The 124,838-nt window shown below is 33.9% G+C and overlaps 10 protein-coding genes, 1 non-coding gene and 2 pseudogenes across 11 annotated transcripts; 4 read left to right on the top strand and 9 right to left on the bottom strand.

Annotated features, from left to right (window-relative positions):
* Positions 1 to 4,714: 4,714 nt before the first annotated feature.
* On the bottom strand, positions 4,715 to 6,318 carry LOC131172751 (disease resistance protein RPS6-like). Its single transcript, XM_058134269.1, has 4 exons — positions 6,023 to 6,318; positions 5,818 to 5,922; positions 5,195 to 5,537; positions 4,715 to 5,088 (listed from the first exon to the last, which is right to left on the bottom strand). The coding sequence occupies exons 1-4, from the start codon at positions 6,164 to 6,166 to the stop codon at positions 4,715 to 4,717; spliced, it is 966 nt and encodes a 321-aa protein (XP_057990252.1). The 5' UTR covers positions 6,167 to 6,318.
* Positions 6,319 to 18,139: 11,821 nt separating this feature from the next.
* On the top strand, positions 18,140 to 21,837 carry LOC110661794 (YTH domain-containing protein ECT4-like; annotated as a pseudogene).
* An 8-nt stretch (positions 21,838 to 21,845) lies between these two features.
* LOC131172750 (disease resistance protein RPV1-like) lies at positions 21,846 to 25,149 on the bottom strand (annotated as a pseudogene).
* Positions 25,150 to 42,723: 17,574 nt separating this feature from the next.
* LOC131172749 (YTH domain-containing protein ECT4-like) lies at positions 42,724 to 44,522 on the top strand. Its single transcript, XM_058134268.1, has 4 exons — positions 42,724 to 42,789; positions 43,347 to 43,411; positions 43,531 to 43,909; positions 44,049 to 44,522. The coding sequence occupies exons 1-4, from the start codon at positions 42,724 to 42,726 to the stop codon at positions 44,520 to 44,522; spliced, it is 984 nt and encodes a 327-aa protein (XP_057990251.1).
* Positions 44,523 to 46,203: 1,681 nt separating this feature from the next.
* LOC131172748 (disease resistance protein RML1A-like) lies at positions 46,204 to 47,741 on the bottom strand. Its single transcript, XM_058134267.1, has 2 exons — positions 47,462 to 47,741; positions 46,204 to 47,379 (listed from the first exon to the last, which is right to left on the bottom strand). The coding sequence occupies exons 1-2, from the start codon at positions 47,669 to 47,671 to the stop codon at positions 46,204 to 46,206; spliced, it is 1,386 nt and encodes a 461-aa protein (XP_057990250.1). The 5' UTR covers positions 47,672 to 47,741.
* Positions 47,742 to 47,749: 8 nt separating this feature from the next.
* On the bottom strand, positions 47,750 to 49,712 carry LOC131173115 (disease resistance protein RUN1-like). The gene is made up of 2 exons (XM_058134832.1): positions 49,164 to 49,712; positions 47,750 to 48,932 (listed from the first exon to the last, which is right to left on the bottom strand). Exons 1-2 carry the CDS (start codon positions 49,634 to 49,636, stop codon positions 47,771 to 47,773), a joined length of 1,635 nt encoding a protein of 544 aa, XP_057990815.1. The 5' UTR covers positions 49,637 to 49,712; the 3' UTR covers positions 47,750 to 47,770.
* A 13,335-nt stretch (positions 49,713 to 63,047) lies between these two features.
* LOC131172747 (uncharacterized) lies at positions 63,048 to 63,704 on the top strand. The gene has a single exon (XM_058134266.1). The coding sequence runs from the start codon at positions 63,048 to 63,050 to the stop codon at positions 63,702 to 63,704; it is 657 nt and encodes a 218-aa protein (XP_057990249.1).
* A 15,338-nt stretch (positions 63,705 to 79,042) lies between these two features.
* LOC131172746 (TMV resistance protein N-like) lies at positions 79,043 to 80,197 on the bottom strand. The gene is made up of 2 exons (XM_058134265.1): positions 79,259 to 80,197; positions 79,043 to 79,087 (listed from the first exon to the last, which is right to left on the bottom strand). The coding sequence occupies exons 1-2, from the start codon at positions 80,195 to 80,197 to the stop codon at positions 79,043 to 79,045; spliced, it is 984 nt and encodes a 327-aa protein (XP_057990248.1).
* Positions 80,198 to 80,955: 758 nt separating this feature from the next.
* Positions 80,956 to 89,422, top strand: LOC131172745 (YTH domain-containing protein ECT4-like). The gene is made up of 6 exons (XM_058134264.1): positions 80,956 to 81,001; positions 86,555 to 86,628; positions 87,610 to 87,751; positions 88,246 to 88,314; positions 88,433 to 88,809; positions 88,949 to 89,422. Exons 1-6 carry the CDS (start codon positions 80,956 to 80,958, stop codon positions 89,420 to 89,422), a joined length of 1,182 nt encoding a protein of 393 aa, XP_057990247.1.
* A 215-nt stretch (positions 89,423 to 89,637) lies between these two features.
* Positions 89,638 to 90,621, bottom strand: LOC131172744 (disease resistance protein TAO1-like). The gene has a single exon (XM_058134263.1). It carries the CDS (start codon positions 90,619 to 90,621, stop codon positions 89,638 to 89,640), a length of 984 nt encoding a protein of 327 aa, XP_057990246.1.
* A 105-nt stretch (positions 90,622 to 90,726) lies between these two features.
* LOC131172743 (TMV resistance protein N-like) lies at positions 90,727 to 92,072 on the bottom strand. The gene is made up of 2 exons (XM_058134262.1): positions 91,135 to 92,072; positions 90,727 to 91,014 (listed from the first exon to the last, which is right to left on the bottom strand). The coding sequence occupies exons 1-2, from the start codon at positions 91,930 to 91,932 to the stop codon at positions 90,727 to 90,729; spliced, it is 1,086 nt and encodes a 361-aa protein (XP_057990245.1). The 5' UTR covers positions 91,933 to 92,072.
* Positions 92,073 to 95,202: 3,130 nt separating this feature from the next.
* Positions 95,203 to 97,344, bottom strand: LOC131172742 (putative disease resistance protein At4g11170). The gene is made up of 2 exons (XM_058134261.1): positions 96,666 to 97,344; positions 95,203 to 95,332 (listed from the first exon to the last, which is right to left on the bottom strand). The coding sequence occupies exons 1-2, from the start codon at positions 97,148 to 97,150 to the stop codon at positions 95,203 to 95,205; spliced, it is 615 nt and encodes a 204-aa protein (XP_057990244.1). The 5' UTR covers positions 97,151 to 97,344.
* A 19,229-nt stretch (positions 97,345 to 116,573) lies between these two features.
* On the bottom strand, positions 116,574 to 116,681 carry LOC131173637 (small nucleolar RNA R71). Its single transcript, XR_009143951.1, has one exon. It is a non-coding gene; the product is annotated as a small nucleolar RNA R71 (small nucleolar RNA).
* Between the last annotated feature and the right edge of the window lie 8,157 nt (positions 116,682 to 124,838).

The raw sequence follows: 124,838 nt of genomic DNA, 5'->3' as shown, positions 1-124,838 counted from the left end.
CCCTACTTATGCACCTATTCTGGACAGTACTTTCTTCTGCATAGCCTGTGCAGCTTCTTATGCATCTCCTTTATATCTTGAATTCTCCTCTGCTCCATACCAGGTAACTCTTTCTTTTTGCTCTTAATTGTCACAATTCCTGGTAAATATTACTTGCTTTGAGTTTTGGTTATATACTGCATGAGACATTGAGGGCAATGTCTAATTTTGAGTTTGGGGGTGCACATTTTGATTTTTGTTTCATTTTTCACATTTTGATATTTGTTTCATTTTTCACATTTTGAGTATAAGAGCATCTCATCCCATTTCATTTACATATATTGTAAATATTTTACATATACATCCACACATACATATACATAACACATTTACACACACATTATACATCACTTAGAAATTGTACACATTGCATACAAATAGACTTCCTCCATTTAGTTAATGCATTACTCATTTTTCGGAATCATGCATCATACATTAAATTCTTTTGCCAAATCCCTTGAGTATTGAAAAGTTGCCTATGAGAGTGATTTGACTTACCTTTAGTTGGGTTTGTGGATTGAAAGTTTCCTAAGAGGTGCAAAGTTTTGAAGTGTTATCCCTTGCCTATATCTTCTTAGCCAAAAAGCCACCCAACTAGTCCTTTAGAGATTGGAGTATTTAGAGGGAGTTATTGGATATAAGGTAGTCAAATGATGTCTCACCAATCCTAGAACAAATTTTCTAAACCTTTCAAGGCGAAATACCAGCTTGTACTTGAAAAGAGAGATGATTAGGCATTCTTTGATTTAAACCTTCTCATTTTAAACCTTTGGCCATTTTTCCTAATTAAAATTGACCTTTGAAAACCCCTTTGAGCCTTTTTATCCCTAATTTTTCTTGAAATCCTTATTGCTACCTAGCCAATGAACCAAACACTCCAACCCTTTTCATGAGAATAATATTGAATATTAGGTACACTTTCTAAAAAAAAATAAAAATAAAAATAAAAAAAAAGAAAAAATATACAATAAAAGGGAGAAGAAGTGCTTGTCATCTTGTAAAAGTGCTAGTATATATGCTTTTCACTATTGCCATTCAAAATGAAAGAAATCCACCCAAAGTATTAAAAGAAATGAGTTTGGGGGTGGCATTTTTAGGAACAATCATCAAAAGAAAATGCAAAATACAAGTTTAAAGTATCAAAATGTCCCTCCATTTTTATGTGTTTTGCTAGCACTTGACAATTCTCATTGTGTACTTCTCTCCTCCATATATACAAAAAAAAAAAAAGAAAAAGAAAAAAATTATAATAAAATAAGAAGTGTACCTTATGTTGTTAAGATTGGAAATATTCTCATGCTTTGAATCCTTTTTACCCATTCTTCTTCTTAGCCTCATTTTGAATCCCATGGCCCCATTACATCCCTAAAAAGACCTTTGATCTCTTGATAGTACTTGCTACATTAGTGGAGATAGGAGTAGGGAATTTGCCTATGGGATTGGAAAACTATTCATTCATTCATTCAATTCCATCATTCCATATAGAGACACTTTGACTATTGATTGTTCTAGAATTCCTTTTGAGCATGACCCTCTCTTTTGATTGGTTGGTTTGGGGATTTTGAATGATAATTGACTTGATGGCTAAGCGGTGAAAGCTTGGATAAGCATTAAATTCTTTGCATTTTGAAGGATGGGTATATGGATTGCTGGTATGGCTAAAGGGGTGTTAAGTTACTTTAATAGGTGATTTTCATAGCTCTTTGGATAAGGCACCCCTAAAAATTTTGCATCACATTTTAAAGTTTGCTTGAGGACAAGCAAAAGCTTGAGTTTGGGGGTATTTGATGCATATATTTTGCATAGTCATTTAGGTCTAATTTCATAGCCATTTTATTTTATTATTAGTTATTTTTAGCTAATTTCATTAGTTATTTAGTTAGTTTTTCATAATTGTCAATTTTGGATTAATTTGTAATTTTTACTTTGTTTTGTAGGAAAATTGGTGTTTTTGAAGGACTGAAGAGAAATTTTGCCATTGAGGAGTGACTTCTACAGCCAAAGATGTCAAAAACAAGTTTTCAAGCTGAAATATGCATTGAACAAATTGTGCATAACTTGCCGCATAAGCTATGCAGATCTGCATAAGGAGAAAAATCACTGTTCCAATACCTGCCGAAATGTGCATAAGGAGACTGCATAGCTTATGCACATTCACGCCTCCCTTATGCACTCTCACGGAATTGTGCATAACCTATGCACCAAGTCATGCGATTCGCATAAGTGAACTAACAGTTAAAATCAGATAAGGGACTGCATAACTTATGCAGTCCACTTATGCAGTCCCATAAAGAGTTCATTAATGAGCTGGCAGAAGATTCCCTCAGATAATTCCTCCTAGAACACACCATTTTAGGGCTCCATGTCAGAAAAATGCTATAAATAGTCTCATTTCCCATTTTTAGAAAGGGAGAGACAAGGAGCAGAAAAGAAAAGGAAGAGGAGAGGCAGAATTTGAAGAGTCACTTTCACCTTCCACACCATTTTCAACCAAGATTTGCAGATTTCTTTCTTTCCTTACATTTTTCTACATTTCTAGTGTTTAATTTCTTATTTCTTAGCTTAGATTAAAGCTTTATTTCCTTATAAACTCATAATATCTTGTAAGCATTATGGATAGTGAGTAGTTTACTTTTGATTCTGGAGTAAGGGTTGTAATATTTGAGATATTTTGTGGATTTTGATTGGGTAATCCATATTTTGTGGTCTTAATGAGTTTTATTCATTTCTTGTGTGCTTAATGACATGCTTAGTGTAGGATTCCATTAAGTAATGTTCTTAATCCATGGTTGAGGCACCGAAAGGAGAAGGCCTTGTGATAGATAATCAAGAAATTGGACTTAATTAACTTAGACCTAGAAATAGGCTAAGGATTAAAAGGATTCACAGATTAATTAAAGAACCTAATGGGTCTTAATTAACTCTAACTCCACGAAAGTAGGATTAGATTAATTAAGGCACTCTTTATCTCACTCGAAAGGGCATTCAAAGGATTTAAGAATTAATCTCCTTAAAACCCGTAAGTTCCACGAGATTGGATAACCAATTTAAAATCCCAAAATAGCTCGAATATGAAATCCCGAACTCCGGAATTGCCTTTTTATCATTGTTAATTTCTAATCGAATTTAATTGCTTGCCATTTTAATCTTGCCATATTTCAACTTGCTTATTTCAATTTGATGCAATTTTAGTTTAATTAATACATTGTTGAATAGAATATTAATTTTGCATATATAGATTTCACATTCTCAATACCCATCAATTCATTGCTTTAATTTCAAAAATATTTCAATTTACTCAACTTTTTATATCAAAAATTCAATCATTAACACAACTCCTCGTGGGAACGATATCTTTACTGTATTACTTGTACGACCCGTGCACTTACGGTTGGGCCACATCAAGAAGCATACAAAAGCCGGAGATAGGAAATGCGATGATGATTTGAGGATCAATCTCTCTCTCCACGGCTACAATCCAAAGAGTAATTATGTAAAGAAGCCAATAGAAAATTCAATTCCCGTTGTTGCTGCACCATAGGCATTTTATAGCTTTTTGAGTTATTTACAATGTTTATTCTACTAGAGGGGTTTTCCTCTAATGTGATGTTGTTCCTCTTCCTTGTTTTATCATTTCTTTAACTTTCTATTTATTCTTCAGGTGATAGTTTTGTAGTTTACTTGCTATTTTTATCTTAGTTGATTTGGAAGTGAAGTGGGGTTCAGTTTCAGTCAAATCATTACATTTGGAAGTTAATGTTGTAATGTGGATGACAGAATAGATTATATGTTCACATAGCATCATATCATATTGCAATATTGTTGACATTGCATATAAAAAAAAAAGTATTTATCATGTCACCTGTTTTTTTGCCCCTGATTTGAGCTTAATTATTCTCCTGTATAGTCTTCCATCTCTTTCTCAAATGCGGAGCGGAAGGTTGTTAAGAACCAAACAAGGAGACGATAGAGCTGCAAAAGATTGCAAGTATTTGTAAGAGTAAAGCAATTAAGAAAGCTAAAAAGAAACAGCAAACTAGAAATTAGTTTTACCTGTAGTGAAAGTGAGTAGGGTTTGGTTACGAGGAAGCAGGAAGAGATAGAGAGAGATTTAGATCGAGTGAAGAAGAAGAGCATCTTCTTCCTTTTCTTCTTCCTCATTATTTATTCTTCTTCTCTTCAAGTTGTCTTCCAATATTTGAAGAAGTGATTGGTGATCCTCGTCATCCTGATGCTCTTCATTTTTGCTTCTCCTTTTATTTCTACTATATATAGGATGTACCCCACACTCAGCAATATCATCAATGTCATCGTCAATGGTGAAGTAAAATGAGGCCTTAACAATACACTCTTCATCAAAACGTGTCCTGAATCCATTGAATGAAAGCAACATGTTTGGTAAGTCTCAAAAAAACAGACCTTCAAAATAACCATCGTAATTCCGTAAATCCTCACGGTTATATAAGATGAATATATATCTTTCCTGCCTATTTTCATATTCATATATGAAATCCACCTCACAATTCATTCTTTCAAGTAAACAATTAGAATGTGTGGAATGAATAACAACGCAGAACGAGAAGGCAATTAAGACGAAGGTCAAGTTTGAATGAAAGCGAGGATCCTTTATTCTTATGTCTCATCCTTTCTCGCACTTCACCCATCGCCTCAATAATCAAACTTTCTGACCCAACAGATGCGCTTCAAAAACATCCTCCATTACTTTCTTATTCAAATTGACGCTTCTACCGAAATCAAGAAGTTTGCAATCTTCAAAAAAATATTCATATTCACTTTTACCTCCTTCATTTTCATCTGCTTCTTCATATTCATCTTTACTTTCATCATCAATTTTGTCTGCCTCTTCATTTTCATCTTCATATTCCAAGGAATGGAAAGAAATTGATGCAGATTCCAAAGAGTGGCAATCACTTGCAAATAAGAGTTCTAAGCATGATGGAAGCTCTAGTAAACTTATAAGACTCTCACAACCACTTAAACCAAGCTCTTTCAACTTCGAAAGTTGTTTGATGCTTTCTGGAAGACTTGCTAAATTTGAGCATTCATAGAGAAGTAATGTTTCAAGACATTCCAACTCGCCTATGCTAGTTGGAATAGTCACGAGTCTTGAACATCCAGAGAGATTTCAAATTGCCAATGCCGCTTAGAAGAGTCTCGAGTGCTTTACACCATTGCAAGGACAATATAGCAAGTTGAGACAGATGCCTAATTGATGAGGGCAGTTGCTCTATTCCAGTGTAATCTAAATTTAAAAACTTTATATTACACGGAATCTCTGGACAATCTTTGACTTTATGGCATTCACATAGATCAAGTTCAGTAAGCTTGCCCAGATTTTGAAGGGAGGGAATTTCAACCAAACTCTCACATCCTTCCAAATATAAAAACTCAAGATTTGGGGCAATGCTAGACAAGCCAGGAATCCTGATCAGGTCATCAGAGTAGCTAAGGTCCATTAATTTCAAATTTCCAAGAGGCTGTGTCGGTAATTAATGGAAAAATATCAATAAATTAGAAGATACAAATTAACTTTTATAAAATGTATCTAAAATTTATAAACTGTACCTTATCTCCTCCATTCCACAGTTGTATGAGTTTGCTATAAGGCATATGAAGTTCTACAAGATTATTTGGCCAAAAGTTTAGTGGCAAAGATTCTAGAGGATAATGATCCCAGCAAAGATATCTTAGCGTTTGTGCACAAAATTGGAAGTTGTTAGGAAGAAGCACTTAGCCTAGTCCTCCTGAATTTGTGACTTTGACAAATCTAAGATTGCACATCTTCATAAAGGCCGTGGCACTTAGCTTCAAATTGCAACTCTGAGGCGTATAAAGCAATATGCCCTCAACATTTTCGGTTCCCTAATAAAGTAACAGCAAAAAGGATTATTGATTAATACTTAATTCGTCACAAGAGCCACAATTCTTACAAAATTCAAATATGATAATGAAAAAATTAAGCTTCATTGATTAATTTGGTCCTTACCGTTTCTGTTGTCAATACGTGACTAATATCTTTATAATTCCACAACCTATTGCGTCCTCCAGGCTGTTTGCATTCCTCATTAACAATATCCTTGCCCATTTGCTCTAGCAAGTCATGCATATGAATCTGATTGACTGATGAAATAGATATGAGAGACTTCTTAATTAGACGAGGTATTCCACTTTTTGGATAGAAACCAAATGCTTCTAATGTTCTCTCAACACGGTCTTTATTTTCCCCTTTGAAGAAACATGCAATATCAAGAAATATTTTTCTTCTCATTCCTCTATAGCCCATCATAACTTGTTTTCAAAACAGCTTGAATTTTCTCAAGAGATTCGCCTTTCAATTTTTCCAATTCACCTTTCCATTCTTCTATCGTCATATCAAATAAATGAGATCCCAAAACTTTAAGAGCTAATGGATTGCCTCCAGCATAGCTTGTTGCCTTCTTTGATAGCTCCATATATCCTTCCTTGGGAAGATTTTGCTTAAAGGCATGCAAGTTAAAGAGCTTCAGACCTTGACAATGAATTAAATTCTCAACCTTATATATGCCATCCTTTGAACAAACATATTTAAGTACTTGCCGATCTCTACTAGTTACAATGATTCTACTTCCCTCACAATACAAATCGCGCTTTCCTGCTAAATTTTTTAAATGGTTAAAATCATCTACATCATCAAAAACAATGAATACTTTCATACACCGGAGTATTTTCATTGTAAAATCATCAAATTCAATGTGTCTACATGTAAATTTTTTTCCCTTAATAATTGACAAATGATTTTTTCTCGTACTAATTTTAATGATTGCTTTGTCATTGTTTCCCTAACATTTTCAACAAAGCAATGACCATCAAATTTATTCTTGTTTCGACGAAATACTTCTTGTGCAATAGTTGTTTTACCAATGCCTCCCATCCCCCAAATCCCCACAACTTGCTTATCTTTTGACAACTGTTCCATTTTTTCCACACGCGATTCAATTCCAATGAAGTTGTGATCATAACAATCATCATTTTTAGGCATCTAACTAAGTTTCTTCAAAACATTATTGACGATTTCCTCAACTAATTTGGACTCAAACCTAGTCACATATGAACAACAAACACTAGTAAGTAATGATAGACTCTGTAAGTAATAAGAGCTGGAAAAATCTTTTTTAACAACTAGAAACTCATACTTTATTAAGTACCAAAACCACCAATTTATACAGCATAATGTTGAAACTAAAATGCAGAAAATCTGCTATATATCAGCCTAATCTCAACTAATATTTGACTGGTTTATTTTCCTAAAGAATAGCAAAACATAAACTGAATTTGTTGACAGATTCAAAGACATGATACTTAACACTCCTCCTTGGCTTTGGAGCTACAAACACCAAGCTTTTGTCTTAAGAATTCATATCTAGCTTTAGGCAGAGCTTTAGTTAAAACATCAGCACATTGATTTTCTGTCCTGCAATGGAGTAGCTGCACTTCTCCTTCTTTCTGTACATCTCTTAGAAAATAAAATTTTATTTTGAAATATTTTGTTTTGCCATGGAACATCGGATTATTAGCTATCGAAATTGCAGCTTGGTTATCCACAAATATCTATGTGCTTTCTTCTTGCTTCATATGCAAATCTGTAAGAAGTTTTCTAATCCAAAGTGCTTGATTCACAGCAGCAACAGCTGCCACATATTCTACTTCTGCTGTGGATTGTGCTATGACTTCTTGTTTCTTCGAACACCAAGAAAAAATTTCAGAACCAAAGTTAAAACAATTACCTGAGGTGCTTCGCATATCGTCAATGCATCCAGCCCAATCACTATTTGAATAACCATGAAAACTGAAATTTTCTACTTGGTTGAACTTTATTCCGTAATCAACTGTGCCTTTAACGTATCTAAGAATCCTCTTCGCTGCTTGAAAATGAATTTTACTAGCACAATGCATATACCTGGATAGCAAACTTACTGCATACATGATATCTGGCCTAGTTGCAGTCAAGTACATTAAGTAGCCTATTAAGCTCCTATACATCCTTTCATCAACTTTTTCAGCTCCATCTTCTTGACAAAACTTCTCCTTTTGATTCATTGGAGTTGCAGTTGACTTGCACTCCTCCATATTAAATTTTTTGAGGACTTCTTTTGCATATTTCTGCTGGCACACAAAAATTTCATTTTGCTTTTGTTGTACCTGCATACCAAGAAAGAATGTCATATTGCCAAGATATGTCATCTCAAAGACATCTTTCATTTCTTCTTTAAACTTGTCAATCAGCTCCTTTCTACTTCCTGTTACAAGCAAGTCATCAACATAAAGAGACACCACAAGTATTTCATCATAAACATTCTTGATATACAAAGTAGATTCACTTAGACATTTTTCAAAGCCTAAGTTCTCCAATTGTGCATCAATTCTGCTGTACCATGACCTTGGCGCCTGCTTTAGGCCATAGAGAGCCTTCTTCAATCGATTTACCTTCTCTTCTTGTCCTTGAACAACGAAACCTTGTGGTTGCTCCACAAATATTTCTTCCTCCAAATGCCCATTTAAGAAAGATGATTTAACATCGAGTTGGTGTACAACCCAATCCTTTTGTGCGGCAACAGCTAGCAACATCCTTATGGTATCCATCCTAGCAACTGGAGCGAAAGTTTCAGAAAAATCTACCCCAAACATTTGAGCATACCCTTTGACTACAAGCCTTGCCTTATACTTGTTTACGGAACCATCAGAATTGAGCTTGCTCCTATAAACCCATTTAACTCTTATAGCTTTCTTATCTTTCGGTCTATCCACCAATTCCCACGTTTGGTTTTTTTCGATCATGTTAAGCTCCTCATTCATTGCAGCTACCCTTTTTTGATCTGTTGTTGCATCTTCATATCCTGTAGGCTCCATCATAGCTGTCATGACCCAACCTATGGGCCGGACCGGCACTAGGACCTGGGCCAGCCTAAAGCCCCCGATGCCTGTAGTAAGCCTAACTATTCCTTAACCCAACTCTAAGGCCCATTTGGGCCCAGTTTCAAGAATTAAACCGGACAGAGTCCGGCCATAAAATGGACCTTTCAACGAGGAGTTTTAACTCACCTGACCTGTAAAAACAATATATAATCAATTGGGGAGTTCAGATCACCCTCCACATACTCATAACAATATAAAAATAAATGGGAGCTCAGCTCCCTCATCCAGTCCATCAAACATGCATAAAATAATAAGTTTACAGGTCCAAAATAACAATTTATATTACAGACCCAAATCAAATAAATATTTCTAACACATGCGGAAATTCTAAGAGTTAACAGGTTTATACAAACATTAATAACGACCTGTGAGGGAGAAAAGCAGGTTAACTCAAAAATATCCTCTTGTGGCCTGGAAAAATATTGAACAGGAGTGAGCGTTCGACTCAGAGAGTAAAATATCAATTTTAACCATAATCTCTATAACTATCTAAAACTAATGCACCCTGTAGAGTGAAATGCAACATCAGCAATATTTTCACATCATAACAGCAAAAAGGTAATTTGGAGCACTCACACACCCGATAATGTCAAACAATACATATATGGGAGCTGATCCCCTATACAGCTCTCTTAATCCAACCTGTGCCAGCGAAGAACTCAGCTCGGACTTCCACTTAATAACCAAATCGGGGTCCCAGCGAAGAACTCAAGCCATGTCTACCCCGAAGGACCAGGTCCCAGCGAAGATCTCAAGCCGGGTCTACCCGTCCTATCCATAATCAACACCACATCACATGCACGCCAACGCACGCACACTGCTCCAAATTACCACAACAACATACATGGCACTTTAACAGTTGTGAATGCAACATAAAACGTGCCTAGAGTTTAACTACATAGATATATACATATAAGTGATGCATGGGCATGCTTGAACATATAATAATATCGAAATTACAATTAAAATTAATATGATAGTTTTTTTTATTTTATAAGAAAATGATTCAATCACGTTATTTTTTTTTTTAAATAATAATCATACAAATTTTAATTATTGCCTAAGAAACAAAATTTTAGACTATATTGTGACAAATTGAAGTTTTCTAGGAAAACATAAAGGAATAAAACTTTATGTAAATTATATTTTATTGATATGATGGCTCTTAAATTTATTAATTCTGTCAATCTAACACATTATATTTTTACCAATATATATATATATATATATTGACTCAATAATTCAGATTTTCAAATAGCCTACGAGTCTAATTATACTTAATGGTTCAGTAATGAGATTCTTTTAGTCAGTTCAACTACTATAATACCCACTCAATAAAAAGAAAAAAAATCTTGATTAAAAATAAGTAATTTTGGCAGGATTTTTAAATATAACAATCCCTATAATTATGCACTATAAATGGAAATATAATTTTATAATAATATTAACTAATAATATCCATATAATTACAAAGTTGATTTACCATAAATAACTATTAACTATGTCTTATATAAAGAGATTCGATCATCTATGAAAGTTTATTCTTCTCCCTAATCAATCTGATATATTATTTTCTCATATCAGCTCTAACTTGAGCGTCAAAGGGTCCTTACCGAGTTTATATCCACTGAAATACTGACACATTTATTTTCTATTTTGCAGATACATACCCCAGAAATTTTCATTGATCAAAAATAAATAAATAAATTTAAAATATATTAACAATTTAAATACAAAATTAAGATGAAAGGACTATTCTGTCAACAAAATAAAATCTCACATGTACTTAATTATTTTAAAAAGAAAAATGAAGTTGAGTATATTATAATTATTTTTGCTATGTAGTTAACGGTAAATTGGTCAAATTTAGACAGAATTATAAATTCATTAATTGAAAATTTCTAAAAAGCTAAATTATTGTAAATTAAAAATAAATAAATTAAATTATAAATTTTGATAAACTTCATGGATTAATTTCCTTTTCTTCAATTATCTTTCCTTTAAAAAAAAAAATCCTTCTTTTTCGTCTATCCTTGCTTGTTCACATGCATCATCCTCAATTTTCAATATCATAATATCAAAAGTCAAATTCCTACCATTCTTTATTTTTCGAACTACTTTGGTAAACTTTGTTCTCAAATATTCATTATTGGTACATGATTTAATGCCTCTCCGAATTCTTTCTTTTTTTTTTTTTTCTGTAAATACATTTTAAATCTATGTATATAATTTATAAATTCCATAAAATAAATATGGGTATGATAAACATATATATCTAAAATTAAAATGGTTAAAATAAGTTATCATAATTTGTTCATGATTTATAGCAAAAACTTACGATTAAATATTATATTGACTAAATTAATAAATTTCACAATTTGATGATTTTTCTTTATATAATTTTATTATAAAATATCCAATTACATTAAATTTTTTTTCGTAATGCCAATCAATGTTGGCTTGACTTTTATAAAGGCATAAACAAAATGACTCGAAATTACTTTATGCACCTTCTAAGATATGAGAGAGATTATTTTGTATTCCTGAAATATATATTCCCTCTCTCACAGGACATGAGACTCATTATTTCTTTAATTCAAGGAATAATTATAATTATGTATATATAAATTTTTTTATTTTTTATTTTCTAATTTTTTTTAATTGATGAAATGAGAAAACTTTTTTTTTTTTCTGATTTTCTATGGTATAACAATCCATCTCTTTTTGTCTAAAACACTGAAAAATATCCACTAAAATATATTTTCTTTACATAAAAATTTAAATATTTTTATTTAAAAAGATAGAAATAAAATTTTTGGATACATTACATCACAATTATAACTTAATTTTTTTACTAAAAAAATTATACCTTCATGTTAAAAAAATTATCCAAATTTAAAACTTAAATAAAATTGAAAAAGGTGCTTAGAGTTTTTTTTTTTTTAATCAGGTATATTTTCAAATGAATTTTGATTTTAATATGTCAATAAAATATTCTAATTTATAAATTCATTAAAAAATATAAAAGTTTGATTTCTAAATCGAGGTCTTAGAAAGTTTATCAAGTTAAATAATAATAAATTATCATTAAGTGAAACATAATTCTTATTAAATAATTAAATTAGGTGTTTTGTCGATATGATTAGGTTAACCAAATCAAAATAATATAAAAAAAAAAAAGTCCACGTCCAACAACGTAATCAGAGGGGGCAACAAAGCAGGGCGTGCTTACAGCTGTAGCTCTTTTCTGTAATTACCAAAAAAAAAAAGAGTAACAAAACACTTGAAAATACCATGCAACTTCTAGGAAGCTAACTTTGTATTAAAGACAGTTGATGACATGACTTGTTGGGGGCAAGTCTCTCAATACACCAACTTTTGTCTTTGCAATCGGATCTCAACACGCCAAAACAAGGTCCCTGCCGGCACATGGAGCCATTTTATACAACGATTGTCAATTCTTGATTGAACTTTTTCTTCCGCCTGCATTGCATAGAGTATTCCACCCTATATATTTCAACCGTTTCACATTTATTAGAATATTTTATATTTATTTATTTATTTATTAAGTGATAGTGGACAAATTTTGACCCATTCAAATTAAAAAGAAAATTCACCTATATTATTCATTTCATGTTTATTATAAATTAAAATTTAAAATATTAGATTAAATGTAATATCGTGCTATTTCGGTAACTTGACTTGGTTGTTTCTCTTTGGATGATTTCCACTCTTACTTGTATCCAAAGAAAAATATAATAATGTACAAAATGTCTCTATTAGCAGAGAGAAAACAGAAGAGCCAAAATTTGAAGAACAAGAAAAGGAATAAAGATAAATATAAATAAAAAAAAAATAGTAAAATTTACTTTTAAATACATACCAAAAATGAATTTTCTATATATCTTCATGCATACTCAGAATGCTTCAAATTTAACAAAAATTCTAAGAAACAAAACTAATGGATTAATGATAAGTATTTATTATGAAACGCAGCATATAGAAAATGAATGGAAGTAAAAGAAAAGAACTGAGCTGACAAAGCAAAATGAAGAAACGGTGCGGAGAAGCATAAGTAAAACGGTGCGTGCTGGAAAGATCTAAAGCAGAGCAAGAGATGGATTCCTGCGTTTCTCAACAGATCTAACAACTAACAACAGGTTAGTTACAGCTGTAGTTAGTTAGAAATCCTTGTTTCATTGTTTCTTTTCACCAGGGATGCGAAAATAAAGGGGAGAAGAAGGCGGACAGCGACTCTCCCTTGCCAACCATGACATCAATCGGACTTCCTCGCCTCTTACTCACATATGTTAAAAATGCAGTGGGATTTGAATCTTCTTTGAAAGTTGCCTTACCATAATTGTAGTTCAGTAAGCTTGATCAGATTTTGAAGAGATGAGGGAATCTCAACCAAACTTTTACATCCCTTTAAATATAAAAACTCAATATTTGTGGCATTAGATAAGTCTGAAATTCTGATCAAGTCCTTAGAGGGGCTGAGTTTCAAATTTTCAAGAGGCTGTAAATTTTATCTAAGTCAAAAACTTAATTAATTAGTCTTCAAAAATAAGTATTTCATGATGAAATAAGATTATTTTAAATCAGGAATAGTCAATTTATATTTATGATTTTCGTTTAGAAATTCAGTTAAAAGCAAATAATTAAAAAAATTAAGCATTCGAATTAATAAAACTTTTAAGTTAAATTAAATATTAAATAAGGCAATAGAATTACAACAAATGAAAACCTAAAAAAAAAAACTCTTGAAAAAAGAAAGCCTAACAAAGAATAATATGAGGGCAGCCATATAAAACTTTAAGAAATAGGTTGGTGGGAATTTTCATGCCCAGATAAAACCGAGAGGTAAACTAAAAGGAATCCTTGGGATCCGCAATTTAATATCTGCTTTAAATTCCAGTTCTGCGTCTAACCAACCAAGCTGCAGACTACTAACTAGTGAGTGAGCAATTGTTTTTAATGCAATTACTACTTCAGAAATAAAATTTTAGGCTATGTAGTGATTAATTAAAGTTTTATAGAAAATATAAAGGAAAAGAAATCATGTAACTATATATCTTTTATTTACATGATAACTCATTTTTATATTATACAATTTATTAATTCAGTCAATGGAATACATAAAATATAATATACATATATAAATAAAAAAAATTATCAAATTCATTAATGTGTTTAACATAATGTTAACCTGTAAAATTTTACTATAAACGATGGAAAAATAAAATAAAATAATTTTAGCACTTTGAATTTTAAATGTTTCTTACACACTAACACATCTTTAATAGGTTTATAAATTATAAATATAGATGCAAAATATGTTTATATTACAATAAAATGATTTAGCACTTTATTCTAAATAACTTAACACAATAATTATAAATGATATCTTAACAAGAAAATCATATTTATTATATTCTAGACACAATATATTTATATAATATATATAATTATTTAAATAAAATATTTAATAATTTTCATATATAAAAATTATTAACTATTTAAATATAAAATTTAACTAGATGGAATTTTTTTTTTAATCAAACAAAATCTTAGGAACTTATAAATTGTTTCGACTTAAAATTAAAGTTAACAGTATTTTGATATTTTTACTATAATAAACAATAAATTGGCCAAAAATTTTCACAATTAATTTGATTGCAGAAAGAAACCTAATGCATTAAATTATTTAAAATTGAAATAAATAAATAAATCAAGTGATGGATTTTGACAAACTTTATGGACTAACTTTTTTTATTTTCTTCATTTAGCTTTCCTTCTTTCTCTTCTAACCTTGCTATGTCACATTTATCTTCATCAATTTTCAATGTCAATAACAACAAAAATCAAATTCCTACCATTCTTTATTTTTTGAACTAGTTTCTTTGGTAAATTTTGCTTTCAAAGATTGATACAATTTATGTCCCCTACAATTTATTCATGATGATAATGACTCTATGATTTCTAGCCCTTCCTATTTCATCCAAGAACAAATCGACTGTTTTGGTGTCTCTCTTAATGTGATAAAATATTTGTATCATATTGTAGATGCATTTTTCAAATCCATGTTTAAAATTTATAAACCCTATTAAATATATGTGGCTATAATGGCATACAATTACAATTAAGATGACTAAAATAATACTATCATAATTTTTTTCATGATTTATGAAAAAAATTTACGATTAAATATTATGTTGACTAAATTATTTCCTAATATGATAATTTTTTTTCATATTTCACTTTAGACTAGCTTCTTTTTTTCTTGATTTTGCTTGTCTTCATTCTCTTCTATTGTAGGCATGCCACATGTATCTTTCTCAATTTCAAAGTCAATATATAATCTAAAAAATCAAATTCCTACCATTCTTTATTTTTTGAACAACTTTATTTGGTAAACTTTGTTTTCCAATATTCTTTATTGCTGAAGTTGGTATTTTCAATCCCCAATTTTTTTTTTTTAATTTGTAATTAAAAAAATAAATTTCCACTAAAAGCTGAAAACTCTCAACTTTTGAAAATAAAAAGGTAAACTTTAAATTGTTCTAAGCAAGTTTTTTAAATGTCCACTCATTTCATTGAATTGATAAAAGGCAACAGAAATTAAGAATTTAACTGAGTCAAATTAAGAATGAATTCAAAAATTTTTATTAGTAAGGGGCAACATATAGACATTTTAATTATAAATCAAATTGATTATCAGTCCTATTCCTAGTTAAATCAATCCGATTTTAATAATAAGTGTTACTAAAATAATTATTTTTTAATTATATATATACTGATTCGTAATAATTAAAAAATAAATTAAAAATTAAAAATTAAAATGAATGAAATACACACGCATATCATCAATTTTCAAAAATAATTTGAAGAAGTTGTACGGTAGAATTCAAAATTCATTCCATATAAATGTTTTCTTATCTATATAAAATTATTAATGGTTATATTTACATTATCTTTTTTCGCCATAGACATTTTAATTATTGAATTATATTAAAAAACTTTTAATATATCATAAAATATAAAAATAAAGTCATATCTTTATTAATGATATATAATTAATATAAATTATAATTTATATATTTTGTACATTTTTAATTATATCTTTAACCAATCAAATTAATATCTACTACAATTTTTTTTTTGTCAAATCAATAACAAAATAATACTAAATATTGAACTTACGTAGAAAAGTCTTGAATTATATCAAAATTAAAATTTGAAATTGGCTCAAATTAATATTTTAAGGATTTAAATCAAAATCAAACTGATTATATCTTATAAAGTGACAGTGTTTTAATTTTTTTTTTCTTCTATTATAAAATTGAAATTAATGGTTCGAATGCCAATTTTAGTCTTATTCAAATCAAATTTAAAAAAAAAAAATGGCAATTTTATATAGGCAATGTGAATTAAAACGTTTTTGAACTGAAACTAAAGTTAGAATCAAATCAAAATTGACTTTATTATCTGATTAAACCTTGAATTGTCGATTTCAACTCAAAACCAACTCGATCTGAACTGATAGCTAGCCTCAATTTACCCATAATATATATATATATATATATATATATATATATATATATATATATATATATATATTCTGTATTTTTTGAAACTAATTATATTTGATTATTAAACATGTTGGAAAAAAGTGGAAAAAAAAAAAAAAGAGAGGGAATTTAATTTCCTAATAACGTCAGCAAAAAACTGGACACACTCCCAAAATATTGGCGCTTTCCCACCCTTTATACCTTTCAACCCTACATTCAACGGTCACTATTTCTTCTTCTCAAGCCAGGAACTCATCGCACCTTTCCGATCCGTACATAATTGGACCCTTTTGTTTCCCTTCTTCTCCTTCTCGACCTTCACTTCACTGCTTCTTCTTGTTCTTTCCTTCTCTGGAAAACCGCTTTTCTACTCTACTGAAAAGCGGTTTTCCGGACAGATCAGATCAGGTCTCTCGGTTTCGTCTCGGCCTCGATCCGTCGCTTTTCAATTTTTATGAGAATAAATATTTAAGTTGTTTTCTCAATCGTGGTTGAGTTTGGAAAATAATCTAAGACTTTTGGTATAAAAGGACTGGTGCTTTGTCTTTGACTAACCCTTTCGCTATTTATTTTGTCTTTCTCTGTTTATAGGTGTTAACTATCGACGATGGCCACTGAAACGGAACTTGAGAAACGTATCCTCTCTTATTGGGTTTACTGTTTGAATTTGCTTTATTTATTATTTTTTTTTTTGGGTTTTGGGTGTATTTTGTATGTGTGCTTTTTATGTCCTTTCGTTTCATCCTTTTTTTTTTTTTTAATTTTTTTATGGGTTCTGTTTTTAATTTCATTTATGTAACTTTTTTTGTTATTTTACTGAAAATTGGAAAAAAAAATTGGTTTGTTCATTTTATAGTGAAAATGAGTATTATCTTCGATGATCAAGATTTTGATTTCATGGAAAGTTAATTGTTTGGCTTGTTTGATTTATGCCCTTTTTCACCCCTTCATTCCTTCCTCTTGCTGCTAAAATTGCATATTGCCTTTGTCCTGTGGGGAAAAAAAAAAATCTGTATTGACTGTTTAATGGTGTAGATATTGTTGGCAACTCGATGATTTGTTGGCTAATTGAATAAGGATTGTATTCTTAACTATAGAATGCAGCTGAACCTGTTCCTACAGGATTGAAGTCGGAGTCCATTAGGAAATTGGCTGGGCGTGATGTGGTATGTCATATTAATCTATGTTGCCTTTGTTTTCTTCCTTGTGGAAATTGCTTGGACAAATAGCGTTATGAAGGTGAAAAGGCTTGGTTTTAATTTATTGTGGATTCCTATCTTTCCTGCAGTTGTGCCAATTTTCACTTTGTGGTTTGGTGTATGGTATGCATTGGATTACTGACAATTATAAAACACTAAAAGCTCAAGGAAATACGTTTTTGGTCATTATAACATAAGTTCAAGAATATGATCTATTTGTGTCAGTACCATGAGATCCATGCTTCTTGTTTAAAAAGATTGCTGGTGTTTTATTTAAATTTTTTGGATCTTAAATTTTTGTGGCTCTGTTTGTGTATCTCTAGGTATCCACATGGCGCAAATTTATTCTGTGCATGGTAGATGGTTATTTTATCAACAAACTTGCTTAATGCTTAGTAGAACAAGATTATCTTTTTATTATCTTATTTTCCTTTGTATGCCTTTGTTTTCAGGCTTCTGGAAAAGATGGATTACCATCTGGCTCAACATCATCGAGTTGCTCTTCAAGGGATGCTACTTCTAATACCAAAGGTGAAGGAGATGGTAATTCTAGTATCAAAGGGGAGGCTAACCAAGAGTCTGTTGGAGACCTCAGTATTTACAATCCACCAACTAGTAGTTACAATTATTACTAACCAGGTGGGATATTGAGACAGTTATATATTCTTCTTATATATAATCTCCTGGAGTTGTGATAAAGTCAATTAAATTGAATGCCATAATCTTAGTTAAAAGTATTCATATAATAGGTTTTTAGTGAAGTTGAGATGTCTAGTAATGTACTTACATTACTCAATGTGTTGCATAGGATGATGTTAATCAGCCTTGTGATTAAGTACTGATTTTTCTTACTTGACTTCCATATCATCAGAATCATTTTTTAGGCTAATGTTGCAATCATGTGAAAAATGAAAAGATAATACTTTAGTATGTCTTTAATCATGATAATTTTGAAAGTATTAGGTTGCTTTATTTTGCTTCAATTAAAGATTTGTTTTTTTTAGTTTGATTTGCAACTCTGAATTTTATAATTTGAGAATTTAGATCAAATCAATTTATGGTATATTTATTTCTTAAACTTACTATTTGTTGCAGGGTATAATGGATCCTTCACACAATTGGATGATCATGGTTATTTTCAAGCAGACGTATACTTCTATTTCTATTTGCAAAAATTAGGCAAAACTATGTCTCGTTCTGCTTGGCTGATAAGGATAGTTTTATATAATTGTGTCTTGTTGATAATTGATACTAGTGTATTGTTGATCGCATCAGGGAATGCAATCAGACAATGGATCACTAGTCTGTTATTTACCTCGCTATAATCCATATGCTTCTGGGACAGTAGTTGGGGTAGATGGGCAAAGTGTCAGTCAACAAGCAAATTTTTCTTCACCTGGATACCTTCCACATCCTTTTTTCCTATGGATCAGATGCCATGCCTTGTTATTCATGGGATTCAGCATATGTTAGTGATGTCTCAAATGGCAATACTGGCTCTCAAAATGGAAAATATGGATCAAGTTCTACTTTTGCTAAGTCCAATGGTTTTAACTCTATGAAGTCTAATGGCAATATTGGTGGTAAATCCTCTAAGTCTACAAATACACAGGCAATCAGACCTTTAAACAAGGTATGAAATAGTCTTACTTTCTATGTGTATATCTTTAAACGTTTCCCAAAAGGAATTGATTTTGAAGTTTGTTGTGCTAGTTGGTCATCAATAATCTTCAGCTTTGTGTGTTTTTGCTGATTTAACTTTTTATGTTACAGGTGTCTACATTTGGTTCTGATTTTTCAGCAGGTCTCTTGAAAGGATACCATCCTGTAGGAAATTTGCCTCCTTTTTCTATTCAAAAACAAGGTCCATTCCCGCATAATGATCCTGTGAACTATAGACAGAATGGAAGGATATGGAATGGAAATGATAGAAATAAATCTAGAGATAGATTCTATGAACACAGTGATTTTGAAACCTCGACTGAATTAACTTGTGGTCCTAGGGCCTCTAACAAATTTTCTTCTCTGGACACTGCTGCCAAGGAAGACTTGGGAATCACTGAACAAAGGGATCAATACAACAAACCAGATTTTGAAACTAAGTACGCAGATGCTAAGTTCTATGTTATCAAATCTGACAATGAAGATGACATTCATAAGAGCATTAAATATGATGTGTAGGCAAGCACTCTAAACGGCAATAAGAAGTTAGATGCAGCATTCCGTGAAGCAGAACAGAGATCAGGTGGAACTGGCACAAAATGTCCAATTTTCCTCTTTTTTTCTGTGAGTTGAAAATCATGTCTTCTATCTCCTGTTGTGCCTAAATCCTAATTTATTATCATGTCTAACATAAAATACTTTGTTTCAAGTCCTCATTTTCTCTTGATCATAACTTCAGGTTAATGGAAGTGGACAATTTGTTGGGATAGCTGAGATGGTTGGGCAGGTGGATTTCGATAAAGATATGGACTTTTGGCAACTTGACAAGTGGAATGGTTTCTTCCCAGTTAGATGGCATGTCATAAAAGACATTACTAACAGTCATCTGCGGCATATCATTCTTGAAAATAATGATGGGCAGCCTGTAACTTATAGCAGAGGCAGTCAAGAGGTATCTCCTTTTCTTTTGAACTCAATTGGATTCTGATGTCTTTGTTGTGAAAGCCAGTCTGCTCTACATTTACATCTTCTAATTTGTTATGTTATATTTTAAGAAATATGGCTAGAACTAAATACATATTGATTGTCGAAAATTGTGTTTACTTCATGGTAGTACTGCTTTACAATGAATATTTGTTATACTTGTCCTTGTCATATTGGGAATCAAGCAGCAATAATTTTAAATTCATTTAAAAAAAAAATCTCTATTTTGGAAGTTCTTGATTTCGAGAAAAGACCTGTTCTCTTACACAACAGCTTCTATTTGTGGAAGTCTTCTGCAATATGCTCTGCATGTGGTTCCCCTGCATTAAAAACTCACCTTAGCAGAGTATGTTGCCATTTTTCTGTTATTTTCAGTGGCTCTACTATACAAGTTAGGCTTTGATCCAATATATCTGGCAAAAGATGCTGCTAGAATAGAAACTTGTGCATAGTTGCCTCCGTTCTTGTTGAATATATTAAAGGATGGATTGACACGATTTGTTATAATAATTTGCAGATTGGAGTATTGGACTTGAGCAAGGTTTGGAAATGCTGAATATATTTAAGAGTTATTCAGCTAAGACCTCATTGTTAGATGACTTCAATTTCTATGAAAATCCAGAGAAATCTCTACACACTAAAAAGAGCAATAAGCCTGCAACTCTGCGAATGGAAATACATGAAAATGGTGATTTTCTGGTAAGTTCACTTTCAAAAACTAACCTTATAGTTTTGTCAACAATTCAGGTTTTACCGTTGCATCTTCTGAGGAGATGCATTTTTTCCCCTAAAATTTGCTATTGTTAAAATCATGATGTTATTTTTATCAGTTTTGGACTAGTGGCTGAATTATATGAATTTTGCTGTGCTATGTTAGGGATCTTGCCTAGATACAACAACAACAACAACTCAGCCTTAAGTCTTGCCTAGATACTTAACTAAAATTGAATGACTGCTGTGAATTGTATCAGTGCTCCAATTTTAAGTTTGCGGACTGCTATGGAAGTGCAACTCTATTTTTATTGTGCAGAAGCATACAAAAGCCGGAGATAGGAAATGCGATGATGATTTGAGGATCAAGAAAGCGACTAATCCCATGACTTATCAATCTAACAAAGAATCTCTCTCTCCACGGCTACAATCCAAAGAGTAATTATGTAAAGAAGCCAATAGAAAATTCAATTCCCGTTGTTGCTGCACCATAGGCATTTTATAGCTTTTTGAGTTATTTACAATGTTTATTCTACTAGAGGGGTTTTCCTCTAATGTGATGTTGTTCCTCTTCCTTGTTTTATCATTTCTTTAACTTTCTATTTATTCTTCAGGTGATAGTTTTGTAGTTTACTTGCTATGTTTATCTTAGTTGATTTGGAAGTGAAGTGGGGTTCAGTTTCAGTCAAATCATTACATTTGGAAGTTAATGTTGTAAGGTGGATGACAGAATAGATTATATGTTCACATAACATCATATCATATTGCAATATTGTTGACATTGCATATAAAAAAAAAAAGTATTTATCAGGTCACCTGTTTTTTTGCCCCTGATTTGAGCTTAATTATTCTCCTGTATAGTCTTCCATCTCTTTCTCAAATGCGGAGCAGAAAGTTGTTAAGAACCAAACAAGGAGATGATAGAGCTGCAAAAGATTGCAAGTATTTGTAAGAGTAAAGCAATTAAGAAAGCTAAAAAGTAACAGCAAACTAGAAATTAGTTTTACCTGTAGTGAAAGTGAGTAGGGTTTGGTTAGGAGGAAGCAGGAAGAGATAGAGAGAGATTTAGATCGAGTGAAGAAGAAGAGCCTCTTCTTCCTTTTCTTCTTCCTCATTATTTATTCTTCTTCTCTTCAAGTTGTCTTCCAATATTTGAAGAAGTGATTGGTGATCCTCGTCATCCTGATGCTCGTCATCCTGATGCTCTTCATTTCTGCTTCTCCTTTTATTTCTACTATATATAGGATGTACCCCACACTCAGCAATATCATCAATGTCATCGTCAATGGTGAAGTAAAATGAGGCCTTAACAATACACTCTTCATCAAAACGTGTCCTGAATCCATTGAATGAAAGCAACACGTTTGGTAAGTCTCAAAAAAACAGACCTTCAAAATAACCATCGTAATTCCGTAAATCCTCACGGTTATATAAGATGAATATATATCTTTCCTGCCTATTTTCATATTCATATATGAAATCCACCTCACAATTCATTCTTTCAAGTAAACAATTAGAATGTGTGGAATGAATAACAACGCAGAAAGAGAAGGCAATTAAGTGACGAAGGTCAAGTTTGAATGAAAGCGAGGATCCTTTATTCTTATGTCTCATCCTTTCTGGCACTTCACCTACTGCCTCAATAATCTAACTTTCTGACCTAACAGATGCGCTTCAAAAACATCCTCCATTACTTTCTTATTCAAATTGACGCCTTCACTAAAATTAAGAAATTTGCAATCTTCAAAAAAATATTCATCTTCACTTTTACCTCCTTCATTTTCATCTGCTTCTTCATATTCATCTTTACTTTCATCTTCAATTTTGTCTGCCTCTTCATTTTCATCTTCATATTCCAAGGAATGGAAAGAAATTGATGCAGATTCCAAAGAGTGGCAATCACTTGCAAATAAGAGTTCTAAGCATGATGGAAGCTCTGGTAAACTTATAAGACTCTCACAACCACTTAAACCAAGCTCTTTCAACTTCGAAAGTTGTTTGATGCTTTCTGGAAGACTTGCTAAATTTGAGCATTCATAGAGAAGTAATGTTTCAAGACATTCCAACTCGCCTATGCTAGTTGGAATAGTCACGAGTCTTGAACATCCAGAGAGATTTCAAATTGCCAATGCCGCTTGGAAGAGTCTCGAGTGCTTTACACCATTGCAAGGACAATATGGCAAGTTGAGACAGATGCCTAATTGATGAGGGCAGTTGCTCTATTCCAGTGTAATCTAAATTTAAAAACTTTATATTACACGGAATCTCTGGACAATATTTGACTTTATGGCATTCACATAGATCAAGTTCAGTAAGCTTGCCCAGATTTTGAAGAGAGGGAATTTCAACCAAACTCTCACATCCTTCCAAATATAAAAACTCAAGATTTGGGGCAATGCTAGACAAGCCAGGAATCCTGATCAGGTCATCAGAGTAGCTAAGGTCCATTAATTTCAAATTTCCAAGAGGCTGTGTCGGTAATTAATGGAAAAACATCAATAAATTAGAAGATACAAATTAACTTTTATAAAATGTATCTAAAATTTATAAACTGTACCTTATCTCCTCCATTCCACAGTTGTATGAGTTTGCTATAAGGCATATGAAGTTCTACAAGATTATTTGGCCAAAAGTTTAGTGGCAAAGATTCTAGAGGATAATGATCCCAGCAAAGATATCTTAGCGTTTGTGCACAAAATTGGAAGTTGTTAGGAAGGAGCACTTGGCCTAGTCCTCCTGAATTTGTGACTTTGACAAATCTAAGATTGCACATCTTCATAAAGGCCGTGGCACTTAGCTTCAAATTGCAACTCTGAGGCGTATAAAGCAATATGCCCTCAACATTTTCGGTTCCCTGATAAAGTAACAGCAAAAAGGATTATTGATTAATACTTAATTCGTCACAAGAGCCACAATTCTTACAAAATTCAAATATGATAATGAAAAAATTAAGCTTCATTGATTAATTTGGTCCTTACCGTTTCAGTTGTCAATACGTGACTAATATCTTTATAATTCCACAACCTATTGCGTCCTCCAGGCTGTTTGCATTCCTCATTAACAATATCCTTGCCCATTTACTCTAGCAAGTCATGCATATGAATCTGATTGACTGATGAAATAGATATGAGAGACTTCTTAATTAGTCGAGGTATTCCACTTTTTGGATAGAAACCAAATGCTTCTAATGTTCTCTCAACACGGTCTTTATTTTCCCCTTTGAAGAAACATGCAATATCAAGAAATATTTTTCTTCTCATTCCTCTGTAGCCCATCATAACTTGTTTTCAAAACAGCTTGAATTTTCTCAAGAGATTCGCCTTTCAATTTTTCCAATTCACTTTTCCATTCTTCTATCGTCATATCAAATAAATGAGATCCCAAAACTTTAAGAGCTAATGGATTGCCTCCAGCATAGCTTGTTGCCTTCTTTGATAGCTCCATATATCCTTCCTTGGGAAGATTTTGCTTAAAGGCATGCAAGTTAAAGAGCTTCAGACCTTGACAATGAATTAAATTCTCAACCTTATATATGCCATCCTTTGAACAAACATATTTAAGTACTTGCCGATCTCTACTAGTTACAATGATTCTACTTCCCTCACAATACAAATCGCGCTCTCCTGCTAAATTTTTTAAATGGTTAAAATCATCTACATCATCAAAAACAATGAATACTTTCATACACCGGAGCATTTTCATTGTAAAATCATCAAATTCAATGTGTCTACATGTAAATTTTTTTCCCTTAATAATTGACAAATGATTTTTTCTCGTACTAATTTTAATGATTGCTTTGTCATTGTTTCCCTAACATTTTCAACAAAGCAATGACCATCAAATTTATTCTTGTTTCGACGAAATACTTCTTGTGCAATAGTTGTTTTACCAATGCCTCCCATCCCCCAAATCCCCACAACTTGCTTATCTTTTGACAACTGTTCCATTGTTTCCACACGCGATTCAATTCCAATGAAGTTGTGATCATAACAATCATCATTTTTAGGCATATAACTATGTTTCTTCAAAACATTATTGACGATTTCCTCAACTAATTTGGACTCAAACCTAGTCACATATGAACAACAAACACTAGTAAGTAATGATAGACTCTGTAAGTAATAAGAGCTAGAAAAATCTTTTTTAACTACTAGAAACTCATACTTTATTAAGTACCAAAACCACCAATTTATACAGCATAATGTTGAAACTAAAATGCAGAAAATCTGCTACATATCAGCCTAATCTCAACTAATATTTGACTGGTTTATTTTCCTAAAGAATAGCAAAACATAAACTGAATTTGTTGACAGATTCAAAGACATGATACTTAACACTCCTCCTTGGCTTTGGAGCTACATACACCAAGCTTTTGTCTTAAGAATTCATATCTAGCTTTAGGCAGAGCTTTAGTTAAAACATCAGCACATTGATTTTCTGTCCTGCAATGGAGTAGTTGCACTTCTCCTTCCTTCTGTACATCTCTTAGAAAATAAAATTTTATTTTGAAATGTTTTGTTTTGCCATGGAACATCGGATTATTAGCTATTGAAATTACAGCTTGGTTATCCACAAATATCTATGTGCTTTCTTCTTGCTTCATATGCAAATTTGTAAGAAGTTTTCTAATCCAAAGTGCTTGATTCACAGCAGCAACAGCTGCCACATATTCTGCTTCTACTGTGGATTGTGCTATGACTTCTTGTTTCTTCGAACACCAAGAAAAAATTTTAGAACCAAAGTTAAAACAATTACCTGAGGTGCTTCGCATATCGTCAATGCATCCAGCCCAATCACTATCTGAATAACCATGAAAACTGAAATTTTCTACTTGGTTGAACTTTATTCCGTAATCAACTGTGGCTTTAACGTATCTGAGAATCCTCTTCGCTGCTTGAAAATGAATTTTACTAGCACAATGCATATACCTGGATAGCAAACTTACTGCATACATGATATCTGGCCTAGTTGCAGTCAAGTACATTAAGTAGCCTATTAAGCTCCTATACATCCTTTCATCAACTTTTTCAACTCCATCTTCTTGACAAAACTTCTCCTTTTGATTCATTGGAGTTGCAGTTGACTTGCACTCCTCCATATTAAATTTTTTGAGGACTTCTTTTGCATATTTTTGCTGGCACACAAAAATTTCATTTTGCTTTTGTTGTACCTGCATACCAAGAAAGAATGTCATATTGCCAAGATCTGTCATCTCAAAGACATCTTTCATCTCTTCTTTAAACTTGTCAATCAGCTCCTTTCTACTTCCTATTACAAGCAAGTCATCAACATAAAGAGACACCACAAGTATTTCATCATAAACATTCTTGATATACAAAGTAGATTCACTTAGACATTTTTCAAAGCCTAAGTTCTCCAATTGTGCATCAATTTTGCTGTACCATGACCTTGGCGCCTGCTTTAGGCCATAGAGAGCCTTCTTCAACCGATTTACCTTCTCTTCTTGTCCTTGAAGAACGAAACCTTGTGGTTGCTCCACAAATATTTCTTCCTCCAAATGCCCATTTAAGAAAGATGATTTAACATCGAGTTGGTGTACAACCCAATCCTTTTGTGCGGCAACAGCTAGCAACATCCTTATGGTATCCATCCTAGCAACTGGAGCGAAAGTTTTAGAAAAATCTACCCCAAACATTTGAGCATACCCTTTGACTACAAGCCTTGCCTTATACTTGTTTACGGAACCATCAGAATTGAGCTTGCTCCTATAAACCCATTTAACTCCTATAGCTTTCTTATCTTTCGGTCTATCCACCAATTCCCACGTTTGGTTTTTTCGATCATGTTAAGCTCCTCCTTCATTGTAGCTACCCATTTTTGATCTGTTGTTGCATCTTCATATCCTGTAGGCTCCATCATAGCTGTCATGACCCAACCTATGGGCCGGACCGGCACTAGGACCTGGGCCAGCCTAAAGCCCCCGAGGCCTGTAGTAAGCCTAACTATTCCTTAACCCAACTCTAAGGCCCATTTGGGCCCAGTTTCAAGAATTAAACCGGACAGAGTCCGGCCATAAAATGGACCTTTCAACGGGGAGTTTTTAACTCACCCGACCTGTAAAAACAATATATAATCAATTGGGGAGTTCAGATCACCCTCCACATACTCATAACAATATAAAAATAAATGGGAGCTCAGCTCCCTCATCCAGTCCATCAAACATGCATAAAATAATAAGTTTACAGGTCCAAAATAACAATTTATATTACAGACCCAAATCAAATAAATATTTCTAACACATGCAGAAATTCTAAGAGTTAACAGGTTTATACAAACATTAATAAATGACCTGTGAGGGAGAAAAGCAGGTTAACTAAAAAATATCCTCCTGTGGCCTGGAAAAATATTGAACAGGAGTGAGCATTCAACTCAGAGAGTAAAATATCAATTTTAACCATAATCTCTATAACTATCTAAAACTAATGCACCCTGTAGTGTGAAATGCAACATCAGCAATATTTTCACATCATAATAGCAAAAAGGTAATTTAGAGCACTCACACACCCGATAATGTCAAACAATACATATATGGGAGCTGATCCCCTATACAGCTCTCTTAATCCAACCTGTGCTAGCGAAGAACTCAGCTCGGACTTCCACTTAATAACCAAATCAGGGTCCCAGCGAAGAACTCAAGCCATGTCTACCTCGAAGGACCAGGTCCCAGCGAAGATCTCAAGCCGTGTCTACCCGTCCTATCCATAATCAACACCACATCACATGCACGCCAACGCACACACACTGCTCCAAATTACCACAACAACATACATGGCACTTTAACAGTTGTGAATGCAACATAAAACGTGCCTAGAGTTTAACTACATAGATATATACATATAATGTGATGCATGGGCATACTTGAACATATAATAATATCGAAATTACAATTAAAATTAATATTTTACTCACAGACTTGACAGCAATCACTGTGGTGTTTGGGCGGAGGAAGAAGGCTGTCTCGGCTCACCTGACAATTTTATTACAATCATTTAATAAATTTGATTCAATACAAACTAAGAAAAGACCAAATACGTCCTAAGTCGTGTCGAAAATCTGACAAGTCTCCCCTATATCTAGGACCTACCCAACCAGCAAAAGGGCTCAAAACGCACTTCTATATTCACAATTCATACACTCACAACTCAATCACATCACACAGCCCCTCCTGGGCCATCCAAACAGTCCTCAATCACAATATGTAAATTTACAGTTTAGTCCTTATAATTGATTATTTTTGCAAAAACTGCCCAAATAAGCTCTAAAAATTCTAAAACTTTGCCCCGCAGTCCTTAGCAATATTACTAGGCTATTGCAAAAAGAATCATAATTTTCTGAGCTACCACGAATATTTTATGGATTTTTAATCCCATTTAAGCACTAGAAAATTATGAAAAAGCAAGGTTCGGGTTTACCTATGCCGATTCCGACTCTGGGGACGCGCTCGGGACGTTTGACAATAGTGGGGTAGCCAAAATCTCGATCCAATTCGGAGACTTTTTCGGTAGCCGGTCTGTCTGGCCGAAAATTCACAGACCCGGACAACTGTCGAATTTCTGTGAATTGAAGATACCTACACGAAGCCCACAACACGGGGGTTAGTACATAAATTTTACGAAATTTTCTAAACTCATTTAATACTAAAAAAAAACACTACGAAGTTCCGCGGGACATATTGAAAAACAGTGTCAGAAAATTTTGAAATTTATATTCCCGCGAAGCTCTCGACGAGTGGAGCGCTCTGGTACTCTCGGTTTTCTCGTGGGGTTTACGGTTTGCAAGAAATCTAGCCCAAAAGTCAAAATGGGCTAAAACTTCTCGGACAAAAATTGGACAAACCGCTCGATGGATTTTGGTATTCTTGGTGTCTATGGAAAGATCTCGAGGTGTAGATGGTGTTTGACACAAGACCCGGCCTGATTGGTGGCCGAATCGGCCGGATTTCGGCCGAGAAGATGAAGCGTCGCGTGTGAGCAGGGGAGATATTCGCGCGCGTTTTTCGGTCGCCTGGGGCGTTGGCCGGCTGTGGGGAGGTGGTGGGGCAGCGCGCCGACGAGCTGGGGTAGCTGGGGAGGCGGCGGTGCGGCGAGAGGAGGAGGGAGGAGAGAGAAAATGGGAGAGAGAGAGAGAGAGAGGTCGGGACGCACGCGGGGAGAAAGAAAAAGGAAGAAGGAACCGGTCCGATTCGACCTGTCCGATCCGGTCCGGTTCGATTCGGTCGGTTCGATTCAGGATATAAAATTTTGAATTTTTACTCTGCCTTGGGACCGAAAACGAGGCCCAAAAATTTCAAAAAAATTCTAGAAAACTGAAAAAATTTATAGACTCTAAATATATTTTTAGTTTTACCACGTGGTCTTTAAATTAATTTTTAAAAATCATTAAAGTTTTTATTTTCGGAAAATCGAACCCGATTTCTAAAATCCAAAAAAATTTCAAATAATTTCCTAAAATTCAAATAAAATAAAATATCAATATTTACCCAAAAATAATAAATTTAAAAATTAGGGGTGTTACATTCTTCCCCCCTTACAGAAAATTCGTCCTTGAATTTTTTACACAAGGCAGAATAAAGTACAGGATTACACATTAAATAGATAAGGGTACTTGCTACGCATGTCCCGTTCCAACTCCCAAGTGCACTCTTCCACTAACTGGCTCCTCCACAAAACCTTAACCATAGGGATCTGTTTTGATCTTAGCTGCCTCACTTGTTAGTCCACTATGGCTATAGGTTGCTCCTCAAATGTCAAGTTTTCTTTCAGCTCTATTACATCCGGCTGTAGTACATGAGAAGGATCAGGAATGTATTTCCTGAGCATGGAGATGTGAAACACAGGATGAACATGAGAAAGGTTGGGTGGTAGCTCCAACCGGTAGGCAACTGCTCTAACTCTATTAGTAACCTCAAAAGGTCCAACATACCAAGACGCCAACTTGCCCTTCTTTCCAAATCTCATGACTCCCTTCATCGGAGAAACCTTCAGGAATACGTAGTCGCCTACTGCAAACTCCACATCCCTCCGTCTGGGGTCTGCATAACTCTTCCGCCATCTTAAAGTCAAGCTTTCAATCGTTCCCTGATTAAAGAAACTATCTCTGAAGTGTACTGCACTAGGTCTACATCATGCACCTTCGCTTCTCCCATTTCTATCCAACACAGAGGAGACCTACACTTTCTTCCATATAGTGCCTCATAGGGTGCCATCCCTATGCTGGAATGGTAACTGTTGTTGTAGGCAAACTCCACCAAAGCTAGCTGATCATCCCATTGACCTCCAAAATCCAAAACACTCATGCGAAGCATGTCTTCCAGTGTTTGGATTGTCCTTTCGGAATGTCCGTCTATCTGAGGGTGGAAAGCAGTACTAAAGTTCAACTGTGTGCCAAGTGCCTCCTGTAACTTTTTCCAAAACTGAGAAGTGAACTGGGGCCCTCTGTCAGATATTATAGAAGCAGGAACTTCATGCAATCTGACTATTTTTCGAATGTAGAGTCGGGGGTACTGTGCCACAGAATATGTGGTCTTCACAGGCAAGAAATGAGCTGATTTAGTTAGGAGGTCTATAATTACCCATATTGAATCATATCCTCGTGTGGTACGAGGCAACCCAGTCACAAAATCCATGGTAATCATTTCCCACTTCCATTCTGGGATACGGAGCTCTTGCAGCTTCCCTGACGGTCTCTGGTGTTCAAACTTCACCTTCTAACAAGTCAAGCACTTTGACACAAAGTCTGCTATGTCTCTCTTCATGCAATTCCACCAATAGCTATCTTTCACATCATGGTACATCTTGGTGGAGCCTGGGTGGACATTGTATAGTGTATAGTGTGCCTCTCGCATAATTTCATTTCTGAGATTGTCCACATCGAGCACACATATCCTAGAACCTTGCACTAGGGCGCCATTATTGGCAAATCCAAACTCACCACCTTCACCCTGCTGTACTCTTTCTATGATCTTCATCAATTGTTGGTCTCTGTGCTGGGAAACTCTAACTCTGTCTCGCAGGTCTGGTCTCACTGAAAAATGAGCCAACAATACCCTCTCATCTGAAAGATCTAGGATTAAACCTTGATCCATCAACTCATGTACTTCCTGAATCAACGGTCTCTTCTCTGCTGAAATGTGTGCCAAACTGCCAGAAGATTTTCTACTCAAAGCATCTGCTACTACATTGGCCTTCCCAGGGTGGTACTGGATGGTGCAATCATAGTCCTTTAGAAGCTCCATCCATCTCCTTTGTCTCAAGTTTAAATCCCTCTGTTGGAAGATGTACTTCAAACTTTTGTGGTCGGTGTATATCTCGCACACTTCACCATACAGGTAGTGTCTCCAGATTTTTAGTGCAAAGACTACAGCCGCCATTTCCAAATCATGGGTGGGGTAGTTCTGCTCATGCCTCTTCAGCTGCCTTGAAGCATAAGCCACTACTTTTCCATTCTGCATCAAAACACACCCTAAGCCAACTCTGGAGGCGTCACAGTACACGGTATATCCTTCACCACTCATCGGTAGTGTCAACACCGGGGTGGTGGTTAGACACTCCTTAAGCTTCTAGAAACTCTCCTCACAGTCATCTGTCCAAATGAATGGAACATTCTTCCGAGTTAACTTAGTTAGGGGAGCCGCTATCCTGGAAAAATCTTGCACAAAACGCCTATAGTAGCCAGCTAGACCCAGAAAACTTCGCACCTCAGTGACTGTTGTAGGCCTAAGCCAATCAGTTACAGCTTCAATTTTCTTGGGATCCACTTGAATGCCTTCACTAGAAACCACGTGTCCCAAGAATGAGATGCTTTCTAGCCAAAATTCACATTTTGAAAATTTGGCATATAGCTGGTGCTCCCTCAAAGTCTGCAACACCATCCTCAAGTGCCACACATATTCTTCCTCGGTCCAAGAGTATACCAAAATGTCATCTATGAATACGATGATAAAACGGTCCAAGAATGGCCTGAACACCCTGTTCATCAAGTCCATGAAGGCTGCTGGTGCATTAGTGAGTCCAAAAGACATCACCAAGAACTCATAATGACCATATCTTGTCCTAAATGCTGTTTTGGACACATCCTCATTCCTGATTCTCAACTGATGGTAGCCTGATCGCAGGTCTATCTTGGAAAAGAATCTAGCCCCTTGGAGCTGATCAAACAGATCATCGATCCGAGGAAGTGGATACTTGTTCTTCACAGTCACCTTGTTCAGCTGTCTATAGTCAATACACAACCTCAATAACTCATCCTTTTTTCTCACAAATAGAACAGGAGTGCCCCAGGGTGAAGTGCTCGAACGTATAAAACCCTTATCCAAAAGCTCCTGAAGTTGCTCCTTTAGCTCTTTTAATTCTGCTGGTGCCATCCTGTAAGGCGGCATTGATATGGGGTTTGTACCCGGAACAACATCAATGCAGAACTCTATTTCCCTTTCTGGTGGCAACCCTGGAAGCTCTTCAGGGAAGACATCCATGAATTCTCTGACAACAGGAACATTTTCCATGTTGACACCTTCTACAGACGTATCTCTCACCAATGCCAAATACACTTGACATCCACGCCTCAACATTTTTCTAGCACTAATTGCTGACACCAAATTATATGGAGCCACGCTGACACTAATTGCTAGCATCTATTTTTCATTGCAATGTTGTGTTGCCAAGAAAATAGCATTGAACGTCCTACAATGAGAGAATTAGTTCAAATGCTCTCTGAGTTTCCTCGTAACTCTCCAAATTACCATTCTTCATCATCTTCTATTGTTTCCCAACAATTGAAAAATGGGGAAAATGAGAAAATCCTTGCAAAATCCAAAAAAGATCTTTTAGTTTAAGCTTGAATAATTTTCTTTTTCCCTATGAATTTTAATGCTGTCTTTAAATTGGCTTGATTTTTGTTATAGCTTTTTTTTTATTATTATTAATGTGCAAAGAATAATTTTTTTCTTTATAATTCTTGGGCATAGAATTAGGCATATAGATGTAGGAATAATTTGTGGGTTACCTTCTTTTTAAGGAGTGACCTCCTTAGGTGGAGAGCTTGCAATCTTTTATTAAAGGGATCATGAATGCTTTTTGTATTATATACTCTTCTCTATACAAATGCTATATTTGATTGCTTTACATTACTTCATTTTTTGCCCCACCTCTACATTTTGTCCCCCCTTCATGTTATAATCAATGTTTATAGATATGAAGTGATGGTATGATGGCATTAATAATATGTAAACTCGATTCACTTTGAAACTAAGACATAAGTATGTGAGATTTATATATTTAATAAGTAAATTTCACCATATATCCTATGTTATAGATTCAAGAAAAATCCTTTCTAAATATGTGGAGCTAATGTAGATCTAAAGCATCCCATATAATAATTTTTTAAAGTAATTAGAAAAAGAAATTTAAATTCAAAAACTCTATTTTTATTTTATTAATTAAACACTGAGTCCATATATTAAAATAGATGTTTCCAAGGAGCTAACATGCGATATTCTTTTTCATAGTATTACTGCATGACATTCTCTATCATGTTAATTCTCTTTTTTTTTTCTTTAAAAAAATATTATTTTTAAGAATAATATTAATATTAATAAATAAAAATAATATTTAAATATATTATGCTTTTTAATATGAAAATATAATATTATATTCTATATATTCTTTTAATTTATTAAAAAAATATAATATAATATTAAAAATGATAAAAATAACCATGTGATTAAACCAATTTCAAATGATTTCATATCTTTAATTAATATTTTTGTTATATTATTATATTTTTATTTTTTATTATGAAATTTTCATTAAAAAATTTAAAAGATAAAAAAATTTAATCTATATAAAAATAATAAAAATAAATATAAAATAATTGTTCTAAATTTTCCATCGAATGTGGAAGCTGACGCTGGTATTTTCCATCCCCAATTTTTTAAATTTATAATAATAATAAAAAAAAAAATAAATTTCCACTAGAAGCTGAGAACTCTCAACTTTTGAAAAATAAAAAGGTTAGCTTTAAATTGCTCTAAGCGTGTTGTTTAAATTTGCCAAAAAAATATATTAAAAATTAAGATTTAACCGAAGTTAAATCAATAATGAATTTATAAATTCTTATTAATAGGGGTAATATATAAACATAAAAAATACTCATTTTCACTTGTATATATATTCAATTAATAAATTTATTTTTCCTAAGAAAACTAATAAATTTATTTCAATTAATAGAATCATCCAAACTTTAATGGAATAAGAGAAAATTATTTAACAAAAGAAATTATATGACACATCTTTAAAAGCAGGGCAAATTAATATCTTTAAATATAGGATAATATTAAAATTTTATATAAAAATTATCTTTTAAAAGGAAAATTTTATATAATATTAAAATTTTATATGTATTATATATATATCAATTTATAATAATTAAAAAAAATAAAATATAAACTAAAAATTAAAATGAATAAAATACAGACGCATATCATCAAATTTCAAAATAATATGAAGTAAAATCACATGGAGCATTCCTCATGTAGGTATGAACTATTTTCTCAACAATTAATTAATATTTCATACTAGAAATTCATTACATATAAATATTTTCTTATTTATATAAAAATATTAATGATTATATTTACATTATCTTTTTAAACCATAGACATTTTAATTAATGAATTATATTAAAAAAAAAACTTTTAATATATCATAAAATATATAAATATAGCCCTACCATTATAAATGATATATAATTAATGTAAATTATAATTTATATATTTTGTGCATTTTTAATTATATCTTTCACCAATCAAATTAATATCTAATTTTTTTTTTTCCAATCAATAACAAAATAACACTAAATATTGAACTTACCTAAATAAATCTTGAATTATATCGAAATTGAAATATCAAATTGGCTCAAATTAATAATTTAAGGGTTTGAATTAGAATCAAACTGATTATAATTTATAGTGATGGGTTTTAATTTTTTTCTCTTATTATAAAATTGAAATTGATGGTTCGAATAGACAATTTTAATCTTATTGAAATCAGATTAAAAAAAATGATAATTTTATAAGGTGCAATGTGAATTAAAACATTTTTGAACTTGAAACTAAAATTAGAATCAAATCAAGATTAATTTTATTACCTAATTAAATCTTGAATTGCCGATTTCAACTCAAAATCAATCTGATTTGAATCAGTAACTAGCCAAAATATACCCATAAAATATAATTTTTTTTTTAATTTTATTTCGTTATTTTTTAAAACTAATTATATTTCATTATTAAACATGTTGGAAAAAAAAGGAAAAAAAAAAAACAACAAAGAGAATTTAATTTCCTAACAAGGTTAGCACAAAACTGGACGCACTCCCAAAATATTGGCGCTTTCCCACCCTTTTTGTCTTTAAACCCTACATCCAACGGTCACTATTTCCTCTTCTCAAACCAGGAACTCATCTGACCTGTCCAATCCTTCCATAATTAGACCCTTTTGTTTCCCTCTTCTCCTTCTCGACCTTACTTTCACTGCTTCTTCTTCTTTCCTTCTCTGTAAAACCGCTTTTCTACTCTACTGAAAAGCGGTTTTCTGGACACATCAGATCGGGTCTCTCGTTTCGTATCGGCCTCGATCCGTCGCTTCTAGGTCCGCTTCCGATTTCTCATTTTTCTTCGTTTTTAGTCCTCTGGTGCTTCCTCTGTAGCGTAAGCGTATCAAAGGAAATGAAAAGTTTTAATTTTTTTGCTCTCTATGAGTAGTTTTATCGGTGACTTCTTTTTTAAAGTTCCATTTTGCAAATTGATATTCTATTTATGCGGACTTGAAGTCATGAAATTTCATTTTTTCGCGATTTCTCTCCAACCAAGCAGATTTCCCTCCCCCCCCTCTTTAAAAACGAAAAATCTTTGAAAGTTGTTTGTTTTCTGTAAGATATATATTGAATTTCCCACTTTTATTCAAAAAGATCTCTTTTTTTTTTTTTTTTTAAAAAGTTGAGAATTTGCATTTGATTTTTCTCTCCAGGGATTTTTTTTTTATAATTTATATTCAAAATTCCATTTTCTGTTTGATTTTTATCTCAAAAGAAAAAAAAAACTATCAAAAGATAATAATAAAATAGAATTTTATGATTTCCATTAATTAATTAATTAATTAATAATAAGAGGAATCTGAATCTCTTTTTTTCCCGTTCTGTGTAAGTTGCCGACATGTGCCTGGTGGACACTGGATAGCGTGCAACCAGCGTTTTTGCTTTTGAAGATGAGATTTTTTTAAAAATTTTATTATTAAAAGGAAAACAATAAAATTCAATTTTTATAAGAATAAATATTTTATTTTATCGATAGGGGTTGAATTAGGTTGGGTTGATATTGCTACTAAAATTATTATTAAAAAAGTTATTTTTAAAATATATTAATTATAAAATATTAAAAAATAATTAAAAATTAAATTTAATTTATTTTAATTATAAAAAGATAAAAATAATAAAATTATTTTTTAAATTATTTTTTAATAATATTTAAAATAATATTTTTATTCAAAAAAAAATAATTTCACCCATCAAAATACAATGCTAAATCGTAAGACTTTTGGTATAAAAGTACTGGTGCTTTGACTTTGACTAACACTTTTGCTATTTATTTTGTCTCTCTGTTTGCAGGTGTTAACTTGGGCTTTTATCGATCGACGATTGTCGCTGGAACAGAACTTGAGAAACGCATCCTCTCTTATTGGGTTTCTTTTCCCCTTTCCCCCTCCTCCTCTTCTTCCCCCTCCGTCCCCAACCCCAACCCCCCACCCCCCCCCCCCCCCCCCAACTTTTTAAATATAAAGCTATTATGGGTTCTGTTTTTAATTTCATTTGTGTTACTTTTTTTTAACTGAAAATGGGAAAAAAAAAATCTGGGTTGTTCATTTTATATTGAAGATGGGTAATAATTATCGTGGATGATCAAGATTTTCATTTTATGGAAAGTAAATTGTTTGGCTTGTTTGATTTATGCCCTTTTCGCCCCTTTCAGTCCTTCCTCTTGCTGCTAAAATTGCGTATTGGCTCTGTCCTGTGGAAAAAAAAAAAAAAGAAAAATTCTGTATTGACTGTTTAATGGTGTAGATATTGTTGGCAACTCCATGATTTGTTGGCTAAGTGAATAAGTATTGTATTCTTAACTATATAATGCAGCTGAATCTGTTCCTACAGGATTGAAGTCGGAGTCCATTAGGAAATTGCCTAGGCGTGATGTGGTATGTCATATTAATCTATGTTGCTTTTGTTTTCTTCCTTGTGGATAATTGCTTGGAAAAATGGCGTTATGAAGGTGAAAAGGCTTGGTTTTAATTTATTGTGGATTCCTATATGTAAAAGAACTAAGAAATTTTGGAATAAGAATTCTGATGTTTATTGCCTCAGAAATTAAAGATATATAAAAAAAATTACAGGTTTCTAATCAAGCTAAACTACCAAAATTATATCAGAATCATACAATAAAAGGTAAGAACAGATATGCACACAAAAATTCCTAAACAAATGCCCTAAATAAATGCAAAATAAGTGGTAGCTAACAGTTACCTTTCCTATAAACCCTCAAGTTGGAGCATGGAGATCTCGAATGCCCAACTTGCGCAGAAGAAAGTCAAACTGATCCTTTCCCAATGCCTTTGTGAAGATATCCGCATGTTGCATTGAACTACGTACATAATCTGTTCGAATGCTACCATTCAATATCTCATCACGGATAAAATGACAGTCTACTTCAATATGCTTGGTACGTTCATGATAGACAGGATTAGCAGCTATATGCAGAGCTGCCTGACTATCACAATACAAATTCATAGGTTCAGTATGCGCCACACCAAGAGAATTCAATAATCCTTTCAACCATTTAAGTTCACAAGTTGTAGTACTCATAGACCGATATTCAGCTTCAGCGGATGAGCGAGACACTGTCTGTTGCTTTTTAGTCTTCCACGAGATAGGGGATTCACCCAAAAGAACAAAATAACCGGTCAAAGACCATCTCGTCAAAGGACAGCTAGCCCAATCAGAATCACAGTAAGCAGACAATTTGAGATCACAATTGGCATGCAGTAGTATACCCTGACCTGGATTTCCTTTCAAATAATGCACAACTCTAACAGCTGCCTCCCAATGAGCTTTCTTCGGTTGTTGCATGAACTGAGCAAGAATATGCACACAATAAGACAACTCGGGCCGAGTTATTGTTAGATAAATAAGCCGTCCCACCAGACGCCTATACTGAGCAGGGTCATCCACATCATCACTCTCGGTAAGGGCCAGCTTGTGATTTTGTTCAAGAGGAGTTTTAGTAGGCTCGTAACCCAGTAATCCAACTTCTGAAATTACATCCAACGCATACTTACGTTGACACAAGAAAATACCATTCGAGTTTCTGGCTACTTCAATCCCTAAGAAAAATTTCAGCTTCCCAAAGTCTTTCATATGAAAGCAATGACTCAAATAGCTCTTGAATTTTTGTACAGCAGAAACATCATTGCTGGAGATAATAAGGTCATCCACATGAATAAGCACATTCAATTGAACAGTCCCAGCTCGAAAAGTGAACAAAGAGTAATCTGAATATAATTGCTGAAATCCATAAGCTTTCAGAGATGCAGCCAATTTCACAAACCAACATCTAGGTGCTTGCCGCAAACCGTATAGAGATTTTCGGAGTTTACAAACCTTCCCTGGTGATTGAGAAGTAAATCCAGGCGGCATCTTCATGTAAACCTCTTCCTCCAAATCACCATGTAAGAAAGCATTTTGGATATCCATCTGATGGAGTTCCCAATTCTTTGCAGCCGCAACGGCAAGAAAGGTGCGTACAGTAACCATTTTTGCTGTAGGAGCAAAAGTCTCCTGATAATCTATGCCTTCAACTTGATTATTTCCCAATATCACTAACCGCGCCTGGTATCGTTCAACACTTCCATCAGAATTGTATTTAATTTTGTATACCCACTTGCTTCCTATTGCTTTCTTCCCAAATGGCAGATTTTTAACTGTCCATGTACCATTATCCTCTAAAGCTTGTATTTCTTTTCTCATAGCCGCTCTCCACCGTTCATCCTTAACTGCTTCTGCATAAGAGCTTGGTTCATGTCCTGTAGTAATGGCTGCCAAAAAACATCGGTGTTGTGCAGAGAATTTATCATAACCCACATAATGTGCTATAGAATGAGGCGTACCTGAGGAATCAGATTGGGAAGGTGAGCATACCGAGGGGCTTGTTTTGATTGCATTTGTCACATAATCCTTCAAACGAACACTAGGTTGCTTAGCCCTTTGTCCCCTACCTAGTTGCTCTTCAACAACTTCACCTCTATCCACTCCCTCACTGTTTTCATGGATCAATTCTTCCGTTTCAGGATTCACCTCACTTTCTCTATCCACACTTTCATCATGCTCCTTTCCCAAGTTGTTCTCTAAACCATCAACTTCATCACCCAACTCCTCAACTCCATTTTTAATGAGTTCATCACCCATTATTTTCTCATTTGCATACGGAAATTCTGTTTTAGTGAATACCACGTCTCTTGATATAAAGTATTCTTTAGTTTCCAAATCATACAATCTCCATCCCTTCTTTTCAAATGGATACCCAACAAAAACACACCTACGACTTCTACTACCAAATTTTTCTTTATCCTGATTCAGATTATGCGCATAGCACAAACAACCGAAAATCCGAACGTGTTTGTAAGAAGGTACTTTCCCAAAGAGCATCTCATATGGGGTTTTACCATTTAATAACATAGATGGAGTCCTATTAATCAAATACCCAGCTGCAAGTACACATTCTCCCCAAAATTCTATGGGTAAATTTGCTTGGAAACGCAAGGCTCTTGCCACATTAAGAATATGGCGATGTTTTCTTTCCACTCGGCCATTTTGTTGAGGTGTTCCTACACAGGAAGTCTGATGCAATATCCCTTGTTCATCTAAATATTCTTTCAAGCACATAAATTCACTTCCGTTATCACTTCTGACAATTTTCACATTTTTTTCAAATTGGCGTTTAACCATCACAGCAAATTTCTTAAGAACACAAGCTACTTCTTGTTTTCCATTCAGCAAATATATCCAAATAGCATGAGAGTAATCATCAACAATTGTTAAGAAGTAAATTGCTCCACAAGAAGTTGGGACTCTATAAGGTCCCCACAAATCACAATGTATCAATTCAAAACAACCATCAGCTTTATTGTCACTAGAAAAGAAAATCTCTCTTGTTTGCTTTGCTCTAAAACAAACTTCACAAGTTTTATTAGTTTTCCTAACTATGCTGCCAGCTTCTGGAATTAACTCTACCACCTTATAAGAAGGATGACCCATTCTCTTATGCCAAAGCTCAAAAGACCCCACATCAGTTACCTTGCAAGCATGTACCGATGTCACTCCCTGGCGAAAGTACAGCCCCTCGCGTTGCTCACCCACTCCAATCAGGTTCCTCGAATTTAGGTCCTGTATAGCACAAATTTTGTTAGTGAGTTGAATAACCAAATTTGAATCATTAAGTAGTTGTGATACAGAGATCATATTGCAATTCAAATTTGGCACATAAAGGACTCGTTGCAATTTCAAGTCTCCTCCAAGCAACACAGTTCCTTCTTTCACCGCTAAGGTCTTTTCTCCATTAGGTAACCCGACAGAGCACGGCACAATGTCACGCAATTCACTCAAAAATGCCAGCGTTCCTGTCATATGATGGGAAGCTCCTGTGTCAATAATCCAAGGAAATATCCTCTGCGTACCTGTCAGCTTCTCATTGCCACCATTCTGACAAGAATTCAACATGCCCAGCAAAGCAGCCCACTGTTCTTCATTTAATCCACTAAGACCCTTTCGATTTGAATCTGTCACAATTCCATGCCCACCATCAACTCCAGTTGCTTGTGTGGCGTTGGCACGAGCAACTCCTCCCTTGCTACGTCCTGCTCCATTGCCACGCTTTTGACCACCTCCTCGTCCAGCAGAAGTTCCACGTGGTCTATTACCCCACCATTTTGGATAACCTATCAGCTGGAAACAACTTTCAGCATCATGTCCCTCTTGGTTGCAATTAGAACAAATTGAGGATTTGTCTTTATCCCCTCCTGAATTTCGACTACCTGCTCGAATTGCAAAACTCATAGGATTACCTCTTTCTTCCTTGGTTCGTGTCATAGTTCGCACCCACTCTTGCTAAACAACCATAGCATAGGCACGATTCAAATTGGGCAAGGGTTCAGTGCTCAAAATATTAGAGCGCACTCTTCTGTATCCTTCTTAATCCAAGCCCATCAAAAACTGATGAACTCTCTATTCTTCATGCTTTCTTTCCAATTCAATGGTAAGATTGCATCTGCAGCCTGCACAGATACACACTAGTATCTGATCATAGTTGTTTATTTCATCCCATAACGTTTTGAGTCTTCCGAAATAGGACACGATCGGTTGACCTTCCTGCCTACAATTCGCCAGATCCGATCTCAGTTGCTGCATTCGTGGACCATTCCCAATCGAGAACCTCTGTTTAATATCCTCCCACAAATCCTTTACGTCCTCCATGTGAGAGATGGTCGAGCGAAGTGTCGGTTCAATGGTGTTAAACACCCAAGAAACCAGCATAGAGTTAACCGTCCACCAATCTTCGAGTTCCAGTGAGTCATCTGCTGGTTGCTTGACAGATCCATCAATAAAACCATATTTCTTTTTGGCCAGCAATGCGGTCCGCATAGCTCGCGCCCATTCTTCGTAATTCATGCCCTTCAACTGAACTTGGTTAATCAAGTTACCTGGGTTGTCATTCGAATTCAGTGTGTAAGAACTAAAAGTTTTCTTCCCTGATCCAGAACTCTCATTTTTCTTTTCATTAGCTATGGCTCTGATACCATGTAAAAGAACTGAGAAATTTTGGAATAAGAATTTTGATGTTTATTGTCTCAGAAATTAAAGATATATATAAAAAATTACAGCTAATAAATAAGTTCCTAATCAAGCTAAACTACCAAAATTGTATCAGAATCATACAACAAAAGGTAAGAACAGATATGCACACAAAAATTCCTAAATAAATGCCCTAAATAAATGCAAAATAAGTGACAGCTAACAGCTGCCTTTCCTATACTATCTTTCTTGTAGTTGTGCCAACTTTCACTTTGCGGTTTGGTGTATGGTATGCATTGGATTACTGAGAATTATAAAACACTAAAAGGTCAAGGAAATATGTTTTTGGTCATTATAACATAAGTTCAAGAATATGATCTATTTGTGTGAGTACCATGAGATCCATTCTTCTTGTTTAAAAGGATTGCTAGTGTTTTATTTAAATTTTTTGGATCTTAGATTTTTGTGGCTCTGTATGTGTATCTCTAGGCTTCCACATTGCACTAATTTATTCTGTGCATGGTAGATGGTTATTTTAACAACAAACTTAATGCTTAGTAGAACAAGATTAGATGCTTATTTTAACAACAAACTTACTTAATGCTTAGTAGAACAAGATTATCTTTTTATTATCTTATTTTCCTTTGTATGTCTTTGTTTTCAGGCTTCTGGAAAAGATGGATTACTATGTGGCTCAACATCATTCAGTTGCTTTTGACGGGATGCTACTTCTAATACCAAAGGTGAAGTAGATGGTAATTCTAGTATCAAAGGGGAGACTGACCAAGAGTCTGTTGGAGACCTCGGTATTTACAATCCACCGACTAGTAGTTACAATTATTACTACCCAGGTGGGATATTGAGACGGTTATATATTCTTCTTATATATAATCTTTTGGAGTTGTGATAAAGTCAATTAAATGGAATGCCATAATCTTAGTTAAAAGTACTCATATAATAGGTTTTCAGTAAAGTTGAGACTTGAGATGTCTGGTAATATACTCCTCAATGTATTGCATAGGATGATGTTAATCGGCCTTGTGATTAAGTACTCATATTTCTTAGTTGACTTCCATATAGTCAGAATCATTTTTTAGGCTAATGGTGCAATCATGTGAAAAATGAAAAGATAATACTTTAGCACGTCTTCAAGCATGATAATTTTGAAAATATTAAGTTACTTTACTTTGCTTCAATTAAAGATTTTTTTTTTCAGTTTGATTTGCAGCTCTGAAGTTTATGATTTGAGAATTAGATTAATTTATGGTATATTATTTCTTAAACTTACTCTTTGTTGCAGAGTATAATGGATCCTTCACACAATTGGATGATCATGGTTATTTTCAAGCAGATGGATCTCATATGGTATGTTCTTCTGACGTATACTTTCATTTCTATTTGCAAAAATTAGGCAAAACTATGTCTCGTTCTGCTTGGCTGATAAGGGTAGTTTTGTATAATTGTGTCTTGTTGATAATTGATAGTAGTGTATCGGTTGATCACATCAGGGATGCAATCAGACAATGGATCACTAGTCTATTATTTACCTGCTATAATCCATATGCTTCTGGGGCAGTGGTTGGGGTAGATGGGCAAAGTGTTGGTCAACAAGCATATTTTTCTTCACCTGGATACCTTCCACATCCTGTTTTCTATGGATCAGAAGCCATGCCTTGCTATTCATGGGATTCAGCATATTTTAGTGATGTCTCAAATGGCAATACTGGTTCTCAAAATGGAAAATATGGATCAGCTTCTACTTTTGCCAAGTGCAGTGGTTTTAACTCTATGAAGTCTAATGACAATACTGCTGGCAAATCCTCTAAGTCTACAAATACACAAGCAATCAGACCTTTAAACAAGGTATGAAATATTCTTACTTTTTATGTCTATATCTTTAAACTTTCCCAAAAAGAATTGATTTTGAAGTTTGCTGTGCTTGTTGGTCATCACTAGTCTTCAGTTTTGAGTGTTTTTGCTGATTTAACTTTTTTTGTTACAGGTGTCTGCATTGGGTTCTGATTTCTCAGCAGGTCTCTCGAAAGGATACCATCCTGTAGGAAATTTGCCTCCTTTTTCTATCCAAAAACATGGTCCATTCCCGCATAATTGTCTTATGAACTATAGACAGAACGGAAGGATATGGAATGGAAATGATAGAAATAAATCTGGAGACAGATTCTATAAAAACAGTGATTTTGAAACCTCAAATGAACTAACTTCTGGTCCTAGGGGCTCTAACAAATTTCCTTCTCTGGAGACTGCTGTCAAGGAAGACTTGGGAATCACTGTACAAAGAGATCAGTATAACAAACCAGATTTTGAAACTAAGTACGCAGATGCTCAGTTCTATGTTATCAAATCTTACAATGAAGATGACATTCATAAGAGCATTAAATATGATGTATGGGCAAGCACTCCAAATGGCAATAAGAAGTTAGATGCAGCATTCCGTGAAGCAGAACAGAGATCTTGAAAATAATGGTAGGCGGCCTGTTACTTATAGCAGAGACACTCAAGAGGTATCTCCTTTGCTTTAGAACTCAATTGTCTTCTGATGTTTCTGTTGTGAAAGCCAGTCTGCTCTACATTTACATCTTCTAATTTGTTATATTATATTTTAAGAAATATGGCTAGAACTAAATACATATTGATTGTCGAAAATTGTGTTTACTTCATGGTAGTACTGCTTTACAGTGAATATTTGTTATACCTGACCTTGTCATGTTGGGAATGGAGCAGAAATATTTTTAAGTTCATGTTAACCTCAAAAAAAAAAAAAAAAAAACTACTCTCTATTTTTGAAGTTCGTGGTTTTGAGAAAAGACCTGTTCTCTTACACAACAGCTTCTATTTGTGGAAGTCTTCTGCAATATGCTGTGCATATGGTTCCCCTGCATTAAAAACTCAACTTAGCAGAGTATGTTGCCATTTTTCTGTTATTTTCAGTGGTTGTACTATACAATTTAGGCTTGATATTTCAATATATCTGGCAAAAGATGCTGCTAGAATAGAAACTTGTGCATGGTGGCCTCTGTTCTTGTTGAATATATTAAAGGTTGGATTGACACGATTTGTTATAATAATTTGCAGATTGGACTTTAGCAAGGTTTGGAAATGCTGAATATATTTAAGAGTTATTCAGCTAGGACCTCATTGTTAGATGACTTCAATTTCTATGAAAATCGAGAGAAATCTCTACACACTAAACAGAACAATAAGCCTGCGACTTTGCAAATGGAGATACACGAAAATGGTGAGTTTCTCCAAGTTCACTCTCGAAAACTAGCCTTATAGTTTTGTCAACAATTCAGGTTTGACCATTGCATCTTCTGAGAAGATGCATTTATTCCCTAAAATTTGCTATTGTTAAAATCATGATCTTATTGTTATCAGTTTTGGACTAGATACTTTAACTAAAATTGAATGACTGCTGTGAATGTATTAGTGCTCCATTTTAAATTTGCCGACTGCTATGGAAGTTAGCTGAATTCTGCTTAATGTTTGTTCATTTTTAGTTGCTAATTTTGCAACTCTATTTTTATCGTGCAGAAGCATATAAAAGCAGGAGATAGGAAATGTGATGATGATTTGACGATCAAGAAAACTACTAATCCCATGACTCTTATCAATCTAATGAAGAATCTCTCTCTCCACGGCTACAATCCAAAGAGTAATTATGTAAAGAAGCCAATAGAAAATTCAATTCCTGTTGTTCCTGTACCATAGGCATTTTAGAGGTTTTTTAGTTATTTACAATGTTTATTCTACTCTAATGTGATGTTGTTGTTCCTCGTCCTTATTTACATATTATATTGTAATATTGTTCACATTACATATAACGAAGATACTATTTATCATTTCACCTGTTGTTTTTCCCCTGATTTGAGCTTAATTATTCTCCTGTATAGTCTTCCCTCTCTCAAATGACAATAGAGCGGCAGATGATAGAGCTGCAAAAGATTGCAGGTATTTGTAAGAGTAAAGCAATTAAGAATGCTAAATAGTAACGGCAAACTAGAAATGAGTTATACCTGTTGTGAAAGTGAGTGGGGTTTGGTTAAGAGGAAGCAGGAAGAGATAGAGAGAGATTTAGATTGAGTGAAGAAGAAGAAGAAGCTTCTTCTCTTCGATTTGTCTTCCAATATTTGAAGAAGTTATTGGCATTCCTCGTCATCTTGATGCTTTTCATTTCTGCTTCTCCTTTTATCTCTACTATATATAGGATGGACCCCACACTCCATAATTTCTGGCCGATCCATGTAATAGTCAGTGTTGAAGCAAAATGAGGCCTCAACGAAACACTCTTCATCAAAACGTGTCCTCAATCCATTGAATGAAAGCAACACGTGTGATAAGTCCGAAAGATACGGATAACCATTCCAATTCGCAACGTCCTTATCGCTAAATAAGTTGAACGCATTATGTTCCCGCCTATTTCCAGATTCACATATGAAATCCACTTCAAATCCAGGAAAATAAACATCACCATAGGGACTAAGAACAACGCAGAAAGAGAAGGCAATTACGTGACGAAGGTGAAGTTTGAAGGAAAGCGAGGATCCTTTATTCTTATACCTCATCCATTCTGGCACTTCACCTCCTGCCATCAATAATGTAACTTTCTGACCCAATAGGTGCGCTTCAAAAACATCCTCCATTACTTTCTTATTCAATTTGAAGCAATGACTAAAATCAAGAAATGTGCAATTGAAATTGAAAGAAATTGATGCAGATTCCAGAGAGTGGCAATCAATTGCTTTTAAAAATTTTAAGCATGACGGAAGCTCTGGTAAACTCTTAAGACTCTCGCAATCTCTTAAATCAAGCAGTTTCAACTTCGAAAGTTGTTTGATGCTTTCAGGAAGACTTGCTAAATATGAGCAATTCCGGAGAAATAACTTTTCAAGACATTTCAACTCGCCTATGTTGCTTGGAATAGTCACGAGTAAACATTCAGCTAGATGAAGTTCTTCAAGACGTTTCAAATTGCCAATGCTGCTTGGAAGACTCAAGAGTGTACACCCATCCAAGGACAATATGACAAGTTGAGACAGATGCTTAATTGATGAGGGCAGTTGTTTTATTCCAGTTCCGTATAATTTTAGAATCCTTATATTACACGGAATCTCTGGACAATCTTTGATTTTATTGGATCCATTTAAATAAAGTTCAGTAAGCTTGCTCAGATTTTGAAGAGAGGGAGTTTCAACCAAGCTCTTACATCCTTCCAAATATAAAAACTCGAGATTTGGGGCAATACTAGACAAGTTCGGAATCCTGATCAGGCGATAAGAGTAGCTGAGGTCCATTAATTTCAAACTTCCAAGAGGCTGTAATTAAATAGAAAAATATCAATAAATTAGAAGATACAAATTAACTTTAGAAAATATAGCTAAAATATATAAATTGTACCTTATCTCCTCCATTCCACAGTTGTTTGAGATTGTTAAAACGCATGTGAAGTTCTACAAGATTCTTTGGCCAAAAATTTAACGGCAAAGATTCCAGAGGATAAGAATACCAGTAAAGATATCTTAGTGCTTGTGCACAAAATTCAAAGTTCTTAGGAAGGAGCACTCTGAAAGACATTGCATATACTTCGATGAATCTAAGATTGCACATCTTCGTAAAGGCCGTGGCACTTAGCTTCAAAATACCACCCGAACGAAACGATATGGCCTCAACATTTTGGGTTCCCTAGTAAAATAACAGCAAAAAGGATTATTGATTAATACTTAATTCATCACGAGATCTACAATTCTTACAAAATTCAAATATGATAATGAAAAAAGCTTCATTGATTAATTTGGTCCTTACCATCCCTGTTGTCAATGCATGACTAATATCTTCATAATTCCACAACCTGCTGCGTCCTCCAGGCTGTTTGCATTCCTTAATAACAATATCCTTGCCCATTTGCTCTAGCAAGTCATGCATATGAATCTCATTGAGTGACGAAACAGTTATGAGAGATTTTTTAAGTAAGCGAGGTATTCCACTTTTTGGAAAGAAACCAAATGCTTCTAATATTCTCTCAACCTCATCTTTATTTTGCCCTTTGAAGAAACATGCAATATCAAGAAATATGTCCTTGTCCTTATCCCCTAGCCCATCATAACTTGTTTTCAAAACAGCTTGAATTTTCTCAAGAGGTTCAACTTTCAATTTTTCCAATTCACTTTCCCATTCTTCTATGTGCATATTAAATAAATGAGATCCCAAAACTTTAAGAGCTAATAGATTGCCTCCAGCATATTTTTTTGCGTTGTTTGATAGCTCCTTATATTCTTCCTTGGAATGATTTTGCTCGAAGGCATGCAAGCTAAAGAGTTCCAGACCTTGAGAATCACTTAACTTCTCAACCTCATATCTGTCTTCCTCTGATAAACCAAGTGAATCTCTACTAGTTATGATGATTCTACTTCCCTCACCATACAAATCACAATCTCCTGCTAAATCTTTTAAATGGTTTCGATCCTCTACATCATCAAAAACAATCAATACCTTCTTACTCTTAAGCCTTCTCCTAGTAGAATCATTCAAACTGTCTACATGTTTGTCCCTTAATAATTGTTGAATGATTTTGACTCGCACTGAATTTGATGATTGCTTTGTCATTGTTTCCCTAACATTTTCAACGAAACAATGACCATCAAATTTATTCTTGTTTCGATGAAATACTTCTTGTGCAATAGTTGTTTTACCAATGCCTCCCATCCCCCAAATTCCTACAATCTGCTTCTCATTTAACAACCGTTCCACTTCTTCCACACGCAGTTTAATTCCAATCAAGTTGCGATCATAAGAATCATCACCTTTAGACATATCACTAAATTTGATCAAAACATCATTGACAATTCCCTCAACTAATTTGGCCTCATACCTAGTCACATGTGAACAACAAACACTAGTAAGTAATGGTAGACTTACACTTCTAAGTAAACAGTAATATATAATTACTATGTTTTCCGTATAAGTGCTGTCTATGTTTGAATTGGTGCTTTGTGTTAAGATTAATGTACTCAGTTAAAATTTTCTAAATTTTGATTCCCTTCCCTTAAATTGAAAACTAGAAAAACTACAGTAAAGAGTAATTAAAAAGTAATATACTTACTTGATTTCCTGTAAATCCCATCCTGAAAAGTTGCTTACTTCCATCAAAGCACGCTTCCACTGGCCCACCTTCTGTGAATTGCCTTTTTCTCCATGCATAGCAAGTGCCTTCCCGAAATTCCCTGTCAGGTCTTGAACCTCAGTGGGATCTACTTTGTAAAAAACTGGTAGGACTATTTGTCCTGATTCTTCCCTGCATTTAAGTATCTCAACAAGCTCATCCAAGCACCATGCAGAATCTGCATAATTTTCAGAGAAAATGACAATTGAGACACTGGATTCTTGGATTATTTTCAAGAGAGCTGGTGAGATCTCTTCTCCTTTACGAAGTTCTTCATCCAAGAAGGCATTGATTTGCTTTCGCTGCAAAGCTTCAAAGAGATGGGAGAGAATACCATAACGGGTATCTTTGCCTCTAAAACTAATAAAAACATCGTACTTGCAGGGAGGGGCTGATGAAGAAGTAGAAGCCATGATAACTGAGTTTGAAGAAGGTAGAGAAAGCAAAATACTAGAGATGAATATTTGGGTAATCTAGTCTGATACAAGAAATTTGATAAAAATGAAGAAGTAAAGGAAGAACTAAAAAAAAAAGAAGATGAAAATGACCAAAAACACCATAATATTCTTCCAGGAAGGAACATATTACTAATGGACAAAAAGGAATGACTAGCATTTAGTCAACAAAGTATGTGATAATTATGTAGAATCGTTTCGTCAACATAAGAATCGCCTTCCAGGAAGGATCGTATAGCTTTATTTAGTCCACACAAAGTAAATGCAAAACAGTAGAGTAGAGTGGGTCTAATAATTCGTTGGGATTGAATTCCAAACTTACTCTTAGCGTGTGGGGTTTAGTAATAGGAACTTTAACAAAAGCTTTTTCCCTTTGCTTTCCACTCTTCCAATCCACTGTGCTTTCTCTGCTTCTTTCTTCTTGCTATGCAAATTGTACCAATCCTACCCAACAATATGGAGTCTTCGCCAACTCCACATTTTATTCAGGTCATTTTTTTTTTAATTTTATTTTATTCTAAATATCAGTCATTTCTTTTAGGTTTTAAAATTTAAATTTTAGGTTTTTTTAAAAAGATAACATTTTAAATGTCTATCTCCAATAAAATACTTTTATTTAAAATTAAATAATTTCATTCAGAAATTTCAATTTCCAAACTTAATGTGAAAGGGAGAAAAAAAAAAACTGAAAACACCATATTTGCCTTCGAGAAAGGCACACATAACTCTATTTAATCGTCAAATTAAATGTAAAACAGAAAAAGGCGATATGAATAAAATTAACCTTTAAGGATTTTTTTATTAAAAAATTAAAATTAAGAGACGAAAGTGAAATATAGAACAAAATTCAAGATGAATTATAAAAATTATCCAAGAAGAGTCTTGTGCAAGTGACTTTGAACAAGCTACAGAGAGCAAAATAATATTAGAGATGAATATTTGGGTAAACTAAATAGTCTGATACAAGAAATTTATGAACAAATGAAGAAGTAAAGGAAGAATGAAAAAAAGAAAGAGGATGAAGATGGCCAGAAACACCATAATATTCTTCTAGGAAGGAACATATTTCTAATGGACAACATGAAACGATTAGCATTTAGTCCACAAACTCATGTGAATTGGAATTATATATTAACAAAATTACATGGAAAAAGGTGCAATTCTCGATTATTCGCCTTCCAGGAAGGATCGCTTAGGCACTGCTCTATTTAGTCAACACAAAGTAAATGGAAAGCAATAGCGTAGAGTGGGCTCCCACCATATGGAGTCTTCACCAACTCCATATTTTATTAAGGTCAATTATTTTATTTTATTTTAAATTTCTGCCATTTCTTTTAGGTTTTAAAATTTAAATTTTAGGTTTTTAAAAAAATTAAAATATTAAATTCCTTAATTTTAATATAATTAAAGAATTTAATTCAAATTTTCAGAAAATATATCATAAGGCATATATAGCCTTAATAAAATTATATTTCTGACACAAAAATACTTACATATGCCTTCACTAAAGAATATGATGAAGACTATTAATTAATTTTGATTTCACACATTACAAAGAAAATATATAGTGATACCTATTATATAATCATTTAAATATAAAATATATTAACTATTTAAAAATAAAATTTAGTAGAAGGATTATTTTATTAATAAAATAAAATATTAAAAATTTAGTTATTTTAAATTGAAAATAGATAGACTGATTTATAAATTTTAGCAAATTTCTTAAGGTAAACCATATTTAATAAAATATTAACTTAAATTGAATAATATTAATTACATTAATTATATTAATTAGCAGTCTAATTATTTTTGTCAAAAGAAGGTGCATGTCTACTTGTAGAAAATTATTTTCTATTTTTTATTTTATTTTTTAAGAAAATTTAGATTTTTATTTTCCGTCTATTTAATTTTAGTTATGAAAGTTAAGAGTATAAATTTAGTTAACAGTTAAAAATAATTTAAAAGTTATTTTTTAAATCTTAATTAAATTTTTAAAAATTAAAAAAATATTTTTAGTTCTCTATTTAAAAAATTAGCAATAAAGAATTAGTGGAGTGTGTTGCCATTTTTCTGTTATTTAATATACAACTCAGATTTTATATTTTTATCCAATATATCTGGCAAAAGATATATGCTGCTAGAATAGAAATTTTTGCCTAGAAGACTCTGTTCTAAATGTTGGATTGACACAATTGTTATAATAATTTGCAGATTGGAGTTGAGCAAGGTTTGAAAATGCTGAATATATTTAAGAGTTACTTAGCTAAGACCTCATTGTTAGAAGACTTCAATTTCTATGAATATCAAGAGAAATCTCTACACGCTAAAAAGAGCAATAAGCCTACATGCTAATATGCTACATGATAAAATAATTTCACCTCAATTTATTATTCATCATCAAAAAATAAAATTATATTTTAGGTGAGCAGAGAAAGTATAAATTGTTATATAATATATCATTTGAGACGTGCAAAATTGTGCCAAATATAGAGTCCTTGGAGAGAATGAAGACATAATCCATAAAAGAGAGAATGAAAAAGTCCTAAAAGAGGAATAAGTTCAAAGTGGAAAAAGAGGATCATTGTTAGAGACTTTGTGCAGTTGTGGCAGAGAGGCTTCAGATTCGATTTTGTAACTAAATATATATATATATATATATATATATATATATATATATATTTTTTTTTTTTTTTTTTCATTTTGAAATCTGCTATTCCTCCCTAGCATCATTTCATTGTGTTCTTGCACCTCATCAGATTCAGTAGCATGAAAAACCATGGACTTTGAAACAAAGAAAAGTAAGAAACAAAATTAACTTGATATGATAAAGCTTGAATGTGGCACACCATAATGTAAGATGTACCTAACTTTTGAATACTCCTTGGTATTAACTGGGTTTTAAATAAGATTAAGACTGCTTTTTAACATAACTAGTCAAACAAATTACTTGTTAACTATGGAAGTTCATTGCACTTCTCAATTAAGCAGCATATATATGTCAACACGAGAAGAGATAACTGCAAGACTACAACTTAAACAAAAACCACAAGGACCACAAGTATTTGCAAATCCATAAAATGGTGATGTCTTCTAACCTTGCTCACAAGAAGCAATAATTTATTAACGTATAATGTCTTTCTCTCAGGAAGTCCAAAACGAGCAGATGGTGCTACCCGTCATCAACAGGTCGCACCACATACACCCAACCTGTACTAAACAATTACTATACAAACACTGCTAAATACAACATAGAACACAACCACGGTGTCAACCTAAATAGTCTCAACAAAACAGACCTTTCAAGGTTCAAACAACCCAACAAGCCATTATCTGGTGCAGTCAAAAAATGCACTCGATCCCAGTGTTAGATTGAGTTCTTTCTCCAGAATGAGAGCACCAAAATTTTCAATGCTTATTACTGAACTTTGATTCAAGATTGAATTTGCATCCCCTGTAATAGGAAATTGAAACCAACTGTAGGAAGGTCATGTTTAGAATAAAATGTAAATTACCTACGTGTTTAGAAAACAGAAAAATGAGAAAATGGCCAACTACTGATTTGGGAAATTCATACAGCCTAATTGCTTCTATGAAAATTATTCCTAATTTGAGAATGAACATTGTCCTGCTTGTCAGGGCACAAGGCATCAATTGGCAATTGATTGCCATTGCATACTTAGCAACCAATTCTGAATCGATAGCTAAATTGTAGAGTCTTTTTTTAATTGGCTCTATAATTTGCAATTGATTCGCAATCGGTTGCTATTAGCAATTGATTTTTGAAACCAACTAAAATCAATTTAGCAACTAATTTTTGCAACCGATTGTTAATAGATTGCTAAATTTAGAGGCAAAAATATCATCAATTTTTTCGAAAATCCATTTTTTTTTCCCAATGGATTTACGAATCAATTGCTAAATTCAGAGGGAGAGATACCACCAATTTTTAAAAAATTAGTAACCAATTCTAAAATCATTTGCCAATTTGTTTATATAAATTAATTAATACCAGTCTCATTGTAATCGACTAAATTGGTTGCTAAAGTAATTAGCAATCACTTTTAATGGATTTGCAACCAATTCAGTTGGTTGCTAATCATTTTTTCTTTTTAGTGAGCATTTTTCAATGATGTATGTGGATGCATTAAAATTATAAAAATTTATTGAAATTTGTCCAAAATTTATATTTCAAATTTTAAATTTTATTTTAATAATTGCTTTAAAATTATTTTAATATCGTTCAACATATTTAAATTATTTTTATATATTTTAAAACTATTTTGAATGTCTGACATTTTTTTTAAAATTTTTGAGATTTAATTTATGTCTAAAAGCAAAGCAAAAAAGCAAGAACTACGTAAAATGAGATGAAAATTACGCACCAAATGACGTGCTTATTTACCCTGGTTGTATTAAACAAGTAAGTGGAAGAATTTAGAAAAATAATGCTAATGTTATTTTGATTCAGGACAATACCATCGCGGGACTGGAGGGTATTTGTTTCTCTAGTTTTTCAGAGAGAGGATTTCTTTGTGTGTGTTGCTCCTTCTCGAGTCCAAGTCCTTGCTTGTCTCAGTCGTTCCAGGCTTTCCCGTGCCCTTCCTAGGCAAGGGAAGGCTCTTCTCCGACCCAGGGTGTGGGACACTCCCTCCCTACTTCTGGATTGGGCTGCAAATATCTTCTCTTTTCGTTTTGTTGTAGATTACATGTTGTTTTGTCATTGGTTTTTTACACTAAACCTGCGTTGGTGTGTTTTCCATTGGCTTAAGCCCGCAATCGGCTTAGTCTAGTATTTCGATTAGCCCCACGGGAGGCTGCCTTCTATTGCTGAACGTCAAGGGTCCTATAGCCAACACGATCTGATGATCTAACCCCCGAGGCAAAGTTGCCATTTGAGTTTTGCTTATCAACTCTTTCCGCTAATCACCGAGTAAAGATCTGATTTCATTGTCTTGAGGCCCTTGTGCTATCTCTAGAAGATTAATATTAATGGATGGTGACTTGATCAAAACGCCCTTTTATCCCTTCTTCCAGCTTCCCAAGTTAACCCCCTTTTTTTTACTTCGCCATGTGGGCCCGCAAGCCGATAGACAAGTGTCTATTCTAGAAAAACAAAACAAAATCTAACCAAGCCTGGAATGTTCGCAATTGTAACTTTGGTTTCAGCGCATGAAGGCTTCTACCATATTTTTAAATTAATCCTTGTGGGAGATTGTTAGGATTTTGTGCTTGACACCCTCAGAAACCCAATGTGGCATGGTGACATGGATGAATTAATATTATTTTATTGAGAAAATGTCTAATGACAAAAAATCCACCCACCAACATGCTAGGCTTCCTATGTCATCAATATGCTAAGCAAACTTGGTTTACAAGCCCACACATAAACATCACATTAAATTTATTAAGGGAATTACCTTATTCTTATTTTGCTGAACTTATTGAGTTTCTTCCTCATGTTGCCCTATTGCATGTCCCTTCTCGATATGCATTTGGTCCACTGCACCTGCATTCCCTGCTAGTCCAGGCTGAGATTTTTGACTAGGCTTCTCTCCTGATCTATCAGCAAACTCTGATTGCTCTGACATTTCAACCTTCCCTTTCTTTTGAATCTCTATCTCATTCTCCTCCTCTTCCTCTTCATCATAGTCTTCCTCTGCCTCCTCATGCTTCTCCTTAACAGGGCTCTACAGATGCTCACTATCCCCCATTTTCACCCGTCCCTTTTCTTCCACCTCAGCATCTGCATCTGGATCTATTGATTCGCCCATATTTGATGATGAATCTTCATCTCCTGGACTTTCTATAAGTGAACATCCCTTCAAAAGTGTGTGTGTGTGTGTGTGTGTGAGAGAGAGAGAGAGAGAGAGAGAACAAACAAGTATTATTATTATTATTATTATTATTATTTTCACTTCACAACATGAAATTTTAATATTATTCTTTTTGTAACAAATAAGCAAAGAGAAGAATACTACAAAGGGAACCAAGGTGGTGCCAATGTTATTACGTTTGGAAAATTATTTACAAGACAAAATCAAAGAAACCCATGACAGCTGCTTCTTGCTCAAAGGCAAAAATCCCAGAAACAGTTATTGGGATGAGACTTATCCTCTTCTTTCTCCACTAATGTGCTGATCTCACAAACCAATTCTATTATAGAAAAGGGGACTACAATCAATGAGATTGAACCTCAAAACTCAAGGACACTTTTTAAACATGTATGCACAATCTAGCCAGTCAATATTTACATTTCATAATTTAAAGGAAAATTCGATGCCATTAAGTGGGACTCTCCAGATAACCACCCAACTAATTGATTTGGCATGCATTTGTACAAATGCATATAGATTCCCTCATTTCCTTCTAATTCAATATTCATATAAAACAGAAATTCTACTGCAGAATTTTAGCACATTAGCAAATGGGCAATAATTGTCTTTCTGCTGAACCACAAGACAATAATTATCTTGGGGACAAATTAACAGAGGAATCAGTATGTAACCATTTATTACACTCAATCAACATATAAAAGTAAGTAATCATGCGCATACATATGCATGTTTATAATTTACATTAACTTTTTATGAGCAAAATTCCAGAGACATTGACTAAGATGATTAAACTAGCTGGTTTTCCACCATATTGTAATTTTGTTCTATAACTGCTAAGAACAAAAAGGGGTGCACACTAAGGTTCCATCTGTAACCACCAACACATATCGGTAAATTCAAGAAATATTGGGTATGTAACCAAGATCTTGTCAAATCGGATGTTGTTATAAGCCACATATTATCAAACCAACTTTGTAACGCCCACACCCTTGTATTAGCGTGAATAATAACACTTATAATACAATAAGCGTTGAAATTTGACGGAAAGACTAGAATACTCTAGTTAGTCTAAGAACCTATTTGACATTACTGTTGAAACTATTGTTGAGAAAATTATTTTTTTAAATATATTATTAGAAAGTGTTAAAAAATAATTAAAAATTAAATTTAATTAATTTTAGCTATAAAAAAACTAAAATAACAAAACAGCTTTTTCTAAATTACTTTTCTCAATAATATTTAAAATTATATTTTTATTCAAATAAATAATTTCAGACTCTGAAATTCAATGCTAAACGAACGTTAAAAAAAGAGAAAGGCAATATAATGATAATGATAATAATGATGATAATAATAATAATAATAATAATAATAATAATAATAATAATAATAATAATAATAATGAGGGAGATCTTTAAATAAGAATTAATTAAAAATAATAATAATAAAAAATTAAGAAAGATCTAGACTCTTTTTAGGGAAAAAGAAGCTGCTGAAAAAAAAAAAAAAATCCTAAGACATCTTCACAATTCATCATGGATTCTTTATTTCCTCATCTGCCACTCTTCTTGGCCCTCACTCCAAACTTCAGCCCAGCAGCATCAACCCTCACCCCTCAGTTCCTTCCTCCATGGCATCGTCTCATCGCATCTTATCAACTGCTGCTCCACCTCAGGTCATCGTCGTGGCATCACATTGCATGAAGGAATCGAGTTGTGACTTTACTGACTTAACACAAGAGAGAGAGAGAGAGAGAGAGAGAGAGAGAGAGAGAGAGATGTGGAATCAATGATCGATAATAGGGAAAGAAGTGATCCTATTGTTCTCCAACCCAGTAGAGAAGCAAAGCAAGGCAACTGTGAATTAGTGGAGAAGGAAAATCAAATATTTGGGAACAGAACTTGAAGGTTCCAAATTCATAAAGCTTCAATGAAATTCAACATGTGGAGGCTGCCATTAAGGTCTGTTGAGCCTCTTATTTTCAGCACCATCACTAGATAGTCTATTTGTTGGAGATAAGCGAAGCCTGGACACCAGATAACCAGGTCATATTTCTTTCTTGTATTTTTCCCTTTTCATTTGTTGAAGCATTAGTTAAACTAGATTAGGGTATTGATGCCCGAGTATAATAGCTCTGAATTAAATTAATAAGTCATTAGAATTGTTACTCATTCTTTCATGCCATTGAAATGTTAAAAAGATGACATGATTTGTGTCTAACTAATCAATCAATTAGTAGAGTATGAAATTTTAGTATGAGAAATTGGGGATTGATGATTTTTTTTTAAAAACAAAATTTGTTACTCTGCTGATAATGCAATATCTATCAATGACCTATATGTGAAGAGTTAGGCTAGGTGGAGGAATTTATGCATTAAAAGAGATTTTGAGGTGGAAGAAGATTTATTTTCTAAGCCTGTTTAATCTGCCACTTCATAATAATAATGAAAAAAAATGATTTAACAACTACTTGCATTTGTTTATATATATATATATATATATATTTTTTTTTTTTTTTTCCAATTCATTCAGCTTTGTATCTCCATAGGACCTTCAAGATTAAATACTTCAACAATTTAAATTTCATATATTTGCTAAGCTCAACAAGGGGACTAGTGTCTTCCACTAGTGTCTTGTTTACGAGCTTACCTAAATTATGTTTGCTAAAACTAGGTAAAATTTGTGTATTTAAATATAACAATAATCCGAGGGTAAGTGAAATATAATTAAAATTTTATTCTTGAATATTGCTTTGTGATTTTCTTTTTGTGCTGTATATATGAAATTCTAGTTAATTGAATGATACATAAAATTCTTGAAAGTGGAGTTATTATAGTTGGTGCATATGTAATCATTCTAGATTTGGAGTCAAATATCTATTTTATTATTATTAAATCAACTTTGGCTGTGAGGTTGGAATTGAGGTTGATTAAATGACACACTACCATATTCATAATTTAGAAATTACGAAGTGGTAGGTCGAACCATATACTAATATTTTAGGCATTCCTTGTGATGCTAAAGGGGAAAATAAAATAAAATGAGTTAGAGAATGGATTTTACCTATCTATCTTTGTATTATTATTATTATTATTATTATTATTATTATTATTATTATATGTGTGAAACTTTGGATGGGCGCTTGTCTCAATTGAAAATTGTTTGTTGAAATTTGCGTTTGAATAAGGAAAATGTCCATTTTACAACAAGGAAGATGTTGCTGAATTTTTGGCAAGAATTGGAAATGGTTAAAATTTTTGCAGTAGAATTGATAATTAGAAAGTACGTAGGGAGTCTTCGGGTGCGGTCCAAAGTAGGTTAATTTTAGTTTTCTTTATTTTCAAAGTTTTCTTTCTATTTCTTTAAATTTTGGTTCTGAAATAATATTTATGAATTTTCCTTGTTAGTTATTTATGTATCTCAAGAGAGTTAAGATATTACAATATAAATTAAATAGATTTTCCTTGTTAGTTATATAACATGAAATGGTGGATTGGTTATGACAAACTTAATATCTACTTGATCAACGAAGTTTGAATATGGATACCATTCATTAGTAAAAAAATATAGACACACCTCTTGCTTCAACTCATGAGCATGTTTGTTATCAGCGCCTCCAATCTTACCGCTAGCAAGTCCAGCATTCTCCTCACGCTCTCTTCTACGGCGCTTTAGAACATATACGGCGCATAGGCAATCAAGTTATGGTGCTTTCTGCAAATTAGAACTAGCTATGTCATTTAAAGCAGAGAAAGATTATGATACAACATTTTGTGCAATCTAAGACACTGTCTAACATGTGAGAACAAAGCAAAAGCAGGGTGCACTGACACATGGGCCACATGGAGTCTGTTTGATGTTTACATTAGATTTTATCCAAGTTTATTAACACCAGTTAACAACTGGACTACCCTGAATAAATTTCACAACTATAAGGTTTAATCATCCAAAATATCTCACAGGACCAGCAGAAAATTGAGCATGAAAACAACAAAAGAAAGATGAAAAAATTGTCCTCTGCTACTTGTATGACCATTCATCATTTCCTGCTGGATTCATCTGCTGCCAATGTAGATTTACCAAATAACCTCAATAAGACGTCTAAAAGTTGGATATTCAGAATCCGGGAATTACCATTTAATTTCAAGAATTCCCAAAATATGTCTAGAACAGTGAAGGAAAATTTCATATACTTCGCATTAACAGAAAAACAATTAACCCGTACAGAGACATACCCATCACGCCTTTTTGTCTTCTGTTTCGATTGACCGCTTTTGCCATGTCCTTGACTTGATGCTCCAATGTCCTACTCCCCTTGAGGGCCTTCAGCACCTGGCGCAATGAAAATGAATGATGCTCAGGCTACCATGGTAAAATGAAGCCAGACAGCCTTAACCCAGTGGAGCACAGCATTTACCAATAAACAACAAGAAGAAAAAAAAAAACTTTCCTAAACTATCTAACATAGACAAACCATGAACATATGAATCAGCTGTTTCAGCTGTTCACACAAATCCCACTATGAACAAATTGCTGTACTTACCAATTGATAAAGGATCAGAATGAATCATGGTTGACTTGTGATGTTTTGGGATGAAAGAAGGGTTACTTTGTGGTAGCAATCATGAACTTTTCCTCCGATAGCATATATGATTTGGCACTAAAAAATATCTTATGGCAATGTTTCATCCGATTTGTTGCCATATAGCCCTGCCACATTAGTAATTTCTCGGCATAGTTTGGCCCCAACAACTCCTGCTTAAGACCCACGTAAGCAAGCTAATGATAATTTTGAAGGAAAACTAATGGAGGATATACTTATGTCACAAATTAAAATTTATATATTTTCATAAAAAAAAGTACTGATATATTGCCTAAAGCACTGAAATTCATTTTTTTATAGTGTTATCAAGTCCTAAAATAATAGCTATTCCTCCATTTTTGACGCTATGATTTATAACAACAAAAAAAGACCTAGGATAAGTAAGACCTAGTATTTGTGTGGTGGCAATGTTTCCGCGTGCCAACCAATAAAAGGAAAGGCAAGTTTACCAAATGAGCATTAGCAGACAAATAAAAAAGATTTGATTGAGAAAGAACACTATCATAAAACGCATACCACTCGAACCTCTTGATTGTTCAGCGAATAAGCCAGCTGCAGCTCATGAGGTCCAATGCATAGTCACCTTTACTACCATACTTAGAACAGTTTTCCCAAATGAATTGAACATCTTTATAGACATCTTCAATATATTTATCACCTTTTTCAAGATTTCTGCATATTGTTCCAAAGTCCGTTGGTGTATCAATTATGTCAAAATAATCCTTGTTTTAAATGATACCACAAAAAAATAAAAAAAAGCCAGTTGAACAATTGAAATTACCTAACAGGAATGCTACAGCTATCGAATTTTGTGCCTTAACAACTATAATAGATATAAGAATGAGTTTAATATGTTATTGACATTATAATTGCACAAACAGAAATAACATCTCTTGCTCAGGTTGTTAATGTGGAACTTAAGGTGAAAAGCGTATGATGTGAGAATCAACCAGGCTAATAGTCAATTAAATCATTAAACATTTAAACTTCTTATCAAGAAATTGCTAAAAATTATAACATCTAGTATTCTTCACCTCATGGACTGAATAGATATGCAAGTCTAGGAATAGGAATAAAAGGGCCTTCACTTGACACTGCATGGAAGATTGGAGAAGCTTTGCCCAATTTGCATTCCGACAATCAAATGAAATTTGCATTGTTAAACCAGAAGGCAGGAAAAATTGAAGAAATTGGGGCTGTTCACATGAAACCCAAAGAGCTGCTAGTCTTTTTTTATTTTTTATTTTTTACTCAACACGTTCAAAATGGCCTAATGAAGATTTCATGGTGTAGATAAGGTTCCAGTGACCTCTGTGACCACCTTCTCCTCTGCTGATGTTTTGTCGAGTTTGTGTATTAGCTGTAGACTTAGTTTCCCCAAAACTTTTGATTCTTCTTTCTTTCCAATTATTGGCTAATAATGGAGGCTTGGGAGAGTTTTATAGTGGCTAAATTATGGAAGGAAACTGCATGCAGGCACCATTGGCATCAAAAACGTCATGTTAAGAGATGGACAGTGCGACACTTTCTCTCCACTTCTTCAATTTTGGGTACTTGGGTGAAAGTGTACAGCAACTAACTTCTTCAAGGTGAGAACATTCTGTGGTGATAAAAAAAATGGCTTGAGAAAATGGAGTTTGGTTAAAAAATTGGCTGGATTGGGTTCGGCACCACTATTTTTGTCCCTCCCCCTCTTTCTCTAACCCGTGGATGCTCCCCCTGTTTCTCCCCCAATTCTCGACTTTTTTTTTTCCTATTTTGCCCCTTTCTATTACAGCTAGAGGCTTGGAGATATCTCTAGACTTCTTTCTTTCTTTTATTTTTTTTTTTAATTTTTCAAAAATTCAAAACTTAACAATTTATTAATTTATTTAATTTACTTTTTTTTTTCAAATTCTGTTGTCACTAGAATTAGGGCGTTACTGTTCCTTATTAGTTCTCATTTCTTTCTCTTCTCACCTCCATATAGCCTATTTAATGAAAATCATTTCAATTAAAAAAAATTAATATAATTATGATCCTCCTAATGTTAGAACCAGGATGTTAGCAATATAGTTTTGTCACCAATTCAGGTTTTGACGTTGCTTCTTCTGAGGAGTTGCATTTTTCCTCTAAAATTTGCTATTGTTAAACTCATGATCTTAATGTTGTATTCACTTTCTCCAATCGGTTTTGGACTAGTCGCTGAATTCTATGAATTTCGTTGTGCCATGTTAGGGATCTTGCCTAGATACAACAACAAAGCCTTTAGCCTTGCCTAGATACTTAACTATAAAATTGAATGACTGCTGTGAATTGTATTATAGCTCCCATTTTAAATTTTCCGTCTGCTATGGAAGTTAGCTGAATTCTGCTTAATGTTTGTTCATTTTTAGTTGCTAATTTTGCAACTCTATTTTTATTGTGCAGAAGCATACAAAAGCAGAAGATAGGAAATGTGCTGATGATTTGCGGATCAAGAAAACTACTAATCCCATGATTGTTATCAATCTAACAAAGATTCTCTCTCCACGGCTACAATCCAAAGAGTAATTCTGTAAAGAAGCCAATAGAAAATTGTTAGAATAATGCTTTTGGACTGCACGTAACCTTGTTTTACTAATTCAAAATTTGAATATTTCCTTGTCAATAGTTAGTTCCTATTATTTAGGAAACTGTTAGTCTTACTTGAGATTTTGTGGATCACGTAATCAGCTACTAGAACTTGGAATTTTATTGAATTTCTGTTATTCCAAGTTCTATATATGTAAGCTTGATGAATCAAATAAAATATCTTCTGCTGCTATATTCTATTATTCTCTTCCATATATACTAACATTGGTATCAGAGCCCTATTTTCTTAAGGGACCTGTGAGAGACTTGTGAGTTTTTTGACTGAGTGTTTACCCAAAACATTAACCAATCCTGCTTCTGTAAAACACCTTTGAAAATGGAAGGTGAGAGTTCTTTTTCAGTAGTGGCTCCACCAGTGTTTGATGGAGAAGACTACCAAGTGTGGGCAGTGAGAATGGAAGCTTTTTTGGATGCGTGTGATTTGTGGGAAGCTGTAGAGGAAGATTATGAGGTACCTCCTTTACCAGGAAATCCAACAATGGCTCAGATCAAAACACACAAGGAGAAAAAGACCAAAAAATCCAAAGCAAAGAATTGTCTCTTTGCTGCAGTTTCTCCTACCATCTTCAGCAAGATCATGTCGCTTGGCTCAGCTAAAGCTATCTGGGATTTTCTCAAGAATGAGTATAAAGGAGATGAAAGAATTAGAGGAATGAAGGTGCTGAATCTGGTTAGAGAATTTGAAATGCAGCATATGAAGGAATCAGAAACCGTCAAGGTGTATGTAGAAAGGCTATCTGGCATTGCAAATAAGGTAAGGATACTTGGAGCTGAACTTACTGACAATAGAATTGTTCAAAAAATACTTGTATCCTTGCCTGAAAGATATGAGGCAACCATTGCTTCTTTGGAAAACACTAAAGATCTGTCAAAGATCAGTTTGGCAGAATTAGTAAGTGCACTGCAGGCACAGGAACAAAGAAGAATGATGAGGCAAGAAGGAACTACTGAGGGAGCCTTGCAAGCCAAATGACAGCAAAATTCTGGAGACAAAAACAAGAAGTGGAAAGGAAAGAAAGGAGCAGCAGGCATTTCAGAAAATGCAGCTACTGAAAGCAACTCCAACACTAGCAGTAAAGGAGGAAAATATTCTCCTTGTCAATATTGTGGCAGAAAGAATCATCCTCACTACAAGTGTTAGAGAAAACCTGACATGAGATGTAGAAAATGCAAGAAACTTGGGCATGCAGAGATAATTTGCAAAGAGAAGGAGACACAGCAGCAGGGTGAGGCTCAAGTTGCAACTCAACAAGAGCCAGAACAACTCTTTGTTGCTTCATGTTTCGCCTCAAAGACATCAAGCAAAAACTGGCTTGTTGATAGTGGTTGTACAAACCATATGACCAATAATGAGGAGCTATTCAGAGAGCTCGACAAATCTGCAAGTTCAAGGGTCAGAATTGGAAATGGAGAATACATCACAGTAGAAGGAGAGGGGACGGTAGCCATTGAAAGTCTTTCAGGTATAAATATAATCTCTGAAGTTTTGTATGTTCCTGAAATTGATCAGAATTTGCTGAGTGTGGGACAGTTATTGGAGAAAGGATTCAAACTTTTATTTGAAGATAAAATGTGTTTGATCTTTGATCCAAGCAGTCAAGAATTATTCAGAATTAAGATGCGGCAAAGAAGTTTTTCTCTGAATCCTTTGGAGGAGGAGCAAGTGGCATTTTCATGTCAACTCACTTCCACAGACACTTGGCACAAACGGATGGGGCATTTTCATCATCAAGCTTTGCTGTTCATGCAAAGAAATAATCTTGTAAGAGGTCTACCAAACCTGGAGGAGCATCTCACAAGCTGCAAGGCTTGTATGCTTGGGAAGCAAATTAGACTTCCATTCAGAACGTCTACATGGAGAGCTACAGAGAAATTACAGCTAATCCATACTGATCTATGTGGTCCACAGTCAACTCCTTCACTAAATGGCAGCAGGTATTACATAGTTTTTATTGATGATTTAACAAGAATGTGCTGGATATACTTTATGAAGTTTAAATCGGAAGTTGCTGGAATTTTCATGAAGTTCAAAAATTGGATTGAAAACCAAAGTGGCTGTAGTATTCAGGTCATTAGATCGGATAATGGCACTGAATATACATCAGAAAGATTCAATTTATTTTGCGAAGAGGCTGGCATTGAGCACCAGCTCACTGTCCCTTACTCTCCACAGCAAAATGGGGTTAGTGAGAGGAAGAACAGAACCATTATGGAGATGACTAGGTGCTTGTTACATGAGAAGAATCTTCAAAAAAGGTTTTGGGCAGAAGCAGCAAATACTGCCGTTTTCTTGCTGAATAGGCTGCCTACAAGAGCAGTGGGAAAGAAGACTCCATTTGAAGCTTGGCATGGTGTCAAACCTAACCTAAACAATCTTAAAATTTTTGGTTGTTTATGTTTTTCACATGTTCCACAGGTGAAGAGAGACAAACTTGATGAGAAGGCTGAGCAAGGAATTTTTGTTGGTTATAGTTCAGTTTCGAAAGCCTACAGAATTTTTCAACCTCAGACAGGGAAGATTATAACCAGCAGAGATGTTCAATTTCTTGAACATGAACAGTGGGACTGGAATGAGGAGTCTCAAACCAAAAAGCAGATTGTGTCTCTTGTTCCTGATGAATCTGTAGATGATCAACCTGTCAGGGGAACGAGGACACTCTCAGATATTTATCAAAGATGCAATGTTGCTTTTTTTGAACCAGCTGGATATGAGGAAGCGAAAACAGACCAAAATTGGATAAAGGCAATGAAGGAGGAGCTGGCCATGATTGAAAAGAATCAGACATGGGAGCTAGTAGAAAGACCTCAAGACAGAAAAGTAATTGGAGTGAAATGGGTTTTCAGGACAAAGCTCAATCCTGATGGCTCAGTGAACAAACACAAAGCGAGGTTAGTAATGAAAGGCTACGCACAAGTGTGGGGAGTGGATTTCTCCGAAACCTTTGCTCCAGTAGCAAGGTTGGACACAATCAGAATGTTGTTGGCATTGGCAGCACAACAAGGATGGAAGATTTTTCAGCTGGATGTGAAATCGGCCTTCTTGAATGGTTCATTGCAGGAAGAAATTTTTGTTGAGCAGCCAGAAGGTTTCAGTGTGCCAGGACATGAAGAGAAGGTTTGCTTGTTAAAGAAAGCTCTTTATGGGCTAAAACAAGCTCCAAGAGCTTGGTACAGCAGGATAGATGATCATTTGCTGAAGCTAGGCTTTGAAAAAAGCTTAAGTGAATCAACTCTGTATGTCAAGAAAGCTGGCTCTAACATTGTGATTATCTCTCTTTATGTAGATGATTTACTCGTCACAGGAAATAATGTTGTAAAGATTGAAGAATTCAAGAAGGAGATGATGAAGGTCTTTGACATGACAGATCTTGGAGAAATGAATTACTTTCTTGGTATGGAGATCAAGCAAGCTCAGAATGAAGTTTTTATATGCCAAAAGAAGTACTTGAAGGAAATTCTGAAAAGATTCAGAATGGATGAATGCAAGAGTGTGAGCACTCCGATGAATCAAAAGGAGAAGTTGCAGAAAGAAGATGGAGCTGAACGAGTTGATGAAGGAGTGTATAGAAGCCTAATTGGATGCTTAATGTATCTTACAGCAACAAGACCTGACATCTTGTATCCTGTAAGTGTCTTATCCAGGTTTCTAAATTGTGCTAGCAAATTGCACATGATGGCAGCCAAACGTGTTGTTAGATATCTCAAAGGAACTCAAACCTATGGCATCAAGTTCAGCAAAAGTCAGAATTTCAAGCTTCATGGATATTCTGACAGTGATTGGGCAGGGTCCTTTGATGATATGAAAAGCACTTCTGGTTATTGTTTTACTTTTGGATCAGGGTTTTTTTCATGGTGCTCAAAGAAACAAGAAATAGTGGCACAGTCAACAGCTGAAGCAGAATTTGTAGCAGCAACAGCTGCTGCTAATCAAGCACTATGACTCAGGAAGATTATGGTGGATTTACAGCTGAAACAAGATGACAGCACTGTGATATTTGTTGATAATCAAGCTGCCATAGCTATATCTCAAAATCCAGTGTTCCATGGAAGGACTAAGCATTTCAATATTAAGTTTTATTACTTAAGAGAAGTCCAGAAGAATGGTGAAGTGATGTTAGTGTACTGCAAAACAGAAAATCAGATCGCAGACATATTTACAAAGTCACTTCATGTTAGCAGATTTGAATTTCTCAAGGAGAAGCTGGGAGTTTGCAGTTCCTAAAGCAAGGAGGAGTGTTAGAATAATGCTTTTGGACTGCACGTAACCTTGTTTTACTAATTCAAAATTTGAATATTTCCTTGTCAATAATTAGTTCCTATTATTTAGGAAACTATTAGTCTTACTTGAGATTTTGTGGATCACGTAATCAGCTACTAGGACTTGGAATTTTTATTGAATTTCTGTTATTCCAAGTTCTATATATGTAAGCTTGATGAATCAAATAAAATATCTTCTGCTGCTATATTTCTCTGCTGCTATATTCTATTATTCTTTTCCATATATACTAACAAAAATTCAATTCCTGTTGTTCCTACACCATAGGCATTTTAGAGCCTTTTTAGTTATTTACAATGTTTATTCTACTAGAGAGGTTTTCCTCTAATGTGATGTTGTTGTTCCTCTTCCTTATTTTATCATTTCTTTAGCTTTCCATTTTAAGCCTGTTATAACTGTTGATGTCATGAGATTTTTCCTAGATACTTAAAAGCTATTTTGGTTTATGTTTATGTCCTCACAGCTGTGTATTTTGTACTGATGTAACAACTCTTTTGGTCATGTATGGTTGGGCTTAATTTGCTGCCTAATTTGCTGAGAGTTGTTATTTAATTACTGCTGTTGTTGTTAGAGCAGTAGGTGGTGTGTATTGACTGATGTAACTCTCTTTTTGCATATATATAACCTGTAAAATAAACTTTCCATATGAGAGAAGTATTATCTTCAAAAAAACTGGTTCTTTGCAGTTTTTTATCTACTTACTCTACTCTGTTTTCACTTCCGAATTATATGATGGTATCGAGCTCCTTATGATCTTAAGGGACTGAAACAAAGAGAGAAAACAAGTAAGAATTCCTTGCGCTAAAAAACCTTAAACACTAGAGCTGAGAGTGATGGCTTCAAGTGGATACTCTGCTCCTACTCCACCAGTATTTTTTGGAGAAGGCTATGCTATTTGGGCTATCAAGATGAAGGCTTACCTTAAAGCCTTTGATTTGTGGGAAGCGACTGAAATAGGTAGGCAACCAGGACCTTTGAGGGAGGATCCTACTCTTGCACAAATAAAAGCTCATAGTGAGGAGTGTGCTAAGGGTTTTAAGGCATTGTCATGCATTCATGCTTCATTTACGAGGTGATTTTCTCCGAAATATGGCATGTGAGACAGCAAAGCAAGCTTGGGATTTACTTAAAGCTGAGTTTCAAGGAAGTGAGCAGACAAAGCAAATGTCAATACTCAACTTGAGAAGGGAATTTGAGGTTCTTAAGATGAAAGAGTCTGAAAGTCTAAAAGATTATATTGATAAACTAATGAATGTTGTTAACAAGATCAGGCTTCTTGGTGAAGAGTTAAGCGACGGAGAATTATGGAGAAAGTCTTGGTTAGTTTACGAAAGGTTTGAATCAAAGATCTCTTCTTTGGAGGACTCTAAAGACTTGAGGAGGATTACATTGGTGAGATAGTAAATGCATTGCAAGCTATTGAGCAGAGAAGAGCTATAAGACAAGAAGATGCTTCGAGGAGGCATTTGTTGCAAAGCAAAGGAAGGTCAATAAAAGAAGGAAATGGAAATGGCAAAGAAAAGGACAAAGAAAGGGAAGCAAACTAAAAGTGCAAAGGAGGGTGAAAAACAAGGAAATACCCACCTTGTTCTACTTGCAACAAGACTAACCATCTTGAGAAAGATTGTTGGAAGAAGAAGGGAATCAAACGTGTCCAATGTCACTATTGCAAGAAGTATGGCCATATTGCTAAAGATTGCGAATTAAGCAATGTAAGGCTTAAAAACAACCAGCTCAACAAGCCAATTTCACTGGTGATCGATCCAGCAGCAAGATAATCACTTATTCATGGCTTCACAATCACTCAAACAAGCGGACAAACTCACCTGGATTATTAACGGTGGGTGTACAAGTCACATGGCAAAAGCTAAAAGCTTGTTCGCTCATTTAGATAACTCTTTCGAACTAAGGTGAAGCTTGGAAATGGTGAGTTGGTTCAAGTGAGGAAAAGGAACAGTTGTTGTGCAATCCAAGCAAGGTATTAAATGCATTCATGATGTGCTTTACATCCCTTGCTTAGATCAAAACCTCTTAAGTGTTGCTCAAATGATTAAAAAGGGTTATTCCTTATATTTCAAAGATTTATCTTTGTCATGTTTATGATGTTAATGGCTGTGAATTAGTCAAGGTGAACATGATTGATAATAGTTTTCCCTTGGTGTCTAATGGTGTATCTCAACATGTGAATAGTGCTAAAATTGATGATTATTGGTTGTGGCATAGAAGGTTTGGGCATTATAATCTGAATTCCTTAAGGTTTATCCAAAATCAAGACATGGTTAGGGATATGCCTGAAATCTCTATCCGTAATGAAGTATGTGATAGTTGTCAATTAGAAAATTGCATAAAAAATCCTTTCCAAGTAATCAGTCTAAAAGAGCTAGAAAAAAGTTGGAGTTAATCTATATTGATGTCTGTGGTCCCATGAGCATTCCTTCCTTGAGCCAAAACAAATATTTCATTTTGTCTATTGATGATTTGACAAGGATGACTTGGGTGTATTTTTTAAGCAAAAAGAGTCAAGTGTTCAATGTTTTTAAAAAACTCAAAGCTTTTGTTGAGAAGCACAGGGGATGTGTCCTTAAAGCTTTGAGGTCGACAACGGAAAGAGTACACTTGAGTGAATTTGATAAATTCTACGAGGAAGCAGAATTGAGCATCAACTTTCATTGCCTTACTCACCACAACAGAATGGAGTTTCGAGAGGAAGAACAGAACTATTGTTGAAATGGCTAGATGCATGTTAAAGGAGAAGGGACTTCCTAAAGAGTTTTGGCTGAAGTGTGTATACTGTGTGTATTTACTCAACAGGTTGCCCACTAGATCGGTTGAAGGTAAGACACCCATAGAAGCTTGGCTTAAGACTAAACCTTCTGCAAAACATTTGAGGGTTTTTGGTTCTATCTGTTACATGAATATTCCTGATGCCAAGAGAGTTAAATTGGATGATAAAGCAGAGTTGGGAATCTTCTTGGGTTATGCAGCAACATCCAAGGGATATAGAATTTATAATATAAAAATACAGAAAGTTGTGATATGCAGAGATGTACAAATTGATGAAGAAGCTTCTTGGGATTGGGATAGACCAGAAGTTATATGGAGGCATCAAACTCACAACCAAAAGTCAAATTCAGATTCTAGTGATACTGAAGTTGATGATGATGAAGCTTCGAATGTTGCTTCTGATGAAGATGTTGATTGCAGCATTGATTCTCCTATGTTGAAGACTAAACCTCTCTCTAAAATTTAAGAGAGATGCAATTTGGTAAAGGTTGAACTTGTGACCTTTCAAGAAGCAATTCAGTTGGAAGAATGGCAACAAGCCATGAAGGAGGAGATTGCTTCAATTGAAAAGAATGATACTTGGGAACTCACCACTAAGCCAAAAGGGAGAAATGCTATTAGAGTTAAATGGATTTATAGAACTAAAGTAAATCCAGATGGCTCAGTATATAAACACAAAGCAAGGCTTGTGGTAAAGGGACATGCTCAGTTACTTGGTGTAGATTATGGAGACACTTTTGCACTTGTAGCTAGGCATGACACGATCAAATTGCTGCTGTCCCTTGCAGCTCAAAATGGGTGGTCAGTTTATCATCTAGATGTCAAATCTGCATTTTTGAATGGAGTTCTTACTGTGGAAATTTATGTTCAGCAACCAGAGGGATTTGAAGTTATTGGGAAAGAAGACATGGTTTATAGGCTCAAGAAAGCACTTTATGGACTCAAGCAAGCACCAAGAACCTGGTATGCTAGAATTGACTCACACTTGACTCATCATGGATTCAGGAGGAGTGACAATGAGCCAACTTTGTATATAAAATCTGACAAGAATGGAGTTCAGCTGGTGGTCTCACTGTATGTAGATGATATGCTTGTGATTGGAAGTGAACACAAGTTTGTAATCAATTCAAGAGGATATGCAGTGGAGTTTGAGATGTCAGATTTGGGAATCATGAAGTATTTCTTGGGTCTGGAAATCTATCAAGAGGATGCGGGAATTTTCATTAACTCAACTCAACTCAACTAAGTATTTATCCCAAAGATTTGAGATCAGCCATATGGATTCGCTTTCTCAACTCTAAACGATTTTGGGTTAAATCCTCAAAAATGTGTAATGCTTCTAGGTCATGTTGTACTACTTTCCTCTAAGTCAATTTAGGTCTACTATTTTTTTTCTTTCTATTTTCTAACTTAATGTGTTTTACTTGTCTAACTGGGGCCTCCGTATGTTTATGCTTCACATGAGAAGTTAAGCAAGGATGATGGGGTAGAAAAGGCGATTCTTTAGTGTATAGAAGTCTTATTGGAAGTTTGCTATATTTGTGACTTCTAGACCAGATTTAATGTACCTGCTAGTTTACTATCTAGGTATATGCATTCACCAAGTCAAATTCAGTTAGTTCTTTGCTAAAAGAATATTGAGATACCTTAGAGGTTACGCAAACTATGGTGTTTGGTATTTAAAGGAAAGGAAGTTAAGCTTGAAGGTTTTGTGGACAGTGATGGGCAAGCTGTTTAGATGATTTAAAAGTACATCCGGTTTTGTATTTTATGTGGGATCGGGTCCTATATCATGGAATTCAAAGAAGCAAGATGTGGTGGCACAATCTACTACTGAAGTTGAGTATATATCACCGCTCTTTGCTGCAAATCAATCCATTTGGTTTAGAAAATTGATGGTTGATTTGGGAGTTGAACAAGTTAATCCTCTTTGTCATTTCTTTGTGATAGCAAATCTGCAATTGCTATAGCTAATAATCCTATTCAGCATGGGAGGACTAAACATATTAAAGTGAAGTATCACTTTCTGAGGGAAGCTGAGAAGAATGCTGAGATTAAGTTGCTTCATTGCAAGTCTGAAATGCAACTTGCTGATATTCTGACTAAAGCCCTTCCTAAAAGTAGATTTGAAGAGATAAGGAAAAAGCTTGGAGTATCCAGGAAAACTCTCAAGGAGGAGTGTTGATGTAATGAGATTTTTCCTAGATACTTAGAAGCTATTTTGGTTTATGTTTATGTCCTCACAACTGTGAATTTTGTACTGATATAACAGCTCTTTTGGTCATGTATGGTTGGGCTTAATTTGCTGCCTAATTTGCTAAGAGTTGTTATTTAATTACTGCTGTAGTTGTTAGAGCAGTAGGTTATTAGAGATTGATTCAAAGTGACAGTTGTTTTATTTTCTGACTTTGTCTTAGGCACGTTTTGTTTTTCTTCCTAAAATTCTAGTTGTTTGTTAGTAGTGGGAGCATTTTTGATTTAGTGCCAATTAATTCTGCTATTTTATTGTTTTCAGTTATTGTGTTAAGCCTATTTAAAGGCCACTTTGGTTCATGAATAAAATGTCTTTGTATGTCAAAGCTTTCTGCAGATTTGTGCCCACCATATGTTTGATTAAATTTCTCTTTGAGAACTAGTTATCTCTTTGCTGTCCTCACTTTATTGCTTGCTGTGATTACTTTATTTTGCAGCATTTGTGAGTTCTAGTGAGCCATCTTACGTTCCTTTCACAGCAGAAGTGGTACCAGAGCCTCGTTCGATTGTAACCGGGCGTACGACTCATGGCATCTAATGGCAATGCAATGAATATTTCTCAACCATCAATTCCAATCTTCAAAGGTGAATGCTATGAATTCTGGAGCATCAAAATGAAGACATTGTTCAAGTCTCAAGATTTGTGGGACTTGGTTGAGAACGGTATCCTGAATGAGATGAAGAGGCTAGACTTAAAGAAAACAAGAATAATCACAGTAAAACTCCAATCACTTCGCCGTGATTTTGAAACCTTGCAAATGAAAAGCGGAGAATCAGTGCAGGATTTTCTATCTAGAGTATCTGTAATAGTTAATCAAATGAGGTCTTATGGAGAAGTAGTTCCGATGTATTTGTTGTTGCAAAAGTGTTGCGCAGTTTAACTCCAAAGTTTGATCATGTAGTGGCAGCTATTGAGGAGTCGAAAGACTTGGCTACTTACTCGTTTGATGAACTAATGGGATCTTTACAATCCCATGAGGCAAGGTTGAACAGGGCAAATGAAAAGAATGATGAAAAGGCTTTTTAAGTGATGGGGGAGTCATTTAAACAACAAGATGACTTAAGGAAGGCATTAACCAGAGGACGTGGTAGAGGAGGATATCGCAGCAGAGGTGGTGGCAGAGGTGGTAGAGGTAGAGGCAAAATTGGTGGACAAGATGAGCAAGGGCCAACAACAGAGAGGCAGAAAAATTACAAGAGCAATATCCAGTGCTATAATTGCAAGCAGTATGGGCATGTGAAGGCAGAATGCTGGAGGAAAGAAAAGCAAGCAAATTTTGCAGAAGATGAGGAAGAGCTCAAGCTATTTATGGCCTCTCAAGATGACAACAAAGCCTCAAGTGACATCTGGTTTCGGGCGTGGTGTTCCAATCATATGACTGGAATAAAATCTTTGTTTAAGGAGCTTGACGAGTCATACAAACTGAAAGTGAGACTTGGTGATGACAAACAAGTGCAAGTTGAAGGCAAAGGCACGGTGGCAATAAGCAAAGGCCACGGTAATGTGAAGCTCCTTTACAATGTTTATTTTATTCCTTGTCTATCACAAAATTTGTTAAGTGTCGGACAACTTGTGTCTAGTGGATATTCAATTATGTTTGATGATGGCTCATGTGTGATTAGAGATAAAAAAATCAGAACAGATTATTGTAGATGTTCACATGGCACCAAACAAGCTTTTTCCACTTGAAATTTCCAGTGTTGAAAAACATGCTCTTATTGTCAATGAAAATAGAGAGTCTAGATTATGGCATTTACGGTATGGGCATTTGAATGTAAAGGGTCTGAAATTATTGAGTCAAAAGGAAATGGTTTTTGGGTTACCTAGAATTGAGTCATTAGATTTGTGTGAAGGGTGTGTATATGGGAAACAATGTAAAAAACCATTTCCTATAGGAAAGTCTAGAAGAGCATCTGAATGTCTTGAGCTTGTACATGCTGATTTATGCGGCCCCATGAAAACACAATCGTTGGGTGGGAGTCATTATTTTCTGTTGTTCACAGATGACTATAGTCGCATGAGCTGGGTTTACTTCTTGCAATTCAAATCAGAAACTTTTGACACTTTCAAGAAGTTCAAGGCACTTGTTGAGAAGCAAAGTGGAAAAAGCATAAAGGTCCTTCGCACCGATAGAGGAGGAGAGTTCGTGTCTCAAGAATTCAATTAATTTTGTGATAAACAAGGCCTGCACAGAGAACTAACAGCACCATATACACCGGAGCAAAACGGAGTGGCTGAGCGCAAAAATCGCACTGTCGTTGAAATGGCAAGAAGTTTGTTAAAGGCTAAGGGAATGCCTGATCATTTTGAAATTTGAAGGTGTTGCGATTCTTTGTATATTTGTTGAATTTGTCACCAACAAAGGCTGTCCAAAACCAAACACCGTATGAAGCATGGAGTGGAAGAAGGCCTTGGGTAAGCCACTTAAAAATATTTGGTTGTATTGCCTATTCATTGGTAGATTCACATAATCGTAGCAAACTTGATGAAAAATCTGTGAAATGTGTTTTTGTTGGTTATTGTACTCAATCCAAAGCATATAGGCTTTACAATCCTGTGAGTGGCAAGGTGATTGTTAGCAGGAATGTTGTGTTTGATGAAGAGGCAAGCTGGTGTTGGCAGGAGAAATCAGATGACATTCAGTTCAAGATTCCAACAGAAAATGAAGGATCACCAACCATTAGACAACAAGCAACCCCTCCAAACACTCCTAGTCCATTCTTATCAACCTCACCAAGCACTACTTCTTCAAGTTCCAGCAACAGTAGTGCATCTGAAGGTGAAACTCCTCCAAGAAAATTCAGATCATTGGCTGAAATTTATGAAGGCACACAAGCCTTGTTTGTAGCTGATCCAACAACATTTGAAGAAGTAGCAGAAAAAGAAGAATGGCGCAATGCAATGTTAGATGAGCTTGAAGCAATCTAGAAGAATGAAATATGGGAATTGGTAGATCTTCCTCAAGATAAGAAAGCCATTGGAGTTAAATGGGTCTTTAGAACAAAGTTTCATGCAGATGGCAGCATTCAAAAATACAAGGCACGACTCATAGTGAAAGGCAATTCACAACAACAAGGTGTAGATTATGACGACACCTTCTCTCCGGTTGCACGGTTTGAAACGGTGAGAATTGTAATAGCCTTGGCTGCTCAATTAAATTGGCCCATCTACCAATTTGATGTTAAATTGGCGTTCCTAAATGGGGAGTTAGAAGAAGAGGTGTATGTTTCTCAGCCTGAAGGTTTTGTTGTTCGTGGAAAAGAAGACCAAGTCTACAAGCTGCGAAAGGCACTTTACGGATTGAAGCAGGCTCCACGGGCATGGTACAGCAAAATCGACTCTTATTTCCATCAGAATGGCTTTGAGAGAAGTAAGAATGAGCCCACTCTCTATACAAAAAGGCAAGGTAAAAATGATCTTCTAATTATTTGCCTTTATGTTGATGATATGATTTATATGGGCTCTTCTCCTTCTCTTATTGATGAATTCAAAGTCTGCATGAAAAAGAAGTTTGAGATGTCAGATTTGGGTGTGTTGCATTATTTTCTTGGGTTAGAGGTTAAGCAAGTTGAAGATGGTATTTTTGTGTCACAAAGGAAATATGCAACTGATTTACTTAAAAGATTCAGCATGTTAAACTACAAAGTTGACCACTCCTATGAACTTAAATGATAAGTTACTGAGTTGATGATGGGACTGAACAAGCCAATGCAAGTCACTTTAGAAGCTTGGTTGGTGGCTTGATTTACTTAACACACTCACGGCCAGACATTGCATTTTCAGTTGGTGTAATTTCCAGGTTCATGCATAATCCTTCAAAGCATCATCTTGGAGCAGCAAAAAGAATTCTGCGTTATGTAGCTGGAACCATTGATTATTGGCTGTGGTATGAAAAAGTATCATTTTTCAAATTAAGTGGGTTCACTGACAGCGATTGGGCTGGATGCTTGGAAGATAGAAGGAGCACTTCAGGATATATTTTTAATCTTGGGTCTGATGCTATTTCTTGGAGTTCAAAGAAACAGAGCACGACAGCCTTGTCTTCATCAGAAGCGGAATACGCAGCGGCAACATCGTCAGCATGTCAAGGAGTATGGCTAAGGAGAATTCTTGCTGATCTCTGTCAAGAACAATCTGGAGCAACTAAAATTTTTTGTGACAATCAAGCAGCAATTGCCATGACAAAAAATCCAGTGTACCATGGAAGAACAAAGCATGTGGACATTCGTGTTCATTTTATTAGAGATCTTGTGGCAGATGGAGAAATCAAATTACAGTATTGTAGCATAAATGAACAAGTTGCTGATATCTTCACAAAATCACTTCCACGGGACAAGCATGTCTACTTCAGAAATCAGCTTGGAGTTTGCAACTTTGAATCAAGGGGGAGTATTAGAGATTGATTCAAAGTGACAGTTGTTTTATTTTCTGACTTTGTCTTAGGCACGTTTTGTTTTTCTTCCTAAAATTCTGGTTGTTTGTTAGTAGTGGGAGCATTTTTGATTTAGTGCCAATTAATTCTGCTATTTTATTGTTTTCAGTTATTGTGTTAAGCCTATTTAAAGGCCTCTTTGGTTCATGAATAAAATGTCTTTGTATGTCAAAGCTTTCTGCAGATTTGTGCCCACCATATGTTTGATTAAATTTCTCTTTGAGAACTAGTTATCTCTTTGCTATCCTCACTTTATTGCTTGCAGTGATTACTTTATTTTGCAGCATTTGTGAGTTCTAGTGAGCCATCTTACGTTCCTTTCACAGCATAGGTGATGTGTATTAACTGATGTAACTCTCTTTTTGCATATATATAACCTGTAAAATGAACTCTCCATATGAGAGAAGTATTATCTTAAAAAAAAACTGGTTTTTTACAGTTTTTTATCTACTTACCCTGCTCTATTTTCACTTCCAGAATTGTAACAATAACTATAAAGGCTATTTATTCTTCAGGTTAGAGAGTTGTAGTTTATTTGCAATGTTTATGTTAGTTGATTTGGAAGTGAAGAAGGTTCGATTCGATCAATCATTGGATTTGAAGTTAATGTAGTAATGTGGATGAGAATAGATTTTATGTTCACATAACAACATATTATATTGCAATATTGATTACATTACATATAACGAAAATAGTATTTATCATTTCACTGTTTTCCCCGATTTGAGCTCAATTATTCTCTGTATAGTCATCCCTCTCTTTCTCAAATATGGAGCGGCAAGTTGTTAAGAACCAAATAAGGAGATGATAGAGTCAAAAGATTGCAAGTATTTGTAATAAGAGTAAAGCAATTAAGAGTAACAAACTAGAAATGAGTTATACCGTAGTGAGCGTGAGTAGGGTTTGGCTAAGAGGAAGCGGGAAGAGATAGAGAGATTTAGATCAGTGAAGAAGAAGAAGCCTCCTCTTCCTCTTCTTCTTCCTCATTATTTATTCTTCTTCTCTGCAAGTTGTTTTCCAATATTCCCGTCATCCCGATGCCCTTGATTTGCTTCTGTTTTATTTCTACTATATATAGGATGTACCCACACTTCATAATATACTCCTCGTCATCGTCTGGTGAAGCAAAATGAGGCCTTAACGAAACACTCTTCATTAAAACGTGTCCTCAATCCATTGAATGAAAGCAACAAGTGTGATGAGTTCCAACACCACGGACCTTCATAATAACCATCGAATTCATAAATAAGATGAATTTATTACGTCCTGCCTATTTCGATTCATATATGAAATCCACTCTACATTCAATTCTTCTGGTAACAACAAATTTTTTCGTGGAATAAATAGCAACGCAGAAAGAGATGGCAGTTAAGTGACGAAGGCCAAGTCTAAATGAAATTAAGCAAAGATCCTTTATTCTTATATTTCATCCGTTCTGGCACTTCACATCCTTCCATATATAATCAAACTTTCTGACCCAACAGATGCGCTTCAAAAACATCCTCCATTACTTTCTTATTCAAATTGACGCAATCACTAAAATTAAGAAATGCGCAATCTTCATATTCACTTTTATATGCTTCTTCATTTTCATTAGCTTCTTCACTTTTTTCTGCTTCTTCATTTTCACCTTCACTTTTATCTGCTGCTTCATTTTTATCTTCATGTTGTAAGAAAAGGAAAGAAGTTGATGCAAATTCCAGAGGGGCAATCACTTGCAATTAAGTATTTTAAGCATGATAGAAGCTCTGGTAAACTTTTAAGACTCTGCATCTGCTTAAAACAAGCCGTTTCAACTTCAAAGTTGTTTGATGTTGTCTGGAAGACTTGCAAAATTTGAGCGAAGAGAGAAATAATTTTTCAAGACATTTCAACTCGCCTATGCTGCTTGGGATAGTCACGAGTCTTGAACATTGACCGAGATGAAGTCCTTCAAGACGTTTCAAATTGCCAATGCTGCTTGGAAGAGTCACGAGTTTATCACACCGATTCAAGGACAATTTGACAAGTTGAGACAGATGCTTGATTGATGAGGGCAGTCGTTCTATTCCAGTGTAAAACTTTATATTACGTGGAATCTCTGGACAATCTTTGACTTCATGGCAGTCACTTAGATCAAGTTCAGTAAGCTTGCTCAGATTTTGAAGAGAGGGAATTTCAACCAAACTCGAACATCCTTTCAAATATAAAAACTCGAGATTTGGGGCAATACTCGACAAGTCCGGAATCCCGATCAGGTTATAAGAGTAGCTGAGGTCCATTAATTTCAAATTTCCAAGAGGCTGTAATTAAATAGAAAAATATCAATAAATTAGAAGATACAAATTAACTTCTATAAACTGTACCTTATCTCCTCCATTCCACAGTTGTATGAGTTTGCTATGACGCATATGAAGTTCCACTAGATTATTTGGCCAAAATTTTGGTGGCAAAGATTCTAGAGGATAATAATCCCAGTGAATATATCTCAGCATTCGTGCGCAAAATTCAAAGTTGTTAGGAAGGTGCACTTGGCTTGGACAAAATTCAATGATATTCCACGGATCACGCGTGACTTTGACGAATCTAAGATTGCACATCTTCATAAAGGCCATGGCACTTAGCTTCAAACTACAGCTCCAAGGCGTATAAAGCAATATGCATTCAACATTTTCGGTTCCCTAATAAAATAACATCACAAAGGATTATTGATTAATACTTAATTCGTCACGAGAGCTACGATTCTTACAAAATTCAAAATATGATAATGAAAAAATCTTCATTGATTAATTTAGTCCTTACCATTTCTGTTGTCAATATGTGACTAATATCTTCATAATTCCACAACCTGCTACGTTCTCCAGGCTGTTTGCATTCCTTAATAACAATATCCTTACCCATTTGCTCCAGCAAGTCATGCATATGAATCTCATTGAGTGACGAAACAGTTATGAGAGATTTATTAATTAGGCGAGGTATTCCACTTTTTGGATAGAAACCAAATACTTCTAATGTTCTCTCAACCTCATCTTTATTTTGCCCTTTGAAGAAACATGCAACATCAAGAAATATTTTCTTTTCAATCTTTCCAAGCTCATCATTACTTGTTTTCAAAACATCTTGAATTTTCTCAAGAGATTCGCCTTTTAATTTTTTCAATTCACTTTTCCATTCTTCTATCCCCATATTAAATAAATGAGATCCCAAAACTTTAAGAGCTAATGGATTGAATCCAGCATAGGTTATTGCCTTCTCTGATAGCTCCATATATCTTTCCTTGGGAAGATTTTGCTTGAAGGCATGCAAGCTAAAGAGTTCCAAACCTTGAGAATGAATTAAATTCTCAACCTCATATATGCCATCCTTTGAACAAACATATTCAAGTACTTGCCGATATCTACTAGTTACAATGATTCTACTTCCCTCACAATACAAATCACGCTCTCCTGCTAAATTTTTTAAATGGTTAAAATCATCTACATCATCAAAAGCAATGAATATTTTAATACTCTGGAGCCTTCTCCTAGTAAAAACATCCAAATCCGATGTGTCTATATGTAAATTTTTGTCCCTTAATAATTGACAAATGATTTTGTCTCGTACTGATTTTGATGATTGCTTTGTCATTGTTTCCCTAACATTTTCCACAAAGCAATGACCATCAAATTTATTCTTGTTTCGGCGAAATACTTCTTGTGCAATAGTTGTTTTACCAGTGCCTCCCATCCCCCAAATCCCCATAACTTGCTTATCATTTATCAACCATCCCACTTTTTCTACACGCGATTCAATTCCAATCAAGTTGCGATCATAAAATCATCATTTTTAGGCATATAACTAAATTTCTCTAAAACATCATTGATGATTTCCTCAACTAATTTGGACTCAAACCTAGTCACATATGTACAACAAACATTAGTAAGTAATGATAGACTCACACTTCTAAGTAAATAGTAATATATAATTAATATGTTTGATTTTAGGATAAGGTAACAAATATCAATATCCATATTAGTGTTGTCTTTATTTGTTGTCTATATTAAATACATGGATCCTACATATTTATGTTTTGGATACATGGTGATTTGGATACATGGTGAATCGGATTTAGATAAAAATTTCCCACGGATCAGTGCTAAGTATTAAGATTAATGTACTCTATTAAGAGTTTCTATATTTTGATTCTCTTTCCTTAAATTGAAAAACTAAGGAAAACTACAGTAAAGAGTAATTAACTTCATATTCTGTAAATCCCATCCTGATAAGTTGCTTACTTCCATCTAAGCGCGCTTCCAGTTGTCGGCCTTTTGTGGACTGTCTTTTTCTTCACGCACAGCAATATCAAATGCCTCTTTAAAACTCCCTGTCAGTTTTTGAACTTCTGTCGAATCTACCTTTAAAAAACTGGTAGAACTATTTGTCCTGATTCTTCCTTGCATTTAAGTATCTCAACAAGCTCATCTAAACACCATGGAGAATCAGCATAATTTTCAGAGAAAATGACTATTGAGACGCTTGATTCTCGGATTATTTTCAAGAGCTCTGGTGAGATCTCTTCTCCTTTATGAAGCCCTTCATCCGTAAAGGTCTTAATTTGTTTGTCCTATAAGGATTTAGAGAGATGGGAGATAATACCATAACGCGTATCGTCGCCTCTAAAACTAATAAAAACATCCCATTTCTTGCACTGATTGGGAGGAGTGGAAGAAGTAGAAGCCATGATCACTGATAAAAGAAGGATCCTGTGCAACTGAGTTTGAAGAAGGTAGAGAAAGCAAAATACTAGAGATGAATAGTTGGGTAAACTAAATTGTCTGATACAAGAAATTTATGAACAAATGAAGAAGTAAAGGAAGAACCAAAAAAGAAAGAAGATGAAGATGACCAGAAACACCATAATATTTTTCTAGGAAGCAACATATTACCATTGGACGAAAGGAACGACTAGCATTTAGTCAACAAAGTATGTGATAATTATGTAGAATCATTTAGTCAACACCTGATTCGCCTTCCAGGAAGGATCGTGTGGGCATATAACTCTATTTAGTCAACAGGAAGTAGTAATTCATTGGGATTCAATTCGGTGAGCTTAGAAAATTTCGTAAAATTATATACTAACCCCCGTATTGTGGGCTTCGTGTAGGTACATTCAATTCACAGAAATTCAATGGTTGCCCAGGTCTGTGAATTTCCAGCCAGACAGACAGGCTACCGAAAAAGTCCCAGAATTGGATCAAGATTTTGGCTACCCCACCATTGTCAGACATCCCTAGCGCGTTCCTGAGATCGAAATCGGCATAGGTAAACCTGAACCTTACTTTTTCTTAATTTTATGTGCTTGAATGGGATTAAAATCTATAAAATATTCGTGGTAGCTCATAAAATTATGATTCTTTTTGCATTAGCTTAGTAATGTTGCTAAGGACCGCGGGGCAAAGTTTTAGAATTTTTAGAGCTTATTTGGGTAGTTTTTGCAAAAAGAGTCAATTATAAGGGCTAAACTGTAATTTTATATATTGTGATTGATGACTGTTTGGATGGGTCCAGGAGGGGCTGTGTGATGTGATTGAGTTGTGGGTGTATGGTTTGTGGATATAGAAGTGCGTTTTAAGCCCTTTTGCAGGTTGAGTAGGTCCTAAGTATAGGGGAGACTCTGCCGGATTTTCGGCACGACTTATGATATCTTTGGTCTTTTTTTAGCTTGTATTGAGTCAAATATACTAAATAATTGTAATAAAAATTGTCAGGTGAGCCGGGACAGCCTTCCTCCTCCGCCCAGCCGCCACAGTAACTGCGGTTAAGTCTGTGAGTAAAATATTAATTTTAATTGTAATTTTGATATCATTATATGTTTAAGCATGCCCATGCATCACTTATAAATATGTATCTATGTAGTTAAATACTAAGAACGTTTTATGTTGCATTCATAATTGTTAAAGCGCCATGGATGTTGTTGTGGTAATTTGAAGCAGTGTGCGTGAGTTGGCGTGCGTGTGGTGTGGTGTTGGCTATGGACAGGACGGGTAGACACTGCTTGAGATCTTCGCTAGGACCCGGTTCTTTGGGGTAGACACGGCTTGAGTTCTTCGCTAGGACCCCGATTTGGTTTATTAAGCGAAAGTCCGGCTTGAGTTCTTCGTTGGCACAGGTTGGATTAAGAGGGCTGTATAGGGGATCAGCTCCCATATATCTATTGTTTGACATTATCGGGTGTGTGAGTGCTCCAAATTGCCTTTTTGATGTGATTTGTATGAAAATTATGACGATGTTGCATTTCACTTCACAGGGTGCATTAGCTTTAGATAGCTATAGAGATTATGGTTAAAATTGATATTTTACTCTATAAGTTGAACGCTCACTCCTGTTCATTATTTTTCCAGGTTACAGAAGGATATTTGTTGTGGTTAACCTGCTTTTCTTCTTCGCAGGTCGTTTATTAATATTTGTATAATTCTATTAACTCCTAGAATTTCCGCATGTATTAGAAACATTTATTTGATTTGGGTCTGTAATATAATTACTATGTTGGACCGGTAAACTTATTATATGCATGTATGTTGGATTGGATGAGGGAGCTGAGCTCCCATTTATTTTTGTGACATTTGAGTATGTGGAGGGTGAGCTGAGCTCCCCAATTTATTATATATTGTGTTTACAGGTCGGGTGAGTCAAAAACTCCCCGTTGAAAGGTCCATTTTATGGCCGAATTCTGTCTGGTTGAATTCTTGAAATAATGCCCAAATGAGCCATAGAGTTGGGTTGATGAATAGTTAGGCTTACTACGGGCCTCAGGAGCTTTAGGCTGGCCCAAATCATAGTGCCGGTCCGGCCCATAGGTTGGGTTGTAACAAATTTAATCTATATAAAAATAATAAAAATAAATATAAAATAATTGTTCTAAATTTTCCATCGAATGTGCAAGCTGACGCTGGTATTTTCCATCCCCAATTTTTTAAATTTATAATTAAAAAAAAAATTTCCACTAGAAGCTGAGAACTCTCACCTTTTGAAAAATAAAAAGGTTAGCTTTAAATTGCTCTAAGCGTGTTTTTTAAATTTGCCAAAAAAAAAATTAAAAATTTAAGATTTAAATCAATAATGAATTTATAAATTCTTATTAATAGGGGTAATATATAAACATAAAAATACTCATTTTCACTTGTATATATATTCAACTAATAAATTTATTTTTCCTAAGAAAACTAATAAATTTATTTCAATTAATAGAATCATCCAAACTTTTAATGGAATAAGAGAAAATTATTTAACAAAAGAAATAATGGGACACATCTTTAAATGTAGGGCAAATTAATATCTTTAAATATAGGATAATATTAATATTTTATATAAAAATTATCTTTTAAAAGGAAAATTGAGAGCAGCGCCCCATTGCCCCCATACTAAATCTATTCTTATTTCAACTGAGATTTAATGGGTATATTATTAAATAAATATTAATTATATTTTATATAATTAACAATATATTAAAAATAATACTAATAATATATTGTTACAATCATGAATATATATATATATATATACTCTAAAGTTGATTACCAACCATTTGTTCAAATCTCCTAGCACACTATTTTCGATTTTTATTATTTTTACTTTAAATTGGTTAATTAAATCGTTTGAAATCCGACTGTGTAACCAATGAACCCTAATTTTTTAACATTTCAAATTGATTATTAGTTCTCTTCCTAATTAAACCGATCCGATTCTTATAACAATAATGTTAACTAGAGTAATTATTTTTGTATTATATATATATATATATATATATATATATATATATATATATATATATATATATATATATATATATCAATTTATAATAATTAAAAAAAATAAAATATAAACTAAAAGTTAAAATGAATAAAATACAGACGCATATCATCAAATTTCAAAATAATATGAAGCAAAATCACATGGAGCATCCCTCATGTAGGTATGAACTATTTTCTCAACAATTAATTAATATTTCATACTAGAAATTCATTACATATAAATATTTTCTTATTTATATAAAAATATTAATGATTATATTTACATTATCTTTTTAAACCATAGACATTTTAATTAATGAATTATATTAAAAAAACAACTTTTAATATATCATAAAATATATAAATATAGCCTTACCATTATAAATGATATATAATTAATGTAAATTATAATTTATATATTTTGTTCATTTTTAATTATATCTTTCACCAATCAAATTAATATCTATTTTTTTTTTCAAATCAATAACAAAATAACACTAAATATTGAACTTACCTAGATAAATCTTGAATTATATCGAAATTGATATATGAAATTGGCTCAAATTAATAATTTAAGAGTTTGAATTAGAATCAAACTGATTATAATTTATAGTGATGGGTTTTAAATTTTTTTCTCTTATTATAAAATTGAAATTGATGGTTCGAATAGACAATTTTAATCTTATTGAAATCAAATTAAAAAAAAATGATAATTTTATAAGGTACAATGTGAATTAAAACATTTTTGAACTTGAAACTAAAATTAGAATCAAATCGAGATTAATTTTATTACCTAATTAAATCTTGAATTGCCGATTTCAACTCAAAATCAATCTGATTTGAATCAGTAACTAGTCAAAATATACCCATAAAATATAATTTTTTTAATTTTATTTCATTAATTTTTAAAACTAATTATATTTCATTATTAAACATGTTGGAAAAAGAGGAAAAAAAAAAAACAACGAAGAGAATTTAATTTCCTAACAAGGTTAGTGCAAAACTGGACGCACTCCCAAAATATTGGTGCTTTCCCACCCTTTTTGTCTTTAAACCCTACATCCAACGGTCACTATTTCCTCTTCTCAAATCAGGAATTCATCTGACCTGTCCGATCCTTCCATAATTAGACCCTTTTGTTTCCCTCTTCTCCTTCTCGACCTTCCTTTCACTACTTCTTCTTCTTTCCTTCTCTGGAAAACAGCTTTTCTACTCTACTGAAAAGCGGTTTTCTGGACACATCAGATCGGGTCTCTCGGTTTCGTATTGGCCTCGATCCATCGCTTCTAGGTCTGCTTCTGCTTCCGATTTCTCATTTTTCTTCATTTTTAGTCCTCTGTTGCTTCCTCTGTAGCATATGCGTATCAAAGGAAATGAAAAGTTTTAATTTTTTTGCTCTCTATGAGTAGTTTGATTCGGTGACTTCTTTTTTAATGTTCCATTTTGCAAATTGATATTCTATTTATGTGGACTTGAAGTCATGAAATTTCATTTTCTCTCGATTTCTCTCCAACAAAGCAGATTTCCCTCCCCCCCCCCCGCCCTCCCTCTCTTTAAAAACGAAAAATCTTTGAAAGTTGTTTGTTTTCTGTAAGATATATATTGAATTTCCACTTTTACTCAAAAAGATATCTTTTTTTAAAAAAAAAAAAATTGAGAATTTGCATTTGATTTTTCTCTCCAGGGATTTTTTTTTTATAATTTATATTCAAAATTCCATTTTCTGTTTGATTTTTATCTCAAAAGAAAAAAAAAACTATCAAAAGATAATAATAAAATAGAATTTTATGCTTTCCATTAATTAATTAATTAATTAATTAATAATAAGAGGAATCTGAATATCTTTTTTTCCGTTCTGTGTAAGTTGCCAACGTGTGCCTGGTGGACACTGGAGAGCGTGCAACCAGCGTTTTTGCTTTTGAAGATGAGATTTTTTTTTAAAATTTTATTATTAAAAGGAAAGCAATAAAATTCAATTTTTATAAGAATAAATATTTTGTTTTATCGATAGGGTTGAATTAGATTGGGTTGATATTGCTACTAAAATTATTATTAAAAAAGTTATTTTTAAAATATATTAATTATAAAATATTAAAAAATAATTAAAAATTAAATTAAATTAAATTTATTTTAATTATAAAAATATAAAAATAATAAAATTATTTTTTAAAATTATTTTTTAATAATATTTAAAATAATATTTTTATTCAAAAAAAATAATTTCACCCATCAAAATACAATGCTGAATCGTAAGACTTTTGGTATAAAAGTACTGGTGCTTTGACTTTGACTAACACTTTTGCCATTTATTTTGTCTCTCTGTTTGCAGGTGTTAACTTGGGCTTTTATCGATCGACGATTGCCGCTGGAACAGAACTTGAGAAACGTATCCTCTCTTATTGGGTTTCTTTTCCCCTTTCCCCCCCCCCCCCCACCCTCCCCCCCCCCGCCAACTTTTTAAATATAAAGCTATTATGGGTTCTGTTTTTAATTTCATTTGTGTTACTTTTTTTTAACTGAAAATGGGAAAAAAAAAATCTGGGTTGTTCATTTTATATTGAAGATGGGTAATAATTATCGTGGATGATCAAGATTTTGATTTTATGGAAAGTAAATTGTTTGGCTTGTTTGATTTATGCCCTTTTCGCCCCTTTCAGTCCTTCCTCTTGCTGCTAAAATTGCGTATTGGCTTTGTCCTGTTGAAAAAAAAAAAAAAGAAAAATTCTGTATTGACTGTTTAATGGTGTAGATATTGTTGGCAACTCCATGATTTGTTGGCTAATTGAATAAGTATTGTATTCTTAACTATATAATGCAGCTGAATCTGTTCCTACAGGATTGAAGTAGGAGTCCATTAGGAAATTGGCTGGGCGTGATGTGGTATGTCATATTAATCTATGTTGCTTTTGTTTTCTTCCTTGTGGATAATTGCTTGGAAAAATGGCGTTATGAAGGTGAAAAGGCTTGGTTTTAATTTATTGTGGATTCCTATCTTTCTTGTAGTTGTGCCAACTTTCACTTTGCGGTTTGGTGTATGGTATGCATTGGATTACTGAGAATTATAAAACACTAAAAGGTCAAGGAAATATGTTTTTGGTCATTATAACATAAGTTCAAGAATATGATCTATTTGCGTGAGTACCGTGAGATCCATTCTTCTTGTTTAAAAGGATTGCTAGTGTTTTATTTAAATTTTTTGGATCTTAGATTTTTGTGGCTCTGTATGTGTATCTCTAGGCATGGTAGATGGTTATTTTAACAACAAACTTAATGCTTAGTAGAACAAGATTAGATGGTTATTTTAACAACAAACTTACTTAATGCTTAGTAGAACAAGATTATCTTTTTATTATCTTATTTTCCTTTGTATGTCTTTGTTTTCAGGCTTCTGGAAAAGATGGATTACCATGTGGCTCAACATCATTCAGTTGCTTTTCACGGGATGCTACTTCTAATACCAAAGGTGAAGTAGATGGTAATTCTGGTATCAAAGGGGAGACTGACCAAGAGTCTGTTGGAGACCTTGGTATTTACAATCCACCGACTAGTAGTTACAATTATTACTACCCTGGTGGGATATTGAGACGGTTATATATTCTTCTTATATATAATCTTTTGGAGTTGTGATAAAGTCAATTAAATGGAATGCCATAATCTTAGTTAAAAGTACTCATATAATAGGTTTTCAGTAAAGTTGAGACTTGAGATGTCTGGTATATACTCCTCAATGTATTGCATAGGATGATGTTAATCGGCCTTGTGATTAATTACTCATATTTCTTAGTTGACTTCCATATAGTCAGAATCATTTTTTAGGCTAATGGTGCAATCATGTGAAAAATGAAAAGATAATACTTTAGCACGTCTTCAAGCATGATAATTTTGAAAATATTAAGTTACTTTACTTTGCTTCAATTAAAGATTTTTTTTTTTCAGTTTGATTTGCAGCTCTGAAGTTTATAATTTGAGAATTAGATTAATTTATGGTATATTATTTCTTAAACTTACTCTTTGTTGCAGAGTATAATGGATCATTCACACAATTGGATGATCATGGTTATTTTCAAGCAGATGGATCTCATATGGTATGTTCTTCTAACGTATACTTCCATTTCTATTTGCAAAAATTAGGCAAAACTATGTCTCGTTCTGCTTGGCTGATAAGGGTAGTTTTGTATAATTGTGTCTTGTTGATAATTGATGCTAGTGTATCGGTTGATCACATCAGGGATGCAATCAGACAATGGATCACTAGTCTATTATTTACCTGGCTATAATCCATATGCTTCTGGGGCAGTGGTTGGGGTAGATGGGCAAAGTGTTGGTCAACAAGCATATTTTTCTTCACCTGGATACCTTCCACATCCTGTTTTCTATGGATCAGAAGCCATGCCTTGCTATTCATGGGATTCAGCATATTTTAGTGATGTCTCAAATGGCAATACTGGTTCTCAAAATGGAAAATATGGATCAGCTTCTACTTTTGCCAAGTCCAGTGGTTTTAACTCTATGAAGTCTAATGACAATACTTCTGGCAAATCCTCTAAGTCTACAAATACACAAGCAATCAGACCTTTAAACAAGGTATGAAATATTCTTGCTTTTTATGTCTATATCTTTAAACTTTCCCAAAAAGAATTGATTTTGAAGTTTGTTGTGCTTGTTGGTCATCACTAGTCTTCAGTTTTGAGTGTTTTTGCTGATTTAACTTTTTTTGTTACAGGTGTCTGCATTGGGTTCTGATTTCTCAGCAGGTCTCTCGAAAGGATACCATCCTGTAGGAAATTTGCCTCCTTTTTCTATCCAAAAACATGGTCCATTCCCGCATAATTGTCCTATGAACTATAGACAGAACGGAAGGATATGGAATGGAAATGATAGAAATAAATCTGGAGACAGATTCTATAAAAACAGTGATTTTGAAACCTCAAATGAACTAACTTCTGGTCCTAGGGGCTCTAACAAATTTCCTTCTCTGGAGACTGCTGTCAAGGAAGACTTGGGAATCACTGTACAAAGAGATCAGTATAACAAACCAGATTTTGAAACTAAGTACGCAGATGCTAAGTTCTATGTTATCAAATCTTACAATGAAGATGACATTCATAAGAGCATTAAATATGATGTATGGACAAGCACTCCAAATGGCAATAGGAAGTTAGATGCAGCATTCTGTGAAGCAGAACAGAGATCTTGAAAATAATGGTGGGCGGCCTGTAACTTATAGCAGAGACACTCAAGAGGTATCTCCTTTGCTTTAGAACTCAATTGTCTTCTGATGTTTCTGTTGTGAAAGCCAGTCTGCTCTACATTTACATCTTCTAATTTGTTATATTATATTTTAAGAAATATGGCTAGAACTAAATACATATTGATTGTCGAAAATTGTGTTTACTTCATGGTAGTACTGCTTTACAATGAATATTTGTTATACCTGACCTTGTCATGTTGGGAATGGAGCAGAAATATTTTTAAGTTCATGTTAACATCACCATAGGGACTAAGAACAACGCAGAAAGAGAAGGCAATTACGTGACGAAGGTCAAGTTTGAAGGAAAGCGAGGATCCTTTATTCTTATACCTCATCCTTTCTGGCACTTCACCTCCTGCCATCAATAATGTAACTTTCTGACCCAACAGGTGCGCTTCAAAAACATCCTCCATTACTTTCTTATTCAATTTGACGCAATTACTAAAATCAAGTAATTTGCAATCTTCAGATTCACTTTTATGTGCTTCATTTTCATGTTCACTTTTATCTGCTTCTTCATTTTCATCTTCATGTTCTAAGAAATTGAAAGAAATTGATGCAGATTCCAGAGAGTGGCAATCAATTGCTTTTAATAATTTTAAGCATGACGGAAGCTCTGGTAAACTCTTAAGACTCTCGCAATCTCTTAAATCAAGCAGTTTCAACTTCGAAAGTTGTTTGATGCTTTCAGGAAGACTTGCTAAATTTGAGCAATTCCGGAGAAATAACTTTTCAAGACATTTCAACTCGCCTATGCTGCTTGGAATAGTCACGAGTCTTGAACATTCAGTTAGATCAAGTTCTTCAAGACGTTTCAAATTGCCAATGCTGCTTGGAAGACTCTCGAGTGCTGTACACTTATCCAAGTACAATATGACAAGTTGAGACAGATGCTTAATTGATGAGGGCAGTTGTTCTATTCCAGTTCCGTCTAATTTTAGAATCCTTACATTACACGGAATCTCTGGACAATCTTTGATTTTATTGGATCCAGTTAAATAAAGTTCAGTAAGCTTGCTCAGATTTTGAAGAGAGGGAATTTCAACCAAACTCGAACATCCTCTCAAATATAAAAACTCGAGATTTGGGGCAATACTAGACAGGTTCGGAATCCTGATCAGGTCATCAGAGTAGTTGAGGTCCATTAATTTCAAATTTCCAAGAGGCTGTAATTAAATAGAAAAATATCAATAAATTAGAAGATACAAATTAACTTCTATAAAATGTATCTAAAATTTATAAACTGTACCTTATCTCCTCCATTCCACAGTTGTATGAGTTTGCTCCCACGCATACGAAGTTCTACAAGATTCTTTGGCCAAAAATTTAACGGCAAAGATTCCAGAGGATAAAAATCCCAGTAAAGACATCTTAGTGCTTGCACAAAATTCAAAGTTCTTAGGAAGGAGCACTCTGTTCCATACTTCGATGAATCTAAGAATGCACATCTTCGCAAAGGCCGTGGCACTTAGCTCCAAAAGCTTCAAAATACCTCTCCCACCCGGACGAAACGATATGGCCTCAACATTTTCGGTTCCCTAGTAAAATAACAGCAAAAAGGATTATTGATTAATACTTAATTCGTCACGAGATCTACAATTCTTACAAAATTCAAATATGATAATGATCAAAGCTTCAGTGATTAATTTGGTCCTCACCGTTTCTGTTATCAATACATGATTAATATCTTCATAATTCCACAACCTGCTGCGCCTTCCAAGCTGTTTGCATTCCTCATTAACAATATCCTTGCCCATTTGCTCTAACAAGTCATGCATATCTACCGCACCGTTTGAAATAGTTATAAGAGATTTCTCAATTAGACGAGGTATTCCACTTTCTGGATAGAAACCACATGCTTTTAATATTCTCTGAACGTAATCTTTATCTTTCCCTTTGAAGAAACATGCAATGTCAAGAAATATTTCCTGTTCATTCTTTTCTAGCCCATCATAACTTCTTTTCAAAACATCTTCAATTTTTTTAAGAGATTTGCCTTTCAATTTTTCCAATTCGCTTTCCCATTCTTCTATCGTCCTACGAAATAAATGAGATCCCAAAACTTTAAGAGCTAGTGGATTGCCTCCAGCATAGATTGTCGCCTTCTTTGATAGCTCCTTATATTCTTCCTTGGGACGATTTTGCTCGAAGGCATGTAAGCTAAAGAGTTCCAGACCTTGAGAATCAATTAACTTCTCAACCTCATATATGCCTTCTTCTGATAAACCAAGTGAATCTCTACTAGTTATGATGATTCTACTTCCCTCACCATACAAATGACACTCTCCTGCTAAATCTTTTAAATGGTTTCGATCCTCTATATCATCAAAAACAATCAATACCTTCATACTCTTGAGCCTTTTGCAAACATGATCATTCAAATCATCTATATGTTTGTCCCTTAATAATTCACAAATTATTTTTTTTCGTGCTGATTTTGATGATTTCTTTATCATTGTTTCCCTGACATTTTCAACAAAGTAATGACCATTAAATTGATTTTTGTTTCGACGAAATACTTCTAGTGCAATAGTTGTTTTACCAACGCCTCCGATCCCCAAAATTCCTACAACTTGCTTATCTTTTAACAAGCATTCCACTTATAACGCCCTCACCGTAGGTAGTCCGTACATTTTACTGTTCCGACGACTAATGTCTGTTCGGACAGTCAGGATGTCTGGAACTACACTTAAACTATAGTGAGGAGACATAAATTAATGAAATAAATATTAAAAAAAAATAGGAAAAATTTTGAGAAAAATAAATTAAAGTTTAGAGAATTTATAAATTGGTATAAAATAATAAAAATAACCTGATGAGCACCATGAAAGGCATTTTGGTCATTTTACCCCTAGAGGTGAATTTTAACTTAAATGTCAAATTAAAATTAGGAAATAAAATAATTAACATAAATTAAATTTATGAATTTGAATTTGGAAAATGAGAAGAGAAAGAAAAAGAAAAGAAAAGAAAAGAAAAGGGAAAGAAAAGAAAAGAAAGGAAATAGAATTATGGCATTTAAAAAAAATAAAGTACAATAATTATAGAATATATATATATAAGATACAAGAGACAAAAATTCACCAACCACAAGTCTTCTTCATTTCCTCTTCTCTCTCTCCTTGCCGTCTCCATGTTCTTTCCCCTCCACCATTTTTGCTCAAGCTTTGAGCTTGAGTTTCTCTTCATTTATCCACCAAAACCCATGGTCCCCTTCATTAAAAATTTAGCCCACATCATGAGGAAGCTCTAGGTACCCAAAGGGAGAAGGAAAGTTGAAGTTTTGGGAAAATTTCCAAGTTGGGTCACAAGAGGTTAGTGCTTATCTCCCTTCCTTCTTCTTTAATACTTGAAAGTGACTTGAGATAAGTGGAAATCTCAAGAAATTAACAAGAAATTCATGAACCCATGATGTCCCCAAATTTTGGCAGCCATGAAATGTGTTGGGCTTTATTGTGTTCAAATAATGTAAATGAGTTTAGAGATGATGATTGATATGATTATATGTATGAGAAGTGAAAAGGGATTGAATTGATTGAGTTTGAAACTTGGAAATTAGGGTTTGTGTACATGACTTGGAGATTTTGTGTAAATGCTTGAAATTTGACCTAATTGGGATGAGATTGTTGCTTATAGAAGTGTATTGCATGCAAATTGAAGTAAGGAAGTTGGAGGAGATTGAGTTTTGGAAGTGTCAATTTTCTGCAGGTTGTGTTTGTTGAGGGCAATGTACATTTTAGGCCATAAATGAAATTGCGTGACCCCAATTGGTATGAGGCCAATTGGAGGTGAAACTAGACCCAAAATAGCCCATTTTCCATGAAGAAACTATGCCCAAATTCTGTCCAAAACTTGACCTAAACACTGCCCAAATTTGGATTTCCCTGCACCCAACCCAGAAAATGACCAAATGAACAGTACGTGTTCATTTGGTCATAACTCTCTCTATACTGGTCCAAATGACCTAAAATTTTACCCATGGAAAGTTTAGACATAGGGCTACACTTTTCATGAAGATCACTTAACCCAGTTTTGCCTTTAACAAATTCAAATTGTTAGCACAAGTTGGGTCACTGAAACTGCTGGGTCACTGAAACTGCCCAGAAAATGACCAAATGAACAGTACGTGTTCATTTGGTCATAACTCTCTCTATACTGGTCCAAATGACCTAAAATTTTACCCATGGAAAGTTTAGACATAGGGCTACACTTTTCATGAAGACCACTTAACCCAGTTTTGCCTTTAACCAATTCAAATTGTTAGCACAAGTTGGGTCACTGAAACTGCCAACCCAGAAAATGTCCCAAAATACTATTCCTTTGGTATTTTGACCATAACTTGAGTTTTATAACCCCAAACTCAGTGATTCAAAAACTAAAATTCAAGTTTAAACATAGAGGAGCAATTGTTATGAAGGAATTGTGACTAAATAGACATCCTAACCTAGTCAAATTCCTAGATAAAGATAACACATCAACATGAACCTAAAGAAAGGTTCATGGGAAAAATGCTATATATGATAATTAAAATACTCATAAGGAGAATTAAATATTAAAAATGATATGAATATGTTAATTAGGACTAATGTCCTATTTATATGAAATTAATGGTACCAATGAACAGTAATAAAAAATAGTAACAGTGAATAGTGCTAAATTAATTGCCCATAGTATACCTAGTCTTATTTATTTAGTTGGATAAATTGGTATACCAATTAGGGACTTCAAATAGCAGTACTGCCTACCGAGAAAATCATGAACTGACAATATATGTCTGGTATGATTGTTCTACAGGCTATATGCCTACTTACTGGCCATTGTGCCTACTTTATTTCTGGCTTTACAAGCCTGACAGCGGGTCTCGTGCCCGACAGCTGGCCTCGTGCCTGACAGATGTATACAGGATAGACATATGGCTGTCTAACCCGTATACTCCCGTGTATCCAGCTTTTATAATTTGTTATAGGTTTCTTGGGCATTGATAATAATTAATTAATACTGAATATACAATAAGTAAACAGGAAAGATCCCAATAATTTTAATTGTTTCCAAAGTGTAATAAAAAAATGTCCAGAATTTATGATTTGAAAATATTAATTCAATTGTTTAATTATTGTTATTATAAATTATGCACCACTAAGCGTTATGCTTAGCGCGTTGGTTTTCCATCGCGTAGGTACTAAAGATCAGCAGCTGCCACAGTAGTATTCGGACAGAGTTCCGACCAGATCTGCCACCGATCAGAGTCACCTCACCAGTCTCTTGTATTTTGGTAGGGCCCATGTGTAGACTAGTATTTTGATTCATTATGTCTAGTCATGATATAATTACTAGTTTATGATGTATTTTATTTTGGACTTGAAATGAAAACTTATAATTTATTATATATGAATTTCCATATGAATGCAATAGATGACACTTCATTTTGAGATCTCATAAATTGTTGTGAATGATATGATAAAAGAGAATATGATATGGAAATATGTGAGATGACTATGAATATGTTAACACGTAATAGTGGAACCCGCCAGATGCTAATAAAACAGAGGAGGATCTGTCCGGGTCTCCACAGAAATAAGATATATATATAAAAAAAAATTCTACACATAAATTACCTGATTTAAATGACATTAAAATTTACAATAGACATGACAAGACAAGATAGGGTGCTCCGGCACCGAATGTGGCACTTCTTGCTCGGCTATACAATAGACGGGTAAGGGGCGTCACACCACTTTTTCCACACGCGATTTAATTCCAATCAATTTGGGATCATAAGAATCATCACTTTTAGACATATCACTAAATTTTTTCAACACATCATTGACGATTATCTCTACTAATTCGGCCTCATCCCTAGTCACATATAAACAACAAACACTGATAAGTAAGATAGACTCACACTTGTAAGTAAATACTAATATATATATATATATATATATATATATATATATATATATATATATATATATATATATATATATACACGCTAAGCCTTAAAATGACTTTACATGTGTGTGCTGCCTAGAAAAGGGCACATGAGGCACAACCTTTTTATTTTTGTTTTTATATTTTGTTATATCATAACTAGTTGTATCACATGAAAAATTAACTATTTATCCAAAAATTTTAGAATTTCGACCATTAAAATACAAAAATATTAATAACTATTTAAAATTCATTTTCCTATTTTTTTTAAAAAAAATTTAAAATTTTTGAACTTCTACTGATCATAATATTTTTAAAAATTAACCATTTTTAAATTCATTTAAAATTATATTAATATATACATATTTATATCTAAATAATTATTCGCTAAAAAATTATTTATAAAATTTAACTAACTATTTTTAAAGACATTTCTTATTATATTTAAAATTGAAAAAATTTAAAAATAATATTTAAAATATTGCTACGTTTAAAAATAAGAAAAACTAATATATTAATCAATTTATTTATACGTTAGCACTTGAAATAAAATTATAATTAATTAAAAATTGTATTATTAACATTTTATAATATGATTATAAAAATAAAAAATATAGAAAAATACACATTAAATTATTATTAAATATATATTATTGACATAATTTTTTTTTAAAAATAAGTCATTGTTTTTCTAAGTTAATAAAAATGAAATTAAAAACAATTTGTTCACTAAAAATTATTTATAAAATTCAGGCATTTATTTTAAAAATATTTTTTATTATATTTAAAATTTTAAAAATTTAATAATGGTGTTTTAAAAATTATCACCTGTCATCCAATTTTTCTTATTTTATTTATTATTTTACTTATATATGTCAGATAACTTAAAAATAACAAAAATTAATATATTAATCAATTTATTTACTTATTAACACTTGAGATAAAATTATAATTAATTAAAAATTTTATTATTAACATTTTATAATATAATTATGAAAATATAAAAATATAAAAAAATATATTAAATTATGTTATTAAATAAAAAAATAAACAATATGCTCAACATGAGGCAAAACGATTAGTATATAATTAATATGTTTTGATTTTAGAATAAGTTAACAAATATCGATTTTCATATTAGTGCTGCCTATATTCGAATTAGGTATTAAGATTAATGTAATCTATTAAAAGTTTCTATATTTTGATTCTCTTTCCTTAAAATGAAAAACTAAAAAAAAAACTGCAGTAAAGAGTAATTAACTTGATATTCTGTGAATCCCATCCTGATAAGTTGCTTACTTCCATCATAGCACGCTTCCAGTTGTCGACCTTTTGTGGACTGCCTTTTTCTCCATGCGTAGCAATAGCAAATGCCTTCCCAAAATTCCCCATAAGCTTTTGAAAGTCAGTTGGATCTACCTTATAAAAAACTGGTAGAACTATTTGTCCTGATTCTTCCTTGCATTTAAGTATTTCAACAAGCTCATCCAAACACCATGGAGAATCTGCATAATTTTCAGAAAAAATGACTATTGAGACACTTGATTCTCGAATTATTTTCAAGAGCTCTGGTGATATCATTTCCCCTTTATGAAGCTCTTCGTCCGTAAAAGTCTTGATTTGTTTGTCCTTCAAGGCTTTAGAGAGATGGGAGAGAATACCATAACGCGTATCGTCGCCTCTAAAACTAATAAAAACATCCCATTTCTTCCACTGATTGGGAGGAGTGGAAGAAGTAGAAGCCATGATAAGTGATAAAAGAAGGATCTTGTGCAACCGAGTTTGAAGAAGGTAGAGAAAGCAAAATACTAGAGATGAATATTTGGGTAGACTAGTCTGATGCAAGAAATTTATGAACAAATGAAGAGGTAAAGGAAGAATAAAAAAAGAAAGAAGATGAAGATGACCAGAAACACCATAATATTCTTCTAGGAAGGAACATATTACTAATGGACAAAAAGAACAACTGGAATTTTAGTCAACATCAGATTTGCCTTCCTGGAAGGATCGTATAGCTCTATTTAGTCCACACAAATTAAATGCAAAACAGTAGAGTGGGTCTAATAATGTGGGATTGAAGCGTTGCAGCTTTAGCAAAAGCTTTGTGGAAATTTAATATTTTACCTATTTATTTATTTATTTTAATTAATTAATAATAATTTAATATAATTATTAAAAATAAATAAAAAAATATTTTATTAAATGATGATTTATCTATATATATATATATATATATTATTTTTAAAATTAAATATATATCTGATATTTAAATAATTCAATTTAATGATAATTTTTATTTCATTATATACCTAATATAATTCTTGAAATATATATATTATAATCATCTTTTTTTGCTAAACTTTACTCTCAAAGCTTGTGTATCACCTCCTTCTTCTACCAAATACTCTCAACAAGTATTTTATTATCTTTTATTTATTGTTATATATATAATATGATGAGCGCAAAGAATTCATGAATTTTTATTTCTTTATTGATCACCTTAGATTCTATTTTCAAGGTAAAAATTTCCTTTCTTTGTTCAATAATGAGTGAATTTGATTTTATTTTCTTTTCTTGAATTGTTACAACTACTTTAAAAATTTATTTTTTTTCTTTGACTATTGATATTTATTTGTGTTGATCATGATTACTGTGAGACAATAACTTTAAATTTAGATTATATATATATATATATATTGAAGTTATTTTATTTTATTATTATTTGATATTTTTCTTTTATATTTTGAGTGTATAGGAGATTCGAATATTCAATCTGCCAGTTGAAATTGTCTCTCTTTTATTGAATCTAGCTATTGTCTTGGAGGTTTCAGATGAGTGGTAATTATAATACATGACACCGTTTTAGTCCTTTTTAAAATTTCTTAGCATTAAAATTGTTATTAAATGAAATTTTAAATCAGTATTTTAACAATTATTTTATATGTGAGGTTCTAGAGTTTTATTTTATTATTGAATTTTATTTTGATTTTGATTAAATAATTGATTTTGTCAATTATCTCAACATTAGAGATATTAGGATCCTGGGACCAGGCCTTTAATGTCTTTATATTGATTGATATCTTAATATAAAATTTATCGATGTGTTACACTAAATTTATTTGAGATTAATTTGATCTTATTGACTCTCTGAATTTATTGAAATAAACGGTTGAAATTGCACTATCAGTTATTATTTGCTATCTGAAATTTTTCATGGATTTTGATTGATTTGTACAATTTGATTTTCTATTTTGAATTGGTACCTGTGCTCAGTATCTGTATCTGCTATCTGGCCTCGCTGTGTGGACTATTATGGTATTAGGTTGCATTGTTGAGTCATGCATCATTGCACTTTATGGTTTGCATTAGTATCATATGCATTAATATCTGTGAAGGAGGATGAAGGTATCTAATATCTGGTAGCGCGCTTACCATCTGGCCTTTGGTGAAGTGGGGTATCATCACCCTGATGCACTGTGTCATAAAATTTTTATTGAATGAATTTCTTTTATATATATGTTTTATGAAATTATTTTATTAATGATTTGATAGCATGAGCATTATTTTATTGAATAGAAAATTTATTGTGAAATTAATCAAGCGTCTGTCTGTTCCTATTCCTTTGTGTGCTATAATTACCATTCACTAAGCATTAGCTCAAACCACATTTTCTTTGTCTATTATCTGTTTCATATCAGTAGAATTCTGCAGCTGATCCAAATATTCAGTTTATTTTCTGGATAGGGACAATATTTGATTTGTTCTCATAGTATGCTCGAATTCATATTCCCTCGAGCTAATAATTAGTTTAGTTTATTGAATAGTTTAAGTTTTTATTTGAAATCTGTAGAGACTCCGTAGTTTACTTATGAGATATTTATGATGTTTATTCAATATTTTGTTTATTTGGATTTTGTCTATTTTTTTAGAATTAGTAAGTGACAATATATTTATTCAAGATACTCTGATAAGGCTTGCATGATTTAAGAATACTTAAATTATGCGCCGGTCACAGCTCAGAATTTTGGGTCGTGATAAAGTTGGTATCAGAGCCCGGTTGAGATCTAGTAAACTTGCAGAGCATAGGATCCTGTAAGAGGAGGCGGGCGTAAGGCGAAATATCATCCACTAGAATTATATAAAATGGACCAGGTAATACCCAGAAAAGATGGTGGAGTCACAATGGTCTAACTTAAGTACTACCTCCTTAGACAACATTTTCTAGACGTGCACTTCATACAATCCTAATAGAATTGAACCACTGGTAAGTACCGCCTTCCCATAACACTACCACGATACTAAGGATTTATGTCACAAAGACATAGATAGACAGGAGTCGCCACCCGGGTAATAACCGGGACATATTCAGTGTTTCTTCCGAGGGTCATGGATGGCAACTTACTCCTTGCAGAGTTTCCTCAACCGTCATTATCATAGCCCAATATCTAGGTTCGGGATAGTGGGTACGTAAGGGGAAGGTGTTAGGCACCCCTTACGCTTGGTCTAACCTCGTTAATTCGAGTGCCAGTCATCTACTAATGTTTCTAGAAGTATTATTTATTATTCATTTATTAAACTTCATCCTAAAAATGCAATTCTAATCCTACACACGCAAGTAATTCACAAAAGGGTTGTTGTTTACAAACAATTTTCATGCACAAATAATTCCTATCTATGAGGTTGCTAATTATTTAAATGATATTTACCAGATTACTAAAATTAATTTATTATTGAGAATTTAATTTACAAACAAATTCAATTTCAAATAACACTAAGTTTATATTTAATCTAATTAATTAATTTTCACCAAGTTACCCTAAGGATAATTGAACTAATTTAATTATGTACATGCATAATTTATTCTAATATCACATAAGGCCCAAACAATCGCAACCTAATAAATATTTCTAACTTGTAAATTTATTTTACAATTACCAAGTATTAAATTAAATTTATTTTACATGCCAATATTAGTTTAATTTATAAACAAGATTAATTTTAATTTACAAAGTATTTATTTAAATTAATTACATACAAATGTCAGTTAAATTAAAAACAAAGTTAATTTTAATTTATCAAATAAAAATCCTCTTATTACTATAATTTTATGCCAATGGTTATTTTAAGAATTTAGGATTACTTACTTGTCAGTAACTACAGTTGCCATTGGGGTAAGCTACCCTTAAAAAAGGGTATTATCTTCTAGTATGACAATGATATCCCTGGGTTACTCCCATTTAGCTCCATGTAAGCTCCACGTAAATGCCCTCTTTGGTACTTATCTTAGGGCTACTTACCAATTTTGTTTGTAATAAAAAATAAAGAAACTAAAGAAAATAAAAGAAATAAAGAAAATAAGAAAATATTAATAACAATTTATATTAGATTCTAACTCTAGTCTCCTAAAGGGTTAAGATTCCTAATTAGTTACAACTACCTAAGGGTCCACATCTTCTAACATATTCCAAACACTTCATAATACTTCTTGAATTAAAAAAGCACAAAAAAATAGATCAAATATCAATTAAAACCCAAGAAAATACAAGAACATGCATAAACATACAATTTTCAAATTCTAGCAGATTGACAATAGCAAGAAATTTAATTTTTAAAAAATAGTTAGACAAGCCTAAAAATCATGAAAAAATTATAGAAGATAGCCAAAATACTATACAACATCATAAAATTTATAAACCAAACAAAACCCTAACTGAATGGTCTACACAAATCATAACTTTTTCCAATAACAGAATCGCACTACTTTTTTGTAAAATTCATAACTCACCAACCATAACAGATATGAATGCGAAACTAATTGGAAAAGATTCATAAGATTCCAAACTTAATTTTAGACACCAGATTTACAAAAAAATATTAAGAAACAAGGGAGATATGGGCTCCAAAAATCGGATATCCTATAAATCAGAATTTACGGGAACCCTAACTTCAAACAGCCATAACTTACAAAATATTAAAACTTTTTTAGTGATTCTTGAGCCTAAAATTAATAGAATTTTGTGTTGAATATGAATATAATTTTTACAAATTTTTTACAAATAATGAAAAATAATAAAAATATGAGAGACAGAAAACTGAATATGTATAGAGTTGTGTATCCCCTCAAATTAAACATGATTACATGATTTATATGAACATATAAAATAAATTAAAAACAAGGAACATAGAATTAAACATTATATGGCATAGATCTTGAAAAGAAAATAAGAGAACTAACCTTTAAAAAATATCACTAGAAAGAAAGAAGAACTAAAAGAATTTTGGCTATTCCTCTTTTTAATTTTTTTCCTTTTTTTATTAATTTTTTTTCTCCTCCACCTTCTTTTTTTTTATTTTTTGTCAGTGGGGTATTTATAGGGTTTTAGGAGAGAGGTGTGATAGAGTTTGGAGTCCTAGAGTGATAAAGTTAAGATAACTTAAACAACTAGGATTGTAAAATTTGGGTGAGACTGAGATATGGATGAGGTGTTTTAACCAATAGGAAGAGAGGGGAAGGGGAAGGCACCAATAGGGAGTGAGGAAGAGGTGTGGTAGGATTTGAAGTCCTAGTATGATAAGGTTCAGAAAACTTAAATAACTGGGATTGAGGAATTTGGGTGAGACTAGGATATGGGTGAGGTATTCCAACCAATAGGAAGAGAGGGAAAGAGGAAGGCACCAATAGGGAGTGAGGAAGAGGTGAGGTAGGATTTGAAGTTCTAGTATGATAAGGTTCAGATAACTGATTGAGGAATTTGGGTGAGACTAGGATATGGGTGAGGTATTCCAACCAATAGGAAGAGAGGGAAAGGGGGTGGCACCAATAGGGAGTGAGAAAGAGAGTGGGGCCAAAGGGGGAGAGAGAGTTTGTATGGGAAAGGGATAGAGAAAAAGATATTTTCTTCTTTAAATTTTTAAAAAATAAATTAAATGGGTCATATTTAAAATTCTTAACTAGGCTTTCTTAGGCCCATGGGGCCCAATTAAACTTAATTAGGTCTATTTAAGAACTACCCATATCAAATTTAAACAAAATAAAATTTTATTTAAATTAAATTAATTTCCCAAAAAAAATATTATTTTTTTTTTCAAGATCATGCCACGGAATTAATAATTCAGTTCCATGTCTCTAATTATATCTTACAGTCATATAATTTTTCATCATCGGGTTTTCCACGGCCTTAATGCACATACTCATCACAAAATAAGGGTCTACAGATCCTTAACGTCTTTTCAGTTTATCATTGCTTTAGATATCTGCATCCTTCGTAATTTTTCACCTGTCTTAATTTGGCTTACATTTTCAGATTTAATGCTTTTCTATTAAAATGAATAAGTGTCTGGGTCTGTTAAACGTAAGAGGAGAGCTAGGGCCAAGGGTCTTAATAGTGCAAACCTTGATCTAACAGGGAAGGTACCACCTTAAACTATTAATCAGACATCTTAACAGATGCCTACAGCTAAGACAGGGGCACAACAATTCCAATCAGCTACTGCAGCTCAAGCATCTAGAGCTTATCAGGTTACTATGGCAGATCTGGCAGTGAGATTGCATGCAGTGAATTATGCTGTTAATACTATAACCGAGTACCTTACAACTCAACAACAGCAACCTATGGTTGGCCCTATTTCAATACTAGCTCAGGATAGGGCTCGATTTCTTGACTCTACAAGCTTTCTCAAGCTAAAACTAAAGGAGTTCACTGGAGAAGATGCATTAGCTGATCCCTTAGATTTTCTAGATGACATGGAGAGGTGTTACGACACTATGGGTTGCAGTAGTGCTAGGATGGTGATGTTGGCAGGAAATCAGCTTAAGGGAGTTGCTCGTGAGTGGTATATCTCTAAGAAGAATGGTCGACCCGAAGGTTCTATCCTCTGGCCTGAGTTTCACTCTCTCTTCTTAGAGCGATTTCTCCCTCCTAGTGTTCAAGAGGCTAAGGCTTTGGAGTTTGAAACCTTGAAGCAAGGCAACATGACAGTTATAGAGTATGAGATGAAGTTTATCAAATTATCTCGCTTTGGTAAACACTTGATTTCAAATGAGGAGAAAAAGGCACGCAGGTTTGAAAGGGGCTTACAAGACAAGCTAATTGATCGTGTAGCTCCTTTACGACTACCTAAATATGAAAAGGTGGTTGATCGGGCTAGACAGATGGAGATGTGTGACGATGAACATTGGGCTTGTGAGCAGCATAAGCAGTTTAAGAAAGATGGTCAGGGTAATCAATTTAACAGAGAACAGAGTCATTAGGGCTCTTATCAGGGTAATAAGCAGGGTTCTCAGTCTACAGTTGGTAATAAGGCACATCAATCTAGAGTTGATCAGGGACGTAAGTAGAGGACTCATGCAGCGAATGCTCGGTATAGTCAAATTAGCACTGGGCTTGTTTTCACTCCTTGTCAGCATTGTGGTAAGCCACTTAAGGGCACTTGCCATTGGGTCACTGGAGCATGCTTTAGTTGTGGATAGCTGGGACACCGTAGACAGGACTGTCCTACTAGTGGGATAACTCAGGGTGCTAGTCAGACAACACGTTCTACTCCCTCTCATGTTCAACCAATTTCACAGTATAGTAGTAGAAGTCAGGGTTCTGGTGGTCAGGACAAGGTGGTAGAGGTTCTGGTGGTAGAGGATTTGCTCAAACTCAGAGACAAACATCTGGTGGTAGAGGTCAAGCCAGGTTTTTTGCTTTGACTCAGCAGGATGCTCAGGCATCTAATGCAGTAATGACAGGTACACTTCCTATTTGCTCATTTGATGCTAAAGTACTATTTGATCCTGGTTCCAATCATTCCTTTGTTTCTCTATATTTTTCCATGAGATTTAGTACACCACCTACTTTGTTAGAGTATCCTTTATCTGTATCAACACCTATGGGGAATGCAATAGACACTGATATGGTGTATAGGGGATGTATAATTCACATTGGAGATAGGGAATTAGCTGCAGATCTTGGTTCTTTGGATATGTTTGAGTTTGATGTGCTTTTAGGCATGGATTGGTTAGCCATTTATCACGTTTCATTGGATTGTCATAATAAAGTTGTACTCTTTAAAATTCCTGGGGAGGCAGAATTTCAATTTCAGGGAGATCGCAGTATAGCCTCTAGTAATCTTATCTCAGTAGTGAGTGCTAGTCGATTATTGCGAAAGAGGTGTAAGGGGTATCTAGCTTATGTTAGAGACGTCCAGGTAGAAGGTGCAGGTTTGGAGAAAGTTGCAATGGTTAAGGAGTTTCCTGATGTGTTTTCAGAAGATTTATCAAGTTTACCCTCGGAGCGAGAGGTAGAGTTTGGTACAGACTTAGTTCCTAAAACTGAGCCCATATCTATGCCACCTTATCGTACGGCACCCGTAGAACTTAAGGAGTTGAAGGAGCAGCTATAGGACCTACTAGATAAGGGGTTTATTCGCCCTAGTGTTTCTCCATGAGGTGCTCCTGTGTTATTTATGCGAAAGAAGGATGGGTCTTTGAGAATGTGCATTAATTATAGGCAATTGAATAAGGTGACTGTGCGTAACAAGTATCCTTTTCCACGCATAGATGACCTGTTTAACCAACTTCAAGGTGCAAAGTGTTTTTCCAAGATTGATCTTCGATCTGGGTATCATCAATTGAGAGTTAAGAAAGAAGATATACTCAACACGGCCTTTAGGACTAGGTATGGACACTATGAATTTCTTGTAATGTCTTTTAGTCTTACTAATACTCCAGCTACTTTTTATGGATCTTATGAATAGAGTTTTCAAGCCTTTCTTAGATCAATTTGTTATAGTGTTCATCGATGACATTCTAGTGTACTCAAAGAGTAAAGAGGAGCATGAGCAGCATTTGAAAATTGTCCTTCAGACCTTACGGGAACACAAGCTATATGCCAAGTTCTCCAAATGTGAGTTCTGGTTAGATAGTGTGGCTTTTCTAGGCCATACAGTGTCTAAGGATAGGGTGTGTGTTGATAAAAAGAAAGTTAAGGCAGTGCTTCATTGGCCTAAACCCACAACTATGTCAGAGATTCATAGTTTCTTGGGTTTAGCAGGGTATCATAGACGGTTTGTTCAAGAATTCTCTCAGACAAAGACCTTTAACTAAGTTGACACAGAAGAATGTGAAATTTCAGTGGTCTAAGGCTTGTGAAAAAAGTTTTCAGGAGCTTAAGACTCGTTTAACTACAGCACCAGTGTTAGCCCTTCTGTCTGGATCAGGGGGTTATACAGTGTATTGTGATGCTTCTAGGATTGGTTTAGGATGTGTTTTGATGCAGTATGGATAGGTTATTGCGTATGCTTCTCGTCAGTTGAAAAGGCATGAGCAGAATTATCCAACTCATGATTTGGAAATGGTTGTAGTAATTTTTGCTTTGAAAATCTGGAGGCACTATCTGTATGGTGAGACTTGTGAAATCTTCACTGACCACAAAAGTCTCAAATACGTTATCTTAATCTTAGGCAAAGGAGATTGGTAAAATTACTGAAGGATTATGATTGCACCATACAGTATCACCCTGAAAAAGCTAATGTGGTGGCTGATGCTCTAAGCAGGAAGTCTTCTAGTAGTTTAGCCCATATATCTACCAAGAGGAGGCCTCTGATTGGTGAATTACATGAGTTGTTAGATTAGAAATTAGAGTTTGAAATCATAGTTGGATCATTCTTAGCACATTTTCGAGTTAGGCCTATCTTGATTGATCGAATTAAGGCTACTCAAAAGAGAGATTCTGATAGTATTCATCAAGGCCAAGCTCAAGGGTTCATGTTAAATGATGATGGAGTTTTTTGTTATGGCACTAGACTTTGTGTCCCCAATGTTGATGAGTTGAGAAGAGAAATCATGGAGGAGGTGCATCATTCTGCTTACACAGTACACCCAGGTTCAACTAAGATGTACCATGATTTAAGAGAGCATTATTGGTGGGGTGGCATAAAGAGGGATGTTACAGACTTTGTTGCTAAATGTTCGACTTGTCAACAAGTTAAGGCTGAACATCAGAGACCATCTGGGTTACTTCAGCCATTGCCTATTCCCGAGTGGAAGTAGAAGCATATTGCTATGGACTTTGTTGTGGGTTTACCTAGTACACGAGGTGGTTACAATGCAATCTGGGTGATAGTGGACAGATGGATAAAATCTGCTCATTTTCTTCCTGTGAAGACTACATATAACTTTGCTAAACTTGCACAGTTGTATATAAACAAGATTGTTAGTCTTCATGGTGTTCCAGTTTTCATTGTCTCTGATCGTGGTACTCAATTTACTTCTCAATTTTGGAAGAAATTCCAAGAAGCTTTTGGGAACACGAGTAGACTTTAGTACTGCTTTTCACCCTCAAACAGATGGACTATCAGAAACGACTATACAGACGTTAGAGGACATGCTTCGTGCATGTGTTATGGATTTTGGTGACTATTGGGATCATCATTTGCCTTTAGTAGAGTTTGCTTATAATAACAGTTATCAGGCAAGTATAGAGATGGCTCCATATGAGGCATTATATGGTCCAAAGTGTACGTCATCGATTTGTTAGGATGAAGTTAGAGAAAGAAGGCTTACTAAACCAGAATTGATACAGTTAACTTCAGAGAAGGTTCGACTAATTCGTGATAGACTTTTGACTGCTCAAAGTCGATAGAGAATTTATGCTGACTCTAAGCGTAAAGATGTAGAGTTTATGGTTGGTGATCATATATTTCTGAGAGTTTCACCTATGAAAGGAATCATGAGGTTTGGGGAGAAAGGGAAGCTTAGCCCTCATTTTGTTGGTCCATTTGAAATTTTGAAGAAAAATGAAACAGTTGCTTACCGTTTAGCCCTTCCACCTGGTTTTACACATGTACATCCAGTTTTCCATATTTTTATGCTTAGGAAGTATGTACCAGATTCATCTCATGTTTTACAACCTCAGACCATACAATTTAAGGATGATATGTCATATGAGGAGCGACCAGTAAAGATTTTAGATCGACAAATTAGGAAACTCCGGTTTAAAGAAGTGGCTTTGATCAAAGTCTTGTAGCATAATCACTCAAGTAGTGAGGCCACATGGGAGGCAGAATCTGAAATGCGAGCCAAATATCCTCACTTATTTGATTTTTCAGGTTAGAATTTTGTTTGTTTAAATTCGGGGACTGAATTTCTTTCAAGGGGGGAAGTATATAGAAATCCAATATTTTATCGATTTATTTATTTTAATTAGCTAACAATAATTTAATATAATTATCTAAAAAAAAAACAAAAAAGAATATTTTATTGGATGACCTGCTTATTTATATATATATATATATATATATATTATTTTTGAAATTAAATATATATCTGTAATCTAAACAACTCAGTTCAATAATAACTCTTATTTCATTCTACACTTAATAGAACTCTTAAAATATATATACCCTAATTATCTCTTTCTGCTAAATTTCGCTCTCAAAACCTGTTTATCACCTTCTTCTTCTACCAAATACTCTCAACAGGTATTTTTATTATCTTTTATATATATATATATACGATTTATAATATGATGTGCGCAGAGAATACATAAATTCTTACTTCTCTATTCATCACCTTGGATTCTATTTTCAAGGTAAAAATTCCCTCTCTTTGTTCAATAATGGGTGAATTTGATTTTTTTTCCTTGAATTGTTACAACTACTCTAAAAAATCATTTTTTTTTCTTTGACCATTGATATTTAATTGGGTTGATCATGATTACTGTGAGACAATAACTTTGAATTTAGATTATATATATATATATATATATATATATATATATATATATATATATATATATATATATATATATAAGTTATTTTGTTTTATTATTATTTGATATTTTTCTTTTATATTTTGGGTGTGTAGGAGATTCGAATATTCAATTTGTCAGTTAAAATTGTCTCTCTTTTATTGAATCTAGCTATTGTCTTGGAGGTTCCAGGTGAGTGGTAATTATAGTAGATGGCACTGTTTTAGTCCCTTTTAAAATTCCTTAGCATTAAAATTGTTATTAAATGAAATTTTAAATCAGTATTTTAACAATTATTTTACATGTGAAGTTTTAGAGTTTTATTTTATTATTGAATTTTATTCCGATTTTGATTAAATAATTGATTTTGTCAATTATCTCTGCATTAGAGATATTAGGATCCCGAGAACAGGCCTTTAATGTCTTTATATTGGTTGATATCTGAATATAAAATTTATCGATGTGTTACACTGAATTTATTTGAGATTAATTTGATCTTATTGACTCTCTGAAATTATTGAAATAAACTATTGAAATTGCACTATCAATTATTATTTACTATCTGAAATTTTATGTGGACTTTGATTAATTTGTACAATTTGATTTTCTCTTTTGAATTGATACCAGTGCCCAGTATCTGTATCTGCTATATAGCCCTGCCGTGTGGACTGTCATGATATTAGGTTGCATTGTTGAGTCATGCATCATTGCACTTTATAGTTTGCATTAGTATCATATGCATTGATATCTGTAAAGGAGGAGGAAGGTATCTAATATCTGGTAGCGCACTTACCATCTGGCCTTTGGTGATATGGGGTATCATCACCCTGGTGCACTGTACCATAAAAATTTTATTGAATGAATTTCTTTTATATATATGTTTTATGAAATTATTTTATTAATGATTTGATAGCATAAGCATGATTTTATTGAATAGAAAATTTATTGTGAAATTAATCAAGCATCTGCCTATTCCTATTCCGTTGTGTGCTATAATTATCATTCACTGAGCATTAGCTCAAACCACTTTTTCTTTGTCAGTTATCTGTTTCAGATCAGTAGAATTCTGTAGCTGATCCAAATATTCAGTTTATTTTCTAGAGAGGGATAATATTTGATTTGTTCTCATGATATGCCCGAATTCATATTCCCTCGGGCTAATAATTAGTTTAGTTTATTGAATAGTTTAAGTTTTTATTTGAAATCTGTAGAGACTCAGCAGTTTACTTATAGAATATTTATGATGTTTATTCAGTATTTTGTTTATTTAAATTTTATCTATTTTTTTAGAATTAGTAAGTGACAATATATTTATTCAAGATACTTTGATAAGGCTTGCATGATTTAAGAATACTTAAATTATGCGCCGGTCACGGCTCAGAATTTTGGGTCATGACAAAGAAGGTCCCTTAGGCAAATCCCACATCGGCAAAGCATGAAGATGGTCTTGGGTTCAAAAAGTAATGATATATGAAATTGGAGAACTAATCACTAGAGGTACCTTTTGGTGGAATGGCCTGTAGAGTTGGAAGAACTCTAGCGTTAAGCGTGCTTGTAACACCCTAGGCAAATCCCACATCGACAAAACACGGGAGAGATGCTGGGTTCATAAGATGGAGGTTCCTAACCCCCTATTGACGCGTTTTAAAACCGTGAGGGCTTCAGCCCAGAGCTGACAATATCACTAGTGGGTCGGGCCGTTACATTTGTGGTATCAGAGCTGCTCCGCGTGCAACCTTGAACGATGGTGGGGCAAACCTCAGCGAGGACGCTGGGTCCCATAAGGGGGGTGGATTGTAACACCCTAGGCAAATCCCACATCGACAAAACACGGGAGAGATGCTGGGTTCATAAGATGGAGGTTCCTAACCCCTATTGACGCGTTTTAAAACCGTGAGGGCTTCAGCCCAGAGCGGACAATATCACTAGTGGGCCGGGCCATTACATTTGTGATACCAAATTGTAACAGCCCAATCCTTCTCCAGTTAGTATTGTCCGCTTTGGCCCATGGGCCTCACGGACAATACTAACTGGAGAAGGATTGGGCTGTTACAATTTGGTATCAGAGCTGGTTTCCCTCTAGTATGGTGTGTGGTGCGAGGACGCACCAAGCGGAAGTTGGTGGGCTTGTCACGACCCAGGGATGGGGTTGGGACGTGCTTGTTCAACCAGCTACGCACTGGGGTGGAAACTTCGTGTCCCACATCGGAAATGGGAAGAAAAGATTTGGGCCATATATGTGGGAGCCTTCCTCACCTGGTCAGCGCGCTTTTGGGAATGAAACCTCCCAAGGGACAAATCCGTGAGGCCCATGGGCCAAAGCAGACAATACTAACTGGAGAAGGATTGGGCTGTTACAGTGCTCGCTTGAGAGAAATCCTAAGATGGGTGACCTCCTGGGAAGTTCTTCATTACACCTATGGGACAAAACCGTGAGGCTTATGGCCAAAGCGGACAATTCTTCTAGTGGTTGTAGCCCGACCGTTACAATTGGTATCAGAGCGGGGAGAAAGGTCCCTTAGGCAAATTCCACATCGGCAAAGCAAGGAGATGGTCTTAGGTTCAAAAAGTAATGATATGTAAAATGGGAGAATTATGGCCAAAGCGGACAATTCCTCTAGTGGTTGTAGCCCGACCGTTACAATTGGTATCAGAGCGGGGAGAAAGGTCCCTTAGGCAAATTCCACATCGGTAAAGCACGGAGATGGTCTTGGGTTCAAAAAGTAATGATATATAAAATGGGAGAACTAATCACTAGAGACGTCTTTTGGTGGAATGGCCTGGAGAGTTGGAAGAACTCCAGGGTTAAGCGTGCTCGCTTGAGAGAAATCCTAGGATGTGTGACCTCCTGGGAAGTTCTCCATTCCACCTATGGGACAAAACCGTGAGACTTATTGCCAAAGCGAACAATTCCTCTAGTAGTTGGAGCCCGACCATTACAATTGGTATCAAAGCCACTCGCGTGTCCTCTTAGGCAATGGTAGGGCAAGCCTCAGCGAGGACGCTGAGTCCCGAAAGAGGGGGAGAAAGGTCCCTTAGGCAAATCTCACATCGGCAAAGCACGGAGATTGTCTTGGGTTCAAAAAGTAATGATATATAAAATGGGAGAACTAATCACTAGAGGCGCCTTTTGGTGGAATGGCTTGAAGAGTTTGAAGAACTTCAAGGCTAAGCGTGCTCGCTTGAGAGAAATCTTAGGATGGGTGACCTCCTGAGAAATTCTCCATTTCACTTGTGGGATAAAACCGTAAGGCTTATACCCAAAGCGGATAATTTCTCTAGTGGTTGGAGCCTGACCGTTACACCTTTGCTTTCCACTCTTCCACTGTGCTCCTTCCCACCCATATGGAGTCTTCACCAACTCAATATTTCATTGAGGTCATTTCTTTTATTTTATTTTAAATATCTGTCATTTCTTTTAGGCTTTAAAATTCAAATTTTACATTTAAAAAAAAATTAAATTTTAAATTTCTTAATTTTAATATAATTATGGAATTTAATTCAAATTTTAGACAAAATATCATAGGATATACGTAGACTTAAGAAAATTATAATTATAACCCTAGAACATGATTGAGACTATTAATTTTGACTTAACACTTTATGAAATTCATAATTTTATAGTTTTAAAAATAAAAATATTATTAGATTAATTATCACCTATCATAAAGTACTCACACAAAAATAGTAGAAAATTAGCTAAATTTTTATTGGCCTTTTTATTAATAAAATTTTGACTTATATAAAAAAAAAAAAGAAAAATAATGCATGTTCAGCTCAAAGAAAAATAGTCGTAATTTGAAATTCAAAAATTTAATTAAAAAAAGGTATTTTGACAAGCTTTACAGCAAAGTGAAAATGAATTTATTAAGGAGGTAGAAATACCTTTTTACTATTTAGTCTCTATTTATTTTGTATAAAATAAGTTATATATAAAATATTTTTTATAAAATTATTTTTAAATAAAAATATTTTATATTATTTGATTGTGATGTCAAATTAATGATGTGTTTATATATATATTTTACAGTTTAATAAGATTGTTATTTTCTCTAAAAAGTTTTTTTTTTTTTTTCCTTTGATGGAAAAAAGTATTTTTCGTTGAATACGAAATCATTTTGTCCAAAAGTGTCTTTCCTTTCCAATGGTCTGCCTGTAATCTTTTGTTCTCTATGGCTGGCATTAATCAGAAATTTCAATTTCATATTTAATGCCAAGGCAACTGGTTGGGGCTCTTAGCGTGTGGGGTCAACCATAGGAATTAATTAATTAACAAAAGCTTTTCCCTTCATTTTCTACTTTTCCTTCTGGTAAAACTGAATGCAATTTCTTCCATTGTGCTGGTTCCAGCTTCTTTCATCTTTGCTAAGCGGAAGGAAACTAAAAAGCTTGTGGGGTCTCTGTACAGAAAATATCAAAAGCTTTGCCCCTTATTTCCCTTTCTTCCCTCTAGAAAAACTTGGGCCCTGTTTTGTAGTTGGCGAAAGGAAAGTGAGAGGAAAAGCAATTACCTTATTTTATCGGAAGGAAAATGCTTAGAGAGTATATTGTGACAGTTTATTTTCTACTTAAATTGGATGAATAAGAAAAGAAAAGAAGATTAATTTTTCTGTTTTTTCTTTTTTTTTTCTTTAATAATTATTTTTAATATATTTATTTATTTAATATGAGTATAATAACAAAAATTTAATAATTTTCTCTATTTACTTTTTTTTTTTGAAACAAGGAAGATAAACATTACACTGCTTTTCAATTAATTTTCCTACGGAAAAAATTTATAGTAATTTTAAAAGAAATTTATGAAACGAGAAAATTTACTTTTTTTCTGATTTTTCTAAGTTACAACCATCTATTTCTTTTATTTTAAGACACCGAAAAAAAAAATCCACTCAAAATAAAATAAAAAGTAATTTTTTTATTTATTTATAAATTTATTAATAATTAAATAATTAAAAAAAATAAAAATGAATATCAAATTTTTTAGGTGCACATCTTTTATATTACGCTCCAATTGTACCTTGATTTTATACTATAAAAGTGTTATATCTTGATGTTAAAAATTAAATAATAATAATAATAATAATAATAATAATAATAATAATAATCATAAATTCACACTTTACCCGAGTCTTCATGAATAATTTGATTTTAAAATTATAATTAGAATTAAAATAATAATAAAATTAATTTGAATTTTTTTTAATATCAATGTGTTCTATTGGAATTAAACTTCAACAAAAAAATTGCACAGTCAAATTGCATTACATGTCAAATTGCAGGGACAAGGTTGATGAAGAAGTAGAAGCCGGCCATGACAAGTGACAAAATAATGAAGATGAGTGGAAACGGCTACCATATTCTTCTTCTTCTCGGAAGGAACATATTAATTCCTAATGAACAGTTAAAGGAACAGCTAGCATTTTGTCGGCAAAGTAAATAGACAAAGCTGCAAACAAAGTCCTCATAAATTTGAATTCCATACTTAATGTGGAAGGCAACGTTTAAGGGTAAATTTTTATAAGTTGTAGTTGAATTTTGCTCTGTAGTTTATTTCTATTCTTTAACTTCCAATTGTTATCAACAAATTTATAAATTTTATTTTTTTTTTTTAAAATCCCTCTAATATGTAGTAGCAGATTTTCAAATTAAAAAACTCTCCCTAAACTACAATATGATATTTATAAATGTAGTTTCATCACTTTTCATTGATGAATAAATCCTCATTCTTTAAAGAAAATAGATCGCTATGATGGTATTGATATTTTTGTAATAAATTCAGATAATTATTGAAATGATCGGTGTTTTTTTACTGTGAGAGGAAATAGAAAAAAAATTCAATTTCATTTTTTTTTAACATGAAAAACCTACTATGACAAGTTTGTAGCAGATTAGAAGTATTTTTGACAAATAAAATCAAAGTTTAAGGATTTTTTTGTTAATAAATTAAAATTAAAGGATAAAAGTAAAATATAGAATAAAATTCAGGAATGGAAGATTTTTTTATTAATAAATTAAAATTAAATAATGGAAGTGAAATATAACGTAAAATTTAGGAATGAATTATAAAAATTATCCATGTTTAAGCATTGTGATGCATACATTTTGCATAATCATTTAGGTTTAATTTCATAGCCATTTTATTTGATTAGTAGTCACTTTCAACTAATTTCATTAGTTTTTTAGTTAATTTTTCATAATTGTCAATTTTGGATTAATTTGTAATTTTTACTTTGTTTTGTAGGAAAAATGGTGTTTTTGAAGGATTAAAAAGAAATTTTGCCATTGAAGAGTGATTTCTACAGCCAAAGATGTCAAAAACAAGTTTCAAAGTTGAAATATGCATTGGCCAAATTGCGCATAACTTGCCGCATAAGTTATGCAGATCTGCATAAGGAGAAGAAATACTGTTCCAATACCTGCCGAATTGTGCATAAGGAGAGTGCATAGCTTATGCAGATTCACGCCTCCCTTATGCAATCTCACGGAATTGTGCATAACCTATGCGCTTGGTCATGCAGTTTCGCATAAGTGAGCCAGAAACCAGCCAAAAACTGCATAAGGTTATGCAGTCCACTTATGCAATCCCACAAAGATTTCATTAATGAGTTGGCAGAAGATTCCCTCAGAAAATCTCACCTCAAACACACCATTTTAGGGCTCCATGTCAGAAAAAAAGTATAAATAGCCCCATATCCCATTTTAGAAGGAAAAAAAGGAAAGGGAGGAAGAAAAGGAAAGGAAAGGGGCAGCAGCTGAAGAGTAAAAAACATCACTCCCACCATTTCCAAACAGATTTGGAGTTTTCTTTCCTTTCTTGCATATTTCTTACCTTTCTTGTATTAGGTTTCTTTAGTTTTAGTTTATTTTCATGATCTATTTCCTCTTTTACTTAGAATTTCTTATATTAAACATGGATTGTGAGTAGTTTTCATTTGATTCTGGAGTAAGGAATGTAAAATTTTAGTTATTTTTGTGGATTTGAACTGGGTTAGTCCCAATTTAATGAATTTATGAGGTTTAATCCATTTCTTGTGTGCTTATTCACATGCTTAGTGAAGGGCCCCATTAAGTTATGTTCTTAACCCTTGGTTGAAGCACCGAAAGGAGAAAACCAAGTGATAGTTAATCAAGAAATTGGACTTAATTAACTTAAATCTAGAAATAGACTAAGGGTTAAGAGGGTTTTAATAGATTGATTAAAGAACCTAATGGGTTTTGGTTAATTTTAACTCCACGAAAGTAGGATTAAGTTAATTAAGGCACTCTTTGTCTCACTCGAAAGCGTTTTCAAAGGATTTTAGAATTAATCTCCTTTAAACCCATAAATTTCATGGATTGGGCTAGCTAGGGAAAATCCCAAAATGACTTAAATATGAACCCTTAACTCCAGAATCGTCTTTCATCAATTATTGCTTTGAATTTTACTTTTGAGTGTTTAGTTTAATCTCATTTTATTAATTTTCATTATTATCAATTTCTTTATTGTGTGAATTATTAAATTAGTCATTGTTTGAATTTAGTTTTGCATTTTCATACCTTATGCTTCAAATTCCTAAATTTCTTTTATTAATTTGATTAAAATACAATTTAACATATTTTATTTTACATCAAAAATTCAATCATTAACACAACTCCTCATGGGAATGATATCTTTTTCTACACTACTTGAGCGACCCGTGCACTTGCGGTTGGGACACATCAAGTTTTTGGCGCCGTTGCCGGGGAGTTGTTTGTTTAAGATTGAATTCTTGATTATTTTAGTTGTTTATAGTTTTATCTTTGTTATTTTTTTATTTTGTGTTTGTTTGTTCTTTTTTTAGGTACTCTTAATCTTTTATGAGAAGAGCTAGAAGCACAAGTGACACATCCCTATTGTTTAATCCTGAAATTGAGAAATTTTGTAAAGCCAACAAGAAAGAAACCAGGAAAAGAAAAGAATCCTTGAGAGCAACTGAAATTGAAACAGATATGGCTGATGAAAGAATTAGAATTGGTGGTGGTAATGCTGGAAATGATCAAAACAATGAAAATGCAGCCCAAGGTGAAGAGGTTGTAAATGCTAATGTGCCTAGGGGAAGTATGATGGATCATGCTTTTCCTCGTTTTGATGACTTGAGAGAAAGTATAGTAAGACCAAGAATTGATGCAAATAGCTACAAGATGGATTTTGGGGTTCTTCAAATGATTCAAAATTCTCAATTTGGAGGTCATCCTGCAGAAAATCCTCATACTCATCTTAAGAAGTTTGTTATGATCTGTGACATGCAAAAGCAACCAGGAGTGTCTGATGATGCAGCAAGGCTAAAATTATTTCCATTCTCTTTGAAAGATAGAGCATTGGATTGGCTTGATTCTTTACCTCACAACTCAATCACAAATTGGGAGCAGCTCACTGATGCATTTCTTGCCCAATACTTTCCACCTGGAAAAACTCAAGAGTTGAGGAATCAAATGATTGCTTTTAGACCAAGAGAAGATGAGACTCTTTATGAGTCATGGATGAGATGGAAGGAGTTGGAGAGACAATGTCCACATCATGCCATTCCTAAATGGATGATAAACCAAAATTTTTACACAAATGTCACTCCTGCTATCAGAGGAATCATTGATGCTCAAATTGGAGGGGAATTCATCATTAAGCATGAAGATGAAGCTTATGAGTTGTTAGAGAAAATAGCAAAGAACAGTCATCTATGGAGTAGTCCAAGAGGGTCAACTCCAACTCAAAAAAGGCAAGTTGCTGGAATGTATGAGCTTGATCCATTCAACATGATCAATGCCAAATTTGATGCACTCACTAATGTCCTTGCTAAGAAAATGGAGGATTTAAGTATGCTAGTCAATTCATCATCATGCTCTGGAAGTTCTCAACAAGTTACTTATGCAGAAGGAATAATGAGCTGTGGAGTAGATTATCCTCCATATGCTTGGAGGAATCATCCCAATTTTTCATGGGGGAATAGCAAAATCAAGCTTCAACTCAGAACTTTCCACCACAACAACAAGGGCATCAATACCAACAACCTAGGCAACTACCACCTAGTTTTCAGCAAAAGAATGCAAATCTTGCACCTCTACTAAAACAGCAAGAACATAGTTCCACCACAGAGGCTTTATTACAACAAATTCTTGCTAATCAAACTAAGCGTGATGAAGAGATGAGAGAGATGAAAGCAAGGCTGGAACAAATGCAAACACACAATAGGATGCTGGAAAATCAGATTGCACAACAAGCACGCTCATCAAGTACCAAATCTATGGGGAAACTTCCTAGTCAAACAGAAAATCCAAGGGAGCAATGTCATGCCATCACACTGAGGAGTGGTAAAATAGTGCATACTGAGAAGAGTGAAAAAGTTGAGAAGAGAGAAAATGAGAAAGATGTTGAGAGAGATGAAAAACAAAAGAGTGAAAAAGGGAGTGCAAGAAAAGGTAAAGAGGAAGTTGGAGAGGAAGTTGGAGAGAAAGAAGAGAAATATATACCTCCAGAGCCTTACAAGCCACAGCTTCCCTTTCCACAGAGATTTCAAAAAGCCAAGCTTGATAAGCAATTTGGAAAGTTCTTAGAGGTTTTAAAGAAGCTATATATAGATGTGCCTTTTATTGATGCTCTTTCTCAAATGCCTTCTTATGCTAAGTTTTTGAAAGAAATTCTCTCAAACAAAAGAAAACTTGAAGATTATGAGACTGTAGCCTTAACTGAGGAATGCAGTGCTATCCTCCAAAGGAAACTTGTAACACCCTAGGCAAATCCAACATCGGCAAAACACGGGAGAGATACTGGGTTTATAAATTGGCGGTTCGTAACTCCTAGTGACGCGTTTTAAAACCGTGAGGGCTTTGGCCCAGAGCGGACAATATCACTAGTGGGCCGGGCCGTTACATTTGTGGTATCAGAGCCGCTCCGCGTGCAACCTTGAACGATGGTGGGGCAAACCTCAGGGAGGACACTGAGTCCCATAAGGGGGGTGGATTGTAACACCCTAGGCAAATCCCACATCGGCAAAACACGGGAGAGATGCTGGGTTTATAAGTTGGCGGTTCGTAACTCCTAGTGACGCTTTTTAAAACCGTGAGGGCTTCGGCCCAGAGCAGACAATATCACTAGTGGGCCGGACCGTTACAAAACTTCCTCCAAAGCTCAAGGATCCAGGGAGTTTTTCAATTCCATGCCACATTGGGGAATCATGTTCTATAAAAGCTTTATGTGATTTAGGGGCTAGTGTAAGCCTTATGCCCCTCTCCATCTATGAGAAGCTCAACATGGGAGATCTTAAGCCAACCCACTTTTTTCTTCTGTTAGCTGACAGATCAATTAAGTATCCTGAGGGGATTTTGGAGAATGTGCCTCTGAAGGTTGGGAAATTCTACATACCTGTTGACTTTGTCATCTTGGACATGGAAGAGGATTCTAATATCCCAATCATTTTGGGGAGGCCTTTCCTAGCTACAGTTGGTGCTTTGATTGACGTGAAAGGTGAAAAGCTTACTCTCAGAGTCGGAGAGGATCATTTAGTCTTCAACATTGGCAATGATAAGAAGAAGCAACATGAAGATGTAGACTCTTGTTTGAGAATTGATATAGTTGATGAGTTAGTAAAAGAGCACTTTAGAAAGAGCTATCCGAAGTTTCTCTTGAAAGTTGTCTTATCCATGAAGGGAGTATCAATGATGAAAACCCAAAAGAGGCTGCATTTGCACAACATTTGAATAGTAATCCACCTTGTCCTATGGCACGAATCTTTCAAGTTGAGCAAGTGGAGAAAAGTAAAATAAAGCAACCATCTCTCAAAGAGAAAGATGCACCAAAGGTTGTCAAGAAAGAAATGGTCGGATTTTTAGACAAAGCAACAAGGATCTTCTCATGTGATGGAAAGAAAATGAAGTATAGATTCATTGAAGCACCTATTGGAAACAAAGGCAATAAATTCCAATTTCAGCCACCATGAAACATGAAAAGAGTCTAGCTAAGGACTATAAATTAGCGCTCTTGGGAGGCACCCCAAGTTCTTTTATTTTGCTTTTGTTGATTTACTTTTATTTGCATTACTTTTGTTTTTGTCTTAAATCTCCCCAAATTTAATTTTTGATATTGTTGAATTTTGTCTTTTGTAGATGTATTTCAATGGAGGAAGGTTGTTGCACTGCTGGGGAGTAGCTCTTAATCTGATATTTTATCCATTAACTCTCCCAAGATTGTTTTATTTTCATTGCATATCCTGTGCAGATCTTCTTCTTGGTTTATGCAGAGAAATGAAACTTTCAGCAAAAAGGGGTCTGCAGAACATGGCATTTGCTTCTTTGTGAGGTTGGGTGTGTAACTTTTAAGTATTTGTGCTTATCATGTTAATATGATGGTAAGTGGGTCATTTTTATAGTTTTGAGCTTATGTGGGTTGTGTGATTCAATGTGTACATGCTGCATTTTCTTGGCATAACTTGGAGAGTCCATTCTCATTTATGGATAAATGCAACTTTATGTCGATTTTATTGAGTTTTTAATGTGCTAAATGTTGATTTGCAGAATTTGAGTTGAAATGGCATAACTCACAAATGCCTCTTATGCAAAACTCACTTCTACAAGCTTGTTTGATGCAATTGTGATGGATTTTGTATATATTGATGTGTTTTTGGGTGATAATTTCTCATGATTTATGCTTTATAGAATTACATTTCTGCATTCTAGTGTATTTTTCAAACTTGCAATTCATTTTCAATTGTAATCTGAATCTTGTTGAATTGTGCATAAGTAACTGCATAGCTTATGCAGCTTTTAGATAACAATTCTTGCCATTTTTCATCTCTGTTGCAAACTGCATAAGGATGTGCATAGCTTATGCAATTCTGCATAGCCACATTTTTGTCAAATTTCATATCTGCTGAAACTTGCATAAGTGTGTGCATGACTTATGCACTTTTGCATGACTTCAAATCCTGCATTTTCTCTTTCTGCCGAAATCTGCATAAGGGGGTGCATAGCTTATGCACTTTTGCATGACCAACTTTCCTGCATTTTCCACTTCCTGCCGAGACTTGCATAAGGGATTGCATAAGTTATGCACTTCCGCATAACCACCAATTCTGGAAATCCAAAACCTGCCGAGACTTGCATAAGGGAGTGCATAAGTTATGCACTTCCGCATAACTACCAATTCTGGAAATCCAAAACCTGCCGAGACTTGCATAAGGGAGCCCATAGCTTATGCACTTCCGCATGACCAATTTTTCTGAATTCCAAAACCTGCCGAGACTTGCATAAGGGAGCGCATAGCTTATGCACTTCTGCATGACCAACTTTTCTGAATTCCAAAACCTGCCGAGACTTGCATAAGGGAGTGCACGGCTTATGCACTTCTGCATGACCACATTTCCTACACTTCCAATACCTGCCGAAACTTGCATAAGGCAGCGCATAAGTCATGCACTTTTGCATAACTGACTTTTTTCACTACAAATTTCAGCCGAAACCTGCATAAGAGAGTGCATAACTTATGCACACTCATTCTCCCCTTATGCAGTTTTACACATGTCCTGTGCAAATCAAAAAATCTTTCGGCACCCACTTTCCCACCTCCCACTTCCCATCGTTTCTGTTCACGCCTTCCTCCACGTTCATTTTTCTCGGCATTACTCTTCCTCCCCACACCTCTTTTCACCGCCCGATGCCCTAACTTCCCTTTACCTCTTTCACTTTCTTCTTTCCTCCTCCAAACTCCTTATGCAAATATTCTGCATAGCCTGTGCAGTCCCTTATGCAACTCATGCAGAACTGCACAGCTTATGCACTCTCCTTATGCACCTGTTCTGTACAACATTTTATTCTGCATAACCTGTGCAGCTTCTTATGCATCACCATCATCTCTTGAATTCACATCTGCTCTATACCAGGTAGCTCTTTCTTTTTGCTCTTAAATTTAACTATTCCTGGTCATTCCTTTTGCTTTGAGTTTTGATAATGCACTACTTTAGACATTGAGGACAATGTCCAATTTTGAGTTTGGGGGTGTGCATTTTGATTTTTGCCACATTTTTCACATTTTGAGTATAGGAACATCTCATCCCATTCCATTTACATATATATTGTAAATATTTTACATATACATCCATACATACATATACATAACACATTTACACACACATTATACATCACTTAGAAATTGTACACATTGCACACAAATAGATTTCCTCCATTTAGTTAATGCATTGCTCAATTTTAGGAATCATGCATCATGCATTAAAATCTTTTGCCAAATCCCTTGAGTATTGAAAAGTTGCATATGAAAGTGATTTGACTTACCTTTAGTTGGGTTTGTGGATTGAAAGTTTCCTAAGAGGTGCAAGGTTTTGAAGTGTCTAAAAAAAAAAAAAGAAAAAAAAATATATACAATAAAAGAGAGAAGAAATGCTTGTCATCTTGTAAAAGTGCTAGTATATGTGCTTTTCATTATTGTCATTCAAATTGAAAGAAATCCACCCAAAGTATTAAAAGAAATGAGTTTGGGGGTGGCATTTTTAGGGACAATCATCAAAAGAAAATGCAAGATACAAGTTTAAAATATCAAAATGTCCCTCCATTTTTATGTGTTTTGCAAATTATGCTAGTACTTGACAATTTTCATTGCGTATTTCTCTCCTCCATATATATATAAAAAAAAAAGAGAAAAAAAAAGAAGAAAATATAATAAAATAAGAAGTGTACCTTATGTTTCAAAATTGAAAATATTCTCATGCTTTGAATCCTTTTTACCCATTTTTCTTCTTAGCCTCATTTTGAACCCCATGGCCCCATTACATCCCTAAAAAGACCTTTGATCTCTTGATAGTACTTGCTACATTAGTGGAGATAGGAGTAGGGAATTTGCCCATGGGATTGGAAATCTATCCATTCATTCATTCAATTCCACCATTCTATATAGAGACACTTTGACTATTGATTGTTCTAGAATTCCTTTTGAGCATGACTCTCTCTTTTGATTGGTTGGTTTGGGGATTTTGAATGATAATTGACTTGATGGCTAAGCGGTGAAAGCTTGGATAAGCATTTCTTTGCATTTTGAAGGATGGGTATATGGATTGTTGGTATGGCTAAAGGTATGTTAAGTTACTTTAATAGGTGATTTCCATAGCTCTTTGGATAAGGCACCCCTAAAAAAATTTTGCATCACATTTTAAAGTTTGCTTGAGGACAAGCAAAAGCTTGAGTTTGGGGGTATTTGATGCATACATTTTGCATAATCATTTAGGTTTAATTTCATAGCCATTTTATTTGATTATTAGTCACTTTCAGCTAATTTCATTAGTTATTTAGTTAGTTTTTCATAATTGTCAATATTAGATTAATTTGTAATTTTTATTTTGTTTTGTAGAAAAAATGGTGTTTTTGAAGGACTAAAAAGAAAATTTTCCATTGAAGAGTGATTTCTACAGCTAAAGATGTCAAAAACAAGTTTCAAAGTTGAAATATGCATTTGCGCATAACTTGCCGCATAAGTTATGCAGATCTGCATAAGGAGAAGAAATACTATTCCAATACCTGCTGAATTGTGCATAAGGAGAGTGCATAGCTTATGCAGATTCATGCCTCCCTTATGCAATCTCACAGAATTGTGCATAACTTATGCGCTTGGTCATGCAGTTTCGCATAAGTGAGCCAGAAACCAGCCGAAAACTGCATAAGGGACTGCATAACTTATGCAGTCCACTTATGCAATCCCACAAAGATTTCATTAATGAGCTGGTAGAAGATTCCCTCAGAAAATCTCACCTCAAACACACCATTTTAGGGCTCCATGTCAGAAAAAAAGTATAAATAGCCCCATATCCCATTTTAGAAGGAAAAAAAGGAAAGGGAGGAAGAAAAGGAAAGGAAAGGGGTAGCAGCTGAAGAGTCAAAAACATCACTCCCACCATTTCCAAACAAATTTGGAGTTTTCTTTCCTTTCTTGCATATTTCTTACCTTTCTTGTATTGGGTTTCTTTAGTTTTAGTTTATTTTCATGATCTATTTCCTCTTTTACTTAGAATTTCTTGTATTAAACATGGATTGTGAGTAGTTTTCATTTGATTCTGGAGTAAGGGATGTAATATTTTAGTTATTTTTGTGGATTTGAACTGGGTTAGTCCCAATTTAATGAATTTATGAGGTTTAATCCATTTCTTGTGTGCTTATTCACATGCTTAATGAAGGGCCCCATTAAGTTATGTTCTTAATCCTTGGTTAAAGCACCGAAAGGAGAAAACCAAGTGATAGTTAATCAAGAAATTGGACTTAATTAACTTAGATCTAGAAATAGACTAAGGGTTAAGAGGGTTTTAATAGATTGATTAAAGAACCTAATGGGTTTTGGTTAATTTTAACTCCACGAAAGTAGGATTAAGTTAATTAAGGCACTCTTTGTCTCACTCGAAAGAGTTTTAAAAGGATTTTAGAATTAATCTCCTTTAAACCCATAAATTTCATGGATTGGGCTAGCTAGGGAAAATCCCAAAATGACTTAAATATGAACCCTTAACTCCAGAATCGTCTTTCATCAATTATTGCTTGGAATTTTACTTTTGAGTGTTTAGTTTAATCTCATTTTATTAATTTTCATTATTATCAATTTCTTTATTGTGTGAATTATTAAATTAGTCATTGTTTGAATTTAGTTTTGCATTTTCATACCTTATGCTTCAAATTCCTAAATTTCTTTTATTAATTTGATTAAAATACAATTTAACATATTTTATTTTACATCAAAAATTCAATCATTAACACAACTCCTCGTGGGAACGATATCTTTTTCTATACTACTTGAGCGACCCGTGCACTTGCGGTTGGGACACATCACATTGAAACTAACAAAGCTTGTCCACTGCAAACAAAGTCATCCAAAATATTAGCAACTGGCAAAATGCATGTGCTATGCACAGTCTCTCTCTATATATGAATAACTTTTTATTTAGGATTTTCTCTTCCATTCATTTAATTTAAATGATTTTTCTTCTATTTTAATGGTAATTTTTTTAGATTAATTTCTAGTTTAATTAATTAAATTAATAAAATAAGTAAATTAAAATTTATTAAAGATATAAAAGGGAGAGAGAGGGTTAAACCACGCGGTAAACTCTTAGAAAAAAAAATGCCATATAGCAAATTATTGAAAGAATTTAGCATGTTTGCTTTATATACATATAGATAAATGGATATATAGATTTCTTTAAAGCTTTAAAATTCAAATTTTAGGGTTAGAAAATTAAATTTTAAATTTTTTTTTAATTTTAATATAATTAAGGAATGTAATTATAAAATATCATAAGATATTTATAGGCTTCACAAAATTATAATTATGACTGAACAACACTTACATGTGATTGAGACTATTAATTTTGACTTGACACTTTATGAAATTCATAATTTTATAGTTTTAAAAATAAAAATATTATTAGATTAATTATCACCTATCATAAAGTACTCACACAAAAATAGTAGAAAATTAGATAAATTTTTATTGGCCTTTTTATTAATAAAATTTTTACTTATATATAAAAAAAAAGAAAAATAATGCATGTTCAGCTCAAAGTGTCACACCTTACCCCTCTGTAAGGCATAACATGATCCCGTAGAATACCTAATGAACTACCGAACTTCACCTACCGATAATTCATTAAGTACACTACAAGGGATTTTGAAACCATTTTCTTACATTTTGGGAGTGGTGA

The sequence above is a fragment of the Hevea brasiliensis genome, chromosome 14 (genome assembly GCF_030052815.1).
Source record: "Hevea brasiliensis isolate MT/VB/25A 57/8 chromosome 14, ASM3005281v1, whole genome shotgun sequence".
NCBI classification, from domain to species: domain Eukaryota; kingdom Viridiplantae; phylum Streptophyta; class Magnoliopsida; order Malpighiales; family Euphorbiaceae; genus Hevea; species Hevea brasiliensis.
This window is presented reverse-complemented; position numbering and strand designations above follow the sequence as displayed.

What these genes read in the sequence shown, in the direction of transcription:
- LOC131172748 (XM_058134267.1), bottom strand. Translation starts at nt 47,671, where the DNA reads ATGTGCAATCTTAGATTCATCGAAGTATATGCAATGTCTTTCAGAGTG. An exon ending in TGTGGAATGGAGGAGATAAG is followed by an intron (nt 47,380 to 47,461) that starts GTACAATTTATA and finishes ATTTAATTACAG; the next exon opens with CCTCTTGGAAGTTTGAAATT.
- LOC131172746 (XM_058134265.1), bottom strand. Translation starts at nt 80,197, where the DNA reads ATGGGGATTTGGGGGATGGGAGGCACTGGTAAAACAACTATTGCACAA. An exon ending in ACATATTGACAACAGAAATG is followed by an intron (nt 79,088 to 79,258) that starts GTAAGGACTAAA and finishes TTGGAGCTGTAG; the next exon opens with TTTGAAGCTAAGTGCCATGG.
- LOC131172743 (XM_058134262.1), bottom strand. Translation starts at nt 91,932, where the DNA reads ATGATAAAGAAATCATCAAAATCAGCACGAAAAAAAATAATTTGTGAA. An exon ending in ATGTATTGATAACAGAAACG is followed by an intron (nt 91,015 to 91,134) that starts GTGAGGACCAAA and finishes TTATTTTACTAG; the next exon opens with GGAACCGAAAATGTTGAGGC.
- LOC131172747 (XM_058134266.1), top strand. Translation starts at nt 63,048, where the DNA reads ATGGAAGGTGAGAGTTCTTTTTCAGTAGTGGCTCCACCAGTGTTTGAT.
- LOC131172749 (XM_058134268.1), top strand. Translation starts at nt 42,724, where the DNA reads ATGGATTACTATGTGGCTCAACATCATTCAGTTGCTTTTGACGGGATG. An exon ending in TGCTACTTCTAATACCAAAG is followed by an intron (nt 42,790 to 43,346) that starts GTGAAGTAGATG and finishes TCTTTGTTGCAG; the next exon opens with AGTATAATGGATCCTTCACA. An exon ending in AAGCAGATGGATCTCATATG is followed by an intron (nt 43,412 to 43,530) that starts GTATGTTCTTCT and finishes GATAATTGATAG; the next exon opens with TAGTGTATCGGTTGATCACA.
- LOC131172745 (XM_058134264.1), top strand. Translation starts at nt 80,956, where the DNA reads ATGACTATTGAGACGCTTGATTCTCGGATTATTTTCAAGAGCTCTG. An exon ending in AGATGGATCTCATATGGTAT is followed by an intron (nt 88,315 to 88,432) that starts GTTCTTCTAACG and finishes AATTGATGCTAG; the next exon opens with TGTATCGGTTGATCACATCA. An exon ending in CAATCAGACCTTTAAACAAG is followed by an intron (nt 88,810 to 88,948) that starts GTATGAAATATT and finishes TTTTTGTTACAG; the next exon opens with GTGTCTGCATTGGGTTCTGA.
- LOC131172751 (XM_058134269.1), bottom strand. Translation starts at nt 6,166, where the DNA reads ATGCATGACTTGCTAGAGCAAATGGGCAAGGATATTGTTAATGAGGAA. An exon ending in GGACCAAATTAATCAATGAA is followed by an intron (nt 5,923 to 6,022) that starts GCTTAATTTTTT and finishes TTACTTTATTAG; the next exon opens with GGAACCGAAAATGTTGAGGG. An exon ending in GCAATCTTAGATTTGTCAAA is followed by an intron (nt 5,538 to 5,817) that starts GTCACAAATTCA and finishes TTACCGACACAG; the next exon opens with CCTCTTGGAAATTTGAAATT.
- LOC131172744 (XM_058134263.1), bottom strand. Translation starts at nt 90,621, where the DNA reads ATGGACCTCAACTACTCTGATGACCTGATCAGGATTCCGAACCTGTCT.
- LOC131173115 (XM_058134832.1), bottom strand. Translation starts at nt 49,636, where the DNA reads ATGGCTTCTACTTCTTCATCAGCCCCTCCCTGCAAGTACGATGTTTTT. An exon ending in TGGGATTTACAGGAAATCAA is followed by an intron (nt 48,933 to 49,163) that starts GTAAGTATATTA and finishes ACATGTGACTAG; the next exon opens with GTATGAGGCCAAATTAGTTG.
- LOC131172742 (XM_058134261.1), bottom strand. Translation starts at nt 97,150, where the DNA reads ATGGCTTCTACTTCTTCCACTCCTCCCAATCAGTGGAAGAAATGGGAT. An exon ending in TGGGATTCACAGAATATCAA is followed by an intron (nt 95,333 to 96,665) that starts GTTAATTACTCT and finishes ATATGTGACTAG; the next exon opens with GGATGAGGCCGAATTAGTAG.